Below are 144,179 nucleotides of genomic sequence, written 5' to 3'. Positions count from 1 at the left end.
AAATTTACGTGTCGGGTTTTTGTTATCGTATCCACAGGGATTGTAAGATATTACCGCCGTTCGATGGTTGTATTAATTCTAACTCAATGTAACAATAAGGTTTTGGTTGGTTGTCACGTTATCTTGCATAAAAAGGTAATAAATTGCGGTAAAAGTTATGGTTTGAATAAATGAGAAATATTGCCAAAGTTAGGGTTCGATGATCACTTTGCATGTATTTGTTCGGTCAACAATCTTATAAACTCCTTTAGATGATAAATTATTTCACAAGGTCCTCCCAATGTGTTTCTCTCGAACACCCATTGTGAGTTTTGCCATTTTGATCCATTGTTTCTCTCGAACACAATCTATCAAAATGACAACTTTTTAGTTCAACCTTATGGTGAACAAAATCATTCATTACTATCTCTAGCTAACAAACAAGATTGGATGAAAACCTAGGTCAAGAGTTGGTAAACATCTCTCGATCATAAACCAACACAAAGAGTTTTAAATAGAAACAAAGTTTTCATCATATATTCACCATTAAAGAGTTTACACATGAAGATCCTTACGTTTACACACAAAGCTAGTAATCACCTACATCTAACCTTGACAAATGGAGGACTTAGCTACTCATTTTCATGGTAGCTTGGTCGGCAAGTTTCGGAAGAAGGTTGATCAACATCCAAGTCGGATAATCGATATTGGATGGGAATCCACCTTCTTTTTGTAGAAGATGGTTACAAGATGAAGAGAAATGAATTCTAGGGCATAAAAGCTCCCAAGAACAATGCTGTAAAAATATCTAACAAAAGTACTAAAGTGGAAAAATGAGGTAAAAACTAGGTATGGTGCTCAAAAGTGGCACCTGCTACTTATAGAGTAGTACTGGGCTGTCATGTTCGCTAGGCGAGCAGAAAGGCTCGCCTAGCGAGGGTTTAATTGTGGCACCAAAGGCACCTGCGCCCAGAGAAAACAGACTAACTCAAACTGTCATGTTCGCCTAGCGAACACACCTTCGCCTAGCGAAGGACACGCTTCAACCTTCGCCATAGCGAGGTTGAGAGGTTTTGCTACTGGAATGCTCGCTGGGGACTCGCTAGAGCCTCGCCTAGCGAGTGAGTGCTGGCTGCGCTTTTCACCAAAACTGAACGAACTCGCTACCACCTTCGCTATCAGCTCGCCTGGCGAATTTATTGACATTTTACTGGAGCTTTTCGCTGGGCGCTCGCCTAGCGAGCAGGCTTCGCCACAGCCTTCGCCTAGCGAGCATGCTGATGAATGCTTGTTTTCTTTGGTTCCTTTGCCAACTTTCTTGTGTCTTAAATTTCAATTATTTCATGCCTTCTTCCTGCACAATAACACACAAATCAAAGGCACCAAGCTTGTTTATCAATGTAATGCATTTCATCTAAAACAAAGGTGATTTTGACAATTTAGCAAGGAAATAGAGTGAAAGATACCCTTAATTGATGGCTCAAATAAGCATTTTTGGGTATCTAACAACTCTCCCCAACTAGATTCTTGCTTGTCCTCAAGCAAAGTATGCCTCTTGAAGGACAAGAGGATTTGCTTTAAGAAAATGGTTTCTCCGAAGTTGGATAAACGGCTCAAACACAAGCGAAATTAGCATATACAAGTTTCCAACGGTTCGAATAAAATAATACACAAGAACTAAACTTAAATAGCAATGCAAAATATTTATCTATCTACAACAATACTATTCTGAATGAATCATCCTATCTCTCCTCTTCGAATAAGGAATGAAGATTTTACGCTTTTGCAACCGCGGGAATAATCTCACTCTCTAACAAACAATGAAGAAATCAAATAGATTCATACAATGTCTAACAATTATAAATGGTACTGTGGAAGCATAAAGATCACTAAGGGCTTTTCGGTTGAAGCTTGGTTAGGTTAACAAACAATGGTCATTTCTAAGGCCATTGAAACGAAAGTGCCGATGCAAAAGAGACATTCACAGTATTATTCACACATCTCGACTTTGTTTCATTTGTTTCTTATTTGAAACCTTCACAACACATATTCCACAACTCAATTTTTATTTTTCACTATTTTTCTTCCAAGCAAGCATTCATTTTCATTCTTTCTATTTTTGTTCTTTTCTTTCACATCAAATATACAAAACAGATGTTTCTTTTCTATATTTTCTATACATATATTTTTTTATGCTTGCTCGGTTTTTCATTTTTATTTTCAAGAGTTGTGGTACTTACCAATTCTCCCCAACTTATTTCTTACTCACCCTAAGTGAATGCTCTTAACTTTTTACGGCAAAAGAACAATAATCAAGTTTTTCCGGGTTGTAACAAAAAGATTTTTGAAATCTCGTTTTATTTCAAGCTGAGATTCAAGTGTTTAAGCTCAAAGGGGTTAACAAATACTCTCTCTGCTCACAGGTAAGTTGTTTTTGGATGTAGTTGTGCTCGAAAGAAAACAAGTGCCTTGATCATTTCTAATTGCTTCCACAATTTCATAATAATAAAAGACAAAGCATGAATCACATGAATCAACAAAATTTATTAGAATCCAGCATTTATATGTACAATGGAGGTTTCCTCACAATTTGTGGTTTTAAGTCCTAGATGAAACATTCATTCAATTATGTTGCAAAAAGACAATATTCAATTTACCAAAAAGAGTAAAGTTCCTAATGTATTCTAACATTCTAGCCGAAGGTAACCATGTACCTTAGCCTCATTCACTTGTTTATTCTTATCATTGCCATCCAAGCTCGGATGCACCTTCATTGGGTACTTCTTGAGGAGCAACCAATCTAGAAGGTTTGCCACTTAATCACCCAAAAATTTATTAAACAAACAAAATTAAAAACAGAAATAAATAACATTAACTGAAAATATAAATTTGTTCATGGGGGACAAAACACCCCAATAGTACAACACCAAAGTCAAGATACAAAATCCGAAAATACAAATAAAAATAACATAAAAACTGAAAAGTACAAAAACTTAACCCTCTAAGGGCTCAGGACTCCTCCTCGCTACCGGCATCAGAACCGGTAGCCTCATCATCAACATCATCATCATCATCATCATCAGCTGCACCAGCGCCCACCCCCTCACTATACACTGGCGTGTCCACAGGCCAGTTGGCGTTAAGCAGAAACTGCTCACGCGTCATCAAAGCATGAACACCACTTCCTTGCAGCTGCAACCGCTGCATAGAGTCGTGTATATCTAACATGGCTCTCTGGGATGCCGCCATCCATTCCAAACTGTAATTGCACACAGCTTGGACGTATGGATCTAGTCTGGGAGTAGAAGTACTAGGACCATCAGAAGCCCTGGTACTCTCTGTAGCAGCACTGCCTCTAGCATTCTTCGCTCTACAATATTTGGCCACATACCGGTCATCGATAGGTGGCGGGATCCTTACCTGACCCCGAGACGGAAGTCTCACCCTTGCCTGTATGCACAAACTCATGATCAAACACGGGAAAGCTAGGGGACAATTAACACGAGCCCCCGACTTTAGCCCGCTCTCGATCAGGGACTTCAGCTCATTTGCGATGATCCTCGCGACATCGATCTCGACGTTGGTGAGGATAGAATGGACCAAATATGCCACTGGGATCGGCACTGTAGAGGTGTGGGACTTCGGCTGGATGTTGGTCAGCACCATCAGTAGAATCAGTTGAGCCAAGGGAGTCATGTCCTCCCTATGAAACCTCATTGGAACCCCAGATGGGTTCAGCTCAACAGATTTCCTTGGTAAGAGCAGGGCGGCAGAAATGGCTGGAACATCACGGTGAAGTCGTAGGTCAGTGTGGTATTGGTCCCTCTCTTCAGCTCCCAGCTGGAGCGGTTCCCCAAGGACTCGGTTGATGGCATCCCGATCAAATGCTACAGGACGCCCGACCACTTTAGATACCCAAGTAAAGGGCTCATCGTCGTCAGGCAGTGCGTTAGCATAAAATTCACGCACTGTAGCTATGTCGTAATGCTCTAAGGGATTAATCAACCGATCCCATTTCTTCGCGTCAATCAACCCGACAAAATTTCTGTTAGTGCCCTGAGGGTTGATCAGGAATCGCTTCTCTGGAAGAATTTTCCGCTTCTCCAGAGAAATGTATCTGGCGGCCTGCTTCGGGCCGACAAACTTATCTTGGTCAAACTGGATAGGCACAGTCCGAGAAGTAGTCGCTCCCTTTCTCTTCTTAGGCGCTCCAGACCTTGATTCCATCTGCAAAAAATATGAGAGGAAACAACACACACCAAACAAACAGATTAGACATCAAAGCAATATTCAAAAGACTGACATGCTCGCTGCTGCTTCGCCTAGCGAAGTGGCAGCGAACGCTCGCCCCAGGTTCGCCTAGCGAGTGCTAGCGAACCTTACGGGTTTTGGGGTTTTTCAGCATGTTCAGAGATTCTCCCCCAAAACCCATACTCAAATGGTTCCAACATCAGAACCTAATGATTTATCAAGTAAATAACCGTTCTATGCTATTGGGGATTACATATTTGCATTCAAAACCTAAAATCCCCAATTCTAAAACCTAAAATCCCAATTTGCAAAACCTAAATTACCACATGCACACCTAATATTTCCCATACTCCACTCATCCTAATTGCAATTCAAATTGGAAATTTAGAGTTCAAACAAAAAGAAAAATGTAGTAGGGCAAACCTTAGTTACACGGATTTGGAAATGTGAAGTGAGTAGGATTTGCAATCGACCGAGTAGGAAGAGAGTGTTAGTGAGAGAGATGCAAATGAGAGATTGTGGAGAGCTCTGTAAAAAATGTTCTCAGCAGGGTTGCAGGACAACAAAGTTGTGTTAGGGCAAAAATGAGTCCCCTGCTGAGTTTTTAAATAAGTGTTGTCATGCAGCGCTCGCTGCTGCTTCGCCTAGCGAGCAGCTAGCGAATCAGCTCGCTACTGCCTCGCCTAGCGAACAGCAAGCGAGCATGACAGCAATTGCCTTTTCAAAGGCAGCAATTCATGTTCATACAACATGGTTTAAGCACAAAGAAACCCAACACAACACAACACAAAAAACAGTAAATACTTACAATGTTGGGGTGCCTCCCAACTAGCACTTGTTTAACGTCGGCTAAGCTCGACGGTGCGATGCTCACAGAGGAGCATCAAGCGGCAAAGCACAACTCTCGCGATCCACATGACCGCCAAGATAAACTTTCAATCGTTGGCCGTTCACGGTCCAACTATCTTTCTTGTCTATGTCTTCAATGACAATAGCCCCGTACTCCTTCACCTCTTTCACCCGAAATGGCCCGGACCATTTTGATTTCAACTTCCCGGGAAACAATTTCAACCGGGAGTTGAACAATAGGACCAATTGTCCGGGCACAAATTCTTTGTTACGGAGCTTCTTGTCGTGATACTTTTTTGCCTTTTCCTTGTACAACCAACTTGAGTGGTATGCGACATTGCGCATCTCCTCCAACTCAAGTAGTTGCACTTTCCTTTTGTCACCGGCCAACTCATTTTCAAAATTTAAAAACTTTAGGGCCCACAAGGCCTTGTGCTCCAATTCAACCGGCAAATGGCAAGTTTTACCAAATACCAATCGAAAGGGAGTTAGGCCAATTGGAGCTTTAAAGGCCGTACGGTAGGCCCATAATGCTTCGTCCAATTTTTGGGACCACTCTTTTTTTGAATTAGACACAGTTTTTTCGAGGATTCTCTTAATCTCACGATTAAAGACCTCAGCTTGCCCGTTAGCCTGTGGGTGATACGAAGTTGTCACCCTATGCGATACACCGTAATGTTTTAAAATAGTTTCCAAAGGTGCATTACAAAAGTGTGACCCTCCGTCACTTATCAACACTCGGGGGGTTCCGAAACGGGAAAAGATGTTTTTCTTCAAAAAATTTATCACCGTTTTGGCATCCGCCCAAGGTGAGGCAATCGCCTCAACCCACTTAGAGACATAATCGACTGCGACAAGCATGTACTCGTTCCCATAAGAGGGTGGGAAAGGTCCTACGAAATCTATGCCCCAACAATCAAATACTTCCACTTCTTGGATATTTTGGAGAGGCATCTCATCTCTCTTACCTATCCCACCGCTTCTTTGGCAACTGTCACAACTTTGCGCATGGGAATGTGCGTCTTTGAAAATAGTGGGCCAATAAAATCCCGATTGAAGAATTTTAGTGGCCGTTCTAACCCCATTATAATGTCTGCCGTAAGGCGAGTTGTGACAATGCCAAAGGATGCTCTGCGCTTCATCGCCAGTCACACATCTCCTTAATAGGTTATCACTACCCAACTTAAACAAGTATGGGTCATCCCAGACATAATACTTCGCATCCGAAAGGAACTTCCTTTTTTGGTTCGAAGTTAGGTCGGAAGGCACAAAACCACTAGCCTTGTGGTTTGCAAAGTCTGCAAACCACGGCCTAACTTGAACTTTAAACAGTTTTTCATCAGGAAATTCTTCCCGGATTTCTTTTTCAGACGCGGTAACCTCCACATTCACTAAGCGGGATAAATGATCCGCTACCAAGTTTTCCGACCCTTTCTTGTCTTTTATTTCCACATCAAATTCTTGTAACAAGAGGATCCAACGGATGAGCCTTTGCTTCGAATCCGGTTTGGTTAGCAGATATTTAATCGCCGCGTGGTCGGTATACACAACGACTTTAGACCCTATAAGATAAGACCTAAACTTTTCTAGCGCATACACTATTGCAAGTAGTTCTTTTTCCGTTGTGGCATAATTTATTTGAGCCTCGTTAAGAACCTTACTCGCATAATGTATCGCATGAAAAGTTTTGTCTTTTCTTTGGCCAAGTACCGCTCCAACAGCATAGTCACTCGCATCACACATTAGTTCAAAATTTTCATTCCAATCGGGAGCGACTATTATTGGAGCGGTAACCAATTTTTCTTTTAAAGTTTCGAAAGCTTGCAAACAATCATCGGTCAAGAGAAATACCTGGTCCTTAGCGAGCAAATTGCTCAAAGGCTTAGCCACCTTTGAGAAGTCCTTGATAAAGCGCCGATAGAACCCGACGTGCCCCAAAAAGCTACGGATGCCCTTCACATTCACCGGAGGAGGTAATTTTTCTATCACTTCAACCTTAGCTCTTTCCACTTCAAGCCCCCTTCTAGAGACTTTGTGGCCTAGCACGATCCCCTCGGTCACCATGAAGTGACACTTCTCCCAATTAAGCACCAAATTGGTCTTCACATATCTCTCCAACACCGTCTTCAAGTTCGCCAAGCATTGACTAAAAGACCCACCAAATACCGAGAAGTCATCCATGAAGACTTCCATTGTTTTCTCTATCAGATCGGAAAAAATGGCTTGCACACATCGTTGGAAAGTCGCCGGTGCATTGCACAGCCCAAAGGGCATTTTTCGGTATGCGAACACTCCAAACGGACACGTGAAGGCCGTCTTCTCATGATCGGCCGGATCAACCGTAATTTGATTGTACCCGGAGTAGCCGTCCAAAAAACAATAGTATTGTTGGCCCGATAGTCTTTCGAGCATTTGATCCATAAATGGGAGTGGAAAATGGTCCTTTCGAGTTGCGGTATTCAACCGCCTATAATCAATACACATTCTCCACCCCGTTGCAACTTTAGTGGGGATCAATTCATCCTTGTCATTCCGGATCACGGTAATCCCCCCCTTCTTCGGAACAACGTGCACAGGACTAACACATGGACTATCCGAGATCGGGTAAATCATTCCCGCATCCAATAGCTTTACAGCCTCCTTTCGAACAACCTCCTTCATGGTAGGATTTAAGCGGCGTTGTGGTTGAGCTACCGGCTTGAAATCCTCTTCCATCAAAATCTTGTGCATACAATAGGATGGACTGATTCCTTTTAGATCGGAAAGAGTCCAACCCATGGCTTCTTGATTTGTTTTTAGCACAATGATTAGACGGGCTTCTTCTTTATTTGTCAAAAGGTTGCTTATGATGACCGGCTTTGCCTCGGTCTCATCTAGGAATACATACTTCAAAGTAGAGGGAAGCACTTTCAATTCAATTGGCGCTTTTTCGTCAATAACCTCCTTCTTCAAGTTTTCCTCCTCTACTTCCCATGGTTGTAGGTCGTCTAAACTATCAAGTTCCTTTAAGCATTCCTCAAGAGCTAGCTCTTCTTCAACAGTGAAAACCTCCAATGAGTCGTCAAGAGCTAACTCCATAGGAGATATCTCATGAATATGCTTTGAAACCTCCATAATAGTGTCTTCGATCACATTGATGCGGAAGCTATCATTTCTATCTTTTGAATGCTTCATTGCCTCGAATAGATCGAATGTAACTTCCTCATTTTGAACTCTCACCTTCATTAAACCGTCATCAACATCTATCATCATTCGCGCGGTCTTCATGAACGGTCGGCCCAAGATGAGCGGAGCATCATCATCTTCCTCCATATCAATAACAATAAAATCGACCGGGAAAAAGAATTTGTCGACCTTCACCAAAACATCTTGGGCTACGCCATGAGGATGGGTCGTCGACTTATCCGTCAATTGCAACGTCATTCGGATGGACTTAATCTCAATGTTGCCAAGTCTCTTGATAATTGACAAAGGTATAAGATTAATGCTTGACCCCAAGTCAATAAGTCCTTTCCCGAGATAAACGTCACCAATTTTAACTGGCAATGTAACTCTTCCCGGATCAACCTCTTTCTTAGGAAGCGTCCTTTGAATAATGGCACTACAGCTCGCATCAAGGACGATGGTCTCCGGTTCCGTATACCTCCGCTTTTTTGTTAGTATGTCCTTCATGAACTTGGCATACTTGGGCATTTGCTCCAAGGCTTCGGCAAACGGAATGTTGATTTGTAATTGTTTAAAAATATCCATGAACCGGGCGTAATGCCGTTCATTCTCCCTTTTGGACGGAGCATGAGGATAAGGAAGGTTTTGGATAGGGGTAGCGCTCACTACCTCCTTTCCCTTTGCAACTCTAGCACTCTTCCATCTAGGCTTTTTCACTACCTCCCTTATTACCTCATCACTTGTATTTTTCCCCATCTCCACACCTTTTTCTTTTTCAACTTCACCATTATTTTTATTCTTTTCAACTTCTTCACCCTCACTCCACTCTCCTACTTCACCATCAACATTTTCCTCCAATATTTCCTCCTCAATTTCTTTCTCTTTCTCTCTTTGTTCACTCTCAACTCCTTTTTTATTCTCACTACCCAACTCCCTCCCACTTCTCGTCATGATCGCCTTACAATGCTCCTTAGGATTTGTTTGCGTGTTTGCCGAAAAGGAAGGACCGGTTTGTTGTTCCGCGAGTTGCTTGGCAAGTTGCCCAACTTGAGTCTCGAGATTTTTTATGGCCGCGTCATTGCTCTTTTGATTGGCCATTGACATTTGCATGAATTGCGTCAATGTCTCTTCCAATTTAGAATTGACGACCGACGGTTATTGAGATTGATACGGATTTTGGGGAGGGTTTTGACGGCTAGAAGAACCACCTCCATAACCTTGGTTATGATAATAGTTGCTTCTAGGTTGGAACCCTTGGTTCCCTTGGAATTGTTGTTGTTGATTTTGAGGGTGCAGTTGATAAGGTTGTTGTTGTTGTTGTCTCGGTTGATAGTCCCGTTGATTGGCCATGTAGTTTACTTCGTCAAAACCGGGAGGTGGACAAAATCCGGTGTCATGTTCACCTTTACAAAGTTCACAACAAGCTATTTGTTTAGCTTTTGACGGTTCTCTTAACTCTTTGATTTGTTGCGTTAAGAGTTCCACTTGTTGTGAGATGAGCTTGTTTTGGGCAAGGATGGCATCATTCGTCCCTAGCTCAAGCACTCCCGCCTTCTTCAAAGAATTTCCTCGACTTTGACTCTGAAGATCATTTAAAGCCATTCGATTTATGATGTTTGTGGCTTCTTCGGCACTTTTTGACAATAAAGAGCCACCCGAGGTAGCATCCAACAACGTTTTGCAGTTTGGTTGAAGTCCATTTTGTCGCATCCTGCGAAAAAACAACCGGCGAAGCTCAAATAAAAACACAACACAGAGCCGCCACTGCGCGTTATTTATCCCAAGATAGGGAAAGGAAACGCTCAGAGAAACCTGGAAAGGAAATGGTCTCGCGACCAAAGAGAAAGGGTAAGGGAGTCGGTTACGCAAGGGGAAGGTATTAGCACCCCTCACGTCCGTCGTACTCGACGGGATCCACGTTCTAAGAAAAGAAAAGGTTGCTAAACATCACACACACACACAGGGAATGCAGGTGGGGTTAAGAGAAGGGAGCTCGATAAGGTATCGCACCTTATGCCTACATATCTTGTCTGGAACAAGAATCAGAGCCACTGTAGTTCGGCTTACGCACGCCAAACAACACAAAACGCACAAACAGATGGCAAACATGGAGCCCGACAATCACTCGATGGAATTACGTCAGCATCCGAACCAAAACACAATCAGATAACAAGTAAACACACGCAAAAAGAAAAAAAGTGCCCGGAGTGGTCTCGCACGACCACCTGCCTACATACCTCGTCTGGCACGAGGATCAGGGCGATGTAGTTCCCCTGAAAGGGAATGAAAATCTAACCATAAACAAAGGGGAAGACACACTACCAGGGAGCTGGACTCGAGCCTAGTGTTGTCATGCATCGTTGCCCTAAGTTCAGTTTTCTATCCTACTTGCATAAGCAAACTACTCCTATCCAGGAAAGAAGCAAGCATACAAGCATACAAAATAATTCAAGCATACATCAAATAAGAACAAGCATCTCAAACAGATATCCACATAGCACGCACTATAACCAAACAAGGGGCTCACACAATAGGTTTGACTGCCGAAGCGAGTCGTCTGTACGGGCTGTGTTTGCTCTTAACCTTGCCATTACGAGGCTAAGGTGAAGCAGATAAAAGGTGAAGTGAGGATCAGACCTCACAGCTCTTATCCCTGACCAGGGAGAGCTTCTGACAAATGAGCATGGGTCCAGAATGGGGGAACCCTTCTATACTCAGAGACTCTGACACAATGTGCACTGCACAAGATCTTGGGCTCGTGATCTCAATGCTACAACCATGTAATGGGAGCAAGGAGAAGACTCACAGAATAGTGGGGGATAGATTGCTTATCCCTAACTTCCACCAATTGCCTCTTTTAGAGGACTTTCACCTGCTTAGGCACAATATTAAACAATCACAAACATTGCCTCTTAAGGAGGACTTCAGACAGTTTGCCCGGTCAAATAACAGACCGGGTCTCCAGACTACATGAAGTTAGGAAGTTATACCTCAATGCAATTTGCTTAAGCAAAGCAAAGCAAAAGTTCACAAGGAACTGAGCAACTAAAAGTACCTGGAAACAGTCAAACACAGTTAGTACTCAGACAGACAAAAATAAACAGCAAGTATTAATCAGTCAGACTATACAAGCCAAGGCACACAAAGGCAAGCTATGAGCTCAAGCCCAAGCTTCACAACCTACAAAACAATGTTATGTTAGTGTACAAACATCAAACAACATCATTTCAATCAACTTGGATCATTCTCCATGAGCATGGTGCTATTCATCCTGAAAAATCAAGCAAATATTAGCAACAAGACCACTAGGCCAAGCCTAGGGTCCAAAAGCAAGAAAAATTCCTAAACAGCAAGGTATATTCAACCAAACTCAAATTAATGTCAAACAAGAGCCAAAGCAATTAATCCCATGTTTATATCATCCACCACATTCATTTCATGACCAAAACATGTCAACTTATGTCAAACATAACACCAAACATCCAAACAGAACTATTGCATTCAATTCCATATCAACACAATTCCAAAAATTCTCAAATAATTTACACCTAAACAGGGGATACTCAAGGTCTAGCATGTCAAATTTTAGCCTAATTGGACCAAGGGAACTATGTCAATGAAAATCAACAAAAACAGACACAATTACATGCTCCAAATCACAACATCAACACATGCATTCACTTCAAAAATTCACAACTCAATGAAAACAATAAAGAAATGCATGGGACCAAAACAGGGATGTTCTATCATGTGTCTATTACAAGCATATCAAATTTCATGATCATTCAATACCATATGAGCATTTCACATTAAATCTACCAACCTATGTCACACAAGCTTGCATAATTGGCTAACAGAGATGAAAAATAGCAATCAATTTGAAAATGCCACATAAAATTCCACAAAAATTCACATAGCATCTTGACATGTTAATGAAACATCATGCAAAATTTCACAGCATTCCAACAAGTATAGGCCATGCAAATAAATCCAGCAAATTGACATAATGAGGTGTGACACAAATTGTCACACCTAAGTTCAAAAATTCACATCTCAATGACCAGGTATCAAAAATTCATGAAATTGACATGTAAATAAACATCAACCAGTCCACAAGCATCACAAAAAATTTCAAGAATTTATTTGTAACTATGAGCATTTCACAATGGAATTGGCACAATGTATCCAAATATAGCACATGTGAAACAAACCTAAGTCAAACATAATTTCTACCATGCACAACTTCAACCAATAGGTCAAAAAAATTCTAGAGTCAACAAGGAAGTCAACACAAAAATTCCTATATTTTTCTGATTTTTTATGAATTTTTTGTGAATTTTTAAAGGTGTTAATGATTTTTTAAGAATTTTTTATGAATTAATATAATTAATTAAAATGACCAGTGGCACGATTGTAAATACTTGAGCGCGGGGGCGGTAAACGCCTTATTTGAATTTTCAAATGAGGAAATGGATCAAACACACTTTATTTCCAGAATTTCGTCTTCTTCAACCCAGGCACCTCAAGAACACATGATCCATGAACCAACACCAAAATGAACAAACTAATACTCGTTGGAACCGTCTTCTAACCTAGAGTACGAATATCAACCTAGTTTTGTCCAATTCTTCCTATGTTCTTCAAATCGATGAAGTTAGGGTTTCCTTTCAAAACTTCCAATCCAGATTTCTTAGCCTACAGTGCATCATAATCAAAGCTACGCATATCATTGGATTCTACATGGCACAAGCTTTCAAACGCATACAACCATTAAGCATATCTTGAAATTCGAAATTCACTCACCTGGAGATGACAGCGCTGGAATTGGTGTTCTTGTGCTTCGATTTCCACAAACAGATGAACTAGAGTGATAAGGAAGATGATTGATGCGTTCAGGTCCACTTGCCTTTGCTCCTAGTGCACACAATCTCGATTTGCCATTGATGATGCTTGTATGTGCAGTCACGATTCACCACTTCTTTCCTTCCAATCTTCACAAACAGATGGAGATGATGATGAGAGGAGATCAATGCCAAAAGAAATTCGAAGATTGATCAAGGATGGATGAAGTTTGATGAAGTTTTGTTCAATGTGTTCTTGAGGAATTTGAGAGAATTGGATGAGTTTTTGGATCTGATTTTGGGAAGTGTGATTTTCTGTTATGATTATTGGATGATTAGGTTTATATATGAATGCTTAATCCAAGCTTAATCATGTTTATTAACCAACTTGCATTTGATTAGCAAAAGTGTTAATTCAAGCTTAGGGACAAAATGGTACTTTCACATATAAGCCAATGCCAGCTCATTGACAGCTCACACACTCTCAAAATGACATGTGTGAGCTGTTGCAACTTGTTTCACTCTCATTGGATGCATATTTCTCATTTTCACTATGTGATTGCACTTTGTCCATTTTTGCAATTTCATTTTACAAGTCAATTTCCAAACCATGAAGCCTAGCCATGTTATGATGATTCCAACAACTTTCAAATACCATTTATGAGGTGTTGCAAAAATCCCCACTCAAAAATTCCAATTATTTCACAAGTTGGACAATTTTGCCCTTGGTCCATTTTAACTGTCCAGTTGAAAATTGACTTTTTGCATTGACCACTTTTGAAGAAATCCAATTATGCACCATGAAATTACATGTCAAATGGAGTTTGTGCATATAAAGAACTTCCAATTTGGATGCTCCATGTGGAAGTTATGGCCTCCTGATTATGGGTCATTTTTGAAATTCACTGAGCCATAATTTTCCAACCATACATGGGATTTTCAAGTTCTTGGACATTTTGGAAAAGTGAGAACAAGAACTACAACTTTCATGTTGAACAAATTTTCATTTGAAGCTTCCTTGGACACGTGGTCTTGAGGTCAAAAACTTTCCATTTTTGGAAACTTCCATTACAAGTCACTTTCTACTTTTGGCAGTTTTTGTTCTGACTTGATTTTCTCCATTCTTAAGCTTTGACATGTCAAATAACACTTGTTCCAACATGAATGAAGTGTATCCAACTCATTTCCACCTCCAAATCCATAAAATCATGTACAGTTGACCACAATTGACTTTTTCATCTGATAGATGAATCTGGCAATGCATAGATCAATCTGAGCTCCAATCTTCAACTGAAATGGCTCAAGGGTGAAACCCTAGCCTCAATAAGCACAAAATAATCATAGAATGAACCACATATCCATCATAAACCCCATCTCCTGATTATGCCCTGCCTGGCTCAATGCAACTGATTAGGGTTGACCAGTGGTCAAAACCCTAATCTCAAGGAAAGAGCTCCAACACTTGATTCTTCTGATGATAACAAGCCATGATGATGATGATGTATCATTGTAATCAAGATGAAGATCAATATCCTTTGAGAATCATGAAACCCTAATTCATAGCCCAATCCTCAGATAGCCAATGATCAGTCCAATAAACCCTAGGCTTGCACTTTGACTTCCTCATCTTCTGATCAAGACTTGGGAGAATGGCTTGCACAATGTAACCACATGATATGCAATATGCAATGCCTAATGACCTAAAAATTATATGTAATATGTTATGCTAGTCCCAAGAGAGGAGGGCAAATTTTGAGGTGTTACAGCTGCCCCTATTCAATCCACTGTGAACCTGTCGATACGAAATAGCCTCGGCTTTCGGATGATCAGGATGAAGAGTGATTGAATACCAAGAACAGACGAACAATTTGCACTCTGATGGGATATAATTAACAGCGCCTGTCAGCATCGGCGAAGAAACAAACTCGAAACAAAAAATTCGTCTGGTACGGCAAAAGTCGGCCTGATCACCGGAAAACGTCGACCTGGATACCAAAATAAATGGTAACGCAGGGATAGCCATGGCCTGAACACCACTCATCCACTCGGGATTATTATTCTTTTTCTTTTTATGCTTTTCTTGAACCCCGGAATTTTCTCTATTTTTTCATTTTCTTGAACCCCGGAACTTTCCTTTTCTTGGTCTGAAAACCACTTCGATCTAAATACCGCTTCGGTCTGAATACCGGTGCACTGGTCTGAACACCACTTCGGTCTGAATACCGGAAAATTGGCCTGAATGCCACTTCGGTCTGAATACCGGCATACTGGTCTGAACACCACTTCGGTCTGAATACCGGAAAATTGGCCTGAATGCCACAAGCTGCATCGATCTACATGTCGGAAGCTTCTTCGATCTGAAAATCGGAACATTGGCCTGAACACCACTCCGGTCTGGATACCGCCTCGGTCTGAATACCGGTAAGATTGGTCTGGATACCATAAGCACATCAACCTGATCGTCGGAAACTTCTTCGATCTGAAAATCGGAAAATCTGGCCTGAACGCCAATCGGTCTGGATACTGTCTCGGTCTGAACACCGGAACATTTCGGATTATCATTCCCATCTTCGCTCGACAGAAACTTTGATGCAACATCATCTCCCAAACGGTAACCACAGCTTGAGACTAGCTTATGCTTTTAATGATGCATGATTGATTTTTCTGCGTAATGCTCCATAATTATGGAAATGCTACGCGATTATTTATTTTTCTATGCAATATGCCATGCTTATCTACATGATGAATGCACAAAAAGTATCCCCCTCAAGGGACTCTTCTAGGGAACACGAGGCACTCTGCTGAGGAACTCGTCAGTACTCCGATCACCACCCTGCCGGGGGAATAGCACTGCTGCTGAGAATAAGGCAACCCTTGCTGGGGGTAGCCTCTTTTGCACCCAATCCACTCGAGAAACCGCTGGGGATAAGCATCACCAACACTCTGTGGGGATACGACCATCTTTGACATGCTAGGGATATCAATCCTGACTCTGCTTCGGGAAACCCTCACAGATACCTGACGACTTCACTGGGGAAATACTCACAGATACTCCGCTGGGGAAATAGCAATCTCTAGACTCAACTGGGGAAACATCAATTTGAAACCCGCTGGGGATAACCATCCTGATCCTGCTAGGGAAACGAATGCCATTCCGCCGGGGACCACCCATGCAATCCATAGGTAGAATCAACTCAGCTGGGGATGCAGATATCGGTCCTCTACGGGAACTTGTTCAATCCACTGGTAGGATGAACACTGCTGGAGATATATTTCGTTGAAACCCGCTCCACTCGGGGACTAGCTGGGGAAATGAAAGAAGTTGGTACAACACCCATCGACTCGTCGAACCACGGTATCCTCCTCCTACTCTCATACCAGCTTTCCACTTTTGAGAACTCCCAGACTCATCTGGACCTTTTCTTCTCCATCATCTTGTATTCCAAATCGCTCCGTGCTCGACGGAAACGTACTCCTGGGATTTATACAGAAATTCCAATCTTCCGACTTTGAAGAGTCTTCTTGGTTAATTCCAAAGGTCGTCGTACGTCCCTCGCGTCGTCCCTTCTCGCTTCTCTACCCATTCATTCGTCCCTGATCGGACCCTGCGGGGAATTACATACTTTCAAGTCTTTCGACTTTGAAGAGTCTTCTTGATCAACATCAAGGATCGTCGTACGTCTCAACGTCTTCGTCATTCTTTCATTCATTCGTCCCTGAGCGAACTCTCTGGGGATCTATTATAAAGCTTCCACATCACAACCTGCAAGTGAGTGAAAAATATCTAGCAGTTCCTGCAAAACAGATCGTTAGATAAAACTGTGCCCCAGGCGTGTCAAGATTTCAACACCGGGTCACTCAACCTTCCAAAATAAGATTTCAAGTTTTCAATCTTATAAACATGCATTGGAAGAAACCTGTATGTCTTAAAATGCAAAATTCTTTATCAAAAATATCTGGATGTTTTTGCAATCAAAGCGGTAATGAAAAACAAAAACAAAGTTATTTGACTGAATGTGCATTTTATTGATTGAAAAATGTGGCTCAAATGAGCAATACAAAAGGAAGCAATTCCTGAAAAGAGGTAATTGCGCACTAAAGGAAAAATCTATCCTAATGGCAACGTGAAACCCGTGATCTCATCGAGTTCCAACTCGGTTACACCCCATATGTCCTCAGACTCTCCATGCTTTCTGCCTTCTGAACAAGACGTTTCTGATTGATCCCTACCGGGTATTATCCATGATGCTTTAACCAAAGCGCAAACGATCATGCCAGACGCAGTTGTTCGTTTCAATCCCTCTTTTGCCTGGACTGCCCTTTCGGGTTTTCAGTCCACCGGGATACCCTTTTTTGCCCAAGTCGCCTTTTCAGGTTTTCGACTTGTCGGGTGTACATTTTTTCATCTTTATCCCTAATTTTTGCCCGAACCTTTCTTTCTGTTTTTGGTTCGCCGGGATGCCCATTTTTGCCTGGACTATTTTATTCTTTTCGTCCAGCGGGTCTCTTTTATACGAAGTATTTTTTAACTGCGTCCGCATTCACAGGGGATGGAAAATCCTCGCCATCCATGGTCGTTAATAACAAGGCTCCACCAGAGAAAACCTTCTTGACCACGAATGGACCTTCATAATTCGGTGTCCATTTGCCCCTTCGATCGTTTTGAGGAGGAAGGATCCTTTTCAGCACCATATCACCCACGTGATATACCCGAGGTCGCACCTTCTTGTCAAAAGCACGCTTCATCCGTTGCTGGTACAACTGCCCATGACAGATGACTGCTAGCCTCTTTTCCTCTATTAGGCTCAACTCTTCATACCGGGTCCTTACCCATTCAGCCTCTTGCAATTTCACGTCCATCAGGACTCTCAAAGAGGGAATCTGAACTTCAACAGGTAATACCGCCTCCATCCCATATACCAACGAGAATGGAGTTGCCCCAGTAGATGTGCGCACCGACGTTCGGCACCCATGCAATGCAAACGACAACATCTCATGCCAGTCTCTGTAGGTTACCACCATTTTCTGCACAATCACACCGTCGGTGCATGCAAACGTTATCCGGGCAACAAAAGCTCATTCACCTTAACCTCCCCATCAGACATCATAATCCGTTCGGATTCAGGGTCAGGCCCCTCCTCCGGGATCGGCTACTCTCAATCTTTCGATTAGAGCACCTCGAGATGTCCTCATCAAGGAACTCAAACTTCATCGGTTGATAATCCTCAACGGGTTGCGGATCGATGTAATCAGACAATACCCCTTGATTACTCTCTGAGAGCACCACAAATCAGTCAACATTATTTTGCTCTTTCGCAACCCGTCCGGTTAATGCTGGATTCTCAAACCCATACTCGATCGAATCCATCTCGGAAATCCACAAAGTGGTATGAACCAGCATATACTGTCTCAGTCGGCGAGCAGCCTATGCCAAAGTACATCAAGTTTTCTCGAACAGTGAATGTACTGTTTCACAGTCGGTAAACTTTTTGCTAAGGTAAATTGCATGCTCTTTTCGACAAGACTCGTCATGCTGCCCCAATACACCTCGTAGACCCCTCGAAGGCCGTCAAGTACAGAATTGATAATCGCTCCACAAGAGACATCAGAATCAGAGGTTCCTGCAACTTAATCTTTCATTTTTTCAAGGCCCCTTGGCAATCATTATTTCACCTGTCCGTTTGATCCTTTTTTTTTTCCAACCTCTTGAATATAGGTTCACACGTGGCTGTTAGATGAGATGTGAACCATGACAGGTAGTTCAATCTATCTAAGAAACCACGAACCTCTCTTTTTCTTTCTCGGTTCAGGCGTTTCTCTTATTGTTCCTTTTTTTTGTTTTTTTTTTTTGTTTTTTTTGTTTTTTTTTTGCAGGATGAACCTCGATTCCTCCCTTACAATGAACCCCAACATCTTACCGGACCGCACTCTGATAGTGCACTCACTTGAATTCAACCTCAGTTTGAATTGTCTCAACCGGTCAAACGACTTGCCCCGGTCTGCCAGATGCCCCTCTCCTGTTTGGGACTTTGCTATCATGTCATAGCATAGCATTCGATTTCATGACGAATCATATCATGAAACAAAGTCACCATGGCTCTCTGATACAGGCACTGGCGTTCTGCTTCTTTAGAGGACTGTCTTCTCTCCATGGTAGCTTGTGCACAACGATATCGGTGTTCAACCCTGGCATATTCTGACATGACCAGGCGAAGGTATCCACATGCTCCTTCAACAGGACTACCATTCTGCTCTCGGCTTGCCTCTGAAGCGGCCTCAATTTTCCCTTCCTTCCTGACCTCGGTGGTGCTCGGAATAACAATCTCAATCCGCTCTTTATGCGGCTGAATCACCTTCTCCTCTTGCTTTAACAACCTGGTTAATCCCAGCAGATCACAATCTTCTTCGCCTTCTTCTTCGGCATGATAGATCGGTTTGCCGAAGTCATATGAGGTGTAACCAAATTGTTATCAACGAGATCCGGAGAATTATTTTTGAAGTTGGGACGAGACAAATCAAAAAAGAAAAATGAAAACAAACATTGCCATTTTTATTTGTTTTTAAACTGCAAGAATAAATGAAAAACAGGGAACACCGCTTTTTGACTGAAAAACATCCATTTATTAATGATGCAGAAATGCAAATTTAAACATGAGGTGGCCCTTACAATGAACCATTACGTGTCGGGCAACACGCAAGGCTTTCATGCAGATAAAATCAAAACAAGAAACATTACTCTTCAGGCTGAGTGTCAGTGTTGATCTTTTTAGGCCTTCCAGCTCCCTGGTACGCACAATTTTATCCATTGATCAATCCCCCAGTCACTGTCAGTTTCTTTACCCACTGTATAAGCGTGATCTGAATTTTCAGCAATTGCACCCACCATCGCCTGTCCATGCGCCGGCATGGGATTGGCATCAGCATTCAATGACAATGTAAAATTGAGGGCCTTGGAATCCACCAGATCTTGGACAGTATGCTTGAAGGCTCTACAACCCTCAATGTTATGCCCAGGCGCACCAGAATGGAATTCACACCTGGCATTCTCATTATAGTTAGGTGGCCTCTGATCTGATCTCAATGGAGCTAACATCCTTGGCTGAACCATCCCCAGATCCATCAACTTTTTAAACAGAAGAGCATACGTCATGGGTGGCTTGTCAAAATGACGATCAACCCCCTTCTTCTCACTGGGCCCCCAGCTCTTTGTGTCCTCTGTCGAGGTGGCTATTGCCGCCGTGGTACAGATGAATCACCAACAGGAATGGTTATGGTGGCCGCATAAGGGTGGTAACGATCCTTACCGCATTCTCTTTTAGTCTGCGCATCACCTGATTCAACCTTCTTCTTGGGCTGACCACTGTCAAGGGATTTCTTCCCCGCAGAGCCAGAGGGATTTGTTACTTCGGATGACGGAGCCTTTCCCTGAACTTTCTCCTTGATCATCCAGCCCTCAATCCTTTCTAATCTCTCGGCCATGGCTTTCTGCCCTAAGGCAAGCCCTTGCACAACACTGAACAAATCCCTCACCATCTCTTTCAGCTCAAGGATGTCGGCGTTTGGAGGATCCATCAGTTCGGATTTGCTGAGTCTGGGAGGGTATCTGGGCGAAAAAGTTGTGTGCCGGTTAGATTGACACCTACAAAACAGCAAACAGGTTAATATGCATGAATGCAACATCTATCCCTATGAGGAACACTTTGTCTCTCGATCCTGGCATCATTGAGACAAATAATAATCCGGCAGCAAAATTCTTATATTCAGCATTCAATTTCATCGTGCAGATCGAAGATATGATTTAGCACGATACCTCCAACCATGTGTGTGCTTGTGCGAGCGCATACGGTAAAGCAAATAAAGCGTGAAGATCAATCACTGACTGAAAAATAACCATCCCATAGCCAATAGTGCACAAACAGTGCCATAGTCATACATCAAATCAGATAAAATCAGATACAATCCTCCAGAATCAGGGCAAGAAATACAAGCAAGCGGATTCCGTCAACAAGCCTGACGGTAGTCCACAACAAATAACAAAGCTAGCCTGATGAGGGTCCCACAGAAGGCCCTGTATCATCAACCATCTTCGCGAACTCTGCGGCGAACCTGAGTTCGGTGTTTTCCTGCTGCAATCTCCCCACTTCCTTCTGATGAATCTTCATCTGCCTGAAGTAGTGATCTCTCTCAGCCATGTAGTGATCCCTCTCAGCCCTGATCTTTGCTTTCTCCGCTTCCCACTCTGCAGCCAGAACTTTGGCTCTAGTATCCCTCTGATCTCTCACGAGGATCTGCCTCCTCTTCTCATCTTCAATAACCTTTGACGCTCTGGATAGCTTCTCCTTAGTGATGTCGTGCTCTCTGTTGGACGATGCTAAGGCTTGGCTGACCTTCCCATAGTAGGCAGTATCCATCTCAAAGCGCTTTGCTTCTAGGGCATGTCGCTTGTCTTGATCTTCCATCTTCACTCTAATCTCTTGGTTGGTCGTCTGAATCCGAGCAATAGTCATCTCCAAATCCGCTTTCTCTGCTAGCAACTGATCTCTGGCCCTCTTCATCTCGAGGAATTCTTCCATACTGACAGAAGAACTTGGACCCTCAATCCTAGGACACCCAAGATCACCTCCCGGAAATGGTAGAAATGTAGACTCAATCCTCTTCCGAAGCCAATCATCGAATAAAGGAAAATACCGGCTGTTGACTTTGCCAAACGAAACCTTGCCCTTTCTCTGGATGTTGCGCCATGCCCCAGACACCTGTACCAGCTTGGCCTGATCGCCCTCAGCTGAGAAGTAAAAGGACTCCTGAATCTCCCGCTCAAGAGGAGGAACCTCCATGGCAAACCCCATCTGTCTCCTAAGAAGTGTCGGGTTGTAATTAACGTAACCCTGAACTCCTATGAGAGGCACATTAGGGAATCTCCCGCAGCTATATATGAAATCCTGTCCAGCCAAGCCATTATGAGTCCAAGCAATGTCATCAGCCCGCAGACCCATCAACCTGAAGGACCACTTGACCGAAGGATCAAGATGAGCAAAAGCACCTCTGGAAGGCAAATACCCCATAAACCACTTGAACAGCAGCTGAGCACAGCACCTGATCAAACCACCACGTCGCTTCTCGTTCCTGTTATGGACCGAGTAATAGACATCTCCAATCAAAGTAGGAATAGGGTTCCCCTGTATAAACAATCTGAGGGCATTATGGTCCACAAAACTCTTCTGATTAGGAAACAGAATAATCCCATAAATGCTCACAGCGATCAAGGCACAAACCGTCTTCCAATTACCCATAGCAGCATGCTCTTTGGCCTTAGCTTCCAAGAAACTCAAGTGAAAACCCGGTAATTTTCCTTTCTCCTTCAAACCCTCCTTGACCATCTCCGGACTCAAATAAAGAGCACGGGAAATCCCAAGGACATCAGGCTCTCCTCTAATAGCACAGAAAGGAATCTGATCTCGGATCGGAATACCCAGCATACTAGCATAGTCCTCCATCAGAGGTCCCAACAGATAATCCGGGAATACAAGACATCTCAGACCCGGGTCATAGAACTGGAGAAGAGTATGAATGGCACTTCTGTCACTATCAGTGAGTCTGAAAACCATCTTCAGGATACTACCGTATGCCTCTCTGAACATCCCCACATGGTCGGGTGTAATCAATGCTATCATATCTCTCAACTCATCAATCTCTGGGTTGAAGAAACTGTAGGCAACGTTATCTTTCAGACCGGTCCTCATATCTGAACAGAAAGTCTCTCAACCAGGATCTCGATCAAAAATGTCCCTACATATGGATAAACATGTGTTAGATGCAGGTAAATGCAAAATGAAATGATGCTGATAAATGAATGCAATGCATTGCCATCCTCCAAGCCGTCTGATCATCTGTACTGAAATCTGGTCTCTGAACTGATCATAACCATCTGAGGAATATGCAACCACAAATCCGACTCACGGGTTCCAAAATAAACGGAACTGACAGATACACCATCATCATCACCAAACCACAATCTCTGAGCAGACACCCATCTGAATCGGCCCGGGGAATCCTGAAATAAACGGATCCCCACTGATAACATCGGCCCGGGGAATCCTGAAATAAACGGATCCCCACTGATAAATATCACGGACAGCACTCTGGCGTCACCGCAATAAATGACCATAAATCCGACTCATAAATACAACTCTGAGTCACAGAACCAAAAGTTACCATCTGAGTCACCATCTGAACATGCATCGGAAAGAATCACCCTCCCCTCACAGGTAAATTCTAACCAGGTCATCCTAAGGCGGATAATAGTCTCGACAACCGGGCAGAGATACTCAATGGGTTTGCCCTTTCGGGTGTGCCATTGTAGCTCCCTTAAGATCGTCTAAACCAAAGATCCGGGAAATGATCGGTCACCAGAGTCAACAGTTCAGATGAAGTAACTCAACCAAAGTGAAATATTCCATAATGGAAAGCACTATCAAATGAACCTCGTCCGGCTTGTGGTATGTCACGTTGCAACATCATACTGATATAGCAAATGAGGAACGTGAGACCCACACTAATCCTAGGTGTATACTCGGGCCTGGGTTTTAGCCCCACTCAGAACACCCACCCCAAACAGAGGGAACCACCTGCACAGAGGACGACAACAACATGATAGTATGATGCATGCAGACATTAATGCAAATATATACACAGTCAGAATAATAAATGCAATAAATCAAACATCACAAGCAACCTAAACTAACCTAGAACGCTAGGAAGGACTCGCTCAGGGAAGATGGACCAGCACAGGTCTACATCCTACTCGTAGTCCCCAGCAGAGTCGCCAGCTGTCGCATCCTGCGAAAAAACAACCGGCGAAGCTCAAATAAAAACACAACACAGAGCCGCCACTGCGCGTTATTTATCCCAATATAGGGAAAGGAAACGCTCAGAGAAACCTGGAAAGGAAATGGTCTCGCGACCAAAGAGAAAGGGTAAGGGAGTCGGTTACGCAAGGGGAAGGTATTAGCACCCCTCACATCCGTCGTACTCGACGGGATCCACGTTCTAAGAAAAGAAAAGGTTGCTAAACATCACACACACACACAGGGAACGCAGGTGGGGTTAAGAGAAGGGAGCTCGATAAGGTATCGCACCTTATGCCTACATATCTTGTCTGGAACAAGAATCAGAGCCACTGTAGTTCGGCTTACGCACGCCAAACAACACAAAACGCACAAACAGATGGCAAACATGGAGCCCGACAACCACTCGATGGAATTACGTCAGCATCCGAACCAAAACACAATCAGATAACAAGTAAACACACGCAAAAAGAAAAAAAGTGCCCGGAGTGGTCTCGCACGACCACCTGCCTACATACCTCGTCTGGCACGAGGATCAGGGCGATGTAGTTCCCCTGAAAGGGAATGAAAATCTAACCATAAACAAAGGGGAAGACACACTACCAGGGAGCTGGACTCGAGCCTAGTGTTGTCATGCATCGTTGCCCTAAGTTCAGTTTTCTATCCTACTTGCATAAGCAAACTACTCCTATCCAGGAAAGAAGCAAGCATACAAGCATACAAAATAATTCAAGCATACATCAAATAAGAACAAGCATCTCAAACAGATATCCACATAGCACGCACTATAACCAAACAAGGGGCTCACACAATAGGTTTGACTGCCGAAGCGAGTCGTCTGTACGGGCTGTGTTTGCTCTTAACCTTGCCATTACGAGGCTAAGGTGAAGCAGATAAAAGGTGAAGTGAGGATCAGACCTCACAGCTCTTATCCCTGACCAGGGAGAGCTTCTGACAAATGAGCATGGGTCCAGAATGGGGGAACCCTTCTATACTCAGAGACTCTGACACAATGTGCACTGCACAAGATCTTGGGCTCGTGATCTCAATGCTACAACCATGTAATGGGAGCAAGGAGAAGACTCACAGAATAGTGGGGGATAGATTGCTTATCCCTAACTTCCACCAATTGCCTCTTTTAGAGGACTTTCACCTGCTTAGGCACAATATTAAACAATCACAAACATTGCCTCTTAAGGAGGACTTCAGACAGTTTGCCCGGTCAAATAACAGACCGGGTCTCCAGACTACATGAAGTTAGGAAGTTATACCTCAATGCAATTTGCTTAAGCAAATCAAAGCAAAAGTTCACAAGGAACTGAGCAACTAAAAGTACCTGGAAACAGTCAAACACAGTTAGTACTCAGACAGACAAAAATAAACAGCAAGTATTAATCAGTCAGACTATACAAGCCAAGGCACACAAAGGCAAGCTATGAGTTCAAGCCCAAGCTTCACAACCTACAAAACAATGTTATGTTAGTGTACAAACATCAAACAACATCATTTCAATCAACTTGGATCATTCTCCATGAGCATGGTGCTATTCATCCTGAAAAATCAAGCAAATATTAGCAACAAGACCACTAGGCCAAGCCTAGGGTCCAAAAGCAAGAAAAAATCCTAAACAGCAAGGTATATTCAACCAAACTCAAATTAATGTCAAACAAGAGCCAAAGCAATTAATCCCATGTTTATATCATCCACCACATTCATTTCATGACCAAAACATGTCAACTTATGTCAAACATAACACCAAACATCCAAACAGAACTATTGCATTCAATTCCATATCAACACAATTCCAAAAATTCTCAAATAATTTACACCTAAACAGGGGATACTCAAGGTCTAGCATGTCAAATTTTAGCCTAATTGGACCAAGGGAACTATGTCAATGAAAATCAACAAAAACAGACACAATTACATGCTCCAAATCACAACATCAACACATGCATTCACTTCAAAAATTCACAACTCAATGAAAACAATAAAGAAATGCATGGGACCAAAACAGGGATGTTCTATCATGTGTCTATTACAAGCATATCAAATTTCATGATCATTCAATACCATATGAGCATTTCACATTAAATCTACCAACCTATGTCACACAAGCTTGCATAATTGGCTAACAGAGATGAAAAATAGCAATCAATTTGAAAATGCCACATAAAATTCCACAAAAATTCACATAGCATCTTGACATGTTAATGAAACATCATGCAAAATTTCACAGCATTCCAACAAGTATAGGCCATGCAAATAAATCCAGCAAATTGACATAATGAGGTGTGACACAAATTGTCACACCTAAGTTCAAAAATTCACATCTCAATGACCAGGTATCAAAAATTCATGAAATTGACATGTAAATAAACATCAACCAGTCCACAAGCATCACAAAAAATTTCAAGAATTTATTTGTAACTATGAGCATTTCACAATGGAATTGGCACAATGTATCCAAATATAGCAAATGTGAAACAAACCTAAGTCAAACATAATTTCTACCATGCACAACTTCAACCAATAGGTCAAAAAAATTCTAGAGTCAACAAGGAAGTCAACACAAAAATTCCTATATTTTTCTGATTTTTTATGAATTTTTTGTGAATTTTTAAAGGTGTTAATGATTTTTTAAGAATTTTTTATGAATTAATATAATTAATTAAAATGACCAGTGGCACGATTGTAAATACTTGAGCGCGGGGGCGGTAAGCGCCTTATTTGAATTTTCAAATGAGGAAATGGATCAAACACACTTTATTTCCAGAATTTCGTCTTCTTCAACCCAGGCACCTCAAGAACACATGATCCATGAACCAACACCAAAATGAACAAACTAATACTCGTTGGAACCGTCTTCTAACCTAGAGTACGAATATCAACCTAGTTTTGTCCAATTCTTCCTATGTTCTTCAAATCGATGAAGTTAGGGTTTCCTTTCAAAACTTCCAATCCAGATTTCTTAGCCTACAGTGCATCATAATCAAAGCTACGCATATCATTGGATTCTACATGGCACAAGCTTTCAAACGCATACAACCATTAAGCATATCTTGAAATTCGAAATTCACTCACCTGGAGATGACAGCGCTGGAATTGGTGTTCTTGTGCTTCGATTTCCACAAACAGATGAACTAGAGTGATAAGGAAGATGATTGATGCGTTCAGGTCCACTTGCCTTTGCTCCTAGTGCACACAATCTCGATTTGCCATTGATGATGCTTGTATGTGCAGTCACGATTCACCACTTCTTTCCTTCCAATCTTCACAAACAGATGGAGATGATGATGAGAGGAGATCAATGCCAAAAGAAATTCGAAGATTGATCAATGATGGATGAAGTTTGATGAAGTTTTGTTCAATGTGTTCTTGAGGAATTTGAGAGAATTGGATGAGTTTTTGGATCTGATTTTGGGAAGTGTGATTTTCTGTTATGATTATTGGATGATTAGGTTTATATATGAATGCTTAATCCAAGCTTAATCATGTTTATTAACCAACTTGCATTTGATTAGCAAAAGTGTTAATTCAAGCTTAGGGACAAAATGGTACTTTCACATATAAGCCAATGCCAGCTCATTGACAACTCACACACTCTCAAAATGACATGTGTGAGCTGTTGCAACTTGTTTCACTCTCATTGGATGCATATTTCTCATTTTCACTATGTGATTGCACTTTGTCCATTTTTGCAATTTCATTTTACAAGTCAATTTCCAAACCATGAAGCCTAGCCATGTTATGATGATTCCAACAACTTTCAAATACCATTTATGAGGTGTTGCAAAAATCCCCACTCAAAAATTCCAATTATTTCACAAGTTGGACAATTTTGCCCTTGGTCCATTTTAACTGTCCAGTTGAAAATTGAATTTTTGCATTGACCACTTTTGAAGAAATCCAATTATGCACCATGAAAGTACATGTCAAATGGAGTTTGTGCATATAAAGAACTTCCAATTTGGATGCTCCATGTGGAAGTTATGGCCTCCTGATTATGGGTCATTTTTGAAATTCACTGAGCCATAATTTTCCAACCATACATGGGATTTTCAAGTTCTTGGACATTTTGGAAAAGTGAGAACAAGAACTACAACTTTCATGTTGAACAAATTTTCATTTGAAGCTTCCTTGGACACGTGGTCTTGAGGTCAAAAACTTTCCATTTTTGGAAACTTCCATTACAAGTCACTTTCTATTTTTGGCAGTTTTTGTTCTGACTTGATTTTCTCCATTCTTAAGCTTTGACATGTCAAATAACACTTGTTCCAACATGAATGAAGTGTATCCAACTCATTTCCACCTCCAAATCCATAAAATCATGTACAGTTGACCACAATTGACTTTTTCATCTGATAGATGAATCTGGCAATGCATAGATCAATCTGAGCTCCAATCTTCAACTGAAATGGCTCAAGGGTGAAACCCTGGCCTCAATAAGCACAAAATAATCATAGAATGAACCACATATCCATCATAAACCCCATCTCCTGATTATGCCCTGCCTGGCTCAATGCAACTGATTAGGGTTGACCAGTGGTCAAAACCCTAATCTCAAGGAAAGAGCTCCAACACTTGATTCTTCTGATGATAACAAGCCATGATGATGATGATGTATCATTGTAATCAAGATGAAGATCAATATCCTTTGAGAATCATGAAACCCTAATTCATAGCCCAATCCTCAGATAGTCAATGATCAGTCCAATAAACCCTAGGCTTGCACTTTGACTTCCTCATCTTCTGATCAAGACTTGGGAGAATGGCTTGCACAATGTAACCACATGATATGCAATATGCAATGCCTAATGACCTAAAAATTATATGTAATATGTTATGCTAGTCCCAAGAGAGGAGGGCAAATTTTGAGGTGTTACAGCTGCCCCTATTCAATCCACTGTGAACCTGTCGATACGAAATAGCCTCGGCTTTCGGATGATCAGGATGAAGAGTGATTGAATACCAAGAACAGATGAACAATTTGCACTCTGATGGGATATAATTAACAACGCCTGTCAGCATCGGCGAAGAAACAAACTCGAAACAAAAAATTCGTCTGGTACGGCAAAAGTCGGCCTGATCACCGGAAAACGTCGACCTGGATACCAAAATAAATGGTAACGCAGGGATAGCCATGGCCTGAACACCACTCATCCACTCGGGATTATTATTCTTTTTCTTTTTATGCTTTTCTTGAACCCCGGAATTTTCTCTATTTTTTCATTTTCTTGAACCCCGGAACTTTCCTTTTCTTGGTCTGAAAACCACTTCGATCTAAATACCGCTTCGGTCTGAATACCGGTGCACTGGTCTGAACACCACTTCGGTCTGAATACCGGAAAATTGGCCTGAATGCCACTTCGGTCTGAATACCGGCATACTGGTCTGAACACCACTTCGGTCTGAATACCGGAAAATTGGCCTGAATGCCACAAGCTGCATCGATCTACATGTCGGAAGCTTCTTCGATCTGAAAATCGGAACATTGGCCTGAACACCACTCCGGTCTGGACACCGCCTCGGTCTGAATACCGGTAAGATTGGTCTGGATACCATAAGCACATCAACCTGATCGTCGGAAACTTCTTCGATCTGAAAATCGGAAAATCTGGCCTGAACGCCAATCGGTCTGGATACTGTCTCGGTCTGAACACCGGAACATTTCGGATTATCATTCCCATCTTCGCTCGACAGAAACTTTGATGCAACATCATCTCCCAAACGGTAACCACAGCTTGAGACTAGCTTATGCTTTTAATGATGCATGATTGATTTTTCTGCGTAATGCTCCATAATTATGGAAATGCTACGCGATTATTTATTTTTCTATGCAATATGCCATGCTTATCTACATGATGAATGCACAAAAAGTATCCCCCTCAAGGGACTCTTCTAGGGAACACGAGGCACTCTGCTGAGGAACTCGTCAATACTCCGATCACCACCCTGCCGGGGGAATAGCACTGCTGCTGAGAATAAGGCAACCCTTGCTGGGGGTAGCCTCTTTTGCACCCAATCCACTCGAGAAACCGCTGGGGATAAGCATCACCAACACTCTGTGGGGATACGACCATCTTTGACATGCTAGGGATATCAATCCTGACTCTGCTTCGGGAAACCCTCACAGATACCTGACGACTTCACTGGGGAAATACTCACAGATACTCCGCTGGGGAAATAGCAATCTCTAGACTCAACTGGGGAAACATCAATTTGAAACCCGCTGGGGATAACCATCCTGATCCTGCTAGGGAAACGAATGCCATTCCGCCGGGGACCACCCATGCAATCCATAGGTAGAATCAACTCAGCTGGGGATGCAGATATCGGTCCTCTACGGGAACTTGTTCAATCCACTGGTAGGATGAACACTGCTGGAGATATATTTCGTTGAAACCCGCTCCACTCGGGGACTAGCTGGGGAAATGAAAGAAGTTGGTACAACACCCATCGACTCGTCGAACCACGGTATCCTCCTCCTACTCTCATACCAGCTTTCCACTTTTGAGAACTCCCAGACTCATCTGGACCTTTTCTTCTCCATCATCTTGTATTCCAAATCGCTCCGTGCTCGACGGAAACGTACTCCTGGGATTTATACAGAAATTCCAATCTTCCGACTTTGAAGAGTCTTCTTGGTTAATTCCAAAGGTCGTCGTACGTCCCTCGCGTCGTCCCTTCTCGCTTCTCTACCCATTCATTCGTCCCTGATCGGACCCTGCGGGGAATTACATACTTTCAAGTCTTTCGACTTTGAAGAGTCTTCTTGATCAACATCAAGGATCGTCGTACGTCTCAACGTCTTCGTCATTCTTTCATTCATTCGTCCCTGAGCGAACTCTCTGGGGATCTATTACAAAGCTTCCACATCACAACCTGCAAGTGAGTGAAAAATATCTAGCAGTTCCTGCAAAACAGATCGTTAGATAAAACTGTGCCCCAGGCGTGTCAAGATTTCAACACCGGGTCACTCAACCTTCCAAAATAAGATTTCAAGTTTTCAATCTTATAAACATGCATTGGAAGAAACCTGTATGTCTTAAAATGCAAAATTCTTTATCAAAAATATCTGGATGTTTTTGCAATCAAAGCGGTAATGAAAAACAAAAACAAAGTTATTTGACTGAATGTGCATTTTATTGATTGAAAAATGTGGCTCAAATGAGCAATACAAAAGGAAGCAATTCCTGAAAAGAGGTAATTGCGCACTAAAGGAAAAATCTATCCTAATGGCAACGTGAAACCCGTGATCTCATCGAGTTCCAACTCGGTTACACCCCATATGTCCTCAGACTCTCCATGCTTTCTGCCTTCTGAACAAGACGTTTCTGATTGATCCCTACCGGGTATTATCCATGATGCTTTAACCAAAGCGCAAACGATCATGCCAGACGCAGTTGTTCGTTTCAATCCCTCTTTTGCCTGGACCGCCCTTTCGGGTTTTCAGTCCACCGGGATACCCTTTTTTGCCCAAGTCGCCTTTTCAGGTTTTCGACTTGTCGGGTGTACATTTTTTCATCTTTATCCCTAATTTTTGCCCGAACCTTTCTTTCTGTTTTTGGTTCGCCGGGATGCCCATTTTTGCCTGGACTATTTTATTCTTTTCGTCCAGCGGGTCTCTTTTATACGAAGTATTTTTTAACTGCGTCCGCATTCACAGGGGATGGAAAATCCTCGCCATCCATGGTCGTTAATAACAAGGCTCCACCAGAGAAAACCTTCTTGACCACGAATGGACCTTCATAATTCGGTGTCCATTTGCCCCTTCGATCGTTTTGAGGAGGAAGGATCCTTTTCAGCACCATATCACCCACGTGATATACCCGAGGTCGCACCTTCTTGTCAAAAGCACGCTTCATCCGTTGCTGGTACAACTGCCCATGACAGATGACTGCTAGCCTCTTTTCCTCTATTAGGCTCAACTCTTCATACCGGGTCCTTACCCATTCAGCCTCTTGCAATTTCACGTCCATCAGGACTCTCAAAGAGGGAATCTGAACTTCAACAGGTAATACCGCCTCCATCCCATATACCAACGAGAATGGAGTTGCCCCAGTAGATGTGCGCACCGACGTTCGGCACCCATGCAATGCAAACGACAACATCTCATGCCAGTCTCTGTAGGTTACCACCATTTTCTGCACAATCACACCGTCGGTGCATGCAAAAGTTATTCGGGCAACAAAAGCTCATTCACCTTAACCTCCCCATCAGACATCATAATCCGTTCGGATTCAGGGTCAGGCCCCTCCTCCGGGATCGGCTACTCTCAATCTTTCGATTAGAGCCCCTCGAGATGTCCTCATCAGGGAACTCAAACTTCATCGGTTGATAATCCTCAACGGGTTGCGGATCGATGTAATCAGACAATACCCCTTGATTGCTCTCTGAGAGCACCACAAATCAGTCAACATTATTTTGCTCTTTCGCAACCCGTCCGGTTAATGCTGGATTCTCAAACCCATACTCGATCGAATCCATCTCGGAAATCCACAAAGTGGTATGAACCAGCATATACTGTCTCAGTCGGCGAGCAGCCTATGCCAAAGTACATCAAGTTTTCTCGAACAGTGAATGTACTGTTTCACAGTCGGTAAACTTTTTGCTAAGGTAAATTGCATGCTCTTTTCGACAAGACTCGTCATGCTGCCCCAATACACCTCGTAGACCCCTCGAAGGCCGTCAAGTACAGAATTGATAATCGCTCCACAAGAGACATCAGAATCAGAGGTTCCTGCAACTTAATCTTTCATTTTTTCAAGGCCCCTTGGCAATCATTATTTCACCTGTCCGTTTGATCCTTTTTTTTTCCAACCTCTTGAATATAGGTTCACACGTGGCTGTTAGATGAGATGTGAACCATGACAGGTAGTTCAATCTATCTAAGAAACCACGAACCTCTCTTTTTCTTTCTCGGTTCAGGCGTTTCTCTTATTGTTCCTTTTTTTTTTGTTTTTTTTTTGTTTTTTTGTTTTTTGTTTTTTTTTTTTTGCAGGATGAACCTCGATTCCTCCCTTACAATGAACCCCAACATCTTACCGGACCGCACTCTGATAGTGCACTCACTTGAATTCAACCTCAGTTTGAATTGTCTCAACCGGTCAAACGACTTGCCCCGGTCTGCCAGATGCCCCTCTCCTGTTTGGGACTTTGCTATCATGTCATAGCATAGCATTCGATTTCATGACGAATCATATCATGAAACAAAGTCACCATGGCTCTCTGATACAGGCACTGGCGTTCTGCTTCTTTAGAGGACTGTCTTCTCTCCATGGTAGCTTGTGCACAACGATATCGGTGTTCAACCCTGGCATATTCTGACATGACCAGGCGAAGGTATCCACATGCTCCTTCAACAGGACTACCATTCTGCTCTCGGCTTGCCTCTGAAGCGGCCTCAATTTTCCCTTCCTTCCTGACCTCGGTGGTGCTCGGAATAACAATCTCAATCCGCTCTTTATGCGGCTGAATCACCTTCTCCTCTTGCTTTAACAACCTGGTTAATCCCAGCAGATCACAATCTTCTTCGCCTTCTTCTTCGGCATGATAGATCGGTTTGCCGAAGTCATATGAGGTGTAACCAAATTGTTATCAATGAGATCCGGAGAATTATTTTTGAAGTTGGGACGAGACAAATCAAAAAAGAAAAATGAAAACAAACATTGCCATTTTTATTTGTTTTTAAACTGCAAGAATAAATGAAAAACAGGGAACACCGCTTTTTGACTGAAAAACATCCATTTATTAATGATGCAGAAATGCAAATTTAAACATGAGGTGGCCCTTACAATGAACCATTACGTGTCGGGCAACACGCAAGGCTTTCATGCAGATAAAATCAAAACAAGAAACATTACTCTTCAGGCTGAGTGTCAGTGTTGATCTTTTTAGGCCTTCCAGCTCCCTGGTACGCACAATTTTATCCATTGATCAATCCCCCAGTCACTGTCAGTTTCTTTACCCACTGTATAGGCGTGATCTGAATTTTCAGCAATTGCACCCACCATCGCCTGTCCATGCGCCGGCATGGGATTGGCATCAGCATTCAATGACAATGTAAAATTGAGGGCCTTGGAATCCACCAGATCTTGGACAGTATGCTTGAAGGCTCTACAACCCTCAATGTTATGCCCAGGCGCACCAGAATGGAATTCACACCTGGCATTCTCATTATAGTTAGGTGGCCTCTGATCTGATCTCAATGGAGCTAACATCCTTGGCTGAACCATCCCCAGATCCATCAACTTTTTAAACAGAAGAGCATACGTCATGGGTGGCTTGTCAAAATGACGATCAACCCCCTTCTTCTCACTGGGCCCCCAGCTCTTTGTGTCCTCTGTCGAGGTGGCTATTGCCGCCGTGGTACAGATGAATCACCAACAGGAATGGTTATGGTGGCCGCATAAGGGTGGTAACGATCCTTACCGCATTCTCTTTTAGTCTGCGCATCACCTGATTCAACCTTCTTCTTGGGCTGACCACTGTCAAGGGATTTCTTCCCCGCAGAGCCAGAGGGATTTGTTACTTCGGATGACGGAGCCTTTCCCTGAACTTTCTCCTTGATCATCCATCCCTCAATCCTTTCTAATCTCTCGGCCATGGCTTTCTGCCCTAAGGCAAGCCCTTGCACAACACTGAACAAATCCCTCACCATCTCTTTCAGCTCAAGGATGTCGGCGTTTGGAGGATCCATCAGTTCGGATTTGCTGAGTCTGGGAGGGTATCTGGGCGAAAAAGTTGTGTGCCGGTTAGATTGACACCTACAAAACAGCAAACAGGTTAATATGCATGAATGCAACATCTATCCCTATGAGGAACACTTTGTCTCTCGATCCTGGCATCATTGAGACAAATAATAATCCGGCAGCAAAATTCTTATATTCAGCATTCAATTTCATCGTGCAGATCGAAGATATGATTTAGCACGATACCTCCAACCATGTGTGTGCTTGTGCGAGCGCATACGGTAAAGCAAATAAAGCGTGAAGATCAATCACTGACTGAAAAATAACCATCCCATAGCCAATAGTGCACAAACAGTGCCATAGTCATACATCAAATCAGATAAAATCAGATACAATCCTCCAGAATCAGGGCAAGAAATACAAGCAAGCGGATTCCGTCAACAAGCCTGACGGTAGTCCACAACAAATAACAAAGCTAGCCTGATGAGGGTCCCACAGAAGGCCCTGTATCATCAACCATCTTCGCGAACTCTGCGGCGAACCTGAGTTCGGTGTTTTCCTGCTGCAATCTCCCCACTTCCTTCTGATGAATCTTCATCTGCCTGAAGTAGTGATCTCTCTCAGCCATGTAGTGATCCCTCTCAGCCCTGATCTTTGCTTTCTCCGCTTCCCACTCTGCAGCCAGAACTTTGGCTCTAGTATCCCTCTGATCTCTCACGAGGATCTGCCTCCTCTTCTCATCTTCAATAACCTTTGACGCTCTGGATAGCTTCTCCTTAGTGATGTCGTGCTCTCTGTTGGACGATGCTAAGGCTTGGCTGACCTTCCCATAGTAGGCAGTATCCATCTCAAAGCGCTTTGCTTCTAGGGCATGTCGCTTGTCTTGATCTTCCATCTTCACTCTAATCTCTTGGTTGGTCGTCTGAATCCGAGCAATAGTCATCTCCAAATCCGCTTTCTCTGCTAGCAACTGATCTCTGGCCCTCTTCATCTCGAGGAATTCTTCCATACTGACAGAAGAACTTGGACCCTCAATCCTAGGACACCCAAGATCACCTCCCGGAAATGGTAGAAATGTAGACTCAATCCTCTTCCGAAGCCAATCATCGAATAAAGGAAAATACCGGCTGTTGACTTTGCCAAACGGAACCTTGCCCTTTCTCTGGATGTTGCGCCATGCCCCAGACACCTGTACCAGCTTGGCCTGATCGCCCTCAGCTGAGAAGTAAAAGGACTCCTGAATCTCCCGCTCAAGAGGAGGAACCTCCATGGCAAACCCCATCTGTCTCCTAAGAAGTGTCAGGTTGTAATTAACGCAACCCTGAACTCCTATGAGAGGCACATTAGGGAATCTCCCGCAGCTATATATGAAATCCTGTCCAGCCAAGCCATTATGAGTCCAAGCAATGTCATCAGCCCGCAGACCCATCAACCTGAAGGACCACTTGACCGAAGGATCAAGATGAGCAAAAGCACCTCTGGAAGGCAAATACCCCATAAACCACTTGAACAGCAGCTGAGCACAGCACCTGATCAAACCACCACGTCGCTTCTCGTTCCTGTTATGGACCGAGTAATAGACATCTCCAATCAAAGTAGGAATAGGGTTCCCCTGTATAAACAATCTGAGGGCATTATGGTCCACAAAACTCTTCTGATTAGGAAACAGAATAATCCCATAAATGCTCACAGCGATCAAGGCACAAACCGTCTTCCAATTACCCATAGCAGCATGCTCTTTGGCCTTAGCTTCCAAGAAACTCAAGTGAAAACCCGGTAATTTTCCTTTCTCCTTCAAACCCTCCTTGACCATCTCCGGACTCAAATAAAGAGCACGGGAAATCCCAAGGACATCAGGCTCTCCTCTAATAGCACAGAAAGGAATCTGATCTCGGATCGGAATACCCAGCATACTAGCATAGTCCTCCATCAGAGGTCCCAACAGATAATCCGGGAATACAAGACATCTCAGACCCGGGTCATAGAACTGGAGAAGAGTATGAATGGCACTTCTGTCACTATCAGTGAGTCTGAAAACCATCTTCAGGATACTACCGTATGCCTCTCTGAACATCCCCACATGGTCGGGTGTAATCAATGCTATCATATCTCTCAACTCATCAATCTCTGGGTTGAAGAAACTGTAGGCAACGTTATCTTTCAGACCGGTCCTCATATCTGAACAGAAAGTCTCTCAACCAGGATCTCGATCAAAAATGTCCCTACATATGGATAAACATGTGTTAGATGCAGGTAAATGCAAAATGAAATGATGTTGATGAATGAATGCAATGCATTGCCATCCTCCAAGCCGTCTGATCATCTGTACTGAAATCTGGTCTCTGAACTGATCATAACCATCTGAGGAATATGCAACCACAAATCCGACTCACGGGTTCCAAAATAAACGGAACTGACAGATACACCATCATCATCACCAAACCACAATCTCTGAGCAGACACCCATCTGAATCGGCCCGGGGAATCCTGAAATAAACGGATCCCCACTGATAACATCGGCCCGGGGAATCCTGAAATAAACGGATCCCCACTGATAAATATCACGGACAGCACTCCGGCGTCACCGCAATAAATGACCATAAATCCGACTCATAAATACAACTCTGAGTCACAGAACCAAAAGTTACCATCTGAGTCACCATCTGAACATGCATCGGAAAGAATCACCCTCCCCTCACAGGTAAATTCTAACCAGGTCATCCTAAGGCGGATAATAGTCTCGACAACCGGGCAGAGATACTCAATGGGTTTGCCCTTTCGGGTGTGCCATTGTAGCTCCCTTAAGATCGTCTAAACCAAAGATCCGGGAAATGATCGGTCACCAGAGTCAACAGTTCAGATGAAGTAACTCAACCAAAGTGAAATATTCCACAATGGAAAGCACTATCAAATGAACCTCGTCCGGCTTGTGGTATGTCACGTTGCAACATCATACTGATATAGCAAATGAGGAACGTGAGACCCACACTAATCCTAGGTGTATACTCGGGCCTGGGTTTTAGCCCCACTCAGAACACCCACCCCAAACAGAGGGAACCACCTGCACAGAGGACGGCAACAACATGATAGTATGATGCATGCAGACATTAATGCAAATATATACACAGTCAGAATAATAAATGCAATAAATCAAACATCACAAGCAACCTAAACTAACCTAGAACGCTAGGAAGGACTCGCTCAGGGAAGATGGACCAGCACAGGTCTACATCCTACTCGTAGTCCCCAGCAGAGTCGCCAGCTGTCGCATCCTGCGAAAAAACAACCGGCGAAGCTCAAATAAAAACACAACACAGAGCCGCCACTGCGCGTTATTTATCCCAAGATAGGGAAAGGAAACGCTCAGAGAAACCTGGAAAGGAAATGGTCTCGCGACCAAAGAGAAAGGGTAAGGGAGTCGGTTACGCAAGGGGAAGGTATTAGCACCCCTCACGTCCGTCGTACTCGACGGGATCCACGTTCTAAGAAAAGAAAAGGTTGCTAAACATCACACACACACACAGGGAACGCAGGTGGGGTTAAGAGAAGGGAGCTCGATAAGGTATCGCACCTTATGCCTACATATCTTGTCTGGAACAAGAATCAGAGCCACTGTAGTTCGGCTTACGCACGCCAAACAACACAAAACGCACAAACAGATGGCAAACATGGAGCCCGACAACCACTCGATGGAATTACGTCAGCATCCGAACCAAAACACAATCAGATAACAAGTAAACACACGCAAAAAGAAAAAAAGTGCCCGGAGTGGTCTCGCACGACCACCTGCCTACATACCTCGTCTGGCACGAGGATCAGGGCGATGTAGTTCCCCTGAAAGGGAATGAAAATCTAACCATAAACAAAGGGGAAGACACACTACCAGGGAGCTGGACTCGAGCCTAGTGTTGTCATGCATCGTTGCCCTAAGTTCAGTTTTCTATCCTACTTGCATAAGCAAACTACTCCTATCCAGGAAAGAAGCAAGCATACAAGCATACAAAATAATTCAAGCATACATCAAATAAGAACAAGCATCTCAAACAGATATCCACATAGCACGCACTATAACCAAACAAGGGGCTCACACAATTGGTTTGACTGCCGAAGCGAGTCGTCTGTACGGGCTGTGTTTGCTCTTAACCTTGCCATTACGAGGCTAAGGTGAAGCAGATAAAAGGTGAAGTGAGGATCAGACCTCACAGCTCTTATCCCTGACCAGGGAGAGCTTCTGACAAATGAGCATGGGTCCAGAATGGGGGAACCCTTCTATACTCAGAGACTCTGACACAATGTGCACTGCACAAGATCTTGGGCTCGTGATCTCAATGCTACAACCATGTAATGGGAGCAAGGAGAAGACTCACAGAATAGTGGGGGATAGATTTCTTATCCCTAACTTCCACCAATTGCCTCTTTTAGAGGACTTTCACCTGCTTAGGCACAATATTAAACAATCACAAACATTGCCTCTTAAGGAGGACTTCAGACAGTTTGCCCGGTCAAATAACAGACCGGGTCTCCAGACTACATGAAGTTAGGAAGTTATACCTCAATGCAATTTGCTTAAGCAAATCAAAGCAAAAGTTCACAAGGAACTGAGCAACTAAAAGTACCTGGAAACAGTCAAACACAGTTAGTACTCAGACAGACAAAAATAAACAGCAAGTATTAATCAGTCAGACTATACAAGCCAAGGCACACAAAGGCAAGCTATGAGTTCAAGCCCAAGCTTCACAACCTACAAAACAATGTTATGTTAGTGTACAAACATCAAACAACATCATTTCAATCAACTTGGATCATTCTCCATGAGCATGGTGCTATTCATCCTGAAAAATCAAGCAAATATTAGCAACAAGACCACTAGGCCAAGCCTAGGGTCCAAAAGCAAGAAAAAATCCTAAACAGCAAGGTATATTCAACCAAACTCAAATTAATGTCAAACAAGAGCCAAAGCAATTAATCCCATGTTTATATCATCCACCACATTCATTTCATGACCAAAACATGTCAACTTATGTCAAACATAACACCAAACATCCAAACAGAACTATTGCATTCAATTCCATATCAACACAATTCCAAAAATTCTCAAATAATTTACACCTAAACAGGGGATACTCAAGGTCTAGCATGTCAAATTTTAGCCTAATTGGACCAAGGGAACTATGTCAATGAAAATCAACAAAAACAGACACAATTACATGCTCCAAATCACAACATCAACACATGCATTCACTTCAAAAATTCACAACTCAATGAAAACAATAAAGAAATGCATGGGACCAAAACAGGGATGTTCTATCATGTGTCTATTACAAGCATATCAAATTTCATGAACATTCAATACCATATGAGCATTTCACATTAAATCTACCAACCTATGTCACACAAGCTTGCATAATTGGCTAACAGAGATGAAAAATAGCAATCAATTTGAAAATGCCACATAAAATTCCACAAAAATTCACATAGCATCTTGACATGTTAATGAAACATCATGCAAAATTTCACAGCATTCCAACAAGTATAGGCCATGCAAATAAATCCAGCAAATTGACATAATGAGGTGTGACACAAATTGTCACACCTAAGTTCAAAAATTCACATCTCAATGACCAGGTATCAAAAATTCATGAAATTGACATGTAAATAAACATCAACCAGTCCACAATCATCACAAAAAATTTCAAGAATTTATTTGTAACTATGAGGATTTCACAATGGAATTGGCACAATGTATCCAAATATAGCACATGTGAAACAAACCTAAGTCAAACATAATTTCTACCATGCACAACTTCAACCAATAGGTCAAAAAAATTCTAGAGTCAACAAGGAAGTCAACACAAAAATTCCTATATTTTTCTGATTTTTTATGAATTTTTTGTGAATTTTTAAAGGTGTTAATGATTTTTTAAGAATTTTTTATGAATTAATATAATTAATTAAAATGACCAGTGGCACGATTGTAAATACTTGAGCGCGGGGGCGGTAAACGCCTTATTTGAATTTTCAAATGAGGAAATGGATCAAACACACTTTATTTCCAGAATTTCGTCTTCTTCAACCCAGGCACCTCAAGAACACATGATCCATGAACCAACACCAAAATGAACAAACTAATACTCGTTGGAACCGTCTTCTAACCTAGAGTACGAATATCAACCTAGTTTTGTCCAATTCTTCCTATGTTCTTCAAATCGATGAAGTTAGGGTTTCCTTTCAAAACTTCCAATCCAGATTTCTTAGCCTACAGTGCATCATAATCAAAGCTACGCATATCATTGGATTCTACATGGCACAAGCTTTCAAACGCATACAACCATTAAGCATATCTTGAAATTCGAAATTCACTCACCTGGAGATGACAGCGCTGGAATTGGTGTTCTTGTGCTTCGATTTCCACAAACAGATGAACTAGAGTGATAAGGAAGATGATTGATGCGTTCAGGTCCACTTGCCTTTGCTCCTAGTGCACACAATCTCGATTTGCCATTGATGATGCTTGTATGTGCAGTCACGATTCACCACTTCTTTCCTTCCAATCTTCACAAACAGATGGAGATGATGATGAGAGGAGATCAATGCCAAAAGAAATTCGAAGATTGATCAAGGATGGATGAAGTTTGATGAAGTTTTGTTCAATGTGTTCTTGAGGAATTTGAGAGAATTGGATGAGTTTTTGGATCTGATTTTGGGAAGTGTGATTTTCTGTTATGATTATTGGATGATTAGGTTTATATATGAATGCTTAATCCAAGCTTAATCATGTTTATTAACCAACTTGCATTTGATTAGCAAAAGTGTTAATTCAAGCTTAGGGACAAAATGGTACTTTCACATATAAGCCAATGCCAGCTCATTGACAGCTCACACACTCTCAAAATGACATGTGTGAACTGTTGCAACTTGTTTCACTCTCATTGGATGCATATTTCTCATTTTCACTATGTGATTGCACTTTGTCCATTTTTGCAATTTCATTTTACAAGTCAATTTCCAAACCATGAAGCCTAGCCATGTTATGATGATTCCAACAACTTTCAAATACCATTTATGAGGTGTTGCAAAAATCTCCACTCAAAAATTCCAATTATTTCACAAGTTGGACAATTTTGCCCTTGGTCCATTTTAACTGTCCAGTTGAAAATTGACTTTTTGCATTGACCACTTTTGAAGAAATCCAATTATGCACCATGAAAGTACATGTCAAATGGAGTTTGTGCATATAAAGAACTTCCAATTTGGATGCTCCATGTGGAAGTTATGGCCTCCTGATTATGGGTCATTTTTGAAATTCACTGAGCCATAATTTTCCAACCATACATGGGATTTTCAAGTTCTTGGACATTTTGGAAAAGTGAGAACAAGAACTACAACTTTAATGTTGAACAAATTTTCATTTGAAGCTTCCTTGGACACGTGGTCTTGAGGTCAAAAACTTTCCATTTTTGGAAACTTCCATTACAAGTCACTTTCTATTTTTGGCAGTTTTTGTTCTGACTTGATTTTCTCCATTCTTAAGCTTTGACATGTCAAATAACACTTGTTCCAACATGAATGAAGTGTATCCAACTCATTTCCACCTCCAAATCCATAAAATCATGTACAGTTGACCACAGTTGACTTTTTCATCTGATAGATGAATCTGGCAATGCATAGATCAATCTGAGCTCCAATCTTCAACTGAAATGGCTCAAGGGTGAAACCCTGGCCTCAATAAGCACAAAATAATCATAGAATGAACCACATATCCATCATAAACCCCATCTCCTGATTATGCCCTGCCTGGCTCAATGCAACTGATTAGGGTTGACCAGTGGTCAAAACCCTAATCTCAAGGAAAGAGCTCCAACACTTGATTCTTCTGATGATAACAAGCCATGATGATGATGATGTATCATTGTAATCAAGATGAAGATCAATATCCTTTGAGAATCATGAAACCCTAATTCATAGCCCAATCCTCAGATAGCCAATGATCAGTCCAATAAACCCTAGGCTTGCACTTTGACTTCCTCATCTTCTGATCAAGACTTGGGAGAATGGCTTGCACAATGTAACCACATGATATGCAATATGCAATGCCTAATGACCTAAAAATTATATGTAATATGTTATGCTAGTCCCAAGAGAGGAGGGCAAATTTTGAGGTGTTACACATTTTTGAAGATATGGATTTGAGTCAATTCATCAAATCCATGCCCTTTACATTTCCGAAGCATGGACTTGAATCTTTCCCACGCTTCATTTAATGATTCACTGGTTCCTTGTGAAAACACCGAGATGGCCGTCTTGGATTCCATGAATCGGTTATGGGAGAAAAATCTTTCGATGAATTTCTCTTCTAACACGTTCCAGTCTGTCAGTACGGCTGGTGTTTGATCTAGGTACCAATCCTTTGCTTTACCGAGCAAAGCGTGGGGGAATAATCGTCTGAATAACGGAAGCTCCTGAGCCTGATCCACTCCGGCAGCCAATGCTATCTCATAAAATTTTGTGAGAAAAGCAAATGGGTCTTCATGGTCCATTCCGGTGAATGGACTTTCATATAAAAGATTTAGAGTTCCCGTTTTCATCTCAGCTTGCCTTCCGGTGTGGTTGGCAAACTGAGCGGTGTTCCTTGGACTGTTTATGCATGGAGTAGAAATAGGTGGTGGTGGTGGTTGCTCCATGTTTGGTATGAATGGTGGTGGATTTGTGGTTGAAGAACTTTCTCCTTGCTCTTGGCGTTGTCTAGCTTGTTGCCTCCTACGTCTCGTTTTGCTATTGAGCCTCCTTGCGGTTCTCTCGATCTCAGGATCAAAAAGAAGTTCGTCCACAGAGATTTGCCCTCGCATAAAACGTAAGCTGCACACTAAACCAAACAAATTACAAGCACAAGTCAAAAATTAACAAGCTAAAACTTAAACAACCATTGTGATGCTCGCAATATCAATTTACAATCCCAGGCAACGGCGCCATTTTGTTAGTTGTAAATTTACGTGTCGGGTTTTTGTTATCGTATCCACAGGGATTGTAAGATATCACCGCCGTTCGATGGTTGTATTAATTCTAACTCAATGTAACAATAAGGTTTTGGTTGGTTGTCACGTTATCTTGCATAAAAAGGTAATAAATTGCGGTAAAAGTTATGGTTTGAATAAATGAGAAATATTGCCAAAGTTAGGGTTCGATGATCACTTTGCATGTATTTGTTCGGTCAACAATCTTATAAACTCCTTTAGATGATAAATTATTTCACAAGGTCCTCCCAATGTGTTTCTCTCGAACACCCATTGTGAGTTTTGCCATTTTGATCCATTGTTTCTCTCGAACACAATCTATCAAAATGACAACTTTTTAGTTCAACCTTATGGTGAATAAAATCATTCATTACTATCTCTAGCTAACAAACAAGATTGGATGAAAACCTAGGTCAAGAGTTGGTAAACATCTCTCGATCATAAACCAACACAAAGAGTTTTAAATAGAAACAAAGTTTTCATCATATATTCACCATTAAAGAGTTTACACATGAAGATCCTTACGTTTACACACAAAGCTAGTAATCACCTACATCTAACCTTGACAAATGGAGGACTTAGCTACTCATTTTCATGGTAGCTTGGTCGGCAAGTTTCGGAAGAAGGTTGATCAACATCCAAGTCGGATAATCGATATTGGATGGGAATCCACCTTCTTTTTGTAGAAGATGGTTACAAGATGAAGAGAAATGAATTCTAGGGCATAAAAGCTCCCAAGAACAATGCTGTAAAAATATCTAACAAAAGTGCAAAATTGGAAAAATGAGGTAAAAACTAGGTATGGTGCTCAAAAGTGGCACCTGCTACTTATAGAGTAGTACTGGGCTGTCATGTTCGCTAGGCGAGCAGAAAGGCTCGCCTAGCGAGGTTCTAATTGTGGCACCAAAGGCACCTGCGCCCAGAGAAAACAGACTAACTCAAACTGTCATGTTCGCCTAGCGAACACACCTTCGCCTAACGAAGGACACGCTTCAACCTTCACCCCAGCGAGGTTGAGAGGTTTTGCTACTGGAATGCTCGCTGGGGACTCGCTAGAGCCTCGCCTAGCGAGTGAGTGCTGGCTGCGCTTTTCACCAAAACTGAACAAACTCGCTACCACCTTCGCTATCAGCTTGTAACACCCTTCTAAAATACCCCGAGTATATAATTAAAATAACACATATTAATCAGAGTAAATATGCAATCAAGGGTGTCACACAACATTTCACACATTTCACCATAAAATTCAGTCATGCTCATTATTTAATTCAAAATAATATTTTTGCATAATTCGCAGCGGATAGAAATCAAATCAACCATTCAAACGTATAACAGATTACATGTAAAATTATTCAGCAATTAAAACATCCCGTCCCGATGTTACATCTATCAGAGCACGACACACTACGGAGACTACACTAGACTCCAAGCACTAGCTTCTACTCAATCACTGCTCGTTACCTGAAAAATAGTTGTAAGGGTGAGTTCTTCAATCGATATAATAAGCATTATAAATCATCATGTAATGCTAAGTAATTTAACACGTTTCATCACCCAAATCAGATTTACACATTCAGTAACGGCACATCAACTCCAATATCATACTCAATAACAACATAAAATGCAACTCAAATGAGACTCGACTCGTCATGCATGTGGTACCAATCAGAGTAAAACTCCCAACTTAAAATCATTGCCATTTTAGTGGGCATCAAGGCATAAGCCTTCAACTTTCAACTTAAAATTTTGCCAATCCAGGCCAACGTGGTGTGAGCAAAGCTCCGACTTAATGCATATGAATGTACATGGCATACACGACTTAAACTGCCGACAACATAATAAGAATAGCAATACAACAATGTTTTCAACAAAATCAACTTATAATCAACTTATAATCAACTTTGGCTCACCAAGCCTACAACTCAGTATTTTCAACAACTTTAACACAACTTATCAACATATTTGTATCAACACTTCATAACATAAACTCAACAAAGTTACTCATCAAAATTAACGATAATAGGCCAATAACCAATTATGTTCACAACATTAAAATATCAATTTTTCCAATTTCCAACAGTGTTAACCGGTTAACGCCCTGGGTTAACCGGTTAACGCAGGACAAAACACACTTTCTGGCAAAACGCAACAGTGTTAACCGGTTAACGCCCTGGGTTAACCGGTTAACGCAGGCAAAACAGCACATTTCCACAAAATATAACAGTGTTAACCGGTTAATGCCCTGGGTTAACCGGTTAACGCAGACAAAACAGCAGTTCCTGCGCTAACACAAGGCAGAATGCAGAGTTCTCCGCATTTTCCGCCGTTGGAGGACTTCCGGACCTCCGATTCAATTTCCGTAAAAAGCTATACGCTCGGGGGAACACGACTCACACAATTACGGACTCAATTACAGCTTTAATACAACTTATTCATCACAATATTTCAGCATTCAACATCCCAATTAGGGTCAATTCCACGGTTTATCACTACCCATGACATGTTAATCTATAATACCCATTAAACGACGATAAACCCCCCTTACCTGAGATAATCCGGCAATCTCTAAGCTTCAAGCTTTTCCGTTCTTCAACCTTTGCTCTCTAGCTCTGCCTCTTTGCCCTTTTTCCTCTTTCACGATCGCTTCTCTGCTTCACGTGAAAACTCTTTACCAATACTGAAAACCCTTTTCTCTTATTCCAACTTATATATTTTCCACTAATTATTATTCCAAATAATAATAATAATAATAATCCAATAATTCAATTTATTTAATTAAATTAATAAATATATTATTAACTTAATTTAAATAATTCTCTTATTTTATTCGGGGTGTTACACAGCTCGCCTGGCGAATTTATTGACATTTTACTGGAGCTTTTCGCTGGGCGCTCGCCTAGCGAGCAGGCTTCGCCACAGCCTTCGCCTAGCGAGCATGCTGATGAATGCTTGTTTTCTTTGGTTCCTTTGCCAACTTTCTTGTGTCTTAAATTTCAATTATTTCATGCCTTCTTCCTGTAATGCATTTCATCTAAAACAAAGGTGATTTTGACAATTTAGCAAGGAAATAGAGTGAAAGATACCCTTAATTGATGGCTCAAATAAGCACTTTTGGGTATCTAACAATAAGCCTTCTTTCAACCATGTAGTCTCATACCTGCACAGCCTCAGGATCCCTCTCATTCCGATGTGAATTTGGTTTTTCCCCTAGAAGCTGCTAGGAGTGTCTCATTGTCATGCATCATGCATCGACAGCCACTCCATCGCCCTCGGATGTTACATGTAACCACTCTTCGGCCTCTCCGACCTCGGATGTTACACACTACATACCCTAGAAATCCTCGATGTGAACAATCATCGACTACACGCCCATAACTTTGTCTTAATGAACCTCAATGGTCCCATTGTGCCTCTATCTAAAATGTGCCCCATTACAACAATTGTATTGCAACATCCACATTACTTCCACACTCGGTGTTCACTTGTCTTCCCATGGTAATTCTCCCAGTTCCAATTACAAAACCATTCTACTAGACTTCCTTAAATCCAACTTAATTGCTCTTATCCTCAACCAGTTCTCATACAACCAAAACCCACTAGAGCTTCCATTACTATATAATATGCGCTATCTGCCTCCAACACAAACTCTTATAATTGATCTTTAGGTCACTCATCATTCCATTATGGTCTCTTATTAACACTGAACCGCTGACGAGCTATCTCCAATCCGATCTCTCTTCTAAAACTGAACATACTTGGTTTATGTTATAACCTCCATTTTGTCCATACATGTTTCACTTGGAATAGGCAGCCATGTCCTCGAGTCTCTTCTTAGACTTCACCACTACCTTAGGCTCCCAACAAAACTGAACGTCCTTATCCCTCAAGTCTTCAACCACTTGCAAGGTACCATTCCAAATATATATATTCCATTAAGTACTCTTGTTCTTCCAAAATATTTTAGTGGCCTTAGAAACTAAAACACTAATACACTACCTCACCTCCAGACCTCATGACATATGCGTAACATAACCATCCTTTCTACTTTACCATATGGAATTATTCACAATACTATTCCATATTAGTGAGTATATCTTACTCCACTAACAAATTCATTCATTCCTCAAAATTATGACAATTCATCCAATAAAGATCCTCAACTTCTTAACTCTGTTAACACCGCAGAATCGCTTGGATGATACACTACTCTTCAATTCCATAATACCCAAATCATAACTCCTCTGAAACTTCAACTGGGCCATCAAGTTCTCCTTACTTTCTAACTCTTGGCTTGAGCCTATTCTCAAAGCGCAAGTTCAACCCACACTTCGGAGTCCTCGTGGTAGCTCAACCATGATCCTACCTACCACGCACATAATATTAGGTTGATCAGGCCCAATACTATATACAGTGATATTAAGAATCATGTTGGCTAAACACACATATGAGGCAGGAATAGATTTACTTATGATGTTTCAAGGCTTGGTCGAGAATCGACCTGCTCTGATACCAACTGTAACAACCCGTATAATATATATCTAGAATAATATCATACAAGTGTTAAATCTTGGTACTGTCACAACATAAGTGCCTAATGGCATCAATATATATATACATGTCCAAACTAAAACATCCATGGAACATGTTATACAATAATGCCTAAACAATAAAAATCTAAGAACTATGTACAATATCTTCATTGCACACAACTCCACAACGGAAGATTATAATGAACAGTAACCCTTGAAACATCCGTAACAGTTTCTCTTAGATTCAACCTGTAAAGAATACCTGAAAAATAACAACAATAATGGGATGAGATAATAATCTCAGTGAGTTCTCTTATCCTATGGGTCCACCCGGCTCTACAGGGTATTCTAATCGATATTCAACTCATATCCAACTCAAGTCAACAAGGGAACAAAGACTTGAGCGATGGGGAAACTATCTCGCAATTGTATGGCAACATGCATCTGAGTTCTCATAACTCAACCACGATCATTATTCAGATTCACGCAACATCGATCCCCAACCGGACCTACGTCTAGGCCAAGGCTTGGTTCACGCATGTCCGTATGATTCGACTTTCGCAGTGGATATTCGGTTCCCCTATGGGACTCTAACCCACTTTTAAGAACCATCACCCGTATGGGACTCTAACCCACCTTGGGTATCTTTCACCGTATGGGACTCTAACCCACATAGGTGTCCACCTTTCCCCCATGTACGCCATGGTTGGGGCTCAAACCCAATTGAGGCTCGAATCATTGGTCCCACATCCCAATGCTTACTCATCTAAGCATACCACAAGAGATGTGTACCACCACAGAAAATACACATTCTGAATACATGATTGGTTCCACAAATCATTGGTTCCACGAACCATAACAAATTCATAAATCACAGGTGACTTCATTCACCATAATACACAAATAATAACATGGCATGTTCCATACAATGCGTCTCATTTTCAATCATGGCAACAATTCGTCCACGACCTCACATAAGCGTCGTACGAATGAATACCGTATTCTCATACATATATCACATATGTTCCATAACCTAGATCATATTTCTAAGTTATTAATCACGTCATTCTCCTAGGTTTCCTCACTCATCTTTGTAGAGTTTTAATCATGTTACTTCACGTTTCACATAACAACAATATTTAATTTTCATCATGATAAAATTCATGGCATTTATAAATCACATAATATTTTATAACATGGAACAATAATAATAGCCCTTTACGTTATCTTTCTAACGCATCCGGCTGTGTCCAAAACGGAGTTACACCACTCAATTAATTCATTAATCTATCTTAATCAAGATTTAGATTAATATTTATTCATTGCATAAGCATTCAACAACGACCTCTCTAGCCTAGTGGTAAGGCATGTACAGTTTTAAGGAGGTCCTGGGTTCGAATCCCCTTGGTGACATATCCTGTACAAACAGGAAATTAAATTCTGTTTATGTGTTAACCGGTTAACCTAAACCGTCAAGATGATGAGAGTTCTCGACTCAAATGGAAGGTTGATCTCGAAGGCTCCAATGTCTCAGAGAGCATAAGTGCCTTGCAACAATAGCCAGCAGAGATGAATGAATATGGCATTACAGACTTGGCCATCTCAATTTCAAAGACATCAAAAATTTGAAGAGAAGAAATATGGTTTTTGGATTACCAGAAATCGACATTCCAAACGAAGTGTGTGAAGAATGTGTGCTTGCAAAGCAACATAAGAACAACTTCAGTAAGGATGCAGGAAGCAGGTCGAAGGCAATTCTTGAAGTCATATACTCTTATGTATGTGGTCCTCTCTAGGTGGATTCTATTGGAAGGTATTACCTGATCCAGAAGAAAAATCTATGGTCGAAAGATCAAGATTTTGAGAACTGATGGTGGTGGAGAATATGTGTCGAAAGACTTCGATGCATTATGTGTGAAAGAAGGGATTGTGCATGAGGTGGTGCCACCCTACACTCCACAACAGAATGGAGTCGCAGAGAGGAAGAATATAACCATTATGAATATGGTTAGAAGTATGTTGAAAGACAAGCATTTACCAAAGAATTGTGGGGAGAAGCTGTGTCGACTGCGACATATATCCTGAACAGATGTCCGAAAAAGAAGCTAGAAGGAATCACGCCAGAAGAATGTTGGTCTGATGTCAAGCCTAGCTTGAGTCATCTGAGGGTGTTTGGATTTATAGCACATGGACATGTGCCAGATCAGTTGAGAGGAAAACTTGATGACAAGTTGAGTTAGATGATCCTGATAGGATATCATTCGACTGGAGGATACAAGTTGTTCGACCCAGTGAATAAGTAAGTAGTGATCAGTAGGGACGTGATCATAGATGAGCTTAAGGAGTGGGATTGGACTGAGAATGTCAAGAAAGATTTAGTGATAATCTTTTGTTATGAACCAGCTAGTGAAGTCGAAAGAGAAGTTCGACAGAAAGAAGTCAGAGGTGAAGCAAGTACAAGCAGACCTTAAAGAACAAGACACATGCCTGCAAGATTGCAAGAATGTGTGATTACATCAGATGATGTGGTCGAAGAAGAAGGTGAGCTGGTACATTATGTTTTCTACGCAGATGTCGAACCTGTAAATGCAACCGAGGCATTGAAAGATTCGAAGTGGATGAAAGCAATGGACGAAAAGCCGAAGTCAATCGAAGTCAACAACACTTGGTCACTTGTCGAATTTCCCCCAAATAAGAAGGCAATCGATGTGAAGTGGGTATACAAGGTGAAGTTGAATCCCAAAGGAGAAGTGACTCGACATAAGACGAGACTTGTGGCGAAAGGATTTCTTCAGAAAGAAGGAATCGACTTCGATGAAGTTTTTGCACCTGTTGCTAGGATCGAAACAATCAGGTTGGTTGTTGGTCTAACAAACATGAACAACTGACAGATGTGTCAGATGGATGTGAAATGTGCATTCCTTAATGACCCATTAGAAGAAGAAGTATATGTTGCACAACCAATTGGGTGTGTGAAACAAGGCGAAGAAAGAAAAGTGTATAGGCTGCATAAAGCCATGTACGGACTTAAACAAGCTCCAAGAGCTTGGAACAAGAAGATATATGGTTTTCTAAGGGAGAAGAAATTTGTAAAGTGCAAATCTGAACATGGTCGAATCAAGCACATCAAAATGAGGTTCCATTATCTTCGAGAGCAGGTAGCAGATGGGAAAATGAATTTTGGAACACTGCAGAACTGAGAATCAAATTGCAGATATCATGCTGAAGGGAGTGCAGGTCGAAGTGTTAAGAAGGCTAAGAGCTATGATGAATGTAGATAGCTTAGACACAATGAATTAGGTGGTGTGTTAAATTGTAATTCCTTGTGTCGAAGCAGGTTGCTTGACAGAAGCAGGGAAGTGCCCAACCACCTAGTGTGTTAAGTAGTGTTAGCTATTTTGGGCTTTTATAATTTTGAGTTTTTATAGTTTTGGGCTTTTATAATTTTGGATTTTTATAATTTTGGGCTTTGTATCCAAGTTAACCTAAATCTATAAATAGAGGGAGTAACCCTTATTTTCATATAGAGGTGAATAAAGTATTCACAACACATTGTATTCAAAGTATTTTGCAGTGACAAAGTGAATAAAAGTTTTCCACAGTCTGTGGGCAGAGAGAAACTCTCCAGAATTATATTACTCTTTTCCTTTATCGTTCTATACACTCTCTCTTTCTCCATTGATCCTTTCTTTTCATTGTCATTGTGTGAGTAATAACAATCTTGTTCATTAAGATTGATTGAAATTCTCCATAAATATTTGGAGATTTCCATCATAACCATTTGTCAAATCTTGAAGAAAGATTGTAAAGCATTTATATGGAGAAATGGGATGTGATAATTTCATAGATACACTTATGCAAGATAGTGAGAATGGAAAGTAATCAATTTATACATTCATAGATATACTGTATCGGAAGTGATTATTAGATTTTATTAGATTTAATTCATATTTAAATTGTATTATTTTCTTAGCCCCTAAGTTTGTTAGAGGGTATTTTAGTATTTTATCCTATTATAGTAACCCTAGTTTTAGCTTATAAATAGGGTGTCAATCATTGTAACTTTTAATCCTTTTTGTAGCCGTCATTCTCTTAATAGAATATTCATCTTTTATTCTACCTTTGCACCAACAATTGGTATCTAGAGCTCCGGTTCGGATTCATTGGGAAACACGGGAAACACGAGTGAACGTGAGGTCTTGTGTGTTTGATTTTGATTCTTAGATTCGTGCTGAATCTTGAACAAAATCTGATCAGAATTTTTAATTCTGTGGGTTGGGAAACACTGTGTGAGAAATCTGAGTGTACTGTGCAAGGTAGAAAGATGAACGGAAACGGCAACATGAACACCAAACTTCCAGTATTTGACGGCAAAAACTGGAATCGTTGGATGATCCAAATGCGTGTACTGTTCGGTGCTCAAGATGTTCTAGATCTTGTCACTGATGGTTATGTTCAGGTAGCAGCAGATGCGACGGATGAACAGAAAAACGCGCAGAAGGAAGTAAGGAAGAAGGATCAGAAAGCATTGTTCTTCATTCATCAATGTGTTGATGTAAATGTGTTTGAGAAGATTGCAGATTCAACGACAGCAAAGGCTGCGTGGGACACACTGGTTAGATGTTATGGTGGTGACGCATCAGTGAAGAAGGTGAAGCTTCAGTCCTTGAGAAAGCAATACGAGAATCTCAACATGAAGAATAATGAGAAAGTTTCTGAATACATCTCCAGAGTGATTCTGATCACTAATGAGATGAAAGCGTGTGGAGAAACTCTTTCTGAAGAAACAATCATGGAGAAGGTATTGAGATCCCTTACCTCTCAATTTGATTACATTGTGGTAGCAATAGAACATTCCAAAGATCTGAGCACCATGAGAATTGAAGAGCTGCAGAGCAGTCTAGAAGCGCAAGAGTTGCGTTTGACTGAGAGAACTTCTGAAAGGGAAATAGAGCAACAGGCTCTGAAAGCAACTTCTGATAGGAGGTATCAGAAGCAGTCAGAAGCCAGGAGAAGATCTGATGGTGGTCAGAAGTCAGAAAGCTCAACCTCTGATAGACAAAAGAATGCTCAGAAGGGAAAAGAGAAGTATGACAAGAAGAAAATCCAATGTTACTGCTGTAAGAAGTTTGGTCACTTTGCTAGAGATTGTTGGTCAAACAAGGAGAGAAAATCAGAAGAAGCAAATATAGCCAGAAGTTCTGATGACGAATCTGTGCTATTGATGGCCTCTGAATCTGATAATATGGATCTGATAGACTGGTGGTATATGGACACTGGCTGTTCAAATCATCTTACTGGAAACAAGAAATGGCTGGTTGACTTTGACTCTGAAAAGAGGACAAAGATCAGATGTGCTGATGACAAATATCTTAATGCAGAAGGTATGGGAAATGTCAGAGTGACTCTGAACAATGGGAAAACAGCATTGATTCAGAACGTGTGGTATGTACCTGGCATCAGAAGCAATCTGATGAGTGTGGGACAATTAATTGAGAAAGGTTTTTCAGTTACCATGAAGGACAATCTTCTGAAGCTGTATGACTGCAATCAGAAGTTGATTATGGAGTCAGAACAGGGAAGGAATAGAACATTCAAGGTGAATGTCAGAACTGCAGACTCAGAATGTCTTAGTGCAACAAGTGCTGAGAAGGAGAGTGAGCTGTGGCACAGAAGATTTGGTCATTTGAATTTCAGAAGCTTAAAACATCTGAATTCAAAGAAGTTGGTACATGGAATTCCTGCAATTAAGAAGCCTGAAAAATCATGCAAAGTCTGCATGGAAGGAAAACAACCACGATTGCCATTTGCGTCAGAAACTGCTCCAAGAGCAAAACATGCCTTGGGAGTTGTACATTCTGATGTGTGTGGTCCATTTCCAGTAGCATCGATTGGAGGGAATAAATACTTTGTGTTATTTGTTGATGAATTCACAAGAATGACATGGGTATCCCTTATTAAGTTTAAACACGAGGTGTTTGATGAATTCAAGAAGTTCAGAATGAAGGCTGAGAATCAGAGTGGTCAGAAGTTGAAGATTCTTAGAACTGACGGTGGAGGTGAGTATAACTCCAAAGAGTTCCAGAAGTTCTGTGAGGAGAATGGAATTGAGCATGAGGTTACTGCTCCTTATACCCCTCAACACAATGGTCTTGCTGAAAGAAGAAACCGCACTTTGCTTGATATGGTGAGAAGCATGCTAAAGGAGAAGAAGCTTCCTCAGAAGCTCTGGGGAGAAGCTGTTGCCACTGCAACGTATGTACTCAACCGATGTCCTACGAAGAAGTTGAAGGAAATAGTTCCAATACAGAAGTGGACTGGAGATAAGCAAAGTGTTAGTCATCTGAAGGTGTTTGGTTCTGTTTGCTATAAACATGTTCCAGAAGCCAGAAGACAGAAGCTGGATGATAGAAGCAAAGTGATGATTCTGATAGGGTACCACAGTACAGGTGCATACAAGCTCTATTGTCCAGAAACCAATAAAATTGAATTCAACAGAGATGTGATTGTGAAGGAATCAGAAGTTTGGAATTGGGATAAGTCTCAATCTGATTCTGATGTTAGAACTTCTGAAGAAAGGTCAGAGTTCAGAATTTCTGAGGTTGGAGTAAACTCTGACGTTGATTCTGACTCTGATAGTGATCCAGAATCTGATGTTCCAGACTCTGATGTTCCAGACTCTGATGTTTCAGACTCTGATGATCCAGACTCTGATGACCCAGACTCTGATGGTAATCCAGATTCTGGTGGCAATTCAGACTTTGGAAATATGCCAGAACCTTCAGATGGTCAAAGCTCTGGAGGAAGTCAACCATCTGAAGGTAGAAACTCTGAAGTTGAAGACTCTGAACAAGTTCAGAGACCACAAAGAGTCAGAAACATCCCCAGAAGATATGCAGAATTTGACATGCTGAAAGACACTGAAGTAGACTCTGAAGGAGAAGTTATTCAATGTGCCATGTTAGTAGACTCTGAACCCATAAGTACAGAAGAGGCTCTTAAGCAGAAGCTCTGGCTGAAGGCCATGAAAGAAGAACTTGATGCTATAGAGAGAAACAAGACTGGAAGTTCTGAACAGGAGATAGCCAAGTTCAAGAAAGTTCTGATGAATGAATTCGAAATGACTGATCTAGGCAAAATGACATACTTTCTAGGGATGGAGTTCAGATACTCTGAGAAAGGTATTATTTTGCATCAGCTCAAGTATGAATTAGAACTTCTGAAGAGATTTGAATTGAAGAATTGTAAGATTGCTGTCACACCTTCTGATACAAATCAGAAGCTGGACTCTGACTCTGATGGAAAGGATGTGGACGCTACAATCTTCAAACAGTTGGTTGGTTCTCTGAGGTATTTGTGCAATACCAGACCTGATATTTGTTATTCAGTTGGGATGATTAGTAGGTTCATGAGTAAACCTAAGTGGTCCCATTACCAAGCTGCAGTCAGGATTCTGAGGTATATCAAGGGAACTCTGAAGTATGGAGTATTATTTCCCTCTGGAAGAAAGGATGAGTCAGAACTTCTGAGTTATTCAGATTCTGATTGGTGTGGAGACAGAGTTGACAGAAGAAGTACGTCTGGGTACTTATTCAAATTTCTGGGAGGTCCCATTTCTTGGTGTTCCAAGAAGCAACCTGTTGTGGCGCTGTCAACTTGTGAAGCTGAATACATTGCAGGTGCTGTTACTGCATGCCAAGCTGTGTGGATTCTGAATCTATTGCAGGATCTGAAGATTAAAGTAAACAAACCTCTGAAGCTGATGATTGACAATAAGTCTGCAATCAATCTTGCCAGAAACCCAGTGTTGCATGGGAGAAGCAAGCACATTGAGACCAAGTATCATTTTCTGAGACATCAAGTTCAGAGGGGAGTGTTAGAAGTTGTACACTGTAGCACTCAGAAGCAGTTGGCAGATGTTCTGACGAAAGCTATCAAGACTGACCAATTTCTCAGATTAAGGGATGGAATTGGTGTTATAAGTTTTGATGGAATATGAATTAAGGGATGGTATTAGATTTTATTAGATTTAATTCATATTTAAATTGTATTATTTTCTTAGCCCCTAAGTTTGTTAGAGGGTATTTTAGTATTTTATCCTATTATAGTAACCCTAGTTTTAGCTTATAAATAGGGTGTCAATCATTGTAACTTTTAATCCTTTTTGTAGCCGTCATTCTCTTAATAGAATATTCATCTTTTATTCTACCTTTGCACCAACAGTGATAAGCTGATGTTGTTGATCAAGTAATCAAACAACTCCCACTAGTTTCCTTAAAAAACAACTTAAGTGTTTATAAAGCTTACACAAGCTTTTGATTTGAAGACTAATGCTGAAAGAACATTGCCAAACATTCTTATCATGCGGTCCTCAGAGTCCAAATTGTTTCTATTAAAAGTTTTGATTAATTAATTTTTTATAAATCTAAATTAAAATTATTAATTAATTTATAAAAAGATGTTAAACTTAAATATATTATGTAAAAATATTTTGATTAATCATTTTTGTATAAAATTTTAATTTGATTTCAATTTTTTAAAATATAATTATTTATAATATTGTTAAAAATATTAATTAATATAGATTTTTTTAATTTTTTTTATTTTAATCCGTAATACCACTTTATTAAAAGTAAATAATTTATCTTAATAATCACGACGGTCACATATACAACAAAATTTTAATAAAATAAAATAAAATAGAGGGACTAACAAACTAATTTTTTTTAAAGAAATGAAAAATTAAAAAATATATAAATAAGAGAATAAAAAATGCATTTAAACTTAAAATTAATTTTCTGCTCCAAATATAAATTTCCACCAAAATTTGAGAGATGTTGTGGCATGTTGGACATAAAAAGACTGACCCCATGGCACAAAATATTATTGAAGGTATTTTATAATACTATTAATGCTTATTCAATTCAATTTGATGGATACTTACAACTAGCCAACTGTACCAATTATGCGAAAACAACTTACAACTAATTCTACTAACCATCTTTATAATCAGAAAAGGTGAATGCATCATGACTATGTTAAGCTCTAATCTATTAAGAAAAAAATTTAAGTGAAATTTAAATAAAACTTTGAGATATACATTTGCAAAGTTATAGGTTGGAGAAAAATTTAAAATATATTTAATAAATAACATGAATACAACTGATTATTAGTATAGTGGTTATTTTTAATGGTGGGTACGTAATTGGTATTAAGTTCGGGAATATGACATTTTGAAAAAACTATAGTACAAATATATCAATATAAACTTTGAAAATATAATTATATAAATAGCATAAAAGAAAATTATCATTAAAAAGTAATATAAAAATTATATTGTTTAAATAACAAAAAAAATTATATGTAATATCGAACTGTCAGGATTTATTATGAGATAAATAAATCTCAAAGTCGCTTCAAGTAAAGTGGTTAAACATGAGAAAATGTGTTTGGACAATCAACATATTTTCATATTATTTGTCTTTGATACCTTTAATTTTCTAACATCAGAAACATTAGATATTTTACAAAAGTGTAAATACTCATTCATAACAATATTGTATCATTTAGGATAATAAATATAATGTTTAAGATGATTGATTTTGCAGCAGCGCAGATTGTTGTCCATTTATATGTTATTTTTGTATAATTTTGATTATATAAATATTTGATCTTAAAAAAAATTTAGATTCAATTTGACTAAATTAGAGAGGGAGAATTGAACATAAAATAGTGTCTTAAGAGACTCTTAAAATTTACTTTTGCAATTAGCATTATTAATGTGACACCTATCCATGTTAGCATTTGCAAGAATTTTGTGGTTTGATGTGATCATTAAATCACTATAGTTTTGCATCATCTTTTGCATTAAATGAGCTAAACTAAAATGATACACTTGTCGATTTAGCACCCGTTTACTAATATCTTTTGCTTAGTTATCCTTCTTATATTTTAGACCTTGGAAGAAGACAAGCAATAACCAAATTATGAATTCTCTTTCTCATTCTACTTCTCCTCTTCATAAGTTTCTTCCTTTGTTACTTTTCCGTTTCATAATAATATTAGTTGTTGTTTCATTTAAAACAAAAGCTGTGGTGAAACTTCCACCAAATGTTTCAATTCCAGCAGTGTTGGTGTTTGGAGATTCGATTATGGATACAGGAAACAATAATAACAATTTGAGAACAACTGCTCGTTGCAATTTTCCACCTTATGGAAAAGATTTTGAGGGAGGGATTCCAACCGGCAGATTTAGCAATGGAAAAGTTCCATCTGACCTCATAGGTACATATAATATGCTTTCTCTTTTTACTTCATAATACTAGGAATAAAAACATATAAACAGCATACAAGACAAAAGAGAAATAAATGCATTTAGTCAAAGTACTAGGAATGGAAAAGAAACTCTCAACTCACGGAAATCTGATCCAACTGATAATAAAAATAAGGAAGTGGGCAGGTTATTATAAGACAAAGTCTTCTAATAGCATGCAGCCTTGCAACCATATACCTTGAGACTCACAAAAGCACACCACCCACAAATACTCGCTACACCCTTTAAGTGATTTATGATATATGTTTTTGTTGAATGGAAATTTTGTAGTTAGATCTTTCTAGATTTTTATTAGAGATTCATTGAAGTATGTCTTATAAAGAGAGAGAAAGTATTATTCGAGAATGCAAATATTAGTAGTCAGCTAGAAAGTCGATGGAGGCTGGTGGTGAGGCGGCAAAGCCGGTGGCAGTTTTAGTCTCCGACGAGTGGCGATGGTCGGCGGATCGACATCAGCGAGGTTAGTTCCGACAGGCGATTCAAATTCGTCAAGTATCAAATCCAATCCAAACAAATTTATTAATGGGTTTGTTTTGGGCCTATTAAAATATTTGTTTACTTTGAGCCGTTATAAATATGTACTTCCATCGTTATTACTCTAAAAATCAGAACTTTAGAGCCGAAGATAAAAAAAAAGGGTTTGAAAATCCTAGTGGTAATCTTAGAGAGTCAATGGTAAATTCCTAAGAGCGTGTTCTAGGAATTTGCAAAATCCTTGGAGATATCTAAGAGGGATTGAAAATCCTTGGAGACCCTGGGTTTGTGGGATTCATATATAAATAGTTTGTGAGATTGAGAAACACTTAAGTATAAAAAATAGGATTTGTTCTTGGAAACTTAGGTGATTATTTTCTTATAACTCATTTATAATCTTTTGTAACAACTGTTACAAGTATAGTGAATCAGATATTTGCTCTCCCGCAGAGTAAATTGTTTGATCGAACTGGATAAACACGTTATTGTATTTTATCTTCTTCTGCCAAGTTAAGTTGTTGTCTTGTTTCTTACAGAGTTTTTTTTTGTTGCCAAATACCATTTGTTTTGGTTGTCATTTGGGTTTTGTCCCTACTCACCAAAGTCTTGGTGCGATTGAACCTTTCAATTTCACAATAATTGACGTCTAGTGTGGAGCAAAGGAACTTTGTTTACAAGCGAGCACAATGGCTTCTAAGTGGAAAATTGAGAAGTTTTTTCAGAGACAACGATTTTGAAAGTGAAGATACAAGAAGTCTTAACTCAAGAAAAGTTTATTCAAAGTGTGAGGCATCAATGTCTGCATACATAATACAAGAAGAGAAGATCGAGATTGAGGATAAGGCGAGAAATGCCATTATCTTGTGTCTTAGAGATAAACTTCTAAGGGAAGTCTCCAGGAAGAAGACCACGATTTTAATGTGGGAAAAAATTGAATAATTGTATATGATCAAGTCTTTAACTCACAAGTTGTGTTTCAAACAACAACTCTACTCGTTCTGAATGGTAGAGAACAAATTTACAATGGAGCAGTTGACATAATTTCACAAGATTATTGATGAACTGGAGACTATTGAGGAGAAGATTGATGATGAAGACAATACTCTTTTCTTGTTGAACTCATTACCCATATCCTTTGAGCATTTTAAGGATGCCTCTGTTTATAGTGAGAAAGGTAATATTGCTTCGAGCACTTTGAAGATTGACGATAATGGTGAATGCTTGAGTGTCTCAAGAAGAGGAAGTGAGTATAGAAGGATGTCAAAATCAAAGAGGTTTGACAAGTCAAGATTAAAATGTTTTATTTGTAAAAAACTCGGTCACTATAATAGGGATTGATCTAATAGGAATGATAATGAAGATTCATTTTAGATTGTTGATTCCTCCCATGATGGTAGTTATGAGAATGGTGCTGCATTAATGGTGTCGAGTTTGGAGATTAAAGAGGGTTAGGTCAATGAATTAGGTGGTTTTATCACACGTGTCCAAAAAAAGAATACTTTGAGAATTTGAAGTTGGAGGTAAGTGGAGTAGTTCATCCTGGTGACAATAAGGCTTGCAAGGTTCATGGTATTGATACAGTCATAATAAAAATATTCGATGTTCGTGAGTTTCTTCTTCATAATGTTAGGTATATTTCAAAACTCATGATTTTTTTAATCCATAAGCATGTTTGATGATCTGTGATATTATACTAGAGTTGAACATGGGGTGTTGAAGATTTCACATAATTAAGTGATAATGGGTAAATGGTCTAAAACTGTGGATTATATATTTTAGAAGGTTCAATTTTCCCCCAACCTTCTTTCATGAAAAGAACAAACTATGCGATTTGAGATCAATGCATGGTGGATTTCTGGAGGTTTTTCTCATAACACTTTAATAATTTTTGTAGAATACAAGGGATAAAAAACATTTGACACTTGAGTTATCATGGAGTTTCTGTGGTAAGGATGGTTCCAAAAGAGCTTACTTGATCGGCAAGTATTCCTTTACAGGAATAGACTTCCAAACACTTATGGAGGTTTGGGTAGGAAAACTGTAATCTATCTCGTTTTGAAGGTCGTTAAAACTTTGCTTATTGATCAAATCAAGCCAATTCAACTTGATGATAAAGTAAGTTATGTATTTTGTTATCAATGATTATCCAATAGATAAGAAAGGTTATGTGCTTTTGGAACTTAAAGGATCAAAGTTCATCAGTTATAGATATATTACTTTTAATGAGTTTTTTCATGGGAAGAAAAGTAAAGAACTGTTGATGAAATTTTAGAAACTATGGAGAAGAAGATTCAATTTGAAATGAAGGTTCCCATTATGGATACTAGTTGTAGTAGTGAGCGAATGATTACAGACCTCAAATTATCATTTGACTCGTGATAAGGTAAGAGGGAGATTGTACCATCTCAAAGGGACGCTTATACAAGCATTTGGTGTTATGCTTTGAATATGGTCGAAAGATTGAATAACTCAAAAACACAGATCTTCAGAGAGGCATTCGAAAGTAGGTGGAGTCAAAGATGGTTGAAGAACCATACTTATGGGCCTTTTAGACTACTAAAGTAGGAAAAAATGGTTGGAAGCAATTGGCAAGATCAAGGTTTAAGTAAGACTTGAAATTGAGAAAAATTGTTCAACATATGTTGATTTGATAGCAAGGTGGTTCATGGGTAAATTGACATCACCACATTTGAAGTTAAGGCGGAGATTTTTGAAGTATGCCTTAAAACCTTAAGTGATGAAGATAAATTAATAATATTTTGAGAATGCAGAAACCAGAAATCAGTCTGGAAGTCGACGAAGATGGAGGTGTGCAGAAGGCAAAAGACGATCCAATCAGTTTGGATTTGATGGACGATTCAGGTTCGTCGAGTATCAGATCCGGTCTAGGAAGTATTCTTGTATCAGACTTGACTATTTTGGTTTTTTTCGATTTGTTTGTTCGTTGAGTTTCAACATTTATAAATATGTATCTTTGTCATTCTTGTCTTAACAACCTTTAGAATTTTAAGAGCCGAAGACAAAGAGAGTTTGGGAGTCCTAATGGTAATTGAAGAGAGACATTGATAAATTGTTAAGAGCATGTTCTTGGAATTTAAGAAATCCTTGAAAGTATTTAAGGGGGATTAAGAAACACTTCTAAACACTTAGGGTTTGTGTGTTCATATATGAATAGTTGAAGATATTGAAAAATATTTGGCTAGAAGATATGGTTTATTCTTAAGAATTTGGGTGACTATTTTCTTATAATTCATTTGTAATCTTTCTGTAACAACTTTTGGAATTATATATTGATTCAAAGAGATGCTTTCTCGTAGAATAAATTGTTTGGTTGAACTAGGTTAATAAGTTATAGTGTTTCTTGTCTCCTAAAATAGATTTGCAAAATTAAATTATTATATTGTAAAAATAAATATTTTTGTTGAAGACTATTTTTGTACACACATCAATTTTTTTATATAATCGAACCTTTTCAATTTCACAACAGAAATATTTTAAACATGAATATTTTCTATATGAATTACTTATAAACTAGTAATTTATATTATATAGAAAGATTCTTCTAAAAACTTTAGAATATATAAAATAAACTAGTAGAAAGATCTTTCATAAAATATCTAAAATTAATTTTTAAAAAGAAGTTAGAATTTAAGATTAAAATGTTTATAGAATTAATAAGTAGAATGAAATTTCCTTTACATATTTGCAATGAGATAATGGAACTCTAGTCCCAACCCAAAAAAAAAAATGATTTTGAGGATATTTTATTCTTAAAAAGTGTATATACTATAGATACACATTACATAGTTTTTTGTATTATCAGTTGAAGAATTAGGCATTAAAGAGCTTCTACCAGCCTACTTGGATCCAAATCTCCAACATGATGATTTGCCTACTGGTGTTAACTTTGCTTCAGGTGGTGCTGGATTTGATCCTTTAACATCTCAAACTGCGGTACACATAATTTTCATCCCCTCATAAAACATTAATCACTTCATTTTATCATTTTATTTCTATTTATTAACTTCAGTTTTTTCTTTTTATCATAATCAGTCAGCAATATCTTTATCTAGTCAACTAGACTTATTCAAAGAATACATAACAAAATTAAGACTACTTGTTGGAGAGGACAGAACAAACTTCATCTTGTCAAACAGTCTTTTCCTTGTGGCATTTGGTAGTAATGACATTTCCAACACATATTTTTTATCTCGTATTAGACAAGTTCAATATGATTTTTCAGACTATGCTGATCTTATGGTTAACTCAGCTTCTAATTTCTTAAAGGTATGTGTGGTTAATTAAGTTACATTTTAAAAATGTAGTTTGAATTTGATTTCTAATAAAACAAGTACACAAGAAAAGATTTGTAACACATTAAACATGTCATTTTCACGTTTCAACACAAAACACACTTTTAAATTGAAATGTCATCTTACATAGGTTTTCTGAGACATTTCTAATAATCAAGTAATTATCTTACTATTTATTCACTTTTTTTTTTCACTTTGAAGGAAATATATGAACTAGGTGCAAGGAGGATTGGAGTATTCAATGTACCACCAATTGGGTGTTTACCATTTCAGAGAACAGCAGCTGGAGGAATAGAAAGAAATATTGTAGTGGAATACAATGAAGCAGTAGAATTATACAACAACAAATTGTCAAAGGAGTTAGCTTCTTTTAATCAGAACTATCCAAATAGTAGGGTTGTTTACATTGATGTCTATAACCCTCTACTTGACATCATATTAAACTCCAAAAAATATGGTAATTCTAACTTTTATTTCTTTTCTATAGGAGTAAAGCAAGAAATCATTATATATATATTTATTAGGGTGACAAAACGGATCCGACCTTTTGGGCAATGTCCATTTTACTCGCATTTTATTGCAGAACAAACTAAGGATTTAGACTCATACCATCTAATATTTTCGAGTTTTTGCAGACATATTTATATGAATTTTGTATTTTTAGATTTAAAATATATAGTTTCCGCGGACCTGATCTACTCTTATTTTTAATATACGGTGAATCAAAATTTCTGCATCCTCTATTTCTATTTTGCAGGATATGAAGTGGAAGATAGAGGATGTTGTGGCACAGGCATAATAGAGGTTGTATTCCTATGCAATCGTTTTGCTTCAACTTGTCCCAATGATATGGAGTTTGTATTTTGGGATAGTTTTCATCCAACTCAAAGTGTTTACAAACGCCTCATATATCCTATGCTTCAAAATTGTGTCAAAAATTTTACGTGACCAGTTTTTCTCTACTTATAGCTAAATGGGCTTCTGCTAGATATTGTAAACTTGCTAGCCCAATATTTGGGCATGTTTCAATAATATATATGCTTGTGTTTTTATCCAAACAAAATATTGTTGATTTCTTTTTTCTGTTTAAAAAGAATATAAAATACATCAATCAATAATGTATACATATGGAATGGCATGATTCTAAGTTTAAGCATTTATTTTTTTAATGAAAAACTTGTTTTTTTTTTTTTTTTAAAACAAACTAATAGTATTTTAAGTCTAAAAAGGCATTTACTACCTTTGGGTTGTGGTTGTGGTTGTAGTCTTATGCTATTTTTGTTGGTAATAGCTTTTTCTTAACCAGATTGTGAGCCTCCCTCTCTATAATTCCATATATTGCTCATATGTGAGAATTAATATTATTACTCCATCTAAAATTTCAATAAACACAATTCTACCAAAAAAAAAACAATCACTCCAATCTCCACTCCATTTTTTTTCCTTCGGTATAACTTACTTGAACTTTTAATATATTGGGTTAATAAATCTATGGTAAATAAGAAGTAAATAAGAATTGGAACATAAAATGAAAAAGAAATATCCAAAAACATGAGAACATAAAGAAAAAATAAAATAAAGAGGAACACGAAAATCTTAATATACCTTAATTTTCTGATTTTCTAGGAGATTATACATGCAATCATTTTCTACCATCATTTATTCTTCTTGTAGTATGTCTTAAACTGTTCTCTTTGTTCTCTTTTTTCTGCTGTGTGCATCATATAAAAACCAATCAATAACACATGTATTTGGTTATTAAATTATTCGTATGTACGCGTGTAATGTTATTTTGAAAGCGAATTTCTAAGCAATTACGAAAGCAACACAATACTTGTTAATTCAATAAACAATGTTTTGAAAAGATTAAAAAACACATATAAGAAAGAAAAAGGATTACATACTTTCTTCCCTTTATCTCTCTCACGTACACATTAACATCTCCATCATGTTAAAAACTAAGATTTTCAATAAAACTTTAAATTACCATTTTCACTTATTATATGCATAATTCATTCTTGCTCTCTTTTTTCAATTCAATTAAAATGAAGTAGTTTTCCATGACAACATTTTGTAAAAAACAGTATATTTGAGAGAGAGTTGTTTGGGAAAATTAATGAGAGTGGTTATAGATGTAATTACAGTTTTTATATAAAATAACTGATTGATTATTCTTCTAATGGAAGTTGAGGGTAATTAAGGAATAAATTAAGATCATACTAAAATCGTGTATTCTCTTTATCTATAGGTAGAGATAATTAAAAGCAAGATCTAAGAAAATCTAAATTATATCATAATCATTAACACAAAATAATATATAAAAGATAATAATTAAAAATAATAAATAATCTTCAACTTTACCATTTTTCTATTCACTATACTTCTGATTCTTATACAGGAGAAATTGAGTGTTTTAAAGTAAGTTACTCTAGTTCCACCGCTTGTATTTTTTCATTATCCTTTTGGCCTCTTCAATAAGACGGTCGTCCATAGAGTAGTGATGATTTTTTTTAAAATAACCAACTTTTTAAAAAAAAATACAAAAATAACCATGTTTTAAAAAAAAAAAAACCAAAATAACCAACTTTGGAAGAGGATGCGCCGGGGGGATTGACGCACCCACACACCTTTAAGAGGAGGTGCCAATGCTTGTGGCGCCTGCATTGACCCTCCAAGAGGAGGCGCCATTGCCTTTGGCGCCTGCATGGCCCTCCAAGAGGAGGCGCTCATGCATTTGGCGCCTATGTGTCCTTTGTGTGGTGGGTGTATGCGCCACCACATCTGGCGCATACACCCCCTCATAGTATTTTATTTTATTTTAATTTTTTTTAGTTATTTATTTATTTTAAATATTTTTTGTTTTTAATATTTAATATTTATTATTTAATACATAAGAAATAAAAATGAAAATAAAATAAATTCATTAAATATGTAATAATTGGTTACATTGAAAAGACCAAAAATCTAATGACCCGCCCGATTATAACGTCCCCCGGTTCCACATCCCGGTGCGTTAGGTTGTCTCCGAGGTCTCCCACGATTTTCTTGAGGTGTTTGTGGTCTTTGGGTGATAACCTGATCGAGCGATGGTTGGTTGGAAGGTCCGATAGAAGTTCCAGCGGTATTTGACAGATGTGTCATCATTTGCTCCCAATATCCGGAGGGGCTCTGGCCAACGACGATTCCGTAATGGAGTTCGGTGCCCATGTCATCGTAGTTAGGGCGTTGGGGTTGCGTGAATTGGGGACGGTATAGTTGCCCAAATTGGGCCATTGAGTCGTTTTGAAAGCGAAACAATGGTTCTTGGGGCGTACTATAGTTAAATAGTGGTTGAGTGTTAATTGGTGGGGGCTACGATGACGTGACCCATATGAATCATCTAGGCTATAGACGGTTGTGGTTGCGGGGTTTGGTTCTTGGTTTTGTGTTTGGGTGGGTGGTATGAATGGATTGCGATGTTGGATGGTTCGTTGTTGGGTGGTTGACATGAACAGGTTGCGATGTTGGGTGTGTGGTTGTTTTGTGTATGTGGTCGGTTGATGTTGTGTGGTTGGTTGTTGGGTTTGGGTGGGTTCACATTGGTGTTGGGTGGTGAATTGATGTGGGGCATACGATGACGAAGCAAGTTGGCGCGGATCCATCAAATACCGTGGCTCAGATACAAATTGTTGAGTTGTTATAGACCTAAACCATGCCATATATTGTTGAGTCGGTCTTGTACCTTGGATGACTGGTTCCTTCAAGATGTGTTGTCGTAGATTCCTCCATTGACGACACATGTCTTTTGCAAAGTCTCTCCAGTCAGAATAATCCCACTGTGCATCGACCATTTTTTGATGCCAATTCCCCAAACACGTGGGAGATTCTGGAATATGTTGTAGCATTCCGAACTGCAGTTTGACCCGGTCACTTTGGTGCATTTCAACTGTAGTGAATCGGATAATCGGTGTCTTCGCTGTCCAAACTACAACATCGTCATGGTTCACATCATGATTCAGACCCAGATATGGCCTCCAAACAAACTGGAAAAAAAAATACTAAATCGTTAGATGGAAAATAATTTGAGAAGTATTTTTAAATTAAAATATAGTTTGGTAGAAGTATTACATCATCATGTCCAATGTGGTCCAATAAATTTTGATAGACTACAATAGCGTGTTTCAGACACCTATTGTAGTTCATTCCCCTTACTGACCACCTAAGATAATAAAAAGAAGTGAAAAATATTATTTACTGTTAATTTAAATAATAAATATAATTAACTAAATGGTGAATGATAAAGTGTTAGACTTACTTGGTTGCAAAGGGGAACACGAATGGGCGTTCATTTATCGGGGCGAGCGACGACATCCTAGACCACCCCCAAGCTTGAAGCAAATAAGCACATGAAAAAAAAACACAGGTATTCTTTTTTGCAGTTCTACACATTGCACTATATAGATGGGCCAACACAGCTGAACCCCAACTATAAATGTTTACCTTATTAATGTTGCGTAATAAAGGCAAATACATTATATTCACAGAATTACCTGTACTTTCTGGAAACAAAAAGTTACCAAATAAAATTATAATATAACACTGAGTTTTTATTATTTTCTCATACTCGGTTGAATCGTCGGACAATACTATACTGGCATAATATTGTTTAAGATATTTTAAATTTATACCTTGCCCCCTTGCTTGACCGGATGTGTCTCCCTCTGTTGCAATATATGGAAAATTAATTTTACTTCATAGTAGACGTCTGTGACGAAAATACAGTTGTTCATAAAAAATAACACAAACAATTAAAAAAACTAGAATATAAAAACTATGCGATTACAACCATCAAAACAATTTTGAACATGTAATGCATCATCCTACGAGCGTCTTGGTCGGTCTTAATATCCACCCATTCACGCACTTCTCCGTTTTGGTTGAACGTGGACACAAGCCATTGTATTCTTCTAATCCGTTCACCCTCTCCAATTTCTCCCTCTAACCAACTGTACAACGTCCGATTAAGACGTTCAAACGTATCTGTGTTCCAAAGTCGAACCTGTATCGGAGCCGCAACGACAGAAAATATCACATCAGCATTTCGTTTCTGAATGTATGCAGACATTGTTGAAACAAAGAAAATTAAAATTGATGGTTGAACTAGACTAGGAGATGAATTTGAGTGAAAATAATTGTATGCAAGGGGATGGTATTTATAAGACGGAAGATGAATTGGATAAAACACGTAGTGACACACACACACACAGACGCCACAAAAATTGGCGCCTTGCACACAAACACACACATGCGCCATTGCCTCTGGCGCCTCCTCTTGGAGGGCCATGCAGACGCCACACACATTGGCGTCTCTTCCTGAGGCCCAATGCATGTGCGCCAATGCATCTGACGCCTCTTCTTACTTGTTTTAGGGGTGCGCCAACTCCCCCGACGCATCCTCACCAAAGTTGGTTATTTTTGTATTTTTTTTGAAAACATGGTTATTTTCGTATTTTTTTTTGAAAAAATTGGTTATTTTAAAAAAAATCCGAGTAGTGATAGTTTTTTTAGTCCAACAATTTTTAATGAATGATGGGTATTCAAGTCCCATGTAGCCAATTCAATTAATAAAAATTCAGCAAGACTCATATTCACTTAAAATCCAAATAAATTCAAACTCATATTCACTAAAAAGTGTAAACCTTTAGTCCCAATTCATTCTTTTTCTCACATTTTTTCAACCCTTCATCTTTCTTGCAAATCAATAATGATAGGTATGTTACCATGAAATTGAAAAGAATTAAAAGTAAATTCAAAAACATCTCAAATTAAAAATTCAAAGTATCTTACATAAGGATACATTGTTCACTATCTAATGGAGTTCCAGTTGAATGCAAAAATACCTTCTAGCAATTTCCCATTAAAGATTTCTTGCGTCCACTATGCACTATTGATGGGAAGAAAATCCTTTCATCCTCAAGAATTCTCATCATTTGCTCGATTTTGCAGTTATATTTTCTTTTCTAACGTGTATTATCTTTTGTGTTTTAATTGTTCAATCAAGGAGTTTTATAGCGGTTTGTTGGGTGTAATAGCAGTTTAGTCATTAAGTGGTAGGGGTAAAAAGGAAAGAAAAAAAGGTCATACCAAGTTTGTGTATTCCTATTATATATTGTTATAGTTAAGTGGTAGGGATAAAAATGGAAGATAAAAAGGTCATACCAAATTTGTGTATTCCCATTATATATTGTTATAATTAAGTGGTAGGGGTAAAAGGGGAAGAAAAAAAGGCCATACTAAATTTGTGTCCCATTATATATTGTTATAGTTAAGTGGTGGGGGTAAAAAGAGAAGAAAAAAAGACATACCAAGTTTGTGTATTCCCATGATATATTGTTATAGTTAAGTGGTAGGGATAAAAAGGGAAGAAAAAAAGGCCATACCAAGTTTGTGTATTCTCATTACCAAGTTTGTGTATTCCCATTATATATTATTATAGTTAAGTGGTAGGGATAAAAAGGGAAGAAAAAAAAGGCCATACCAAATTTGTGTATTCCTATTATATATTGTTATTATAGATAAAATTTAATGATTTGATTTAATATAAAAGCCACCATTAATTTAGATCAAAATACTTACTCAAGAGAGACATAGCAGCAGACTATTTTTTTTAAAACTAAATAATTTGTCCAATATCGTTTGTTTGTCTAAAACAATAAATCATCAATATAAAAAGGCCACTTAATGTCCAATATATGAAAATTGAAATTCGAAGCCCACAAATTTGGCATCACTCGCAACAAAATCCAACCCAACGACCAATCAAGAACGATATGATTCAATACACGAAGTTTTAAAGCATTATAACCAACAAACCTCACTAGATCAAGTCATCAAAAAGTAAAAGAGTACCTCAATTTCACATTAAAATAAAAAATTGTCAACAAACAAAAATTAACCATCAACCATACAATATCATCAATAAATGAACCACGCCAATATTTTGAACAAAAGATTCTAAATCATCAAAACAAAAAAGGTTTTTAATAAACAACAAATTTCTAATAATTATTATCTTTGAGGCGGGAGTTGGAAATAGAAGTAACACCATTGATGAACAATTCACCTATATTAAAAAATTAAAGTTAGAATATCAAAATTTAACTTCACAAATTTAATACAGATATAATGGATAATACATTCATCATCTGACTTCATTTTAGTGAGTAAAATAGTATTTTCATTTACCACATTAGAATTCAAATTACCTATAAATAGTATAATATAGTCAACGATAGTTTTAAAATAAATAAAACTATGAATATATAAGTTAATAAATTTCATCCTTTGGTAGGTAAAAAAAGTATTACCAGTATTCTCAGCACTCCATAACCAACTTCTTGCACACATCAAAGCTTCTAAAGTGGTCCAATGAAATCGACTTTGATGAAGGCTTACGATATAACAGCTGGTACTAAATGCAGATTTAGAAGTTACAGTAGAAACACGAATCACCAATACATCCCTTGCAATTGCTTGAAGTGCTAGGATACTTAACTCCATTCAACTTCCATCATAATAAAATATCAAAATCATGACTTCTTGGTAAAACTTCCTCATCCAAATAAACATCTAACTCTGTTTTAACAAATGAAGTTCTAGCTTTTTTTCTTCTCATGACATACAAATCATAGTCTTTCAAACCATCATTGCCAACATTACCAATATTAGCATCCAACGTTTGAGATTTACTTTTGGATTCATTTGTCATTTTCAATTGATAATCATAAAGCAAGTCATGACACAATTGTTTGATTGACTTAACTTGATCATCAACATCATCCCCATAGAATATTACATAATAATATTCAGGCAAATCAGTTTTATACCTAGGACAAAAAACAACGACAACCCCCATTATTTCATGAATCACACTCCAATATTTTTCAGACTTTACCAACACGTTCTCTGTCATTCTTTTGATAAATTCATCAGAGGATTCAATCCACTCAAGTAATGCAACTTTGATATGACAAATCTTAGGAAAGTATTCATTGGCAGTTGGATACTTAGTGCCAGAAAACACTCTAGTGATAGAATTGAACAATCTCAAATTTTCACAAATCTCTTTCGCAAATTTTCATTGTAAAGTTGTTAGCAAACAAGTGTACTGAGTTACACGAATTCCTAATTTATTAAATACATCTTTATACAAAATTGAAACATCAAGCATCTTGTAGGTAGAATTACATCTAGTCGGACAATCTAAAACTAAATTCTTGGTGCAAAGTATTTTTAATTGTTTAGATGTCTCCTCAAACCTTTCTGTTCATTTAGGTGTTGCAGTCCAAAATGAAACACTATCTCGAATCCTCTTTGTCCCATATTTCGCAACTTCTAACCATTTTTTTACTATCAAATTTAGTATATGCGCATAACAACACATATGAAGTAAGGCCTCACCCCTTAATAATGTCTCTGATTTCAACTTAGCCTTAATTTTTTCAATCATTGCATCATTTTTGCTACAATTGTCAAAGTGATAGTAGACAATTTTATATCTATGTTCCAATCCATCAAACATTCAACCAATGAACCACAAAGTTTTTCACTTGTATGTGGTGCAGAAACATAAATAAACCTAACATAATATGATTCACATTAAATAACTAGTATAAACAATATGAAACAAAACTAGTATAAATAATATGAAATCAAACTAGTACATATAATACTATTTGAATAAATTATGTTTACCTCAAAACGTGACTTTGTAAATTCCAATTTCCATCAATGTAATGAGCATTGACAACCATATATCCTTTTTTTATTGCTCGAGGTCCAGAGATCAGAAGTAATGGGCATTTTTCCTTCAAGATTTTCTTCACCTTGGTCTTCATCCTCTTCAATGTTGGACATTAAATCTATACTCTTGTTCTTCTTTTCATGCATGTCATTCAAAGTCATCTCAAAGGTTTGTAAAGAACCAATGAGTTCATCAACTTTGATATTGCTTAGGTCTTGGGCTTCTTCAATAGCTGAGACCTTCATATCAAACTTCTTAGGCATAGATCTAAGGATTTTTGGGCCAGCTTTTCTTCAAACATTTTCTCTCCCAATTAAAATGAGGTGTTGGCAATGTCACGCAGTCTGATGTTAAAGTCAGAAATAGATTCATCTTCATTCATTCTCAGATTCTCAAACTTTGTAGTGAGAAGCTACAACCTTCACATTCTAACCTTGGATGCGCCTTCATGAGAAGTTTTGAGAATCTCACATGCTTCTTTGGCTTCAATACATGTGTTGATCAATTTTAACATGTTCTTGTCAACACCATTGAAAATAGCATTTAATGCATTGGAATTTCCAAGAGCTTCACCGTCTTCAACATTTGTTTAATCAACTTCAAGCTTTAAGGTTGATGTTCCATCTTGAGAGGTAATCACATGATGTTTCCAACCTTTTATAACATCTTTCCATGTTTTGTTGATCATGGATTTGAGAAATGCAACCATCTTGGGTTTCAAATAGTCATAGTTGGTGTCATCCAAGATAGGTGGTCTATAGACAGATCCTCCATCCTTAGTGTTGTTCATTTGAACATAAGATATCTTCCCTAGAGCTCACTCAAACAGATCAGGATGCCTGCTCTGATGCCAATTGAATTTTTCTTCTTAATGGGACAGATGTTGGACCGGATGCTTAAGCCAAGGTTCTCAATATCTTAAACCATAATCGACAGATTATTGATAAACAAGATGATAAATGATAAAGCAGTAAAAGCACACAAAGAATTGTTAACCCACTTCAATGCAAACAACACCTACGTCTAGGGGGATTCTAACTCAAGAAAGGAAATCCAGTCTTCAATAGAATTAGTACAAAGTGTCTTAGATGAATGTCATACGGTGAACTGGACTTTTTGTGTTTTTTATCGCAATGTCGCGGTTAGCAAGAGTCGCCACCGACTTTTCTTTTATCCAATAAGGAAAGGTGGAAAAGAACAGGAAAGACCTTAATTTAGATTTTGGGTTCGGGAGGTACATTATACAAAGGGAAGGTGTTAGCACCCTTTGTATCCATGGTTATCCATGGGCTCTTAATTGCTCGATCACTTATATTATTTTTGTCTGAAAAAAAGTGTTTGTGAATTATTTGGAAAATTGTTTTGAAAAGAGAATTTAACTTTGTAATGATTCTTGTATGAATGTATACAAAGTGGTTATCCCGTTTTAGTTTTGAAAATTGTTTAGAAAAATATAACTCGGTAATGATTCTAGTATGAATGTATACCAAGTGGTGATTTTCTAAAGGCATTTTGAAAGGTGTGAGGTGCAAAAAAAATGTTTTAAGTTGTGAGCCAGCAATTAAGAGTTATACCGACCCAAGGTCTTTACGGGCATTTCCTATCCTTATGAGGGTAAAACTGTCCTTATTATTGAGAAATAAGTAGTTTTATCCTTTGGATGTAAAAGGGTCATCGTAGGGTCATCGATTGGTCATTGAAGGCAACAGTTATGAGGATACCTTAGCATTCGAAGGGACTATCATCATTTAACCGTAGGCAACATCGGAGGGTCATCGAGGGACAAAGTTGTATATTCGAAGGCAACATCCGAGGGACTATAATTTATTTTATGATGATTTAACCGAAGGGTCTTTGCTAAGGGTATCCCCACGTTCGCGGGACATGACCGTAATATCGTAATCGTAAGGCAACAAAGAGAGGTCCAAGACCACTTATTCAAAGGCAAAGTTTTACAATTAATTATATAATTAGGATGAAACTCCACATTAAAATTATTAAAAATAATATATTAAAAAATTAATACATTAGAAATTAATACATTAAAAAATTAATTTAGGGTGAAACTCCACAAGGGTATCCCACAAATAAAGTGGAATACCTAGCCAATAACCTTTTCCTGGGATATGTGAACCTTTACGAAACTCAAAAAAAAGAAACATGTCAGAACACCAAATCAGGGTGCAATCGAAGATTACACCGGAGAAATATCACAACAATAAATAGGATAGGATGAATAATGCATGGCTATGATAAAAACATAAAAAAAACAGACTAGAAGAATCAGGTACTGTCTCGTTCGCCTCTGCCTCGCCTAGCGAAGGCCACGGATTTTGAATTTGAAAACAGCCCCATGTTAGGAACTTTGAATTTTATGGCATTTTATCACAGGAATAACATGGTCAAACATTCAGGGTATTCAGGCATATTTAAATTCCCATACGAAAGCAAATTATATATCAACATTTAATCATGATGCATTATATATGTAGATATGGCCAATTGAAAGTATAAACAATAGAGATACGCAAACCTGTTTGCCAATTCAAGGTTGAAGGGATTGACCACTTGTAGTATCGGAATAAGTTAGGCAGCGGGAATTGGACGGCGATGGCTTCGGTGCAGATGGGCTGCCTTCAGGGTTTCTTTACTCTGAATTCTCCGGGTAGGCAGGGTTCCTATGCCAAAGTTTCTATCCGTCCTTCTCTGTTCTCTCTCTTTCTTTTTCCTCAAGGTTTTGTTCCAAGGAAACCTCAGAGTGTTTTGCTTCTCTTCCTTCTTTCTCCAGTGAATCTCCCAGTGTAAACTCCAAGTCTAACTCCCCTACTGAAACTTCAGTATTTATAGACTAATTTCGTGGGTAATGGGCTTGAAATGAGGGAGACCCAAGTCCAAAATAATTTGTTATATTTTATTTATATATTTATTTTAATTATTTAGTTAATTAATTAATTAAATTTTTTTTTTCCTTTTTTTTTCTTTTTTTTTCGTTTTTTTTTTTCGTTTCTTTTTTTTTTTTTTTTTTAAATTTTTTTTTTTTTTTTTTTAGGAAAAATGATGGGTAATTTTTGGGGTATGACAATGAACAACCTCGTCTTCAATGCCTTTTTTCTTAATGGATAATGCTAACTTGTTCCCCAAGGGCACATATTAAGAAACCCACAAATAGAAATTTTATTTTGAAAAAATAAATAAAATTATTAATTGTAAGTTTCTAATAAATTCAATACATAATTTCCAAAAATATGTTTATATATTTATCTCTTAACTTGTGCCCCAAGGGCACAAGTTAGCGTTACCCTTTCTTAATTATACACAATGTATTTATATTTAGGATTCCTCCTAAATATGAGAACCCATCTCACTTTCTATCGATCACTAATCCCAAGTGATCACTATAATAATCAGAATAACGAATGTTGAATTACAACTCAACTAACAAACCAAACTACATGCCTTTAGATATGAATGCATGCGCTAAAGTGGTGCACAAAGAACAACAAAACAAATACTCATAGTATAAACCCTAACACACATATCTTCAATATTTGCACACCTCAAACGTTAGGTTTGAGTCTCCTTAAATAGAAATGTAGTCTTCTGAGCTTTTCTCCAATGGGAAAAAGATATGATCTCGTCCAGATTTGTAGAGAATTTAGTTTTTATTTGTTTTTCAACAACCTCCAAAAATATTTAATTTGTTTGAATTCAAATTTAAATCTCTAATTGATTTGAATTGATCCTTTTAATCAACCAAACAAATATAATAACTGCACCGCTAAAGATATCAATAAATCTAATTGAAATACAACCAGAAGAATACGCTCAGAACAACATCCATAATGGTCTGCTGACAAGGGTCGAATGTTGAACACATGCTAGAACAGCTGACCCCACAAGTGTCCTTTCTTCACCAAAACATCTTATACACTCCATGTTGCTTTACATAATGCAGTCAATCCTAAAGGAACATCAGTTTAAAGGTATCATTAAGAGTGGAAAGAGACTGAGGCCAAGCTCTCCTTGCTTGTAAGGCCTGCAAATGTTATTCCAAGCCACAATCACCAATTTTATATGCTTAATATTTATAGGCCATATGAGTTTCTTGATCAAATTTTCAATATCTCTGATCAAAGAGGTTGGCTAGGAATAAGTTGAAATGGAATAAACCATCACAATATAGATTAATGATATCACCAGTTGAAATCTACCAATAATAGAGGGGATGAAGCCTTCCAAGCAACCATTTTTATCTTTATTTTATCTACAATGGCCTAAAAGCTAACCAATTTTGGCTTACCTTTGAAGATTGGTACCCCTAAGTAGTTGAATGGGAGGGTACCAATGTTGAAACCAATGAACTAGGTTATCTTAAGAAACCTATATTGTGTGATTGGTCCATAGTATATGGTGGAATTGTTGGTGTTAACCACTTGCCTTAATGTTAAAGAATATCTTGTGAAATCATTCTTAAGGGCTACATGGTTGGCTAATCTTCCATTACAAAAAACAATAATATCATCTGTATATAAATAATGTGAGGGAGCTTGGATCTCTTTGGTTGCCTTAATGAGGTTTAGTTGTCCATCATCCACTATTTTAGTAAGTTTTTGTCGAGCACATCCTCAACAATGCATAATAAAATAGGGGAGAGAGGATCGCACTATCTCACCCCCTTAGTGCAGGTAAAGTAACCATGTAATGCACCATTAATTGAGATGGACATATATGAAAAATTTAATATTACCTCAATCCAGTTGCAAAAGGTCTTATTTAAGTCGGAAGTCTTGAGGACCTTGAGGAGGAAGGGATATTCAAGAGTGTCAAATTCATCTATAACATCAAACTTCGGAACTAGGTTTCCCCATATGCTTTAGAATGTAGGATATTTCTAACTTCAGAGGTAAGACATATGCAATCCCTGATGTTTCTCCCTTAGATGAATCATCTTTGCTATATAGAGACGCGGGTTGGCATTATCTATGCTATAATGTTTGCCAAGATTTTAGAAATATTTTTGAACTTAAAATTAGCCATGATATAGGTCTATAATTCCCCATTAAGTCTATACTTGTGAACATGAGGATGGGGATTAGAGTGTCAGTATTGAAATTTAGCATCAACTATCTAGTCTTAAATAATTCTAAGGTGTCCATTTCCACATCTTCATGAATTACGTCCCAATATGATTGGAAAAATAAGGCTCCAAAGCCATCAGGGTTTGGTTCCCCATACTTGGTGAGATCAAAGACATCATTTTTAACATCATTATGGTTGGAAGCATAATAGTGTTGGTAATGTCATTAAGTATATGTGAGATAACTTATTCAAAAAGATAGTGGTCCGCATAATAGCATAATTAGAGGTAAGAAAAATCTCATAATATTGGGTTATTTGGTTTGCAGTTTTTTGGGAATCAATTAACACATCCTCGTCAACTCGAATGGAAGTAATGACTCAATTAATATGCTTAATATTTACAACCATATGGACAAAAAATCAAATTCATGTATCCTACTGAGTGCCAATAAACCTTAGCCATTTCTTGCCAAAACCAATTTTGCCTATGCCATGCATCTTATAGCTTAACTTGAACATTTTTCTAGCACTAAAGGCATCACTATAGCCATTGAACTGGATTTGCTCTTGGATCACATGCAGCTCTTGTTCACCCACCTTGACATGGTTATGAACATTATCAAATATCTCATTATTTCAAGTCTTCAACTTGCTTTTAAAAAATTTATGTTTGGTTGAAAGGAAATGCATGAGGCATCCAACGAAATTTGTACTCCACACATTAAAAATAAAATGTCTGCAGGAATCATGAAGAGACCACATTTTAAGGAACTTAAATTGGGAAACGAATGTGGTATTGAAGATCTGAAATTCAACATTTAACACGTTGAAATTGGGAAATTAAGTTCAACACTTAGAAATTTAACATTTAACAAATTCCCTTTAATTTTTAATATTCAAATATTACACAAAAAATATACTTCCTTACCCTCTATTTATCTCCTATGGATCTAAATGTCAATCTTTTACATTTTCGGGGGGAGCCCTTGTCTTATCTAGGGGGATAATATTGGAGATTGATTAGAAAATTGAATTATCTCACGATCTTTATTCCAAACATTTATTTTCCAGTTAATGTAGTAAGCTAGAATTATTTTATCATAATAACTTTGTTTTTCAAAAAAATTTCCAAGATAACCCTGGTTTCAAGAAAAATCCCAAAGTACCCCACTTTTAGGAGGAGACGCCAATCCAATTGGCGACTCCTCTTAAAAATTGAATGGAGACGTCAATTGGGTTGGTTAGGGCACATGGTGCAGCGAATCCAATTGGCACCCATGTGTATTTTTACAAAGGAGACGCCAATTAGATTGACACCTCAGTGTAAAATGCATTTTTTTGGTTATAAATAGAGGTGTTGTGTGAATCATTTTTCCACATCTCATTTCATCATTTGGCCTCCATGTTTGGTGTCCATCACCGATACGGAAAAGTGATTTATGCGAGAGACAAACCTCAGATGCTGATGCTGTTCTGGAACATCACTACGTTCGATCAACTGAAGAGGGAGCTGGTTCGTTGGTTAGATGGGAAAATACCATAAGAGAAAAAAATTAGAAGTATTAAGAGACTCGACAATATCTTTGGTTGAGTGCGAATGAAAACTGATAAGGATGTTAGGGAAATGATGTTCGATCGAGATGACATCACTTTGTTTGTTGTAATCAGTTAGAAATATTTTTGTTTTCAGTTAGCTTATTTTCTACTGATGTTTGTTGTGAACTTCGTTGTAACAAAAAATTTATGATATATAATAATCGAAGGTTACAAAAATATAATGTTACAAAAAGCTTATGACCCAGATGATGCTCCTCGATTGGGACATTTGTTCTTGTTGTGTCCTGGTTGACGACAGATACTACATAATCTTATCATTTTATCTGTCGAATCCATTTCTGTCTTGATACGTGTGCAGTTTGGCCTTCCTTTTTTCTTTCTACGCATCTCGTCGTTGTGCCAAACTATATCACCTTCGTATTAAGGCCAGTATTCCTCCATTGGTAGCACCGAGAAGCTTTTATTATATACATTCATGACGGTGACGACCTTGTACACATCAGATAAATGGCTGTAAGCGTCTTGATGAGTATATGCGCATGCTGAAATGACATGGGAGCAAGGAATGCGGAAAACCTAGAATTTTCCACAGTCCCACCAACTTCTGTTTAGTCTAACAACATAGGCTAAATTTGGTCTCCCCTCGTTGTGGTCCATTGTTTCCTGGACGCTGAAATTTTGCCTATGACGGTCAAAGACTGTTACAGCGTGTGTGCTAGCTTTGATGCTCTCCTCTTCCATGAATTTCATGCAACACTCACTAAATACTTTCCCATACAGTAACACAACACTCCATCTTTCACCTCTGGCGGCAAACGTAGAAACCAACCTATAATAGGTCGATCTTACCAAGGCGGTTATTGGCAGATTTCTAATTCCTTTGAATACCCCGTTCATACATTCCACAAGGTTTGTTGTCATGTGGCCCTATCGACAACCTCCGTCAAATGCCCTTGTCCACTGCTTTACTAGTATGTTATTCAGCCATCTTCCTGCGTCTTTATTAGGCAGTCTAATTTCATCACGATAATGTTGAAATGACGACTGAGTTAGAGCATACCCAACATTCACCACCTTCTTGCGAAGATTCTTATCTTTTATTACGCGTATGAAGTTTTGCGCAATATGTCTAATGCAATAGACATGGGTAGAAGGAGGATCATGCCATCCATTGTCATGGTTGTTGTAGGCACTCTCAATGGCAGCATGTCTATCAGAAATCAAACAGAGATTGGCTTGTGGAGCCACATGTGTTCTTAGATGTCGAAGAAAGAAACCCCATCCACCATCTGTTTCACCTTCAACCAGAGCAAAGGCAATGGAAAAGACATTGTTGTTGCCGTCTTGTGCAACCTCCATAAGCAAAGTACACTTGTATTTGCTGTATAACCAAGTGCCATCAATTTGAATAATAGGTTTGCAGAATGCGAAACCTTTGATGCATAGGTCAAATACCTAAAAGAGACGATGAAAGATTCTATTACCTGTAACACAGGTTCCGTCTAGCATCATTGTTGGCAATGTCTCCATAATTTCCACAGTTCCTAGGACATATCTTTTTAGTTCCCATAGAAACCGTGGCAATTCTTTGTATGAATCCTCCCAGTTGCCGAATACTTGTTCAATAGCCTTTGTCCTCGCAATCTAGGCTTTCTTGTAAGATGGAGTATAATTATATCTTGTTCTGATATGAGATATAATTATACTCACCTTCACTGATCGATCTTTATTAACCAATGGTAGAATGTCTTGACATATCAATGCAGCGCTTAATTAACAGTGATCTTGTTCAACGTTAGTTGCAATGAAATTGTGAGGTGGGTCTATTAAAGCTATCTCCCAAGATTCGTTTTTCTTTTTGTAAGATGCAGCCAACCGAAACTTACAAAGGATGTTACGACATTCGATGACATACCTTCTCGAATCAGTGTGTTTCACTGTAAAATCAACATAGTTGTTCATGTGAAATTTTTTGATAGCTCGCACACATTATTCTTTGGTACGAAACATGTCTCCCACCTTTAATTCGCCTTTTGATCGTGGATATGGGTTATAGAAAACAATGTTGGATGTTTCATCGTCATGCAGATGCATATTTGTCATATGTTGAGGCGGACTGTAGACATGACTAGGAGGTATTGGCGGTGGTTGATCATATCTTCAATGATGTTGTTCAACATATGATCAACCTGTATCTCGGTCTCCTCTTTTTCTTCATCAACGACATTCACTTCTGCTTCTGCTTCTGGGTTGACGTCATCTGAGTATTGTGGATCAAATTCACCAGATTCATCCTGACTAGTTACTTGAGACTGCTGAGATGGTATACATGGTTGAAGAGTAATATACAACTCAATACAATTGTAGCCAGAATGTTCATTACTAATAAACATGTATTCAACATCTTCATCATTTCGTATTGTCGCATCTCGAAAAATACGATTCCTCGCGATGGTCGCGGAAAAAATTATGTTCGAACATAGTCGCCACCGAACTTTATTTATCCCAATGAAGGAATAGGAAAATATCGATAAAACCTTTAGGAAATGGAATAATGGTCGTCGCAACCATATTCAGGTTCGGGAGTGGATTACGTAAGGGGAAGGTATTAGCACCCCTTACGTCCGTTGTACTCAACGGGAACCTTTTAGTTCTAATTTGTGTTTCGAGTGTTAATTCATGTTTGTTTGTTATCTTTGGGTTATAAAATATTGAAAATAGAAATGGGTGAGAACCTCAGAAAGGAGAAAGGGGAGGTTTTTTTTATCAGTGTGCTCGCGAAGATACAACAATCTCCTGCCTACGTATCCTTATGGTGCAATAAGGAAGTCAGAGCATTCGTAGTTTGGGGAACTACGACTGGTTGGTGTCTTTTACCGAACAGCTGTTTAGATTGCATTCTAAAGGCTAAACGTTGGCTTGTCTACTCTCGGCGGAGGCTTAAGCATTAGTTTGTTGTGCGCATTAGAAAGGATTAAACAGTGTTCTTTCTGGAAAAAAAATTGATCACACGAGGGTGACAAGTTGGATTAATATGTTTGACGTTTTTGTTTGATTGGTTTTGATCGCCCGGGGGCGAGAAAGATATATATTTGATGTGTTGAGACATTTTGTTGGATGACAATTACTCGGATATTCGAGTAAGACAACTCGTATCCTAATAGTCGAGGAGGGAATAGAAGACTCTAGACCACCTTCTTTTTCATCCTTAATTGTAAAAAGGATTTTAATGATAATTAATGTGTTTTGACTTGATGACGAATACTCGGATAATCGAGTAAGACAACTCGTATCCTAATAATCGGGAAAGGGAATAGAAAACTCTAGTCCACTTTCTTTTTCATCCTTAATTGTAAAAAGGATTTTAATGATAATTAATGTGTTTTGACTGGATGACGAATACTCGGATAATCGAGTAAGACAACTCGTATCCTAATAATCGGGAAAGGGAATAGAAAACTCTAGTCCACTTTCTTTTTCATCCTTAATTGATTATAAAAATAAGTTTATGTATGATCGATGTATTTTAGAACGACAAGTACTTGAATGACTGAGTAAAATAACTCATATTCAAGCATTTGAGAAGAGGAGTTGAAAGCTCGAAACCATTTTATTTTTCGTATAATTTGTTATGAAAATGATTTGATTAAGTTGTATGTTTGTGGAAAAATGACAATTGTTCGACTGATCGAGTAAGAGAACTTGTATTCAACCAATTGAGGAGAGAAGTTGAAGACTCAAAGTCATCTCCTTTTTCATTTCATTATTATAAAAGTGTTTTGATTTAATCGAAGTTTGTGCTTAAGTGGATTAGAGATGACAATCATTCGATTAACCGAGTAAAAGAATTCGTAAACAATCGAGGAGAGGAGTTGAAAACTCAAAACCATCTCCTTTTTCGTATAGTTTGAAAATGATTAGGAATTTGCTATAATGATCAATCTTTAATTAACAAAAATTATTAATTAAAATTTAACTAAACCACTTAATTAATATATTCAAAATTAATCATCAAAATCATTTGATTAAATCAAATATTCAAGGTAATTAAAATTAATTATTAAAATTAACTAATTTAAATGAATTTCAATTAACTGATATATATACCTAGAACAAAGTTGACTTAAATAATTGAAGCGAATTAACGCACAATGTGCTCAAAGTCGATTTGTACATAGCGACAATGGTATTGAAATGTCGTACGTACTGAACCGAAACGCGGCGAAATCGTATTGATTTATCAAAAGAAAATCTGACATCATTACAACATATATAAATGTTGAATCGATGGATTAAAATTTGATTTCTTAAGAAAAGTTTTGATTAAAAATAACTTAAATGTATTTTAGACATAAAACTAGCCCTTAAGTTCAAAACATTACAAAAAGAGTTACCTAAATCGATAAGAAACAAACCGGAATTTATAGATTAAATTAACCTATTACTTAAACCTATAGAAAATCACCCAATAAATAAATAGAGGATAAAAAAGCTAAACTTAGAAAAATTTAATTATTTCTAACTTTTAATTATTATTTTACAAAGCAAAATTTCTTACTTGAATGAAAATGATAATTAAGAAACAAAAAGAACAAGAGAAAAGTCAATCATTTATTTTCCATCACCACACTATTAATGCTATAGAATATCATGATCCATATTCACACTACCAGTACTATGATAAATTATATAAAACACAAATTTACATCATCCATATCAGTGCATAAAACTCACAATATTGGTATCAGTATCCATCATGACAAGAAATCTAAATACAAGACTCACACTATCCATATCAGTAGCCATTATGCAGAAAAATTTAGACACAAAACTCACACTATCATATCAGTATCTATTATGCAGAAAAATTTAAAACTCACACTATCAAAAGACAAATCTCTAACAAATTCAAATGTTCAAATCCTCCATTAACAGAATATGAGATGAAAAACAACAAGACATATAAACACCGCCACAGAATCAAAAATAAAAAAATCATACACAAAAATAGTATAATACAAAAAATAAATCATGTTGTTACCATGATGCCAAAGGTTGTCGTCGTGAATGGTAGGTCGGAGAAATTCGGCATTGAGATGTTACTGTGGCACAAGTTAATTTGTGGTTAGGTGTTTTTGATGATTCCGACACGGTGAGCTAGTTTGGGGTGGTCGATGGCCGTGAAGATTGAAAAACGGCAGAGGGAGGAGAAGGTTCTCTTTTGAATCGTTCTTCTCGTTTTTCAATGGAGAGAGTTCTGGTCATTTTCTTCCGTCGTCGTGAGCCCGTCCTCCTTTCAATTTGCAAGAATGAACTCGTCAACCTGTCAACATAAACGAATTGCAACCAAAGTACAACAACTATAAATAACAATCACCACTTAATTGCTTTCAAAGAAGAAAATCAATTCAAACAAGTTTATGAAAACTAGAGCAGAATTCAAATAACAAAGCGTTGTGCCTTTTTCAGGAAAGAATATATGTTGTTATTATTGAGTGAGTGAGCAAATGGAGTAGCCAAAAATTGAAAAGGGGAGAGAGATCGGGCGATGTAATTGTTGGATGTTGTTGAGACGGAATGAAGTACACAGTGGGAGGGTGGTTAACGGCGTCTTCAGTGTCTTGGAGTTGTGAGGTGTTGTTGTGGGGGAAGTTTCTTTTAGAGTGGCAGCGCAATCGAGAAGGAGGAGATGGGTAGTTCCACGACGCAAGGTTGAAGGCGGGTTTCGTTTTCGTCAGAAGTTGTCGGAAGTGGGAAGAGTGAAGGAAGAGTTGAGGGATGAGATGGTTTGTGTCGGCGGTGAAGGTTCATGGTGGAGGTTGTTGGTTCGTGGCCGGAGAAGAACGAAAGGTAAGCTTTTTCGTGGAGTTGTGACGGCGTAAACAGAGGTAGTTGAGAGAGAATCACGAGCGTGCTGGCGAAGGAGGTGAGTGGTGGTGTTTCACAGCGGTGAGTTGAGGGTGAAGATGGAGTAGTGAGCACCGTTGGTTGGTGGTGAAAGGCGGATTCGGTGTTGATGGCTGAAGGAAAAAAAGTCGTCGGTGTTGGGTTAAGGTGAGAGAAAACGAAGTGAGTTTGTGAGTTGTCCTTTCCATTTTTATGCAGAAAAACTTTAGTGAGTGGGAGAGTCAGAAAAGTTTTCTCTCTCCTCTTTTCCTTGCGCAGAGAGTGGGTTGAGAGAGACGTTTTAGAGTGTAGGTAGGTGGCGTGTAGAGTGAGGGAAACGTGAGGTGAGGGAGAAAAGACACATTGGGAAGTGTGAGTACCAGCTGTAAAAAAAAGGAATCCAATGCTAATTTCATTTTATTATTTTTTGAAAAAAATTACTATTATTTAAAATTTCCTATTAAAAATTTCTAATAAATATTTTGATTTAAATAAATTCTAATTATTTTAGTTGAATAATTAACCTAACAAAAATAGTGATCGATTATAAATATAAATCGGATATAAATTTGCTCAGAAAATTAAATCGGACACACCAAAATGATCAGCATAAAATATACTTATTGAATAAATACAGTGTTTCTTTAAATTTTGAAATAAAATTGCACCGATTAAAAGGCTCAGGCGGGTCCAAACGCAACCGAAACAGCTGCTGAAAAATACAACGAGTACACCAGGTTAAACTACATGAACCGTAGATTAATGATACTGGCGTCTGCAATTTTAATTTTGAAACTTTTTACCCGCTGATTTGTGCACGTTCTTGAGAAATGATTCAACCAATTTGTCTGTATTTTTAATAAATTTATTCTGACTGATATTTTAGTTATTATTCATGATAGAATGCATGTCATGCTGTGTATATGATGCAAATTAAAGATGAAATCGATTTTACAAAAAATTAAATATGCCCGGACAAAATTGGGGTATGACACGTACCTTAAGCGGGAAAAACTTGCATTGACTGTTCTAAAAAATTATTGGATTTTGATATGTGATCTTTGACATAATACCCGGTCCTATATAGGGTTGTATTCTTTTTTTCAAATGCAATAAGGTTGCATTTCTCTTGATCATAAGTCGAATGGTATCGGTGTTTCGAAAACAAAATTCATATAACTTAGACTGGTATGTTTCACCATTGCAGTGAACATTGACAATATATTTCGGTGAAGATGACATTGTGCAGATGAAAATTATTTTCTTGCTGCAGATGAATGTGGGTTGAGTGTTGGATGTTGATAGTAAGACACTTAAATAGGTGAGTGATTTGTCTCACATGCAAGCTAGTCTGAAATGATGTGTCAAACATGCAAGCTAGTCATAAGTGACATGTCCAGCATGAAAGAGAGAGGACAACCATGTGTCACACATGCAAGCATACACTCCAAATGAATTGGCACCTCCTTATAATCCTTGCACATGGGCGTCAATCCATTTGGCGACGCCATGTCTTGCATTCATGAGGACCTTGAAACCAAGAAATCAGACCTAGGTGTGTCATGCATGTCCCTATGGAGGCGCCAATTTGAATGGCGACACCATGTACAAAATGCACATGGGCGCCAATTCATTTGGCTACCACATGCAAACACAACTTTCCATGCTCCAAAGTTTTGCCTATAAATTCATCCACACCATCAACACTTCTTCCACACCATCACTCACTACTTCTTCTACAATATCAAATCTTTCATCTGCAACAACTTTTTTCATCTGCACCAACCGCTTTCATCTCTGATAAGATGTCTATCCTCACAATGGGCGAATCGCACAGAGGAACGGTTGCAAACATAATAACTTATGTAAGCGTTTTATTGTTTTGTTATTTGTTTTAATAGAGTACCTTTTAATAACATATCAACTTAGTAAAATTTTTTGTTCTTTCTTTTATAGGATGTTTCAAGGTTCCGTACTCGGGTCCACGGATATGTCCACATGGACCCGATGATTCAACCTTATGTTGAACTCGACAGTTTTGGACATATAAGCAAAATTATGTATTGGTCGGTGGATAATAAATTCATTCTTGCTTTATGCGAAAGATGGAGTCCCGAGACACACACATTCTAGTTCCCAACCGGTGGGTGTACTTTGACGTTAGAAGACGTCTACATGCTTTTGGGACTGCCCATTGAAGGTAAGGTTGTAAATGGTAAAATCAACTATGCAAATTCAATTTGCATGGACCTCTTGGAGACTGATTTGCTAGATGATAACTCAAGAGGTCAATGTATACTCCTTTCATGCCTTAAGTCATACTATAACAGTTTACACTTAGATGGGCATTCTACCGAAGATGCTTGAATAATAAAAACTAGATGTTACATTATGCTTTTAATTGGTTCTTTTTTATTTCCCGAAGGTAGTGGTTCTAATATGCATATTATGTATTTACCTTTACTAAGACATGTAGATAGAATAGGAAGTTACAATTGGGGATCCGTTTGTCTGGCATATCTCTATAGCTCTTTGTGCAAAAACTCACACAAAGACACATCTACCTTTTCTGGATGTGTTGTTTTTCTCCAAGCATGAGGTTGGTCAAGACTACCGTCCCTAGCACCCGTCAACAACAACCCTTTCACATTCCCGTATGCACAAAACTAAGTTGTTTAAATTGCTATATATTTACTTACTTCTTTAACGATTATTATCTCTAACTAATATTTTTACCTTTTTGGTGCAGATGGTCGGCACATGGTATGAGTTATAACAGATGTCCTAGACACTGTATTACTCAGTATCGCAATCTGTTGGATCACCTTCGACCGACAGACGTAAGGATAAAAACCTCATTATTTTGTTATAATTTGTTAACTTCTTCTACCAAGTTTATAATCCAAGTTACTTTCACATTTCAGTTCATTTGGCGTCCATACCTAAATTTGGATCATGGCCATGAGGTCAACGCTAAAGACGCGGCCGTATGGACTGCATGCACACCGATAATAAGATTCAAAACTGTGGAGATGCATAACAGTGATCGTGTGAAGTTGCAGTTTGGTATGCTCCAAAACATCCCAGATCCCCCAGCAAGCCTAGGAGAATTGCATCTGCGCAAAGTTAACGACCAATGGAATTTCAATCCATGGCAAAGCTTCGCAAGATCTGAGTGTCGCAAATGGAAGCACCGCCATGACCATGTCTTAACTGACGTAGTCATGCTAAATGAAGAAAAACCAAGTCGTACTTATATGGCTTGGTACAGATCGGTTGGTTTTCAGTTCATCGCCGAGGATATGTACCTGTACGATCCACGCCAACAAACTTACACACCAGCACCTCAACATCTAACCCCCAACAACATTGTCAGATCGGATACACATAACCCCTTGTCCGTCAAACTTTTTGTTCCACTAACACACAAACATACAACCAAAACATGCCATACACCCAACCCCAATACCAATAGCATACCCCATACCACCACCAACAAATTGATCATCAACCAGAGACCCAACATCGCTTCGCACCCAACACATCTCCCTACCAAAGCCTCCTTAGCCAGAACACCTAACGATCATTCAACACCAACTGCCCATCCTCCTACCATAGCTAAAAAGCCCAAACCTCACAAAACCAAAACCCCCAACAACCCTATCTCTACCACACACCCCAACAATCTTTCCAACCTTTCCTCGACGCATCATTCACACTTATGTCTCCCTTCAACCGTCCCGGTCTCCCACCAATGAGTCAAACACAACCCAACTACTCTAGCATGGGTTATGAACTCAGCTATGGTGGTACACCTTCGATGCATACTAAAGACTATGCCGATTTGTCTGACTATCTCAACAGACCATCTAATGTAGTTGGTAGTGACGCTCCTGGCCCCTCAGATGCTCAAACATCAGTGGTGAATTATCAACATGGGTTAGGGCCACGAGTTAGGGTAGCTAGAGGGTGTGGGACCGGAGGTTGGTTAGGTGATCCCGGTCATCACCATTAGGCTTTTTTTATGTAAACGAGAATTTTTATTAATATCAATTGGTCCTATTTCGAAATTATGTACCACGTAGACCGTTTAACAAAAAAAATACATTTTACATTGAGGTGCCAATCCAATTGGCGCCTCCTCTCAACTGATACACATGGACGCCAATTGGATTGGTTGCACCATGTGCTCTAGCCAATCCAATTGGCGCCTCCATTCAATTTTTAAGAAGAGGCTCCAATTGGATTGACGCCTCCTCCTAAAAGTGGGGTACTTTGTTTTTTTTTAAATAGGGTTATTTTGGGAATTTTCTTGAAAACAGGGTTATTTTCGTAAAAAAATTCGTAAGCTAGTTCTTAAATTCTGCTTGCAAAGAACACATGGATGTTGTTATACACATTCTGAGATATATCAAAAATGCTCAAAAAATATCTCATATATGAACATAGAGGACATACTCATATGGTTGAATACTCCGATGTTGATTGAGCTGACTCACCCGTTAATAGACGATCCACCTCTAAGTATTGTGTACTTGTTGGGTGAAACATGATATCATAGAAAAGTAAGAAACAAAATGTAGTAGCAAGATTAAGTGTCAATGCATAATATAAGGAAATAACACTAGTAACATGTGAGCTCATTTGGTAACGATGAACTTCAAATTGAAGAAGCTACACTAATGACACATATTTGTGATGATAAAGTTGCATTGTATATTGCTTTGAATTTAGTCTTTCATAAAATGACAAAATATTATGAGATAGACTATCACTCAGAGAAAAAATTGAATCAAAAAACATTGAAATGCATAAAAAGAAATTAAAGTAATAGAGATAAAATTTGTAAAATAGATTGATTTGATTGATCGTGTCTTATGAAATCATTACAGGATATAGTATTTAAAGGCAAACACTGTTGTTATTGATCGAATTCTGGTGGCCTGCATAATTTAGCTTTCCTTGAATATTTACGTGTATAAGATGTGAATCTCCCTTTTGTCGGTGGTCGTGAGACTTCATATTCAACTAAAAGTCTTCTATTTCATGATATATTTTGTTGGTTCAATCCATGAGTTCACAATTTTCTTTAGAGTGTGGCTTCTCAATCGTTGTTCTCTTTAATTGTATTACCCAATCGTTTAATTCTACAACGTTTTGATTGAGTCTAAAGTCTTGACGACTATAATAGATCTAATATACTCGAGAAAGATTTGACTGACTTACATATTCAATTGTGTTTATACTCGTCGGACTTGCTAAAATGAGAATCAACTTACTCCAAGAATAAAATTTAATGTTAAAATTAAATATAATTTAATGGTTAATTATCATTTTTATTTAATTAATTATTAAATTAAATTTAAAATTTATGATTTAGAGTAAATTAAAAAAGTTAATCCATATATATATATATATATATATATATATATATATATATATATATATATATATATATATATATATATATATGGGTACAAACAAAAGTTAAATTTCAAGTTTGAATATCTTGCCGGCATTTTTAAATAAAAAAATACAGATTGACGATTCAATAATTAATTATTGGAGACATAGATCCCTAACTTTAGGTAGGGCCGATCTTGTTGAAAAGTACTACGATATCCATTCCAGCTAGTCGGACAATGTTTTAATAAGTTTTGTGATTGTAAAGTGATTGATAATTAATTATGTTCGGTGAAATCTTAGCTGTGACATGTGAGTTGCTTTGAAAATTTGCTTGCTTGTTTCTCCACTTTGAACAAACTGCAGAATAAAATATCAACCTATAAATCATGGGGTTTATTAAAAGATTTTCATTATTACTGCATGTCTTTGTAGTTTCTGAAATTTATTTTACATTTCCCGCTAAAACTAAAAGAATATATATATATATATATATATATATATATATATATATATATATATATATATATATATATATATATATATATAATATATATATATATATATATATATATATATATATATATATATATATATATATATATAACTTCGTCCTGACAAAAAATCGAGTTGTAATCCTAGAAGTTATATTTTAATATATTTTTTTTAGTAATACAAAACATTTCTTTTGTTTAGTTGAAAACTCAAGGGTAAAATATTTAGAGGACGTCTTTGAATTCCATCGACTACATTTTATCAACTTTTAATTTTTAATTTTTTTCATGACCTATTATTACATTGGTTTTGTTGAAAATCGAGGAGTAAAGTAACGTATTTTGTATATTTTTTATATATATTTATGACCTATTTAATGAAAAATATGTACTGAATCTTTGCCGTCAATTTATAAAGTAACAATGGTCAAGACATTGCCAAATCATAAATCCACATGAAATATTAGAGATCCGTGTGAAACTCTCGCTATCCAATCAACACGTGAATGCCACAACTATGCATTTTGGATGCAAAATACTGAAATTTAAACATAACATATTGAAAATAATGATAATGAAAACAAAAGTAGAAAAATATTTCATGGTTAGTTTCTTAACATAATCTTTTTTCTAGTAATTCTTGTTAAAAATATTTAATGTTAGTTATAAAAATATGAAAATAACTTAGTAATGTTAGTTGTAGTTGTATGAAGTAAAATATTTAATACTGTTCTTGTTGTTAAAATTTAGTATTTAAAGATTTTGTTTATTTGTTGTTGTTGCTATTGTTGTTGAGATTTAATATTTAAAGATTACATGAATTTTGTTGTTGTTTTTATTGTTGAGATTTAATGTTTAAGAATTCTATTGATTTTGTTTTTGTTGTTGAGATTTAATGTTTAAGAATTCTATTGATTTTGTTTTTGTTGTTGTTATTGGTGTTGTTATTGGTGTTGTTGTTGATGATAAAGATTTAGAATTTGTCAACAAATTTGATGTTTTGCAGATTAAAACGAGAAAAAAAAACGGTTAAAAATAAAATTTTGTAAATAGGACATTACCCTTCAGTCATTGTTAAAAACTGAGGTAAAAAGTAGCGTAATTTTGAAAATCTAAAAATACATTTGTTGGGGATCAAACTCATTATCAATGTCATTTTCCCCCTAGGTTATTCAAAAAGTGACATGTTTTCATGTCGTGCCACTTTTCCCCTAAGTTATTCAAAAAGTGTCATGTTTTCATGTCGTCCTTCGTTACCTTACTTGTGTAACCGAGGTTATATTCCCTTCGGGTCCGAAGTAAATGAAGTTATTTGTAATATATATATAAACACTCCCAAACTACTATGATAAATAGTGAGGCCAACTTTAGCATACAATTAGGTGATTTCCCTATGACAAACGAATGGAGCGGCAATGAATGGAAAATGTTTCATGAGTAGTAGAAAGACATATTTGTTATTGTTATGCGACCATGAAATGTATGAGTTAAGATTCTTCATGTTGCCACTATCCAGAATCAGATTACACACCTTGTTTTTTAATGGGTAACTTCAAATAATCTACCAATTTATGTGACACTAGATTCTCCATGATGCCACTATCCACAATCAGATTACACATCTTATTCTTGATAGAACAATGTGTTTTAAATAAATTATTGTCTTGCCCTTCATCTTTGGATGCTAGTAAAACTCCATGCAACCCAAAATTTATCCTCCCTTCTGATTCTTCCTTGATAAACTCAACCCCCGCATATTCATCATTCTCAAATGCATGCCCTACTCTTTCCTTTTCCTCTTCCCTTTCTTCAGCAACAAAATGACTCTCCTTAATGGACAAACATTTGACCAGTGACCTCTTCCATTACAACGATGACATGTGTCTCTAGTGGGTTTAACATATGGATTATGCTACCTATGAACTGGTGTTTTACCCTGTTGGACACTGCTAGGGCAGCTAGTCCCATTGCTCTCAAGGTTGGAATCTCTGGTTGCTGCACTATTTTCCTTGTCGCTTATTGATTCGAATTTATTATGGGGAAAATACCTAAAATATGAGAAATTTTGAGGGGATTTTTCCATCAATTTTGCCTACAAAGCTAGATTGGATGCCTCAGCCAAGGTCCATACAATCTGCAAACCCATCTTCTCCTACAAAGATCCCTTTTTAGCTACTGATGTATTAAGCTACCTTATGGCTCCCTGATTCTCCCAGTTCATTACGCTAAGAGAAATGCAAGAACTCAATTGTGTATTCCATTACAGTTCTCTTTCCCTGAAGACACTCAATATACATCTTATAAATAATTTGCTCTTAATCCTCGAATAAAAATTACGTATCTTATCTTGATCTCACTGATCTCATCTTTACAAATACAATGTGTCTTTCTATTTAAAATAAAACTACTTGCACATCAAGCAATCTCAAACTAACTAACTATTTTCGACAAGGTGTATTCAACTATGTCGAATACATACACAACTTAAGCTACTGCAAGCTGTATTCAATCCTATCAAATACATGCATATAAACTGTATTCGACTCTATCAAATACATAAAATTTCGACTTTATCTAATCCTGCATTTACCAACATGCTTAACACAAAGAATTATATATTTAACAGTTTGGAAACGTTAAATATGTCAGATAAAGTTTTAGAATCCACTAAAAAGCAGAAAAAAAACTCTTAAATGTTATTATGATAACATATAACTTTGACGGCCACATTAAAGGTGTTTAAATTTTTAATCCAAAAAATAATAATATAATAACAAATTATAAAAAATATTAAAATATGTTTTTAAGTTTTAAACAAACTCGGATAACTTAAAAACCTTCCTTCATCAATTACATGAATTGCCAAATAAAAGACATGTTGAGAATGTGTCAAGTGTGAGTAGTGTGGATAATAGTCCCACATTGGTTGATAATGTGGAGACTTGAACATTTATAAGTGAGAGAACCCACTCACCTATCACCTTAAGATTTTGGGTGAATATGTGGTGTATCTCTCACAAAGAGGTTCCTCTAGAAAAGGAAATCCCACTATGTTCAATGCTCCCTAGTGAAAAATCTCCCCCAACAAGACAGAACAATAAATTATAGTTTACAACTTATTTATGTGGTTGCTTTTGTTAGTGAATTTTAATTTCACTACAATACTCTTTATTATACATTAATGAAGTCTCTTCTAAAAAAAGTCAACTTTGTTAATACACTGAAGCTTTGTTACTATTGACATGTTTACGGCTTGAGCATCTGCAACTTCAGGGTTATTGTAGCCTTTTGTGGTAAGGAGTTGCAACCTTGACATACAAATTTTGGAGGTTCCTTCATGTGCAATTTTAAGAATCTCCCATGCTTCTTTAGCTTTTGAATATGTGTTGATTAACCTAATCCTGTTCTTATCCACGCCATTGAAGATATCATTTAAAGCATTGGAGTTTCCAAGAGCTTCATCACCTTTAGCATCAGACCATTCAACTTCAGGTTTTCTAGCTAGTAGTCCATCTTCAAAAGTAACAATACTCTTTATTATACATTAATGAAGTCTCTTCTAAAAAAAGTCAGCTTTGTTAATACACTGAAGCTTTGTTACTATTGACATGTTTACGGCTTGAGCATCTGCAACTTCAGGGTTATTGTAGCCTTTTGTGGTAAGGAGTTGCAACCTTGACATACAAATTTTGGAGGTTCCTTCATGTGCAATTTTAAGAATCTCCCATGCTTCTTTAGCTTTTGAATATGTGTTGATTAACCTAATCCTGTTCTTATCCACACCATTGAAGATATCATTTAAAGCATTGGAGTTTCCAAGAGCTTCATCACCTTTAGCATCAGACCATTCAACTTCAGGTTTTCTAGCTAGTAGTTCCATCTTCAAAAGTAACCATTAGATGTTTGCACCCTTTTATCACATATTTTCATGCTTTTTTACCCATGGATTTTAGAAAGGCAGCCATCATAGCCTTCCAATAATCATAATTGATGTCATCTAAGACAAGTGGTTTTTTGACTGATCCTTTATCTTTAATTGTGTCCATTTAAGCAGAATTTATCTTCCCTGTAGCTCACCTAATAGGCTAGAGTGCATGCTCTGATACCAATTGAAATTATGTTCCTCAGGGGACAGTGGTCAAACATGATGTCCTAGGCAATTAGTTCAACAAGTTAAACTAGAATCACCATAATTAACAAATATTCAATTGTACAAGATGATGGAGAAGAAAAGCAATAAAGAACATAATAATTGGTAACCCAATTCGATGCAACAACACCTACGTCTGGAGGGTTGGCTTCCAACCCAAGAAAGGAATTTCAATATTAGTAGCTTAATACAATTATTCTTACAAGAAATAATAAACCCTATATTGTTCAATTCCTCTTCCTAGCACTACCTAATGACTTCATATTAAGGTCTCCTAAATATGAGAACCCCTCTCACTTTCTCTCAATCACTAAACCCTAGTGATTAGCGTTTAACCCAATTATCAATGTTGAATGTTACAGCTCAATTAGACAAACCTTATATGCCATGTTACTGAAACATAAAGGTGTACATAAAGAAATAACAAGGACTCTAAACCCTAGGACTTTAATATCTTCAATGTATTGATTGCCTTTCAATGTAGGTTTTGAGCTCTATATATAGCAAAAGTATTCCAGGCTTTCCTCTTTGGATCTTTGCTTTAATTTTGTCCAGAATCTTTGCACAATCAATTGGATTTTATTTGCTCAACAAATATCTCCAACATAAAGATATGATTTGGTTTAATTCAAATTCAAATTTAAATTGCATTTAAACTTGATTTGATCTTCATAGTTGTCCAATAAATCATATCATCATACTGCTAAATAAAAGTAATAAAATTTAACTGAATCTTCAACATAAAATTCGTTCCAAAATGCAGCAATTTGACCTGTTGAGCAATGCCCAGATGTCGTACCCACATGTTGTGACATCGTGTCCAACATATGTCCCTTCTGCACCAGAAAATCATCTTAAGGCAGCTTTGCAAACTTGAACACTTCTCCATGATGTTATTTTTCAAAATGCAACCAATCCAAAAGGAATAACACTGTTGAAAATCATAATTATTTTGTTGTGGTTAATGAGTTAACCTGGAGTTTTTTGATAGAGATCAAAGATGTTATGAAGCTCTCTAGCCTTATCCTCATCAGCATTGCAAACGATTATACTATCACTAGTAAAAAATAGGTGGGTAATGCAAGGGTTTATTTGGCTATAGACAAGCCATGAATGATCTTGTGTTTTAGCTTCTTTGGATAAGGCATGAGATAACTTCAACACATAAAATAAACAAATAAGGAGATAATGGGATCTCCTTATAGAATGACTCTAGATGGTTTAAACCACTTAGAGTAATTGCCATTAATAGATATAGATAAGGTAATAGTCTCCACACTATTCATAATGATACTAGTAATTTTATTGGGGAAACCCTTAGCTTTAAGAGTATTCTCAATGAATCTCCACTCAATCCCATCATACACTTTGGCCATATCAAGTTTAAAACCCACATAACCCTTGCTACCACTTCTAGAGTTGTTAAGAGTATGAAAGGATTTGTAGGCCAAGATGATGTTTTCAGTTATAAGCCTACCAATAACGAAGTAACTTTGGTATGGAGAGATATATTTTTCCAATGAGGCTTGATTCTATTGGTAACAATCTTATTAACATTCTTAATAATAACATTACAAAGAGAGATATGTCTCTAATCAGTATGATTATCGAGCCTATTTGTTTTGGGAATAAGAAAAATAAGAGTTTGATTAAGGTTAGTAACATTATTGTTGTTGTTTAAAATATTGAGAACCATATCCATGATATTGTTAGCTAAAATGTCCCAATAGTAATGGTAGAAAAAAGATGTGAGACCATTAGGACCTGGAGAGGTAGAACCTTTCATCTGGAATAAAGAGCTTTTAACCTCTTCCATAATATAAAATTTGTTAATATCCACTTGTATATTAGTGGTTATCCTATTTTAAATGTCTTGGTGATCTAGGTTATTGTTTGTGGTGAATATGTTAGTGAAATGGTCAATGAAGATTTTGCATATATCTTCATCTTTGTAGATAATGATGCCATTATCTCCTTTAATAGGATGAATCTTGTTAGCTTTCCTCCTTTGGCTGGCCAGTTGATGGAAAAACTTGATAATTATGTCACCTTCTTTCAACCATGTACTTTTGGCTCTTTGACTCTAGTAAATATATTTTCTCTTTATAGCTTCACCAAAGGAATTTACAACCTTTATAATATCTTGGAAGTTCGTTTTAGGTGGTTTTTATTTATAAGACATTAAATATTTCTTTGAGTTGTTTGGACATCCTTAGATAGGTTGTAAAACTTGTTATTGCCCCAATTTGAGAGCGGGTTAAGAGTGTAATTTAGTTTGTAAGGTTGGTCACTAGTGGAGTTTTTCCAGCATTGGTTAACAATGTTTTTCCTATCTTCATCAGATAACCATTTTTTAAAATCTGGTTCTTTGATTGATGCTAGCATTATGGTTCTTGAAATCTTGAAAATAGGAAAACGTAACCGATTATTGCTATTGAAAATAGGAAATTATAAATACACTTATTAGGAATCTATCAAGTCTAGCTTGAATGTAGTTGTTGCCAACACGGATATTATCCCACGTGAACTTGTCCATATTATAACCAATGTCTTTGAGATTGCAATCATTTACGGTGTCATTAAACATGATAATAATGTTAGGATCAATGGGGTTTCCCAATTTTTCTCTAAGGAATACATAAGAATGTTGAAATCACCATATTCAATCCAGTTATCCAAGTTATTAACCTTTTTTTAGGTCAAAGAGAATCTCGTAGGTTAAATGTTTATTATATTGGTTAGGGTACCCATATATCCATGTGAATCTACACACATTTTCCATATTGACAATATCAAAGTAAAAATCACTGCAATTAACATTAACATCATTAATGGACAAGCTTACATGAGTAGACCACGTGAGAATAAGACCTCCAACTTTGCCTCCAATAGTGGTGGAGGCATCAATAACATATTAATTGCTTATAAGAGACTCAAAATTGTAAAAGATCCTCTTGAAGGTAACTTAGCTTGGGATATGAAAACATTATCAGGTTTGTGAACTTGGATAATACACTTCAATACTCTAATTGTTTAAGGGTTTCCCAACCCTCGATAGTTCCAACAAAGTATCTTCATGGCTCTCTGTTGGCCTTCCCAAAGGTGTTTTTCGTTTGATCATTGCCTGAGTGAGGGGTTACTTCAATTAGTTTTCTATTTCTCTCCTGTATGGTGATACTATAATTTTACAGAGCCTTATCGTCTATTTTCTATTTTTTCGTTCATTTTATTCATCTTCTTGCTGAAGTTCTTGATTCTGATTTATTGAATTTTTATGAATGGTTGGCTCCTTTCACTACGCCAAAAACTGGAATAGACAGCGCACCTTAGAGGGCGCTTTACTACAAAAGCGCTCTTTAAAGTGAAGCGAAAAATAAGGAGCAATAGACAGCGCACTTTAGAGAGCGCTTTTGTAACAAAGCGCCCTCTAAGGTGAAGCGAAAAAATAAGGAGGAGATAGAGGGACAACAATACATGGCGCTTTTTAGAAAGCGCCCTCTAAGGTTACCCTTAGAGGGCGCTTTTAATAAAGCGCTGTTATAAGTCCATGTGCATTTCCAGCTTATAAAGCGCTTCTGGAAAGCCTTAGAGAGCGCTTTCATAAGCGCCCTCTTAGGCCCCCTTTAGAGGGCGCTTTGTTTCCACAAGCGCCCTCTAAGGTGAAACGAAAAAATAAGGAGGAGATAGAGGGACAACAATACATGGAGCTTTTTAGAAAGCGCCCTCTAAGGTTACCCTTAGAGGGCGCTTTTAATAAAGCGCTGTTATAAGTCCACGTGCATTTCCAGCTTATAAAGCGCTTCTGGAAAGCCTTTAGAGGGCGCTTTTTTTCCACAAGCGCCCTCTAATGTCCCCTTTATAAAGGGCGCTTTATTACAAAAGCGCACTCTAAAGTGAAGAGAAAAAATAAGGAGCGAACAACTTGAATAGACAGCGCACTTTAGAGGCGCTTTTGTAACAAAGCGCCCTCTAAAGTGAAGCGAAAAAATAATGAGGAAATGAAGGGACACCAATAGAGGACGCTTTATTGAAAGCGCCCTCTAAGGGTAACCTTAGAGGGCGCTTCTAAAAAAGCGCTCTCTATGTCCATGTACATTTCCAGTTTATAAGGCGCTTTTGGAAAGCCTTAGAGAGCGCTTAAAGCGCTCTCTAAGACCCCCTTTAGAGGGCGCTTTTGTAACAAAGCGCCCTCTAAAGTGAAGCCAAAAAAAAAATGGAGGGACAACAATAGAGGGCGCTTTTGTGAAAGCGCCCTCTAAGGTTACCCTTAGAGGGCGCTTTTGAAAAAGCGCTCTCTAAGTCCATGTACATTTCCAGTTTAGAAGGCGCTTTTGGAAAGCCTTAGAGAGCGCTTTCAGAAGCGCCCTCTTAGGCCCCCTTTAGAGGGCGCTTTTTTTAAAAAAGCGCCCTCTAAGGTCCCCTTTAGTAAACATTAAAAATATAACATATACTGCATGTCTCTTTATTTTCCCTTTCTATAAGCTATTTCGTTTTCTCTCAACTGCGATTACTCTCTACTGCGATTACTCCCTCACCGTTCATCGTTCGTTCTCCCTCCCTCACCGTCATCGTCGTCGTTCGTTCTCCCTCCCTCACCGTTCACGTTCACTGCGTTATCCTCTTCCACCGTCACTGTTCACTTTCTTCTCCATCGTTACCGTCACCTTTAAGGTATTTCTCTTCTCCATCGTTACCGTTCACTTTCTTCATGTGTTTGATTATGGAATTTTCTAAACTTAGTTTTTCATTTTGTGCATTATGTTGATTAATGTTGTTTAGGGCAAACTGAGTTTTTTATTTCTGATTGAAAACTGATATATTTGAAGTGTGTTTGAGCTTATTTTTGGAAGTTTGATGATTATGGATACAAGTTTGTTCATGTTCCAAACACCATAAGTTTGCATTGGTCTTTTGCATGCAGTAGGTGTGTGTGAGTTTGTATTCAATAATGATAAAAAAAAAAAGAGTTTAGATTGTTGTAACATGAGAGAAATGGAAGGTATATGAATGTGTTCACGTATTGAATCATTGTCTTACTTGGGTCTTATTGAATCATTTCTATATTACAGATAAAATGGCTAACCAAGACGATACCAATGCCGCGAATGAATCACGTAATAATGTTGAAAAAGAAATCAAACGAGGATTGACTGTTATGAAGTCAATCATTCGTGCAAGAGACAAGGGTGTAAAATTTGAAGTACATTGGAGTGCTGAAGACCAACTAATTGAGCCTAACGGTTCAATGTTGGCAAGTTACATTGGTTTCCTTGTTCGCCAACATATTCCGATTACATGTGATAATTGGAGAAGTCCGGACTTGAAGGTTGGCAAGGAAAAAATATGGTCGGAGATAAAGGTACTTACCATATATTGTTATATGTTTTTTTGTTGACTATTTGTTAACCATATATTGTTATAATATTACTTTATAATAACACACTCCATTTGTATGTTTTTTAGAGATCCTTTCACATCGATGAAAGCCGGCAAAAATATTGTATTCAATTGGCCGGAAAAAGACTCCGAGGATTTCGATCCTTTTTGTGCAACAAATTTCTCAAGGATGAGGAAGGAAAATTTGTTGAAGGAGAACGATCAATGAAGTATGCCGAGATTATTTTAGCCGATGAATGGAATAACTTTGTCGCCAAACGAAGAAACGAAAAATTCCATGTAATGTCTATTAATTATGCTATTATACAATTGTTAAGTTACTAAGTTCTAATATGCCTTAAACTTTTTTATCCAGGAAGTAAGCGACATAAATAGGAAAAGGGCATCAAAACCCGCGTATCCGTACAAAAAAGGGCGTATGGGTTATGCACGGTTACAACAAAGAATTGTGAGTATATTCAAATACTATGAGCTTATACATTGTCACAATATGTTATAATTGATGATCTTATAATCTAATTCAATGTGTAGCTAGCCGAGGAGAAAAGTGACGCAACATCTCTTCCGGATCACGTATTATGGAAGGCTGTTCGGGTTGGGAAGGATGGGGCTGTCGTTGAAGCGGTCCAAAATGTTTATGACGAATGTGTAAGTATATGTAACATTATTTCTTTAATTATATCGAAAATTTTGTTAGACATATAATTCATTTTTAATCTCCTCTAATAATATTTCAGGAGACTTTATCCCAAACCGTACCTTCAACCGAGGTCCAGGATTGCAGGAGCGTACTTAGTCGAGTACTAAATGTTCCTGAGTATTCCGGTCGTGTGAGGGGTAAGGGTTTTGGTGTGACTCTGTCGTCATTTTATAAAAAAACAAAAACAAAAAATCCTACCAACAAAGAGGTGATGGAGACCTTGGCGGAGTTAAGGGCACAAGTACTCCAACTGCAAAACGAGAATGCAAGGTATAGAGAGGAAAGGTGCGCTTCCGAGGCAAAAGATACTAGTGACCGAGCTAGTATCAATCATCAACCGAAATTTCCTGAGGTAATTATATATGTTATTATGAAATTAAAATAGCACTTTTTTACTTGACACATATACAAGTTAACAATAACATTTATTATTGGTTTAGGGCATTTCACCTTGTCAGCTGTATCTATCGTCACCAACTTATCGCATGGTTGGCAAGGGAAAAGTGCACAATACTTCGGGTGAATTACTTCACCATAATCCCCTCCCGGTGGGATTTATGAAAGTTTCGGTTGACCTCGTATTCGATACGGACGCCCGTCTACCATTACCTGACGTTGTTTCAGAGACAACGTTGATGCGAGATGCAGTCGGATCCTTTGTTGGTTGGCCGTCAGAGCTAATTTTCCCTGATGCCGAGGTATATATGTTCTAAATGATTATGAATATTTAGTATTCACATTTCAATTCAGCTACAATTATGATATTTAATCAATTATATGGTAATGTTAGACTCCTACAAGACCCACACATAAAGTTGGTAAAGGGATTTCAAGACGCATCGAGTCGGTTGCATCTCAAAAAGAGGTACAAATATATATACCCATTGAATTATATACGCAACGATTCTGTTGCATCACAAAAAGTCATGATTTATTTTATATGAATTTTTAGGTTCCCGGTCGAGAGTTGAAAAGCGCTGCTAAGGATATTCCAACGACGTCCGGGACAAAATCTCAAATTTTGATGCGTCTTGAGAAAATGGTGGAGGAGTCCGATATTATGCATGGGGGGGCCATTCGTACTATAAATTTTGATGAGGGTGTTTTCGGAGCTGCTCATTTCGAAATAATTGGAAAGGAGGACTTCCAACAACTTTTTGAACACACCGAATTGGGCATCGCTGTCATTCATACATACATATGGTACTCCGATCAATCTATAATTTACTTAGTTGAACAATTTATTTACACATTTCAATGAGTAGTCTAATGTTTATTATGTTTCTATTTAAGGTATATGTATGTAACATTGATGCGGGGAACTGAATTGTGTAACCGTTTCAATTTTATTGCTGCTTCCCGTATCAACGCAACGTTAATAACGAATAATTCAACATCCGTAAAGAATGATCTAGTCGATATATTCATGGCGGCCGGCGATAAGTCTACACCCAGTTTGTATTTTTTACCGTTTAATTCTGGCAACGGGTTAGATTTTCTTTCTAATAATTTCATTCTAATCTATGTATATCTTTTACGTAGAAAATTTTCATTCATCTAAATTTTTGTTTTATTTTACAGTGGTCACTGGGTGTTGGTTGCTATGGATCTTTCGAGACTAATAGTGTATTATCTCGATTCTTTATCGGGTGATTGGAGTAAATATCCGAGTATGAAGAAGACGGTTGACGCGTAAGTGAAATTCCCCTAAATAATCGTGTGTATTTGTATATTTAATTATGTCTGTCAGATTGATCTCAATATACGTTTTTATTTTGTTAGGGCAATAATAAAATTTAGATTGAAAAAGAAATACCGCCATAGGAAGGACATTACCTGGATCAGAGTTCAGGTATATATTAAGTATCTTATTTTTGCTTATAATAATGTTTGTTTTTTTGCTTATAATAGTGTTTGTAAGAAATTAACTATATATATATTGTTTGTTTTTCTGTGTAGTGTCCTCAGCAAAATAATTCGGTCGATTGCGGATTTTTTGTAATGAGATTTATGAGAGACATCATTGCGTTGAATCGTATAGACATCCCAAAAATGGTATGGAATAATAACTTAGGGTTTATTTTAATATTATCGGATATTTCATCTAATTTGTTACTAAATCATGAATATGTTTTATTCTCTTAATTGTAGTACTTTGAGGAATACAAATCTTACTCAAGAGCTCATTTGGATGAAATCAAGGATGAATTGTCTCAATTCATTGTTGATCAAAGAATCATATAGCTAGGTTGTATATTGTTGTACATATATGTATGGAATGTTGTTGTTGTATGCTGTTGTTGTATATATGTTGTATATTGTTGTTGTAATTTTACTAAATCATGAATATGTTGTTGTATATTTTTGATCAAAGAATCATATATTAATGTTGTATATATGGAGGATTAATGTTGTATATAAATGGATTCATGTTGTATATATCAATGGATTAATGGTGTATAACATTGGATTAAAGGATGAAATCAATATGAATTTTACACTTTTGCAGCATGCGAACAGGTTACCAATTAAATATCCACTGTTTTTCAAACAAATTTTTTTTAAAATAACTAACACTTTAGAGGGCGCTTTGTCCAGAAAGCGCCCTCTAAACACTGTACATTGACAACTTTAGAGGGCGTTTTTTCCTGAAAGCGCCCTCTAAACACTTTACATTGTCAACTTTAGAGGGCGCTTTTTCCTGAAAGCGCCCTCTAAACACTTTACATTGACAACTTTAGAGGGCGCTTATTCCTGAAAGCGCCCTCTAAACACTTTACATTGACAACTTTAGAGGGCGCTTTTTTCTGAAAGCGCCCTCTAAGGTGTCTCTTTATGGACCACTCCAGAGGGCGCTTTTTTCTTAAAGCGCACTATAATGTGGCCCTTAAAGGGCCACTTTAGACAGCGCTTTCTCCAGGAAAACAAAGCGCTGTCTTTACCTATGCCAGCGCCACTTTAGAGGGCGCTTAAAAGCGCTGTTATAGGCCAAAATAAGCACCCTCTTTTCCCTTATTTGGCGTAGTGTTTGGGTGACTGCATTCACAAATAATGAGGTTCTTAGAGCCTTTTTGCGAATGAATACTATTTTTATTGTTGTTAATATGTGAAAACATTAAGACATTATTTCCATGATAAATTTTAAAAAAATAGTATAAATTATGAACAAGTTGAATATTTTTTTATACCTGTGATATTTAAAAGACGGACTACATAAGTATTTACAAGTTAAAGAGGACCTTTGTAAAAAAAATAATTAAAAAACTTATCAATATTTTATGATAAATATTTAACCTAAGAAACAACAATTTATATTTTACCTTTTTTAATAATTTATTCAACTTTTAAAATATTGATAGTTACAAAGAGTGAATTAGCAATTAACTTTGTAAAAAAATAAATTAAAAAGACTAGTACTTTTTTTTACAAAAGTTTAATTTAAAAAAAACAACAATGTGTTTGTACCTTTTTTTTATAAAAAAAATAACAATGTATTTACCCAATGTATTGATGCTAACTTTGAGATGCTAGTTTGTGAGTTATAGAGGATAGAGGTTCGTGAGTTAAGAGCTCTTAAAAGAATCTTTAGGCTCTCTATGAGAGTTTGGAGGGGAGGAGAAGACTTTCGAAAATGATTTTTTTTAAATATAGAAAAATATTTGACATTTTTTTTTATTTTGTCTAGAATGATGAAATAATATTTATCATTACTATGTCTTTAATTTTCAGAATATTATAACAACATAAAATATATTTGAATTTTTTATATAAGTCCTCCAAAACCCTCAATTAATATAAATTTTGAGTTTCCCCATATTAGGGGAATTTTGTTTTGTAAATAAAAACAAATCCTCCAAAATCCTATCCACCTAAATCCTTTTATTTTGTCCATCCAATTCTTCCCTTTTTTCAAAGCCTTCCCCTCCCTTCTCCTTCAAACTCCCAAACAAAGCCTTAAGTGTGGAATAAGGAGGTTTTTGATAATTTGGAATTTAAGATTAAGGTTTGTTCGAATAAGCTTTAGAGTCTAGACACTACAACAAACAAGACCTTAGACAGCGCTTTAAAGCGCTGTCTAAACCTCCGCTGCTAAAGGTTTAGACAGCGCTTTTTTAAATCTTAAAAGCACTGTCTAAGCCCCCCCCCTCTTAGACAGCGCTTTGGCCAAAAACACTTTCTAAGACCCTCATATTTTAATTTTTTTAGGTATACCTTAGACAGCGCTTTTCAAAAAGCGCTGTCTAAGCCCCCCCCCCCCCCCCCCCCCCTTAGACAACGCTTTTGCCTAAAGCGCTTTCTAAGACCCTCCTATTTTAATTTTTTTAGGTATACCTTAGACAGCGCTTTTCAGAAAGCGCTGTCTAAGCCCCCCCCTTAGACAGCGCTTTTGCCTAAAGCGCTTTCTAATCCCCCCTTAGACAGCGCTTTTTACAGAAGCGCTGTCTAAGGTATACGAAATTTTTTGAAGCTTTTGTTTTAAACCACATTTTTTCCAGGTTTATAAACCAGAATTTCTACCTGTTTTCAACCAGATTTTGACAGACAATTATCACATTTTATACATGCCATTTTGGCCTTTTTTCTACCAATTTTTGGCTAACAAATATATATATATATACCAATTCAAACCAATTTTGCCTTAAATGTATCAAAATATATACAAATTTATGTACACATTTACAAGTCATTACATATACTACAAATGTACACATTAATTACACAAATTTATGAAAAAACATTGAGCTCTATCATGAATTGACACCACTCCTCTTTGATTTCGTCCACTTGATCCTTTGTATAAAATGCACACTTGAATTCCTCAAAGTACTACATAATAATATAACATATTTTGAATTAATTCCAACTATTTAATTATATGAGATATGTGTAAATATAAAAATAACTCATAAGTTAGAAATACATACATCGGTGGGAATCATTAATCGGCCCAAAGCAAGAGTATCTCGCATAAACCTCAACATGAAATACCCGCAATCTATTTGATTACGTTGTCGAGGACACTACATATGAAAAAAAAATATGGATTATAAATCCTAAGTTTTATCAAGTGTCATCACTAATATAATAAAAAATGTGGTAATTAAAAATATACCGCCACTTTAATCCATGTAATGGAGTTGGCGCCCCTCCTTGAGGTTTGGATAACTCGTTGGGCCCGAAAAGCTTGTAGGACGCTAATAAAATAAAAATGAAGCAATTAGAACAATTCACATAAACTAAGAAAAATTTTGAACATTCTCACTTACGTGTCAATTAGGACCTTCATATCCGGATATGTTGTCCAATCATTTCCTAACGAGTCAAGATAATACACAATTTCTCGGATAGGATTGATTGCGAGCAACAACCAATGTCCACTGTAATGATTAGGCAAATGTTAGATGGTAACTTGGAAAATAATTATAATAGATGAATTTAGAATGAAATGCTAACCCGGTATTAAACGGTATAAAAAACAACTTCTCCGCATCTTTATTGTCCATGAGGATCCGAAGAACGTACTCCGTCACGGTATCCGGTCTATTTAAGATTAAACCTAAGTTGACGGTCGCGGGTGCTAAGAATCCGAATGACTCGTCCAAACCATTGGGGCGCATCAATTTGTCATACAAAAACCTAATATAAAAACATCATTAACACCTCTTTTGAAACATAAAGTAAACCGGATTAACATAAAATAAACATCATTAACATAAGTTGTTTAATTAATAAAACAAAGTAGACCGGATTTACCTAATATATGTATTGACAACGTTGACGCCGATTTCTTCATGACCAAAAACTTGCATGAAGTCTTCATTACCAATCATTTGGTCGTAATCAAAGCCGAAAATCCCTACCTCCATATGTACATTCCGAACACCTCCGGTCGGTATATCGGTCATCTCTAGAAATGTCCTGAGGCACGACCTATACTTGGTGGTAGGTTTTTTCCTAGCTACGGTCTTCTTAGCACCAGAACTTTTTACCCGTGCGGAGGCGTTGCTAACCTCCTTTTTTTGTTGTGCGGAGGCATTGCTAACCTCATTTTCTTGAAGCTACATGTCATATAAATAGTTAGATCAAATTAAGAATGTAACAACTTCCATGAATATATGTCATATAATTGTATATTACCTCTTTTCTTGAAACCGTGGACTCGGTATGCCGTGGAATCGCATTATCTTTTGATTTGGATTTTGTGGGAGTCTATTTAACATAACCAAGGAAAATATGTAAGTAAAATTTTAAGCATAAATTTTAAACTTTGAATATACACATTAAAGCTAACATAAGTTTTAAGCATACCTCATATCCTACGCATATGAGGTTTGTCGGCCATGCAACAAACGAACCTACTGCTTCGTGCACCGTTGTTGCATCCGAATCGTCGCTAGGATATGGTAATGCTGCATTCGGCTCAACTGCAATATCAACTGATACCTTCAAACATCCAGCAGGGAGCTCTCTAGTGTGGAGTAATACTCCGCTAACGTTATGCACTTTTCCCTTGCCAACCATCCGATAGTATGGTGACGACAAATACAGCTGACAATGGGAAATGCCCTAAAACCAATAATAACAAGAAATTGTTAATGTGTATATATGTCAAATACATAATTTAAGCAAATAGTTCAATTTAAGACAATTATATGTAATTACCTCTGGAATGTTCGGCTGAAAGGTACAGTTGATACTGTTTTTGTCCGAAGCATCTCTGTATACTGTTGAGGCGCTAGCCTCTCTTTCTCTCCTCAATGCATCAAGCTCAGCTTGCATGGCTTCCAATCTTGCATGAAGCTCCCGATTACTAGGAGCCTTTCCTTTTTTAATACTCAGGGAGGTCGGAGTGACTCCAAATCCCTTACCCCTCACCTGACCAGAATACTCAGGGACATCTAATGCCCGACTAAGTATGCCCTTAGTATCATCGGGAGATAAAGACTGAGATAGCTCCTCCTGAAAAATCAGATGAATACCGTATACTTGTCAAATATTTGTGTATAAAAATGTTATTCAATTAATGAAAAAATGTTATACTTACACATTTCCGGCCAATTTCATACAAAAACCTCTTCTTTCTTCTTCGATGTTAAAACATCGCTAAGAAAAACATACAGATTGATAGTTAGTATCGGTAATTGAAAAAACATAATTGATACCGTATAATTAAGGGCCAAATGATTGTACCTTTATCTCACTCCAAATTTTTTCTTTGGACTCATTCAGCTCTTTGTTTCTCCAATCATCACATGTAATGGGAATTTCATTCCTTACTAGTGCACCGATAAAACTAGTTAAGGTATGCCCATTAGGTTCTATAAGCTGTCCCTGGTTGTTCCAACAGACATCTAGTATGATGCCTCGAGATCTTCCTTGGACCACCCTCCTCATTACTGTGATGCCTCTTCGAATTTCTTCTTCCGCGGATACTTTTTTACTAACTTCCTCATGTTGGTCATCAGCCATGTCTAACCTGTAATAAACCAAGGAAACCATCAAATATCAAATATAACTTATAATCAAAGCAATTGAAAACAAAAAAATAAAGAAATCATGCATTATCAGATATAACTTATAATCAAAGCAATTGAAAACAAAAATATAATGAAATCATGCATTATCACATATAACTTATAATCAAAACAATTGAAAAAAAAAATAAAGAAACCATGGATAATTTACCTAAGTCACTAACATCTCTTTCTTTTCTTTGTTGGAATATTAATCACTTGTTTCTTAGCAATGCGTACGGATGAATTGATCCAAATTCCCTCATTATGATCGTTTCTTATATATGACTCATCCGGTATAAGATCCTCAACTTCATCATTTCTATTCAACTCATTCCGTCTAATGCATGACTCATTCTCAACATCAATAGACTTGCCTTTTATATTGAGTAATGTACCGATAACACTTTCAAATACGTTTTTTTCAATATGCATAACATCGAGAAAATGTCTCACGTACAAAGACTTCCAATATGGCAATTCAAAAAATATCGACCTTTTCTTCCACCCACCTTTCACAATCTTATGTGCAAAAGGCTTGCCAAACTCAGTACGCACATCTTTCACCTTTTCAAAAACTTGTTCACCTGACAATGCGGGTGGAGCTCTACGATGTTCGGTGTCTCCATTGAATGCTTTTCTCCACCCACGGTAGTGATGTTTAGAATGTAAGAATCTACGATGACCGAGAAACACATTCTTCTGGAAAAGTTCCAATCGAATCGTATCGGTTCCGTCTTCACAAACAGGACACGCACGTTGACCTTTAATGCTATACCCAGATAGATTCCCGTATGTTGGAAAATCATTAATTGTGCCAAACAACATCGCCCTCAAATTGAAACTTTCTTTCCTATATCCATCATAAACCTCCACACCGTTCTCCCACAAAATCTTTAAATCTTCGATCAGAGGTGTCAAGTATACGTCTATGTCATTCCCTGGTTGTTTAGGCCCAGAGATTAACATAGATAACATCATGTACTTACGCTTCATACATAGCCACGGAGGTAGGTTATAAATCATAAGAATCACAGGCCATGTGGTATGTGAGATACTTTGAAGACCATGTGGGTTCATTCCATCAGTAGATAATGCCAATCGAAGGTTTCTTGCTTCTGATCCAAACTCAGGATAATCATTATCAATCTTCGACCACTGTGGTGAATCAGCCGGATGCCGATACATTCCATCAATAATTCTTTCATCTGCATGCCAAGTAAGATGTCTTGCATCGGTTTCACTACGAAATATGCGCCTAAATCTCGGAATTATCGGAAAATACCATAAGACTTTTGCGGGAGATAATCTTTTCTTATATCGAGACAAACCGCATTTAGGGCACTCAGTTAACATTGCATATTCGTTACGAAACAAAATGCAATCGTTAGGACAAGCATGTATCTTATCATAGCTCATGCCAATAGAGCACAACATTTTTTTTGCCTCATAGGTTCGATTAGGAAGAACATTATCATCCGGTAGCATTTCTCTCATAAGGGCCAACAACTCTGTGAAACTTTTATCCGACCATCCATTGCCCGCCTTTAAGTTGTACAACTTTAATACCGCAGAAAGTCTTGAGAATTTAGTGCAACCTTTGTACAACGGTTTCTCTGCATCGCTTACCATCCTCTCAAACATTTCAGGACAATCATGAAGATCTTCTTCCAGTGCTTCTACAATCTCTTCAACTCGATCACAATCGTATGTTTCCGTGTCTTTGTCGTATGAAGCATAGGTCGTATTACTTTTTCCACTCGATTCAACATTCTCGTTAATTTTCTCACCATGAAATATCCAACACTGATAACTTTGATCAATTCCATGCCTCAGCAAATGCGATTTCAATCCATGTGCGTCAACCTTACCAATATAACAACAACGCAAGCAAGGACAATGCATTCGTCTGGGGTTTTCAGCGTGTTGAACATCATACTTAACGAATTCCGCAACCCCACTCTCGTACTCTTTGGTCATTCGATCGGCACAGATCCATGTTTTATCCATGGTTTTCCTACTTATTAAAGTAAACAATTAATCCAGACGAAAATACATAACTAAGGTAGTATCTTTGAATATCCTAACAATTATAAAGTTCAATTCATTTTAAACTTCAAAAACCTATACATAACCAATGTTAATATAAACTTCAATAACGTATCCGATACGCCAATATACCAACTTTAATTACCTCATCACTTTCATTTTTTATATTACAAGAATCAAACTTTTTCTATTACAATATACCTATAAGTATACCTATAACTATATTAGAGTTTGTTCAATCATTTTATGGGAGAAATCTTGTTCCTTTAGAATGAAAGTGAGATGAACAACACTTTCACAGTTAAAAAGAAAAAAACTACCTATTCAATCTTCAAGTATAATCAATATTGAACATCTAAATCCAAGCCTAGTCATGACAGCCCCAACATGCAATGCATTTCAAAATTCATCATGCATACCAAGCAAGTATAAAGAAAATCAAATTGCATACACATATACATACACAATTCAATATACATACATACACAAACTAACAACTCCCAAATCACCAACTATCATTAAACATTGCATTTGTAACACCAGCAACTAACCGATTAGCATAGCATTTTCAACAAACAGTTAACCATAATTATCATAATTATAAATTTCAATGAAGAAACATGTACACCAAAGCATTAGTACATAGCATTACATGGCAAACTTCGTGCACATTAACATAACATACTTTTACTTCTATGACAGTTGCAGACCAAATTTACATAACAAGACCAAGCAATACATATTTTTCAACCAGCATACATCAATTCACGTGCAATCCATTAACACCATTTCAAAAGGGGGCATGAATGCATTGCTAACAATCATTTCCTACAGTAACAACCCTATTAATCATCTTAACAATGGCAGTTGTGGTGGATAGTAAAAATTTGATCAAGATTGCAACAGGGCAATGGACAAACTACAAGCATTGAGTGTAGATTCAAACAGGGCAGCCATATGCTAACACCAACCCATACACATACGTTCAGCCATGGATCTAATTGCACACATACAAGGCTATAATAAACAACAACGGGTCCATTCAAGCAGAGCAATTAACATAGGCAAAACATACAAGTGCAACAAGTATAAAAGAAAGAAACTATTGCAGTAACAATCCAAGTTATTTGAACTCATGGCATTACAATCAAACAAGCACATTTTTAACACCAACATTTCAGTTCAAGCCAAAGTCAAACAAGCAGGCGTTGTGGCATTGCATAACTAGTAAGCTAGCTAACTAACACAATAGCTCAGTTAGCATCATTGACAAATCCAAGAACACTCCAACATTCTAACTTCATTCTATGACAGAAATCCCACTGAGTTCATTAATTTTTCTTATTGTAATTGACAACATTCTAACTTCATAACAACTTAATTTTTCTTATTGTAATTGACAATGACAGAAATCCCATATTGACTAACATCTAACAAGTTAGCATTATGTTAGCATTAGAGCAGAACGTACCGTATTCAACTTCAAAAGATGGAAGAAGAGGAAGAGCATTAGAGCAGAACGTACCGTATTGTTTGGGTGACGGCGGAGGTTCGGAGGTGAGAGGCGAGTGCGGCGGTCGATTGTTTGGGTGATGGCGGAGGGACCCTCGAAGGCGGAAAATAGGGTTTTCGGAAGTTGAAGGAAAATAGGGTGATATGGGGATGTCGTGTTTTGGAGTGTCTGCGTGATGTTGTGTGAGTTGAGAAGAAGGTTATGGCTGATGGAGATTGAGGGGAAGAGGAAATGGCGGAAGTTTGTGACGTGAGTGAAGAAGAGGGAAAACAAAAGAACAGAGAACGAAAGCGCTTTTGTGGTCTGAAATTTTATTTTACTTAGACCTTAGACAACGCTTTTGTGGAAAGCGCTTTCTAAGGTATGCCTTAGACAGCGCTTTCCAAAAGCGCTTTCTAAACCCCCCCATTAGACAGCGCTTTTGGTTTTATTTTTTTTTTTTAATTTAAAGACTTTAGACAGCGCTTTATCAAAAGCGCTGACTAAGGTCTATATTTAAAAGCGCTTTCTAAAAGCGCTGTCTAAGGGGGGGTCTTAGACAGCGCTTTTAGAAAGCGCTGTCTAAGACCCCCCCTTGGACAACGCTTTCATTATTTTCTTGGAACATTTTCCGTGTTTTATTTTAATTTTAACCTTAGACAGCGCTTTCTTTTAAAAGCGCTGTCTAAGATGCGCTGTTAAAAGTCATTTTTGGCGTAGTGAGAGTTAAGATCGAAGTCTAAGTCTCTTCCTAAAGAGGAGTTAGTCAGTAGGTCTCAGATTTTTTTAAGAGGTGTGGGATCTAATTTGATGTCATTACTGTCAGATTTTCTAGAGATCTAGATTAGTTTGGTTGAAAGAGGGTGATGTCAATACATGGTACTTTAACGCTTGTGTTAAGACGATGAGCATGGGGAATATTTTGGTTGCTCTTTATGTGGGAGATCTTTGGTTGGATAAATTTTTTGAGGTTCGAGAGGAGATTTTAGGAAATTTAAGAATTTTTTTTTTCATTATGAGGCTTTTAGGCCAACCCATGACGAGGTTTCTCTTCCTTGTCTTTCTTCAGCTGAGTCCGAGTCCATTTTAGTTAGGTTTTTTCCTTCAGAAGTAGACGAAGTCGTTTTTGAGATTGATGGTTCCAAGAGTCCAGGTCCAGATGATTTCAATTTCGCTTTCTATAATAAATTGTGGGAGTTAATAAAAGAAGAGGTTAATGTGATGTTTGACCAATATTTTGAGAATGAAGTGTTGTTTAAGAGTCTGATGTCATTTTTTATCACTCTTATCCTGAAGGGTGATTCTCCTACGTGTGGGGGATTTTAGACCTATCTATCTTATTGGTTCTTTGTATAAGTTGGTGGCTAAAGTGTTAGCAGCTTGGCTTGCCAAGGTCACGGGGAAGCTTATCTCCATAAAGCAATCAATATTTCTTAAAGGAAGGAATTTGGTGGATGAAGTGATTGCTCTTATTGAAGTTTTAAACCTTGCTAAGGTGTCTAAACGAGAGTGTATTCTGTTCAAAGTGGATTTTGAGAAGTGTTAAGACTCTATTAGTTGGTCTTTTCTTGGATTATATGTTACAGATATTTGGTTTTGATGATCAGTGGAAGGATTGGATTCATGTTTGTGTCTTTTCGGGTAACCTCTTAGTCTTAGTGAATGGGTAAGCAACTAACGAGAATCTTTGGACTCTCAAGGTGGTTCTCAGAAGTTTTGTGCTTACCTCAGGCCTCAAAGTGAACTTTGTCAAGAGTTGTTTGTTTGGCGTGAATGTGGGCAGGCTTTTCCTGGATATGGCAGAGGGCTTTTTACACTGTAAGGTGGGGTCCCTTCCTTTTAAGTATCTAAGGCTTCCGGTGGGTGAGAAACCAAAGAAGAAAAATACTTAGGACCCTCATATTAACATAATTTCTAAGCTTTTAGATTCATGGAGAAATAAATTTGTTATTTTAGATTGTCGGGTTGTTCCATTGGACTCGGTGGTGAATTTAATCCATGGGTTTTATTTGTCCTACATGAAGATGCCATGTGAGAGTCCACCATTGCATAAATTTAGTCGAACAATCGTATCAAAACAAGTGAAAGATGATCCAAAATAAAGAAGAAAGACCAAAGAATGAGGAAAAAATAGCTAAGTGTGAAGATTGTGGACTTAGTAAAAATTTGAGTGAAAAATAAGCAAAAAAGAGTGCAGCTTCGGAAATAACCACATGCACTATCGCGCGCATGATAGGGCCATAAAAGCTATATCATGCCTAATGTAAGTCATCACGCGCGTGATGATCCCTTTTTTGGGACTTTTCTGACAAGTTCTGGTCCATTCTGAAGCCAATAAAAGGAGATTTTCTGCACTTTCATAAGGGTTGTGATTTGGAGAGAGCAAAGCGGGATTTAGAGAGCACCAAGGGTGATTTTTAGGGCATTTGAAGTCATTGGATGCCATTACTTTAAAGGAATTCATATCTTATTTCCATATATCAGTTGTGATATTGTTATTTGAATTATGGGTAGCTAAACTCATATAGGTTAGGTTGTATCATGATGAACCTATTTCAATATTGTTAGATTCTATGATGATTTGACTTTGTATAAACCTTTTGATTTATAATGCCATTCAAGTGCTTATTGTTCTTAATGCTTTTTATGTGAGATACTCTTTTAATCTGATTTTGGGCACATAGGGAATACTGACGATTAGTCTATGTGTTAGACCTATGGCAATTGTTTTACTTACACTGGTTGAATAGAAATAGAAGACCCCGAGTAGTGACATAAAGAATTAACATTCTATACATCGTCCAACCCTACTTACGCTGGAGGATTATGGATAGAAAGCTACAAGTAGTGGTTAGTGAGTTATTTCGTGAGGGATCGACTTTAACGATTTTGTTATTTCACTATGGGGTTATAGTGATAAGATCATTCAAACAAGGCATCGAACATCAACAATAAAGAAATAAGGGATTTTAAAACACAATCTGACCGCTTTCATATTATGTTTAATCTCTTATTTACTTTTCGCATTGCAAACTCGAAAACCCTATTGGTGTAAGCCCTAGAGGCCAATACTTTTGGTACTTGTATCGAATTATTTATTAATAATAAAAGACTTTTTCTTTATTATGTTTGTTTAATAAAGTCCATAGAATAGCTAGTCCGTTTAATGTATCAAGTGTGACCTAATCATGAGATCCCATTAAACATAAAGACACTATTCATAAAGTATATGTAGTCGAGCTTTATTGTGAAATGAGATAACATTAAAGCATTAAGACTATTATGTACATAGACTGATGATCACATCTCATGGATCATGGATAAGGAGTTATAAAGTCTTAAACATAGGTATGAATATTAAGAGTAATATTTATACTGGATTGACCCACTATGAGAATACTATATAGAATGTTATGCAAAGTGTCATAAGTTATTCTCATGGTGATAATGGTGTATACCACCCTTCGACATGAAACCACTATGGACCCTAAATGTAGAATCGAGTGCCTTATTGCTGATCAAACATCGTCCGTAACTGGATGACCATAAAGACAGTTGATGGGTACTCCACGAAGCATGCTGAGGGACATGAGTGACCTAGATGGAATTTTCCCATCCTGCGTAACAGGATAAATGTCTACGAGCCCAATATTGAACTAGACAAGGATGACACGGTCTATGCCTTGTGTTCAATATAAACAAAAGGGTAATTGTACACATAGGTATTATCACAAAAGGATTTGTCAGATCACATGACATTTTCGTGTCTTGGGTAGTAGTGATGTGTTGCTAGATACCGCTCACTATTTATTATGTTAAATACGTGATTTAATATAATTGCCAATGCCGCGAAAACCTACAGGGTCACACACAAAAGGACGGATTTATGAAAGATAGAGTAACTAAGGAACACCGTAAGGTACGATGCACTTAAGTGAATTGTAGAACATCGTAAGGTACGGTGTACTTAAGTAGAATACAAAATATGGTAACGTACCACACACTTAAGTGATTTTGGCATATTATAAGATATTGGCCACATACACTTAAGTGGACTTTTTAACTTGCAGCCCACACAAGTGGTTCTATAAATAGAACCCTTGTGCAGAAGCATTTGTGTAGTTGTAATTTCGTTTCTCTCTTTCTCTCTCTCACTCAAAGCCTTCATTCGTAGCAGCTAGCACTGAGAATGAAGGAATCTGTTCGTGTGGACTAAGTAGAGACGTTGTCACCATTCAACGTTCGTGATCACTTCATAGATCTGCACCAAAGGTTTCAATCGCCACAAGAGGTAACGATTCTATCACCGATCATGCCCATTAGTAAGGATCACTAAAGAAGATTTTTCTTTTAAATTCCGCTGCGTTTTGGATCGCTCTTCTCCTTTAAACCCCCTTGCACATATTTCATGTTGTTTGAAGTTAGTCCCTGTGTATTCTATGTTTTTATTACTGCGACATTATCGGTACACTTGTTGAGAAGTCATCAAGTTTTTGGCGTCGTTGCCAAAGACTATTGATAATCTCAACAAGGCGACGCTTGTGCAATATTTAATTTATTTTTGTTTTTGTTTTTGTTTTCAATTGTAATTTTTTTTTATTTCTTCTTGATTTTTAATTTCTATTTCTTTCTCTTTTTAGTTTTATTTTTGTTTAAATTTTTTATTTAGTGCAATGTTACTAAGGTATTTTTCTTTTTGTTTGTATGCAAGGTCAAGACAATCATGCAAGATGACGTCTATGCTACATTTTCAAAGTTTGAAGCTTATGCAAAAGAACTTGTAGCAAAAATGCTCATTCTGGAAAATGCTAGAAATTACTCATAACATGAACCTTACATTTACCATTCATGGGAGGAGGATTCATCGTCTCAACTTGAAGAAACCCTGACTCAATTTATAAAGATGACTCAACTCAATATCGAGAAAATCAACATGATTGAGAAACCGTGTGAAGCAACATAGAAACATCCTTTGAGAATTTAAAGATGGTACTTCGTCAAGTATCTAGCCAATTAACATTAAAATTGAGAACTAGTGAGTATTTCTATGAAAATATGTTAAATAATCCTAGAGATAAGGAAATTGAAAGAGAAGTCAAACAGGAACGTGAGGTATTCGATGAATGAGGAGTTAAAAAGGAGAAAGAAGAAGAAAAATGCAAAACACATGATAAAGAGATAGAAGAAAAAATAGAAGCAACAAAGGTGAAAAAGATACGTGGGACAAGAGTAAGAATGCAAGTAGAAGATTGTATCATTTTGGAGGGAGCTTTAATTTTAATAATTCGTTCAGATTTAGATATCCAACTACAACATCTTCAACAAAAGAATAATCCTACACCTAGCAACAAGGCTGATAAAGGAAGAGAAATAGATGAAGTATTGGATGATATTTATGCCTTGTTCGATAATATCAAACTAAAGAGAATATAGAAGAAAAACCTTAAATTCCTGACAGTGATGAAATCCATACCAAATAAAAGGAAGAATAAGGATGATGTGTTTTTCTTGTCATATATGCCGCCCTAACACAAAAATCGAAAGGTCAAGCTTAGGACCCTAAAGAAGCGTTGGATGGGAGGCAACACATCGGTTATAGCCATTTTGTTTTGTTTTGTAGAATTTAAACTATTTTTATTCGAGACCTTCCAAAAGAGAAATTAGCTACTCGAGCATAACCTCTCCATGATGATCTATGTTTTCTTTAATAAACAAGTTTGTAGCTGTGTTTTTTTTCTTCCAGATTTACAACTTTAGCACTTTAGCAATGAACAGATGATCCAAAAGAAACTTGATCATCACAATAGCAACTAGAAACTTGAAGGAAAATGATGAGAAAAGAATCAACAGACTTGTATTCAATCTATATATACCTCATCTAGTAAGGTTTGAGTCAAATAACTTCAATTGTTCACTTTTCTTTCTTTATGAATGTATCCATGGATTATTATTTTATCTGGCTTGATCTATTTCCGATTAAGTTTACCTGGTTTGAACAACACACACTGAGGCCGTTTTTTGTCTATAACTTTGAGCCTTTTTAAATCACCCTGTAGTAATATGTATATCCATTGCTAACCACTTTGAGCTTTAGTCTTTCTTTTGGTGACGTAGCCTAAAATTCTTATTCATATGACTTGAAAGATCTTTTATTTCCACCCTCTCTTTGGAGTTAGGTAGAAGTATAGTTCCTAAGTGTATGAAAAATATTAAGTTTGGGGTTGTTCTTGGAACTGAGGAAACTTTTAAGTTTGGGGTTGGGGTACTAGAGAATATTAGCAAAAAATTTCAAATTTTATGAAAAAAGAAGAAGTCGAAAAGATATTTCTTCAAAAAAAAGAGAAAAAAAAGAATGATAGTATAAGAAGGACTAAAAATCTATAGTACCTTAAAAAAGGAACAAAGAGGTATGATGATAGAAGGAGAACTAGGAACCTAACTCCAAAGGTTTAAACCTACTTTCCTAAAAATATCTACCCAAACTTAAGCCAAGTTATAACCTGAAAAGATCTCTAATGTGTGTGTTATAATTTCTGTGATGAACTCTATTAGAACATGATCAAGCTAAGCATAATAGATTTTGCATGTTGATTGAGAGATCACCATATCTATTGAATGAGTTAAAGTGAGTTGAGAGATAGGTTGAGTACTCGTCAATGTTGAGGACAATTTCCGAATTTTCCAGATAGAAGTTGGAAGCTAGAATAATGGTAAGGTAAAAGAAATATTTAATTTGGTGATGTTCGGTTGTTATTGTGCGACATGTTTTCTGTTGAAATGTGCAGTTGTAGGCGAGTTACTTGAGGATAAGCAATGATTCAAGTTTGGGTTTGTGATGACAATCTGTCATTTCATAAATTTAATCGAATAATCATATTAAAACAAGTGAAAGATGAGCCAAAATGAAGAAGAAATACCAAAGAATGAGAAAAAATAGCTAAGTGTGAAGATTGTGGATTTAGCGAAAATTTGAGTGAAGAAGGAGCAAAAAAGAGTGCAACTCCGAAAATAATCACATGTACCATAGCGCAATATCGTGTGCGTGATAAGGCCATAAAAGTTGCATCACGCGTGATGCAAGTCATCACGCGTGCGATGGTCCCTTTTCTAGGCTTTTCTGACGCGTTATGGTCCATTCTGAAGCTAATAAAAGGGGATTTTATGCACTTTCGCAAGGGTTACGACTTGGAGGGAGCAAACCACGATTTAGAGAGCACCAAGGGTGACTTTTAGGGTATTTAAATTAATTGAAGTGTTGGTGTAAGCCCTAGAGGCCAATAATTTTGGTACTTGTATCGAATTATTTATTAATAATAAAAGACTTTTTCTTTATTATGTTTGTTTAATAAAGTCCCTAGAATAGCTACTCCGTTTAATGTGTCAAGTGTGACTTAATCATGAGATCCCATTAAACATAAGGACATTGTTCTTAAAGTATTCGTACTCGAGCTTTGTTGTGAAGTGTGATAACATTAAAGCATTAAGACTATTATGTATATAGACTGATGATCATATCTCATGGATCATGGATAAGGAGTTATCAACTCTTAAACATAGGTATGAATATTAGGAGTAATATTTATACTGGATTGACCCGCTATGAGAATACTACATAAAATGTTATGCAGAGTGTCATAAGTTATTCTCATGGTGATAGTGGTGTATACCACCTTTCGACCTGAAACCACTATGGACCCTATGTGTAGAGTATAGTGCTTTATTGTTAATCAAACATTGTCCGTAAGTCGATGACCATAAAGACAGTTGATGGGTACTCTACGAAGCATGCTAAGGGACATGAGTGACCTAGATGGAATTTTCCCATCCTGCATAACAGGATAAATGTCTAAGGGCCCAATATTGAATTGGACAAGGATGACATAGTCTATGCCTTGTGTTCAATATAGATATAAGGGCAAAAAGGATAATTGTACAGACAAGTATTATCACAAAAAGGGATTTGTCAGATCACATGACATTTTCGTGTCTTGGGTAGAATAGATGTGTTGCTAGATACCGCTCGCTGTTTATTATGTTAAATATGTGATTTAATATAATTGCCAATGTCGTGAAAACCTACAGGATCACACACAAAAGAACAAATTGATGAGAGATATAGTAAATAAGGAACACCGTAAGGTACAATGCACTTAAGTGAATTGTAGAACATCGTAAGATACAGTGCACTTAAGTATAATACGAAATATGGTAAGGTACCACACGCTTACATGATTTTTGGTATATCATAAGATATGGGCCACATACACTTAAGTGGGTTTTTAGCTTACAACCCATACAAGTGGTCCTATAAATAGAACCCTTATGCAGAAGCATTTGATTAGATGAAATTTCATTTCTCTTTCTCTCTCTCTCTCTCCCCCTCTCTCTCTCTCTCTCTCTCTCTCTCTCTCTCTCTCTCTCTCTCTCTCGTCTCTCTCACTTAAAGCCTTCATTCGTAGCAGCTAGCACTGAGACTGAAGGAATCCGTTTGTGTGGACTAAGTAGAGGCATGGTCAATACTTAACACTCGTGATCACTCATAAGATCTGCATCAAAGGTTTCAATCGCCACAAGAGGTAACGATTTCTATTACTGATCATGTCAATTCGTAAGGATCACTAAAGGAGAATTTTTAATTTCCGCTGAATTTTGGATCACAATTTTTCTTCAGTTGGAGGCCATTCTTCAAGGGAATTCATATGTTATTTCCATCTATCAATTGTGGTATTGTCATCTGAGTTATGAGTAGCTAAGCTCCTCTAGATTATATTGTGTTATGATGAACCTATTTTAATATTGTTGGATTCTATGTTGGTTTGACTTTGTATGAACCTTTTGATTTATAATTGCTTATTGTTCTTAATAATTTTTATGTGAGATACTTTTTTAATCTGATTTTGGGCACATAGGGAATACTGACCATTAATCTATATGTTAGACCTAGGGCAATTATTTTACTTACGCTGGTTGAATAGGAATAGGAGTCTGTGAGTAGTGGCATAGGGAATTAACGTTCTATACATCGCCTAACCCTGCTTATGCTAACGGACTAGGGATAGAAAGCTCTAAGTAGTGGTTAGTGAGTTATTTCGTGAGGGATCAACTATAACGGTTTTGTTAACCCTGTGGGGTTATAGTGATAAGATCATTCATACAATGTATCAAACATCAACAATAGAGGAATATGGGATTCTAAAATACAACCTAACCACTTTTGTAATTATGTTTAATCTCTTATTTACTTTTTGCATCGCAAACTCAAAACCCCCCATTTTTACTATTTTTTATACATTGCACACATATAGTCTTCTTTGAAGGAAGTCTTGTGGATTCGATCTTTTTATTACTACGACATTATCGGTACACTTGCCGATAAGTCATCGATGAAGGTTTCAGTTGGTTTGAAAAGGTTCGCATGGGATAAAAGTGAAGAGTTAAGATCTCGTGGGTTAAGTGAGAGGATACGTGTATACCCAAAAAGGGCGGGTGGGTTAAGGGTGAATGATCTTAGACTTGTTAATGTTAAATTGCTAAGTAAGTGAAGGTGAAGGATTTTTGTTTGGATTTTCCTTCTGTTTGGAGAGACATGAACAAAGAAAGGTATGTGTGTCAAGGGTTTGCATTGGATCCCTTTTGGGTGGCATGTAAGGTTTATTTTAGGAGGGAATCTCATTAGTGGAGAGGTGTTTCTCTTCTTAAGTCTCCATCAGATCAGGAGTCTGACTGATTTGTCTCCTCTTGTGTGAGGATGGTTGGGGATGATCTGAAGACTAGGTTTTGACATGATGTTTGAGTAGGGACTACCCCTAAGTGTGTTTCTTTTGAGATACTTTTTCTTATGTCATAGTAGAAGTCTCTGGTGATGGGTTCTTTGAGTGCCTAGGAGAAGGATGTTTAGGTTGGGAGTTTTAGGTGAAGGCTGATTTTTCTAGTTTGGGAGTAGGAGGTCTTTGAGACTTTTCTTGTTTTTATTTTGGATGTTGTTAGGCATGGTCATAAAGATACTTTGGTTTGGAAGCCAAACCCGAATAAGGTCTTTTCTGCTAGCTCTACTTATGACAACCTTTTGCCTATGACTGAAGTTAGGTAAGGTAGGCCTGAGAGGGATTTAAGGAGGCTTTCTAGGATTTAGAAGAGTTGGGATCCTTTTTAAGTTGTCGTATTCTCTTGGTAGTTGATCCAAAATAGGTTAAGGACTAGGCAGAATCTCCTAAGACATCAAACTGTGTCATATTCTACTAATAAAGGATGTGTTGTGTGGGTTGGGCGGGTGGAGTCGGTGAATTATCTCTGTTTTATGTGAGGTTGCATCTGCCATCTAGTATAAAGTTTTTAAGTGGGTAGGGTGGTTTAGGCCTCTTTCATACTCGATCATATGGGTTCTTGAGTTGTTGCAAAGTTTTGGTCATGGGAAACAAGCTTCTTTAGGCTTAGTCAAGATTTGTCATTATATGGTATGAACTATTTGGAAAATGCATAATAAAGTTATTTTTTGTCGGAAAAGCTTAACAGTTAATCACCGGTTGTCTATAATTATTGGCTTAGCATGGAAATTCTTTCATACCTATGCTTCAGGTTTTGGTATTTCTCTGGTTGGCTGGGAGCAGAACCTATTCAAGTGACTAGGTAGTTAGGGGTGTGTTGCGTGGCCAACTGTCCTCTTTTTTATTTTGTGCAGGTGGTTGTTTATACTTTCTTTCAGCTTGCTCTCTCCGAAGGTTTCCGTGTATGAGGATTTTGGATAATATAGATAGTTTGTTTGGTTGACTTTAGTTTTCCTTTTTGGCGGTTTGATTTTTTTTCTCTTATGTTTGTTTTCCGTCATGGTCTTTAACTATGATTGAAGTTTTTGTACACTTTAACTTATGCTCTTAACTACTTTTATATCTTATATAACTTTTGTTTTTTTTCTTTTCATTTTTTTTAACGGATTTTGCCTTAATTTTTTATATTAATTTTTGTGTCCTACTTTTCTATTAAATAAAAATATATTATCAATAAGAGTTTGCATCATGATCTTTGTTTATAGATTTATCATGATTATCTAAATGATTTTTGTGTCCTACTTTTCTCTCTTTCTTTCTATTAATGTCAAATAAATCTTAGTTCAATTGACAAATATTATAATATTGTTAGGTGCGCTTCATCACCAATACTCTAAATTGAGATATCAGATGTGTGTGAGCGTATAATAGTTCTTGTTCATTATTATTTTATTTTTTAATTTTTAATTTTTTTTATATTGTTAATAATTTTTTTTCTTATTACAATATTTTTATGCTCTTACACATACTCTAAATCGAGATCTCAGATGTGTGTGAGCGTATAATATTTTTTTTCTTAAAAGGTAGAAAATTTTTGCTTATAAATAAGAAAAAAGAAAACGGAAAAGACATTTCTTCAAAAAAAAATGAGAAAAGAAATAATGATAGTATAAGAAGGACCAAAAATCTCAAGTACCGAAAAAAAGGAACAAAGAAGTATGATGATAGAAGGAGAACTAGACACCTAATTGCAAAGGTTTAAACCTACTTTCCTAAAAATATCCTACCAAAACATAAGCCAAGTTACAACCTGAAAAGACATTTAATGTGTGTGTTGTGATTTCTATGATGAACTCTATTAGAACATGATCAAGCTAAGCATAATTGATTTTGCATGTTGATTAACAGATCACCATATCCTTTGAGTGAGTTAAAATAAGTTGAGAGACAGGTTAAGTACTCGTCAATGTTGAGGACGTCTTCTGAATTCGCCATATAGAAGTTGGAAGCTAGAATAATGGTCAGGTAAAAGAAATATTTAATTTGGTGATGTTCGATTGTTATTGTGCAACTTATTTTCTGTTGAAATATGCAGTTGCAAGGGAGTTACTTGAGGACAAACAACGATTCAAGTTTGGGGTTGTGATGACAGTCTGTCATTGCATAAATTTAGTCGAAAAATCATATCAAAATAAGAGAAAGGTATCCCAAAATGAAGAAGAAAGATCAAAGAATAAGGGAAAGGTGTCCCAAAATAAAGAAGAAAGATCAAAGAATAAGGAGAAAAAAAAGCTAAGTGTGAAGATTGTGGACTTAGTAAAAATTTGAGTGAAAAAAGAGAAAAAAAGAGTGCAGCTTCGAAAATAATCACATGCACCATCACACAACATCGTGCGTGATAGGGCCATAAAAGTTGCATTGCGCGTGCGATGCAAGTCATCACACGCGTGATGGTCCATTTTTCTGGGATTTTTGGACGCGTTCTGGTCCATTATGGAGCCAATAAAAGGGGAATTTCTGCACTTTCACAAGGATTACGATTTGGAGAGAGCAAGGCACGATTTGGAGAGTACCAAGGGTGATTTTTAGGGCATTTGAAGCTATTATTTCAAGGGAATTCATATGTTATTTCCATTTATCAATTGTGATATTGTTATTTGAATTATGAGTATCTAAGATCCTCTAGGTTAGATTGTGTTATGATGAACCTATTTCAATATTGTTGGATTATATGTTGATTTGGCTTTGTATGAACCTTTTGATCTATAATGTTATTCAATTTCTTATTGTTCTTAATGCTTTTTATGTGAGATAGTATTTTAATCTGATTTGGGGCACATAGGGAATATTGACCATTAATCTATGTGTTAGACATAGAGAAATTGTTGTACTTACGTTGGTTGAATAGGAATAGGAGACCCTAGGTAGTGGCATAGGGAGTTAATATTCTATACATCACCTAACCCTCTTTACGCTAGCGGACTAGGGATAGAAAGCTCCGAGTAGTGGTCAGCGATTTATTTTGTGAGGGATCAAATATAATGGTTTTATTAATTCACCGTGGGATTATAGTGATAAGGTCATTTTTACAAGGCATCAAACATCAACAATAGAGGAATAAGGGATTCTAAAACATAACCTAATTGCTTTCGTAATTCTATTTAATCTCTTATTTACTTTTCGCATTGCAAACTTGAAACCCCCCTTTTTACTATTTTCTATACATTGCATATATTTTGTCTTATTTGAAGGCAGTCCTTATGGATTTGATCTTTTTATTACAGTGACATTATCAGCACACTTGCTGAGAAGTCATCAATGTCGATTTCAGTTTGGAAGAAGTTGGTTGGTTTTTAAAGGTGTTTTCTCTCGTGTGATTAAAGTGAGGAGTTAAGATTGCGTGGTTTAAGTGAGAGGATGTGCGTAAACCCAAAAGGGCGGGTGGGTCAAGGGTGAATGATCTTAGACTTGTTAATCATACATTGCTAAGTAAGTGAAGGTGGAGGATTTTTGTTTGGATTCTCCTTCGATTTTGAGAGACATTAACAAAGAAAGGTATGTGTCTCAAGGGTTTGCATTGGATCCCCTTTGGGTGGCATGTAAGGTTTGTCTTATAAGGGTATCTCATTAGTGGGAAGGTGTTTCTCTTCTTAAGTCTCCATCCGATCAAGAGTCTGACTAGTTTCTCTCCTCTTGTGTGAAGATGGTTAGAGATGGTATGAAGACTAGGTTTTAACATGATGTTTGGGTAGGGACTACCCCTCAGTGTGTTTCTTTTGAGAGATTTTTTCTTATGTCAGAGTAGAAGTCTCGGGTGGTGGGTTATTTGAGTGCCTATGAGAGGGATGTTTAGGTCGGGAGTTTTAGGTGAAGGCTGATTTTTCTAGTCTGAGAGGAGGAGCTCTTTGAGACATTTCTTGTCCTTATTTTGGGTGTCGTTAAGCGTGGTCAGGAAGATACTTTGGTTTGGAAGCCAAACCCGAATAAGGGATTTTCAACTAGCTTTACTTATGATAACCTTTTGCCTTTGACTGGAGTCATGTAAGGTAGGTCTGAAAGGGATTTGATGGGGCTTTCTACGATTTAGAAGAGTTTGGCTCCTTCTTAAGTTGTATTATTCTCTTGGCAGTTGATCCAAAATAGGTTATCGACTAGGCAGAATCTCCCGAGGCATCAAACTTTGTCAGATTCTAGTAATATGGGGTGTCTTGTGTGGGTTGGGATGGTGGAATCAATGGATTATCTCTTTGTTTTGTGTGAGGTTAGATATGTCATATTGCATAGAGTTTTTAAGTGGTTAGGATGGTTGACGCCTCAACCATACTCGATCATATGGGTTCTTGAGTTCTTGCAGGGTTCTTGAGTTTTTAGGTTTGGTCAAGATCTATCATTTTGTGGTATGAACTATTTGGAAAATGCATAATAAAGTTATTTTTTATCGGGAAAGCTTAAGAATTAATCACAGGTTGTCTATGATTATTACCTTAGCGTGGAAGTGGGTCCATACCTATGCTTCGGGTTTTGGTATTTCTCTAGTTGACTGGGAGCAGAACTTGTTCAAGTGACTGGATAATTAAGGGTGTGTTGGATGATCAGTTGTCCTTTTTTTCTTTGTGCATGTGGTTTTGTATACTTTCTTTCAACTTGCTATCTCCGGAAATTTATGTGTAAGAGGATTTAGGATAATCTAGATAATTTGTTTGGTTGATTTTAGTTTCCCTTTTTTTCGGTTTGATTTTTTTCTCTTATGTTTGTTTTCTGTCTTTAACTACGATTGAAGTTTTTGCACACTTTTTTGAAACTCTTAACTACTTTTATATCTTTTATAACTTTTGCTTTTTTTTTCTTTTCATTATTTTACTATTTTGTCTTAATTTTTCATATTAATTTATGTGTCCTAGTTTTCTATTAAATAAAAATATATTATCAATAAAAAAAGCTTGCAGCTTAATCTTTGTTTATAGATTTATCATGATTATCTGAATGATTTCGTTGAATTACTCGCTAAAGATATCTTTAGGATTTCAGTCTTTCGAATTATGATTTTTTAATTTGTTTTTCTCCTTATTCCCAAATTATATATATATATATATATATATATATATATATATATATATATATATATATATATATATATTGCCAGTTACACGCGGAGAAGTAGCAATTAATTAGTAAATAATAGTATGAAAGTCTTATCCTTTTCATGAAACTTGTTTCCTAAACTTTCCATTTCTTTATATTATTGAATCCCATCCGACTCATGAAATTTTCAACGCATCAACCACTCCTGCTTCTTTACATTAATTAAAGCAATACTATTCCTATGAAGTATGAACATACATTATAGGACTCTCCCTGTCTCAATTAAGTGTCTTATTTACTGACTATCAAAATTGGTTTATTCAATTCATTTGATTGCTGCATAAACATCGAGTTCGAATTTGCGATATTCATAATATTGTTTTTGAAGACTTCAATAAAATGGTGCAAATGAACCTAAGAGAATGGTTGTGTACATTGTTTCTAGTTATAGATAGAGCGTGGGTCATTATACCAAACCCAATTGGGTTTCATGAAAGTTACAGTTACGAGGTCTTTAGGCATAGTTGGCACAACCTATTTAATGCACCCACATGCAATTAAATCCAATCTTACTCATTTCAGTAAACTGCTGACAAAACTTTACCTTCATTGCATAACAATCTCACATCACAGCACAAATAAATACCCTTCAATTTTTGTCATTGATCTTCCTTCATATTGATATTGCACTAGAAGGAGAAAATGCTCTAAACAAAAACTATACACAGTTATATAGTAGTGTACCATTTTTATACATTATGAACTTCCCAGCACATTCTTATCTATTTTCCACTACATTTCTCCGTTTCACAATATTTTTAGTTGTTTTTGGCAAAACAATAGCGGTTTTGAAACTGCCGCCAAATGTTTCGGTTCCAGCAGTGTTTGTGTTTGGAGATTCAATCATGGATACTGGAAATAACAACAACATGACAACACCATCTAGGTGTAATTACCCTCCATATGGGAAAGATTTTCAAGGAGGAATTGCAACCGGAAGATTTAGCAACGGAAAGGTTCCCTCGGATTTTATAGGTAATATATGCTTTATATTTATCTGTTTAATTTTTAGTTACGAATCGAAACGATAAAAACTGAATATTAATATAACACTAAAGTGTGCAAGTCTGTCATTTATAACACATGTATTGTTATAAATTATTTCTATAAAAAAATAAAAGTCATTATAATTTGTGAAAATAGACTGAAAATAGCTTATGAAAATGTTATAAGCTAATTTTAAAAGCTATTTTAAATAGTGTTACCAATGCTTATATGATATGATATTTTTTTGTTAATAACTACTAAAACATCACTAAAAATTCATAGGCTCGAACTCTGATAATGACGTTTAATTATCAATATTAATTTTTTGTTAGTTGAGTTAGGATTGATGGATATGATATTTAATAGAGTTGTTTTTGTTTATCATTTTAAATTTCAGTTGAAGAATTAGGAATTAAAGAGTATCTACCAGCATATTTGGATCCAAATCTGCAGCCTTGTGAACTGCTCACAGGTGTGAACTTTGCATCTGGTGGTGCAGGATATGATCCAATGACATCAAAATTAGAGGTAAATATATTTTTCATCAACCCCAAATAGTGAAACTAAAAAAATTGGTATTTTCATTTATGAATTCTTCTTCCTTACTCTGTTTAAGCAGGTAGCTATATCTATGTCTGGACAACTAGAGTTGTTCAAAGATTACATTGTTAAACTTAAAGCACTTGTTGGTGATGATAGAACAAACTTCATTTTAGCCAATAGTCTATTTTTTGTGGCATTAGGAAGCAATGATATTTCTAACACATACTATTTGTCTCATATGAGACAAGTGGAATATGATTTTCCTACATACTCTGATTTCTTAGTCAACTCAGCTTATAACTTCTACAAGGTAATTTTACTATTTCATCAAAAATATTTCATCAACTCCCAATTTTTGTTGCACCCGTCATAGTCTGGTTGATTCGGTTGAATAAATATGTAATACAATTGTGTGCGATTTGAATTAGTCTTTTATTCAACTGACTAGACGGTATTTTAAAACCTGAATAATCAGGTGGCGTTGTGTATCAAAAATGAGTTTCTAACTATCGTAACTATTTTGCGATGTAACATTTATTTTTTCTTTTGGATACAATTGAAGGATATGTATGACCTAGGTGCAAGGAGGATTGGAGTATTTAATGTACCACCTATGGGGTGTGTTCCATTTCAAAGAACAATGGCAGGAGGAATAGAAAGAAATTGTGTGGAACAATACAATGATGCATCTGTATTCTTTAACAACAAATTGTCACTTGGGATTGATTCTTTTAACAAGAACTTTCCAAATAGCAGAGTTGTTTACATGGATGTTTACAATCCTCTACTTGATATCATTCTCAATAACCAACAATATGGTAATGTTCTGGTATCATTTGTATCTTTAATTTTTTTTTGTCTAGTAGATTGATGATCAGAATTCAAAACTTTGAAAATAAATAAATTTTCAAAATTTTTAAAATAAATAAATAAATAAAATATTACAGATTCGAATCTGCAAATAAATAATCATGTAAAGATATTTAACGTATAGAAAATATTTATTGTGAACTTGTAGGGTATGAAGTGGGAAACAAAGGGTGTTGTGGCACAGGAACAATAGAAGTTACTTATTTATGTAACAGTTTGGATGTCACATGTTCCAATGATTTGGATTATGTGTTTTGGGACAGTTTTCACCCTACTGAATCTGTTTACAAAAAACTTGTTCCCCCTATTCTCCAGAAATACTTCCACAAGTTTACTTAGGTATAAGTTTACAGAATTATACAATCTTAGCAAGGATGATGTTTGATTAATATATTTAAAAAAATTTATGTTGTTTTTTATTAGTAGAATTCATTTTATCTAAAGTGTGATACATATATGAAGCTTGTTCTTGCTTGACTTCATTCAATTGTTCTATAATGTATATAGTAAGATATGGAGTAAAAAGTTCAGCCTAGAGGTGGTCAAATTTAAAAGTATAATTTAGTAAAAGAAGTTTAAATTTTGAAATGCATAAAAGGTAATAAGAAGTTTAAATTATTCGATGTATCTCAGGTTAATATTGTCTGATAAATATAAAAAGATTTAGGCATTTACTTTTTTTGAAGTTGTGCTCATGTTTTTATGATATAGTTAAAATAATAAATATTATAATTGAGATGAGTTTTTCAACTATCTCATTTTCAATATAAACAATTTTTGAAAAAATCATCACTGAAATACAATAATAGAAATCATTTCTGAAATACAATAATGAAATCTTCTCATAGGGAAGGACGCAAGACTCTTGAGTTGGGTAATAAGAAAGAAGCAATTTTCTCCTACTTTTTCAACGAGTTTGTGGGATTAGGAGGGACCGATTCTTCCTCCACAATAGAGGGGACAATTTTCTCCCTTTGATGCTATGGTCCAGCAGACTCTCTCTTGAACACCTTATCTGCCATGTCACAGTTGGGCAACCTGAGGTGATGCCTCGCCCGGTTCCTTCAAGGCCCTATGAACTACTTCTTTTTAGGCTCAATAAAGTTATCATAATCCACAATTCCTCAAGCACGAAACATGATAAGGGTGAAGTGATTAATTTAGTTGCGTAATGGTTTCTACGAAGCACATTATCCTTTTAGGAGGGACTTCCATCGAGCCCTATAGCAAGACTACAAATCAAGTCTCTGATGCTTAATATTGGTCATGCCTCTTAAGCGTAATTTATTGGAAGTGATCCTGCCCGAGGAGATACTAAGTCCCTTAGGAGAGAGTTTAATTAGTTTGGGGAACCTAAGTTTCTCAGACGTTGTAATGCATAGCCCAGTTGATGAGATATTTAGTCCCTTGGGCAGGCGTGTGAATCTTTTAGGCGAGACTTTCATCGAGCCCTCTAACAAGACTGAAAATCAAGTCTCTAGGGCTTGATATAGGTTGTTCCTTTTACTCGCGATTTATTCGAAGTGGTCTCGCCCGAGGAGATACTAAGTTCCTCAGGAGAAAGTTTAATTAGTTTGAGGAACCTAAGTTCCTAAGAAGTTGTAATGGATAGCCCAGCTGATGAGACATTTAGTCCCTTAGGCAAGGCGTGTGAACCTTTTAGGCGAGACTTCCATCGAGCCCTCTAACAAGACTGGAAATCAATTCTCCAGGGCTTGATATAAGTTTTTCCTTTTACTCGTGATTTATTGGAAGTGGTCCCGTCCGAGGAGATACTAAGTCCCTCAAGAGACAGTTTAATTAGTTTGATGAGTCTAAGTTCCTTAAACGTTGTAAGGCACAACCCGACTCATGAGACACTAATTTAACCTTTAATTAGTTTGAGGAGTCTAAGTTCCTTAGACGTTGTAAGGCACAACCCGACTCATGAGACACTGAGTCCCTCATGATATGGTCGCACTTTTTACTCGTGATTTATTGGAAGTGATCCCGCTTGAGGAGATACTAAGTCCCCCAGGTGAGAGTTTAATTAGTTTGAGGAACCTAAGTTCCTCAGACTTTGTAATGCACAACCCGCCTCATGAGACAATGAGTCCCTCAGGATAGACGTGTTAACCTTTTAAGCATTACTGCCATCGAGCCCACTAGCAAGACTGAAAATCAAGTCTATGAGGCTTAATAAAGGTTGTGCCTCTTAGGCGTGTATGTCTCGGTAAACTTAGCATAGCATCGAAGGGCGACAAGGATCTTCTCATGGAGGTCCAACTATGTGTTTTGACTTAAAAAGAGGCAAGGATCTTCGTCATGAAGTCCAACATAAGTTATCACCTTAAGGGGTTAGAAGGATTCTCGTCATGAAGTTCAGCATAAGTTATCTTCTCGATAGGCGGAAATAACCTTCGTCATGAAGTCCAATATAAGGTATCTCCTCGAGGGGCAACAAGAATCTTCATCATGAAGTCCAACATAAGGTATCTCCTCGAGGGGTGGAAATGATCTTCGTCATGAACCCTAACATAAGGTATCACCTCGAGGGGCTATAAGGATATTCATCATGAAGTACAACATAAGGTATCGCCTCGAGGGGCGACGCGAATCTTCTCCATGAAGTCCAACATAAGTTATCGCCTCGAGGGTAGACAAGGATCTTCCTGTGGAGTTCAACATAAGTTATCACCTCGAGGTGCGGAAAGGACCTTCCTGTAGAGTCCAACACAAGTTATTGCCTCAAAGGGCGAAAAGTATCTTCCTGTGGAAGCCCATCATAAAATAATTTTTTTAAAGAGGGAGTATCTCTGGTCGAAACAAAACACTTGAATGATTGTTCAAAATTACATGGGCATAACATTTACTAGAGAGTTACAAATAATTTTAACTATAATAATATCGAAGAGGAATGACGTCCTAAGTTCAGGGTAGAAGTGGTTCTTCAAGCTCCTGTAATTTGAACGCTCCAAGAGTGAGTTTTGTAATATATTTGATTCGGCCCTTCCTAGTTAGGTTGCAACTTCCCCTACTGTGTAGGTATGGATACTTCCTTTATTACTAGGTCACCCTCATGCATCTCTTTTGTTGCCTTGTGTTTGGCAACAAACTCTCGGATATGGGTGGATTCTCGTAGTCCGTCGATCAGATCTGTCGCACATTTCAGACCTATCTAATTTGCTTCTTCATTAAAAAGAGCTCGTCGCCATGATGGTGTATCGATTTTAATGAGCAACATTGTTCCTGCTCCATAAGCCATGGAAAACATGGACTCCTTGGTAGTGGACTGTGGCGTGGTGTGGTATGACCATAATATCTAATGGAGTAGCTCCGCCCACAGACCTTTGGTGTCATTAAAATTCTTCCCGAGTTCTTTAAGAATTACTTTGTAAGCTGAATCGACTTCATCGTTGGATTGAGGGTGTACTTCCTACATGGATTTGTCTTCACACCCAAGTCTTTACAAAAGTCAGTGACTACGGTGCTCGTGAACTGGGTCCAGTTGTCAGAGACAATGGCATCGGGTAGTCCGTATCATCACAAATCCTCTGCCAATAGAATCACCTTACTCTTTATGTCGTGATTTTGGCTACTGCCTCCACTTATATCCATTTGGTGAAGTAGTCTACTCACACTATTAGGAATTTAAATTAACCCGGTGCCAAGTGGAGCGTGCCCAGGATATCCATGTCCCATTGGTAGAAAGGTCAGGGAAAGGTTATCGATTGGATAAGCTTTTCTAGGGCATGGTGAAGGTCAATATGTATTTGAAATTTATCTCACTTCTTGATGAAGGCGGTGTTGTCTTTCATTAGCATGGGCCAGTAATACCCTGCCCTTAATATTTTGTGAGTGAGAGCTTTTCTGCCATTGTGACTACTTCAGGCTCCCTTGTGAACTTCTGCGAGTACTAGGGTGATATCGTTCTCGCTCAAACACCTCATAATGGGACTAGCCTTCCCCATTCTATAAAGTTTTCCTGAGATCAGGCTGTACTTGGCATCTTTTCTTATAATTTTTTCCACTTCTCCCTCATTCGGAGGAAGTTCGCCCGTCTGTAGATAGTGCAATATGAACGACTTCCACGAGTTCCAAGGAGTATGCTTTATATGCCTCAATGTTGGGGGGGGGGGACGATATTATCTTGTATGACTCTCCTATTAAACATTGAGACCTTCGAGGTGGCTAGTTTGGAAAAGAGATATGATGTGAAGTTCTGTTCACGGGGGACATATTCTACTTCAAAAGAGAGGAAATGTGAGAATAAATTGTGTACCTTATGTAGATATTTTATCAACTTGGGGTCCTTGACATGATATTATCCCAAGACCTGATTGACGACCACCTGAGAGTCAATATTGGCTTTTAGTTTGGTGGCTCCCATTTCTAAGGCGAGGATCATACTGATGATGAGAGTCTCGTATTCTTCCTGATTGTTACTGGTAGCGAACTTAAACTTCAGGGCCTACTTAAAAACTATATCACTCATTCCTTCGAGCACTGTTCCCGCGCCTCTTCCTTTTATGTTGGATGCTCCATCCACGGATAACACCCATTCTGAAGAGGGCATTCTTCAACGGGAAAGGTGACTCCGGCTACAAAGTCAGCAATGGCTTGGGATTTGATGCCCCTCCTTAAAATGTATTGGATGTCATATTTTGAGAGCTTTCTTGACCAAAATATCATTATTCCTGCCAGGTCGGGTTTCTTTAACACTTTCCATATGGGATAGTTGGTTTTTACCAGGATGGTGTTCCTCTGGAAGTATGGCCTGCGTTTTCTCGCCGCAGTAACAAGAGCTAACGCCAGTTTCTAGATCTTCTGGTAACGAGTTTGAGCATCCGTGAACAAAATTTTTACGAAGAAAAGGAATTTGTCGCCTGCATATGAGAGGAAACGAGATAGGGAGGCAAGATGTCCAGTAAGTTGTTGCACTTCCTTAACATTTGTGGGGATCCTCATATCAATGACCTCTTGGAACTTGTCCGAGTTGGCTTTAATCCCTCTCATTGTCACCATAAAACTCAGAAATTTCCCCTCCTGAACTCTGAAAGAGCACTTGGCGGGGTTTAGGTGGATATCCAACCTTCTTACTAATTAAATGATGTCCTCCAGGTCATCAGCGTGACTGTGACCCTCCATTGTTTTAATAATCATGTCATTGGCATATACCTCAATATTTTCCCCTATCTGATGGGTGAAAACTGCGTCCATGAGTTGCTGGTACGTAGCGCTAGCGTTCTAGGCCGAAGGGCATGAAATTGTAGAAGTAATCACCATAGTTTGACATGAAGGCAAATTTTGGTGCATCTAGGGGATCCATTCAGATATGATTGTATCCCATGTATACGTCCATGAAACTTAACATCCGGTAGTCTGGTAACCTGCCAATTAGACGGTCAATGTCTAGAAGCAGATATTAATCCTTGGGGCAGACAATGTTCAGATCCGTGAAGTCTACACACATGCTCTATTTATTATTGGCCTTTAGTACTAGGACTATGTTGGCCATCCAGGTGGGTATTTTGTTTTAGTGATGAATATGTCATTGGGTAGTTTTTTCACCTTTTCATTAATGAGGACCACCTTTTCCTTATCTACCTTTTGTTTCCTTTGCACCACTAGTCTGAAAGATGGATGGATGGTAAGGCAATGGCTTATGACCTTGGTAAGAAGGTTGGATGGTAGGTGGATATCCAACCTTCTTACTAATTATATGATGTCCTCCAGGTCATCAGCGTGACTGTGACCCTCCATTGTTTTAATAATCATGTCATTGGCATATACCTCAATATTTTCCCCTATCTGATGGGTGAAAACTGCGTCCATGAGTTGCTGGTACGTAGCGCTAGCGTTCTAGGCCGAAGGGCATGAAATTGTAGAAGTAATCACCATAGTTTGACATGAAGGCAAATTTTGGTGCATCTAGGGGATCCATTCAGATATGATTGTATCCCATGTATACGTCCATGAAACTTAACATCCGGTAGTCTGGTAACCCGCCAATTAGACGGTCAATGTCTAGAAGCAGATATTAATCCTTGGGGCAGACAACGTTCAGATCCGTGAAGTCTACACACATGCTCTATTTATTATTGGCCTTTAGTACTAGGACTATGTTGGCCATCCAGGTGGGTATTTTGTTTTAGTGATGAATATGTCATTGGGTAGTTTTTTCACCTTTTCATTAATGACGACCACCTTTTCCTTATCTACCTTTTGTTTCCTTTGCACCACTAGTCTGAAAGATGGATGGATGGTAAGGCAATGGCTTATGACCTTGGTTTCTATACTTGACATGTATGAGAATGCTGAGGCAAACATGTCAACATTCCTTCTAAGTAGGTCGACTTGCTCCTGATCCTCCCCACGGACAAAGAAGTGCATATCTTCGTGACTTGATGCACGTGTATTTGGACTTCCTTCAAGTCTTCCATGGGTGTGAGCCGTTTTTCCTTTGCGCCTAGTCAGGGGTCCGAACCTTCGAAGTTAGTATTTGAAACTTCAGAAGGATGGACATCAATAAGTGTGAGCTCTTCTTTGGTCATCTCCATACTGCTTGGATAACATTTGTGAGAAACTTGTTGATCTTATCGGATGGTGCCCACTCTACCATCTTATAGAGGATATTTCAAGGTTAAATACCGAGTGGATACGACCGCGCCTAGAGAATTGATGGTCGGGCTCCCCAGGATGATGTTGTAAGGTGACATGAGGTCCACGATGAGGTAGATGATGTTAATGGTTTTAATGTCTGCTCCCTCACCGCATGTGGTTTTAAGAATGACATAGCCTTTTATTTGTACTTGTTCGCCTGATAAACCTGTAAGAGAGTCGATGAACCTCTTTATGATATCAGCGGAGCTACACGAATCCATCAGGCCACACTTTATATCCCAGCTGCCATGCTGAACAGTGATGGCCAATGAATCATTGCCGTAAAGGTTGATGCCTAGGGCATCCTCTTCATATAAACAATGTTAACCCTACCGTTCCTATGGTGTTTCCAGGTGTAGCACCCCAATTTTTCCAGGAATAAATTTTTTTCCTTCAAATATTGATTTGATTTTTTATCTTACTTTTTTTTAGAAAATCTCAAAAAATAAATAAACTAGGTTCATTTTGTTACCACATTCAATTAGAAGTATATATATATATATATATATATATATATATATATATATATATATATATATATATATATATATATATATATATATATATATATATATATATATATATATATATATAATTCTAGATTTAATTTTTATCTTTGTTAGTTTCTTTTAAAATTTTAATAACACAACAAAATACTAATCCATTTTTAATTGAACCTATAAAAGCTAAGCACTAATGCATTAATGAGCATCTACAACTCCATAAAGAGAAAAGCAAATTCACAACCTACAAATCCAAAAATTCTCACTAGATCTCTCTTTGCAGCAACCATTAGAGCTTGACCTTACAACTCTAATTGTGCTTGCGCTTAGCCTCCTTTACCCTCTGCAGAAAGCAATGCACATCAACAAACACTCAAATGTCGTATCACAAAGACTCTTGTATTGAATTTTACCAACTAAAAATGATGGGGGTTTTAAGGTTTAGGTTTTGAATAAAAAAACAGTAAAAAAGATTTGATTTTCAATAAGCTAAAATGGCTAATCCTACTGATTTGGGTTCTGACTTATCATTGGTTATTATAACTCTAATCCCCTAAGTGGCTTCATTATATTCAGTTATGAAATCAATTAGACAAGCGCTATCAAAATCATGTGAATTATGTTCCTGTTTACCGCATTAAGCACGACAGTTTAAATATTAGGTGAAGCTAACGAATAAGCTAAGTTAACACGCGATTAAAATTAGAAACATGCATACAATCGAATTTAATCAATTATATCATATGAGCAACAATCGAATTAAGCAAACGAAAGTAATTGAATTAAGAAAACAAATTCATAGGCAGAATTGAACATAAATTGAAATTGAATTGGAATTAAAATAACCTTAAGGCGGTGGAACTCGAATCAGCAAAATTTGCCTTGGGGATTAGTTCTCCATGAAAATCGTAAAAAACAAGGAATTCCATGAATAGTGACTTGTGTGAATGGGCAGTAGCCGCTGCTGAAATAGGTATATGGAGACAAGGAATTCGGATTCTAATCCCAATCGGGTCGGAAAACATAAAAACTGGCCAAAAATTGGCTTATAACTAATTATTTTCTAAAGTGTGAAACTAAAACGATTTATTTGAGTCTTCTACACTCTGAATCTGCTTCTGAATTCAGCATAAAACTTTTAGCTTATCTTCGCAGATTTCAACGTCTATTAGAACACATCAATTCAATCCTGATAGCCAAAGTTATACATGCGAAGCGAGAGGGTGTAAACAGTTGTTTATTCAAAAAATCATACAAAATTAAAATGAATGGAACAATAAACTAAGCTAAGGAAACACACTAAATAATAGAAATAACAAAAGACACTCTAGAATTGTTGCAACATAATAATGAAAGAATGTGCATGAAAATGCACTAATCAGCCGTCGTTGGAGCTTTCGTCGGAGACACTGCTTTCTCCAATTTGGTAGTTATTTGTCAATTTTATTCATGTTTTTTGCTTGATTATTATTGTTGTAAGCTCAAATCCTCCTTCCCCCATGCTAATTCTTGATGAACGTATGTTAATCGAACTGAAATATTGAATTGGGGTTTAGGTTTCTGGGGGTTAAGGGTGTTGATTTGCTTGATAGTGTTGTTTGTTGTTAATTTGAAGTTTAGATTCATGTTTAGGATGTAAAAAAGGTAGGGTTGGTGTTTATAAGTTCTTGATTTGGGCGAGTTTTGGAGTTTTCTGGAAATTGCTCAACAACATTCAAATGTTCTTGAGCACATTCATGTGATGTTCATAGTGATTATGAGTTTGAGAGGCCTTTGATCCATTTTGTTCATGGTTTGTACGTGTAGTTTTATTAATAGAGGAGATAGTTTAGAGAAGAGAGAGAAGAAGAAAGAAAAAATGAAAGTGGGCAAACCGATTCCCTTTTTGTTTGAGTTTGCTTAGGGTTTGGGTCATTAGGGCCCAACCCGATCTGCTTCACACACCCCCAAGTTACTCAGCACACCCCAAGTTTAAGTTTCTCTGTTTCTTTAGGCCCTTGTGCTTGGGCCTTTGGCTTGTTTGCTCATTTCCACACATCATTCCGTTGCATACCCCCTGTTGGTGTGAGACATTTGAATCATGGGTCTCCCTTGGGCCTAAAGGGTGCACCCCTCTATTCAGAATGAACCTCTGGTTTTTTTGCTAGCTTGTGACTTCGGGCCTTAAGCACCTTTTTAAGTTTTACTTGTTTTTTATACCATTGACTTGTTTTCAAACTGTTTTTTTATATCCTTTTTTCTTTTATCATTTTTTCCATTTTTATTTTATTAATCAATAATAAAAAAATACTTATTCATTTATTTATCAAATTATTATTATTTTAAATCAAAAATCAAAAACATTTTAATCATTTCTCAAACCAAAAGCAATAAAAAACACTTGATTAACATCTCATTAAACCACTTTAGGAACATTTCATTATTCTTTCATTCAATTTCAATAAACCACTTCACCATCAAATAAAAAACTTTTCAAATCAATTTCAAACAAAAACAAATCAAACACTTGATCAACATCATGTTCTTTTTTCCAAACTTAACCAAAAGCAACCCATTTTCTCAAATAAATCAGATGAAAAGGGATTAATTGAGCGTATACCTCTTTCTTCCCCGGGTATTTGGATTCAAGTTATAGAGCTTTCCTTTTGGATACTCGTCTTCCATACCAAAACACAATAATTAACCGAATCTAGTCTATTCTTTCGTGAATGAAAAAAGATTAATTGGTTGTATGCCTCTTTCTTCCCGGAGTAGAAATTTTGGAGTGACTGTCATGGTAGAAGTAAAAAGATCCAAACTAAACACTCTCTCCAAGAAAATGAGATGCTTAGAATGCAGCCCTATGAAAGCATTCTAGATTTGCAAAAGAGATTTCTCATTTGATAAATCACTTAACATAATGTCATGGTTTTTGTCATCATAAAAAATGGGAGATTGTGGGAACAACACGCACTAAGTATGAAGTTTTGATGAGGACCAAAGAATATCAAAAGTTCAAGTGTTAAAAAAAAGGAAAAGGCTTCTCAATATCAAGTATCAAGAGATATCTCAAAGGGACCTAATATGCACTAAGTTATTTGATGACAATGATAGCAATATACATTGATCATGTTATTACAAGGTTGAAGTCTAAACTCATTCAAATATCAAGATTACATAAGCCATTGAATGTTGATTTAAGAGGAATTGATCTTGATGCAAAGGTATTCGATTATAATCTATAGTATGTATATCCTTAGATGCTCAGAAAATCATTCATTCTTTTATCTCAAATATTTTTAAGCATCCATGCATTAATACCTTACATGTCAAGTCATTTGCAAAAGTATTTTTCAAGTTGAACAAAAATGTAACTGGTTACAAGTTCATTTTTTTAAATATCTTTCAAATTTGTTAAAGGTGTAACCAGTTACAACATTTATGCGACCAGTTACACAGCCTGAAACTTTGAAAAATTGAATGTATAGAATTGCATAATGCATTCTTTCATCAACCATTATTATTCTTAACCAATGCAAACATTCATGAAACATCTACTAATATGTACAATTGATCCAATATATTTCATAGGGTGCATATAAGACAATGATCATTCAAAATTTTGATTCACCTCTTTCACTTAAAGTTTAAACTATATTTAAAATATGTTTTAAGAGTTTTTCTCCATTCAAAACCTTGACACTTTTTCTGCATATATTGTCATATCATTGCAAATGATTTATGACAATATAAGTTTATTATATGTGAATTGTACATTGAAAGAGAGAATCAATTTTCTGTGTTGAAATTGACTCAAGAAAAACTTCATATATTTATATTTGTTCATGATAGTTGTAATTGATCACCAAGTGTGTGGTGACTTGATTTGTAATAAAAAGTGGTATTCTTTCTAAGTGTTGTAAACAAAAAGTGGTGTGCTTTCTGATTATGTGAGAATCATCATCTGTGAAAAGGTCATTTGAATTGAATTGATTCAAAGTCCATTGTAGGTTTAATGTGTATGTCTTAGAAGATTATAGGAGAGTCTTGGTATAAGATTGTACAAAGATCTAAAATAGTGAAATTCTTCACGGAGTGTGAAGGGACTAGACGTATCCTAGGTTGATAATGAGAACTAGTATGATTTCTTGTGTTTCTTTTACTTTTCTACACTTTTATTTTTCTGCATTGTTATTCTAAGTCTATGCACTTTATTCCGGAAAAATAATAGAATAGAAACATTTGAAAAATAGCGAGAAAAGTTCATAAAATCTAATTCACCTCACTCCTCTTTGGTTGCACTCTATAGTTACATCAATCACCTTTAAGATAGCGTTGAAATAGCTGGCTAAGTGGGTAATAATTTCACATTCATCCGATAAAAAAGTTTTAAATGTAATCATAAAAATTAATGAAAACTATATATCATTTTTAAAGTAATATTTATGTTTTAAACAATTTTCTATTTTTAAAATTATTATCAACTAAAAAAAGAGATTATTAATTTATGTATAAAATGTTTCATATATTTTCTTAAAATAACAATGGAAGATAGTTAAATATATTTAACCTTTTAAATTTTTCATTCAACTTTTACCATGTTTTAAAGTTATTGATTTAGAAAAATCTACAATTTCTTTATAATTAGTATATTATGAAAGTAAAAAATAAATGCTGACGAAAATTAAAACTTGAACCAACTCTTAAAGTAAAATAGTAAAATAGAAATTCTAAGAACATGGCAAACAATAATTTTTGGTTAAAACTCTTAAAGTAACTTTATGTTTTAAAGAAATTTCTTTAAACTGTAATCAAAATTTTGAACGACCGTTAATACCGTGATTGCAAAATTATGAAAAATGATTAAAAAAAAAAGTAATTCGATTTCATATATTTATAGAATATACAATCTTTTCGATTTTGCATTTTTATAGATAAGATGTATCACCAATAAGGTACAAAATTACTCTTCCAAATATAAATCCAAAAGTAAAATATTTTTATTGTCATTAAACATAGAGTTTTATTATATATATAACTCCACTTATTATTGTTGTTTTTATAGCTTGTATTTTACACATGGATTTTTCAATGAAGATCCCTTCTTGTCATTCTTTTCTAACATTAATAGTTTTTTTAGTTCTTTGGTTTGAAACAAATGCAAAAGTAGAACTTCCAGAAAATGTTTCGATTCCAGCACTGATTGTGTTTGGAGATTCAATTATGGATACAGGAAATAACAACTTTAAAAAAACAATAACTCGATGCGATTTTGCACCTTACGGAAAAGATTTTCCCGAAGGAGTTGCAACTGGTCGATTTAGCAATGGAAAAGCTCCATCTGACATTATAGGTATTATTTATACAAACAATATATTGGTTAAAAATATTTATTTGATTTAACAAATGTCATATAAATAATTTAAATTTTGCCATGTCATATAAATAATATAAATTTTTTAATTTAATTTAATAAAATACATGATAGTCATTGATTTAACCGTATAAAATAAATTTACACCATCTTAGTTGCATCACCCTCTTTTCTCATATTTATTTACCTAACAAAATTTCTCTTTTCTATATAAAATATTTTTCAGCTGAAGAATTTGGCATTAAAGAATTTCTACCTCCATATTTAGATCCCAAGCTCAATATTACCGAACTCGCAACTGGTGTGTGTTTTGCTTCGGGTGGTTCTGGGTTTGATTCTTTTACATCAAAATTGTTGGTAATAATATACAAAAAAAATTTACTTTCTTAATTCATAATTTTTTTTTTCTAACATTGTTTATTTGCATAAAATCAGAATGCTATACCTTTATCAAGTCAATTGGACTCATTCAAAGAATATATTGAGAAGCTTAAAGCAACTCTTGGAGAAAATAGAACAAATGAAATTTTAGCCAATAGTGTTTTTCTTGTTGTATTTGGCAGCAATGATATTTCCAACACATATTTCTTAACTCATTTGAGAAAAATTAAATATCCTGAATTTTCTGATTATGCTGATCTTTTGGTTAGTATAGCTTCCAACTTGACTAAGGTATGATCAAATAAATTTTGTACTTATGGTTATTATTTAAATATTAATTACTCCACTATATTATAAATAATATAATATATTTATTTTTCATCAAATTTTTTCAATTCAAAGGAAATATATCAACTAGGTGCACGAAAGATCGGAATATTCAATGTGCCGCCGCTAGGGTGTGTGCCGTTGCAGAGGACGGTGGCTGGAGGATCCGAAAGAAAATGTATCGAAGAATATAACAATGCAACAATGTTGTTTAATGATAAATTATCGAATGTGATCGATTCGTTAAAAACTAACTTATCAGATAGTAGAGTTGTTTATATGGATGTTTATAGTCCTATACTCGATGCCATTGTGAACGTTGAAAAATATGGTAATTCTAATTTTCAAAAATTGGATTTTATTTTATTTATATTTATATATATATTTTTAATTTTAATTATTTTGTTAATTGAGTATTGAATTATGAATGCAGGGTTTGTTAATGCAGATAAAGGGTGTTGTGGCACTGGAAAATTGGAGGTTGGATTTTTATGCAACCGTTTTGGATCTATATGTTCCAATGTTTCAGATTATGTGTTTTGGGACAGTTTTCATCCCACTGAAATCTTTTACAAAACCCTTGTACCCCCTCTACTAAAAAAATATATCAGCCAATTTTTTTGATCAATGTAACGGAATAAATAAATATGAATATATGTTTTTTGAGACAACTTTGACTTGCGGTTTGTTTAGTTTAATGCAATAACTCATATAAATTAAATAATAAGAATATTTCTGAAAAAGTAAATTCATTTTAATTGTTCTTGTTAACAACTCCCTTTGCGAATGTGATAGACATCCTCACTATTAAATCTCACAAGTTATGCTAGGGTTGAATGCTTAATGAGTTTTTTCACTATTAAATAGTAGTGGCTCCATCTATTAATTGAACATGTAAGAAAAATTTTGGCATTATTTGTTTTGTTTATTTTTCATAGCATCTTTGTTTCTCATCATTTGGTATAGTTTATTTTGTTTGGATTACTTTTTGTGATTTTTGGTACAAGTATCTTAATTAAAATTTGTCACCTCTAAAGATAAGTCAAGGAGATGAATGAGCTATTAAGAAAAGTCTCATGTGGATGGATATTTTGTTTTAATTATTCTTTTCTAAAGTTCATTCAAACATTTTCTTATTTTTCTTGAAATTTTGTATAGTTAAGTTGTTATTATTTTTAATTTAAGTGTTGTTAAATCTTTCTTAAAGAAATGTTAAACATAGTTTAGTGTGAGTCATAAATAAATGTTAGAAACCAAAAATCGACACTAATGTAGGTTTAGTGTCAGTTTAACGTCGGCGTCGGGGTAGGCTAAAATCTTTGATGCTAAAATGTAGTGTCAATTATAAATGGCCATGGCTACACTAGCCTCGACTAGGCTAAATCTAAGTCGACGCTAAACTAAGACCAAAGCTAATGTGCGTTAACACCTTTAAAATTCAACAAAACTATTTAGTTTTGTTCCAATCGACACTCAAGTCAAATTATAAAAGTCAACAAAGCTAGTTAGCATCGACCTAGTCGACACTAAAATCAAATTATGAAAGTCAACAAAGTTATTTGGCTTCAACTCAACCAACGCTAAAGTTAAACTACAAAAGTTAATAAAAATATTTAGTCTGAGCTTATCTGATGCAAAAGTCAAATTCTAAAAAATAGAAGAGATAAAAAGAAGAGGAAATAGGGAAAAATAATTGTGAAAAAAATTGGGAAAACATATGTTTTTAGGAAAAATATAAGTCATACTATAGACAATTTGAAAAGATTTATCAACTAAAATCTATAGCTTAGTTGACTAAAGCATTGAAAAAACCAAAAGATATAGGATTCAAAATTTATTTGGACCAAATTTTATTTTATTTTTGTAAATATTCACAGTTAG

General features: G+C 37.1%; 2 protein-coding genes across 6 annotated transcripts; both read left to right on the top strand.

Moving 5' to 3' along the window:
• Positions 1-58,036: 58,036 nt before the first annotated feature.
• On the top strand, positions 58,037-129,628 carry LOC127093446 (GDSL esterase/lipase EXL1). 5 transcript variants are annotated; one of them, XM_051032369.1, is made up of 5 exons: positions 58,037-58,447; positions 62,794-62,924; positions 63,024-63,257; positions 63,485-63,740; positions 64,041-64,335. In XM_051032369.1, exons 1-5 carry the CDS (start codon positions 58,150-58,152, stop codon positions 64,229-64,231), a joined length of 1,110 nt encoding a protein of 369 aa, XP_050888326.1. In that variant the 5' UTR covers positions 58,037-58,149; the 3' UTR covers positions 64,232-64,335. The 5 variants fall into 5 exon arrangements, with proteins under 5 accessions (XP_050888326.1, XP_050888329.1, XP_050888327.1 ...); XM_051032370.1 differs by lacking the exons at positions 62,794-62,924; positions 63,024-63,257; positions 63,485-63,740; positions 64,041-64,335 and adding exons at positions 128,077-128,207; positions 128,299-128,532; positions 128,785-129,040; positions 129,241-129,609 and having other exon boundaries at positions 58,068-58,447; XM_051032371.1 differs by lacking the exons at positions 58,037-58,447; positions 62,794-62,924; positions 63,024-63,257; positions 63,485-63,740; positions 64,041-64,335 and adding exons at positions 126,940-127,667; positions 128,077-128,207; positions 128,299-128,532; positions 128,785-129,040; positions 129,241-129,628.
• Positions 129,629-141,295: 11,667 nt separating this feature from the next.
• On the top strand, positions 141,296-142,922 carry LOC127091448 (GDSL esterase/lipase EXL1-like). Its single transcript, XM_051030090.1, has 5 exons — positions 141,296-141,569; positions 141,817-141,947; positions 142,026-142,262; positions 142,374-142,629; positions 142,732-142,922. Exons 1-5 carry the CDS (start codon positions 141,296-141,298, stop codon positions 142,920-142,922), a joined length of 1,089 nt encoding a protein of 362 aa, XP_050886047.1.
• Positions 142,923-144,179: the final 1,257 nt, after the last annotated feature.

Source organism: Lathyrus oleraceus, chromosome 6, assembly GCF_024323335.1.
Source record: "Lathyrus oleraceus cultivar Zhongwan6 chromosome 6, CAAS_Psat_ZW6_1.0, whole genome shotgun sequence".
Classification (NCBI taxonomy): domain Eukaryota; kingdom Viridiplantae; phylum Streptophyta; class Magnoliopsida; order Fabales; family Fabaceae; genus Lathyrus; species Lathyrus oleraceus.
The sequence above is the reverse complement of the archived record's forward strand: the minus strand, read 5'-3'. Positions and strand labels throughout refer to the sequence as shown.

Bases quoted from the DNA above. Each gene is read 5' to 3' on its own strand.
- LOC127091448 (XM_051030090.1), top strand. From the start codon at position 141,296: ATGGATTTTTCAATGAAGATCCCTTCTTGTCATTCTTTTCTAACATTA. The intron at 141,570-141,816 runs GTATTATTTATA...AATATTTTTCAG, and splicing joins AGCTCCATCTGACATTATAG to CTGAAGAATTTGGCATTAAA. The intron at 141,948-142,025 runs GTAATAATATAC...GCATAAAATCAG, and splicing joins CTTTTACATCAAAATTGTTG to AATGCTATACCTTTATCAAG.
- LOC127093446 (XM_051032370.1), top strand. From the start codon at position 58,150: ATGAATTCTCTTTCTCATTCTACTTCTCCTCTTCATAAGTTTCTTCCT. The intron at 58,448-128,076 runs GTACATATAATA...TTTAAATTTCAG, and splicing joins AGTTCCATCTGACCTCATAG to TTGAAGAATTAGGAATTAAA. The intron at 128,208-128,298 runs GTAAATATATTT...CTGTTTAAGCAG, and splicing joins CAATGACATCAAAATTAGAG to GTAGCTATATCTATGTCTGG.